This window comes from Vanacampus margaritifer, chromosome 16 (assembly GCF_051991255.1).
Source record: "Vanacampus margaritifer isolate UIUO_Vmar chromosome 16, RoL_Vmar_1.0, whole genome shotgun sequence".
NCBI classification, from domain to species: Eukaryota; Metazoa; Chordata; class Actinopteri; order Syngnathiformes; family Syngnathidae; genus Vanacampus; species Vanacampus margaritifer.
Window position 1 is genome coordinate 13172720 of NC_135447.1, and position 142622 is coordinate 13315341.

Below are 142622 nucleotides of genomic sequence, written 5' to 3' on the forward strand. Positions count from 1 at the left end.
GTCCACTAGAGGTCACTCAAATGCATTTAAATGTACTGGACCTTAAAACCAGGGAAGAACCTCAGCAGAGATTGTCATTTTAAGGGTTGAGTCTTATGGTCTGTGTTAAATCGTGTGGTTTTGGAGTTATGGTTTGTGTCAGGGTTGTCGGTTCAGGACAGGGTTATTATAGTGATTTCGTTTTAATTTTTTTAAATTTTTATTTAGTTAGTTTTAATTAGTTTTCAGGATGGTTATGTTAGTATTTTAATTAGTTTTAGTTATATAAAAATGCTTAGTTTTAGTTACGTTTGAGTTAGTTTCAGTTTTAGTTATAAAAATATATATTACTGAAATAAATATAATTACTTATAATAAATAATGTATTACTTATGCGCTATTGGTTGCTGATAGATGACGGCACTACTGCGTGACTACTTAAATCACATTTAAAATCATCCCCAATGGTTCATGCATTAAATGAATCACCAAAGACTAAAACAAAGGACAATTTCGCTATAATTATAGTTAGTTTTAGTTAGTTTTGTAAACATAAAATGTAGTTTCAGTTAGTTTTCTTTTTTTTTTAAAGCATTATCGGTGGGTTTTTATTTTGTTAATGAAATTGTTTTTTGAATTGTAGTTTTTGTTTTTTTGTTAGTTTTTGTTAACTAAAATAACCTTGGCTCAGGTTAATTTACTAGTTTATTTAGATATAGGGATTGAGTTTTTGGGGGTCTGTGTCACGGTTTCAAGTTGGCATTAAGGGTAGGATTATAATTTAGGTTGGGGGTTTTGGTTTTGGTAGGCACTTCCGTACAAACTGAGAAGGACCCGGATCGACGGATGTAAAGTAATTGCCAAAAGGTGGCCATCCGTCGATGACGGTTGACGTAACTACAGAAGTGCCTACCTATGTTTATGACTCGAGTTAGGGTTGTGTTAAGAGACAGGAATAGATTCGATGAGGCAGGTTTCAGGGTTAGTTTTCTGGTTAGGCTGACTCTTTATAGTCCATACCCCAAAGCACAAACGTGGTCTGAAAATAAATGACTATCCGTTATATAATTACAATACATGGTCTTAATATTTGGGTGTGTCCTAGTTCAAGTGTAAGAAAAAGTTTCGCACTCTCAGGGTTGAGTGTTTGAATACTACGTCCGTCCTTCCATCATGTTCTCATACAGTAACTGTCACAACGCTGCCGGTCAAAGGTTGCACTATAACCAGGCTTTTTGTCACTGTAATCTTAAGGTAAACACTTCCAGTGCAGGCCGCTACAAAGCCGCTGTCATTGCTGCTATTAATAAAAAGTAACCGCCTGTTGCATCTCGTTTCGAACTTGAAGCTTATTTATAGTTGAAGAACGGGCCTGGTTGAACACTTCACGTTATATAGGCCGGATGTGAAGAAAGAACTCGAAGGACAAATTATCTGTATATATCTAATGGTGTTAGTAAAAGTAAAAATAAATACTTAAGTAAAGTACAAATATCTGAAAAATGTTTTTTGTACTTGGATACTCCCTACCACTGTCATAATCGAGCATTATAATGAATATACTTAATTTTACGACCCTAGTTTTGTTTGCCATAGTAACCGTGTTTTGTTTTCCGTGAGCTTTTGTTAGCAGGTCCACACAAAAAAAAAACGTCATCGGTGCAGGTTGTGCAAAATGCTGCTTTGTGCTTCAGGCTTTTGCAAGCACATTGTTAAGTGTGACTCAGCCCACCTACGGGCTCATAACAAGCCGTCAAATGAAAGAACACTGCTCGCCTCTGACGTCTTGGACGTCAGCAGTTGCTTGGTGGCCCCGCAGAACTTGAAAATCCATGTCAAATGTTGACTTCTTTGCCAATTACCTGCATAATAGACAACTGAAAAGTTTTTGTTTTAAATGTGTTGAAAGTGACGTTTGTCTACAAATATTTAAGAATTTGTTTCACTGCGTCAAAAGAACGTTCTGGATCAGATGGTCTATTTGATTCATAGTCCTTGATACATTGTCACTGATCTAAGTTCTATAATAGCAGGTTTATGGTCTTTAGCAGTGGTGGGCAAACTCGGTCCTCGAGGGCCGGAGTCCTGCAGGTTTTGGATGTTTCCCTTCTCCAACACAGCTGATATATGATCACCTTATCAACAAGCTCTGCATAAGCCTGATAACGATCCTGTTGATTGGAATCAGCTTCTGTTGGAAGAGGGAAACCTCCAAAACCTGTGACTCAGCCCTCGAGGACCAGGTTTGCCCACCCCTGGTCTATAGTCTAAGGGACTTGATCTATGATTAATGGTCTATAGAACACGATCTTTATTTATACAACTAATGATCAGGATGTGATGATCATTGAAGATCATCGTTGGTGCAATAATTGATCCACAGTCTTGATTTTTCCCTGATCTGATCTTATAGTCTATGATCTATGGTCTGTCATTCATGGTCTTCGGACCATGGCAGTGGTGTCCAAACTTGATCCTCGAGGGCCGGAGTCCTGCAGTTTTTTTTTTAATGTTTCTCTTCTCCAACACACCTGAAGTTCATGAGATAGCTCTGCATAAGCCTGATAACGATCCTGTTCATTGGAACCGGTGCGTTGGAGCAGGGAAACATCCAAAACCTGTAGGACTGTAGGACCGAGTTTGAAGACCACTGGTCTATGGTCCATGGACCGTAACCATGGTTGATAATCCATGATCTTGTAACGAATGCCAGTTTGCATTATGCAAAATGTACGTCAGTTAATCCTTACTCCTCAGAAGCCTTGAAGGATCCTAGTTACTTTTGGTTTATGGACTATAGTCTATGATTCATCAACTGTGGTCCATGGTCAGTATATGGTCTATGGTCCACTTCCTTTGGTCCATGGTCTGTAATTCATGGCTTATGATCCACCGTCCATAGTCCATAGACTGTATCCATGGTCCACAACTTATGGTCCGTACCACCTTAAACTTCCCGCCACAACTTCAAAGCGCATGTGACAAAACCACAAATTGACGTTGAGAGTTGTATCTGTAATGCATCATCTAACCTGCGGCCATCATCCTCTGAGGCCCCATCATGTCTGCCACCGCCAAGCACCTCTACCATCAGACACCCCATCGTCAGATCCCGATTCGCCCACTGAGCCTGGAATGCTGCGAATTACGCAGTAGGAGGAAGTGATCCGCTTGGAGTGAAGTCAGTTTGCATCTGTTCAGACACGTCTGACAGATACATACAAATCATCATCCCATTGTGGGCTATCCTTCAGTAACACACCATTGTGAAGGAAGTTTCATTACTGTGTCGTAAAATGGAGGATAACAATAATAACTCTTTTGGATCACGGACTTGATCAAGGCAGTAAAAAACTGGACTTACCCAACTGTTACTGGGAAATGGAACAAAGCCTCAACAACAGATTATAAAGCTTTGTAGAACTTCTTTCATTTAAGAGAATAAGCAGAAACGTGCGCAAGTTGTGCCACAGACATTATTTCGACATGACATTTTGATCTCATTATTTTTTCTTTTAACAACGATTATGTATTATTCAGTGTTGCCCACCTGGCTAGTATACCTGAAAGATGACTTGACTTGACCTGCTTCTAAATGGGCCACAGGACCTAGAATTCGCCCAATATGGCTTCCTATCCAGTTTGTGTTATAGGCTCGAGACATTTTCACCCAATTATGTGCTGATCAGTCAAACTGCAGTCGGGGCTTTTTTTTTTATTCCCCGGAGGGCGTTACTGAGTAAGTTCTAATGGGAATTCGATAACTTGAAATTTGAATGACTCAAAAGGTGTGAAAATCCGCTAATTCCTGCATGTGTGTGCATCCTGGTGAGAATGGATCCAATTTGTAAAAAACACAATAAAGTAATAAAATGTGAATTATTTTGCCAGGCCTGATGATGTGTGTGCAAAGTTTCTTGAATTTTTGTATATGTTTAGACACTCAAAGTCAGCAAGTTGCCACGGCAACAGCGTTTTACGAAAAATCACAAACTTTGTGTTTTAACATCATGAAGGCCTAAACATTCTTTGGAGCAAATATGATCTGGCTAATTGGATATTTGACAAGATATGATCATCTGTGTCAAGTTACACCAGCCTTGGTTGTCACGGTGATGCCAAATTTGAAAGGAAATTCAAAATGGTGGACTTATGGTATGTTTATGTTTTGCATATGCCTCCAAGAGACTTTTATGTCTTGGGCTACTACATATATTGTGCCTACCACTTTTTGTAGATCTTGAACGTACATTCGGGGCAACACAAAATTGTCAAGCTTTTTTATTCCTACTCCATTTGAGGGGAGTGTAGCATTGCGTCAAAGTTAGCAACTCCATCAGAGCCAACTCGGATTTTGCTGTCTGATCGGCGTAAACAGCGTTTGCTCTTTTATAATTCATGGCCGCTAATTCATCACATGACAGCAAGGTGCGAGGTAATCAGCCGGTCGACACGCTGGCACGTATAATGTGTCGCTAGCCTCGGAGCGTGCGCGCCAAGACGACATTAAGGCGAACAAGTGTTGATAAGACGCGCACATATCATATCGAGTTCCAGTGGATGCTGCATCGGTTTACTGGCGCATTGTTGACAGTTGACACGGCAAGTGTTACGCGACACAGAACCTGATGCTGACAGATTACAAGCGTGTGCATTGGGAATCTCCCTGGGAATGTTGTGAACTCCTGTCTGCAGTCTTGCACCAAAACAAAATATATTTTTCAAGCCTTCGGTGGGATTTCAAGTCTATTTATTTTATTTTATTTTATTTTATTACTGATCTATTTGGTTGTTTATTCATTATTTAAATAATTATTTTAATGTATTCATTTTTTTAATATTTGTTTTAATTACTGAACTATTTTATTGTTTATTCATTCTTATTTAAATAATTCATTTAATTATTATTGTATTTTTCATTTTTTATTAGGCATTTATTTAAAAATGTAATTAAAATGTGTAAACCAACGCACATAGTTTAATTTACTTGAATTTAATTAAATCTATTGATTTATTTATGAGTTAATTTATTTTTATGATACTAGTTTTATTTTAGTAATTTATAATCATTGATGTTATTTTACTTAAAAGTGTAAAATGTTAGTGGCGGTTTTGCATTTGGGGCAGGTAGGTCAGTGCCCCATCACAGATACATCATACTGAAAAATACAACAAAATTGAAATTAACACTTACATCTTCTGAGCGTTACAGCATACCCCCCCCCCCCCCACACACACACACACACAGAGAATGGGCAAAATGATAATTATTTAGTTTTTCCTTGCCAGTGAGAGGATTGGTTGTGCCCCACAAATTCTACCTGGCAACAAGGGATCGTTAGCTTGCTTAAAAAAAAACGTTTTGTTTTGTCTTAACAATGTTACATTTTGCTATAAGAAAAATTGCATCCTTTTGTATTCACCTGGAAATTTGCCAGAGATTATGATATATTTATGTTTCCACTAATTTACCCTGCAACAATGAAGCGTGAATCATGGCCGTCCCCCAGGGAAACATGCTAGGACAGGAGATTTTAGTCTTTAGCGGTTAAAAGACGTGTGGTGGGCTGTTTGGTCGACCAGTTGCTGGGCTCCCGTGTTTCCCTTGTCTAAGTGGCGTCATCTCGGAAGGAATTCCAGGGACTTCCTTGTGCCCATATATGGTCACGACTGCCGCAGGACTTTCAGTGATGGTGAAATCCACCGACTTTGCTTCCTGTCATGTCACACATATCAGTTGTGCATTTTTCACCCTGACTTCCTTCACTATAATTGACATAACTAGAAGTAATGGTTTTTTTTCATTTTACAATAGTTTTTCCCGTCATACTCACCATGTTGTGCAATGTATGGGCAATATCGTCTATATAGCCCTGACATTGAGTCATAAAGTGTATTAGTTCCTCTACTGATAAGAAAATTATGCGTCTAATGTTAATGATTTCTTAAAACTTTTCAAGTTTGACATGTATTCGTACACTTGCAAATGTCGTGGAAGAGAGTAAACTGTAATTGCTATTTTTGTATTTTGTGCTATTGGCTGTTAATGTTGGATCATTTGATTATTTGTTTTAATTTGCGAGAAGAAAGTATTATGCTTTTAATGATTCATCCTTTTTTGTAACTTTGTACTTTTTGCGTTGACGCCATTTACAGACTGTAAAATGTCTGACAGTGACTATAAAACCATAATGAGAGTGATCCACTGCTGCGTCACATCCGAGCTGCAAAAATTTTGAGTCATTTTTTTGTGACAGGAAGTGCCTTGGCAAAGGAATGTACAACAGTAGAATGAGTTTGCAACAAATGTGATGATGTCCAGCTAGCTAGCTAGCTAGCTACTTACCTATCTAGCTAGCTACCTCGCTATTTAGTTAGCTATCTATCGCTACATAAACTTATATACAAATGATATATATATGTCTATTATATTTACATAAAATAAATACAATAAATAATAAATATTTATATACAGGTACACTACAAATGAAATGATTATATTTTATATACATATAATATACTGTATACATATAATATTGCATTTTACTTATACGTACTTGCCAAAGTAATTTTATTTCATAAACGTCAGATTTGAAAAAAAAAGTGACTGAATGGACTCTTCCTCCAATTTTTTATTTCTAAATAATTTCTAATCAATTTTTCAATTAACTGAGTAATTGAAGATTTGATTGTTAATTGAAGAATTGATTGTATGGAATCAGTTGTCTATTAATTATGTCTTAAATTAAAGTGATGAAATCAAAATTCCATTAGTTTGCTGTCTAAAGAAGACAACCTGATGTCGACAACATCAGTGAACCCCCCATCGGTTCTCTCTTTCTCCTTTTTTTTTTTGTCTTAAACTTGACAAAGATTCACCGAAGTGGATCAATGCCCTTGAAGGAAGGCAAACAGGCGGCGTCATACCTGAGAACAATCGCAGACTGTTCACTGGATCTGCCTTCGGTCAATAGGAGGCCGGGTGACCAATGGCGACGCTCGTTTTCGACACACCCACTCTACTACTACGGATACACAAATGCTAACATGTAATATCATTATCATTTAATACGGGGATTTACAACTAGACTTTACATTAGTAACATAGTGTTAGCATTTTGGTTAACAGGCTAAAATAGCATAGCATTATTTTTACAGATTATACAATCAGGCATATAACATTATGTTAGTAGCATAATGTTAACATTTTAGTTAACTTATTAAATGGCGATGAGGCTGACCGTAAAGCATTATCCAAGGCTGTAATTGGGCCTCTTGTTAGTAGCATAGCCTTTCGGTTAGCAAGCTAAAAACAGCATACCATTACTTTGATTTTTGAATATCCTAAAACTATGTGGATGGCCACATAGCTTTATCCACAGATACTAGCTTGACCTCATGTTAAAAGCATAGTTTAGCATTTTTGGTTAATGCACTAACAACAGAATACCGACATTTCAGCTTTATTGCCGCTTAGTGCATAGCTTTATCCAATGATAGTTAGTAGTTGCCTTTCCTCACATTAGCAGCATCATGTTAGCACTTTGGCTATTGAGCTAACAACAGCATATTGTCATTTTAGCTTCCTTGCCGCTTACTGCATAGCTTTATCCAATGATAGTTAGTAGTTACCGTTCCTCATATTAGCAGCATTATGTTAGCACTTTGGCTAATGAGCTAACAACAGCATATTGTCATTACAGTCAGAAAAATCCACCAAAAATGAACACCTACTGCACTTTTATATCCGTAAAATATTAACATTGCCTTAATGTTAGCTCCTTAGCCAAAATGCTAACACAATGCCACCACCGTGTAGCCGGTTTACTATCCGTGTCCTCAAAATCAATAAAGGGCGTTAGCCTGCTACAAAAGGTCGCCGTTAGGGAGGAATGCAACAATTCCAGTTGTCATCTTGAGGATAGTTTCATGTTGCCGCTTAGATCAGAACACAATAAATATGTGATCATCAGTCCCTTTTTTTTTTTGCTGGAAGTCTTGGCACGGGTTCAGACTTGCAGGAAAAAGTGGTAAGGGTAATGCTAGTTTTGAGCGACAAATGTTAACTGGAATCTATGAGCGACAAATGTTAACTGGAATCTATCGCGTTGTTTCTTGTTGACGTGAATCCAACATAAACCGTAGTGCAATTATGTTTCATTTGACAGCAATTAAATGGAAATTAAAAGGGCAATGGGATCCTCCCAGTGTTATTATTTTTTTATAACGTTATGCTAAGCAAAGCATGCGGGAAGACGAGAATAGAAAAGTTCCTGCCTGGTCTGAGGAAAAACATACTGTACATCTGTAATGGTTCTCAATATTATCACTGATGGGAATTTGGAGTGGCATTTTTTTCATTATTATTATTATTTTGCAGTTTATAACTTGTGATACTGTCAAAAAACATTCTTGTATTTCTTTACACTCACTTTTTTTGTAGTTAACACACAAAACGTTAATACCAGACTCTTTTTGGTCACTGTATGCACACCTTTTACATAGTGGTCCCTAGTGTTCAGACTGAGATAGCACATAACTGAAATACCTTGTGTTACATACATTTAAGTGATATGTATGGCAAGACTGTTCAAGGAACATGCAGTTTGATGATAAAATGTCGGTAATGAGAAGATGATACTGTAAAAAGTGGTGCATTTAAGTAAAAAGTGCCATATTCAATAAACGTTTGTTTTTGAGTAATACTTGATTAAAATAAAAATATTTCACATTTTTCATACTCATATTTCATCATTTGCAAAATGTAGTTAAGATTATAACATTATCAAGTATTGGGATTCAATTTTGGTGAGTACTCGAGTGTAAGCACTACTCATTAAAAAAAAAAAAGTGGCATCTGTGCAGCTCTATTTTTTCTTTCGTCATTAAATAGTGTGTAGATAGATACTTGGACAATAACACACAAAACATTTTTTTTTTTAAATGTATTAAATATATTTTTGGTTAAAAAATTCAGACAATTTATTTTATTGATTCATGATTTATTTTTGTTTCTTTGTCATATTTCTTTACACCATTTTTAAAGTGTCCAAATACTCAGCAACTATAAAAATCATAACAAATGATCAAGTACAAAAGTAGTTATTATTGTTTTTTTGTTGTTAGGTTTAAAATCATTCACAAGATAAAAAAAATATATAATTTCAATATTTAAAACTGTGTTTTAAATCCCCCTTTTTTAAATGTACAATGATAAAATTGAAAATAACTCTTATAAAACAATCTTTTTTTTTAATATATATACAACCAGAAAAGAAGACCTGAACTGACTCAAAAAATGGCAAACATTAATAAGTGAAAATATAATTTATTAGTGTGTTTAAGATGAGCAAATCTGTGCCATTTTGGAGACGTGCACTTCACATCTTGCTTACGCTCAGGTAAGTCCCGCCTACCACCTCGCAGCCGATTGGCCAGCTCCCCTGGTCCCCTCCTCTGATTGGTAGTATGTGTGTATACTTGAGTCCAGGTAAAAGACAGCAGGTGAGAACAGCGCGGAAGACTGCTGGACTTACTGTGTGGCTTCTTTCAGCTGCGGTAAATATAACTCCAAAACAACAACAACAACAACAACAGCCTATATGTGTTTTTAAAACAAGAATTTCACCTTAAGGGAACGTTTTGAAATGGCAGCGAGTGTAGGGCCGGTCATGAATCCGCCGCAGAGGATGAGCGACGAGCGGGTGGTTTTCACGCAGCTAAAGCCGGTGAGGATGTCCGGAGCTGGGGACGGTGCCGAGGACTCATCCGTGTTTGAGGACGTTAAACCCGGGGTGAGAGTCTCCGCCGACCCGTCAATGTGAACCGGAGCTCCGGTTCCTCGCTCTCAATCAACTTCGTGATGTATGCTCGCTCACCTGTGCGGCTGCGGGTTAAAGTCCTGCTGGACACCTGACAAGTTAGACAGCATTATAAACTACGATACGTGCTTACGTGTTATAATTAAACACAAAATGATCGCGTTCATAGTGTTGTTTTATTCCCCCCCACATGTAACCTATTTATGGTGGAACATCGTGTTACTCATGTGATCACATGATTGTAGTTGACTAAAGTTTAACGCAGCATTTGCTACTTAATTGCTAATAAATAGGAGATCCCGAGTGGCGAACCCGAGGCGTGTGGATTTATACCTTGTGAATTTTACGCCTTGTTTTGTCGTTGTTTAAGCTATGAGGCTGCAAATACTTACTTAACTGCAGTGGGGCGTGGGTAAACTTCTGCAAGGGACGCACATTTCGTTGCGGAGTGACGCTAGCTGGTGTTGAAGACGATGCTAACTGAGGTATAAATAGCACTAATTGCCGAAAAAAAAGACATTGATGCTAATTGTTGCTAAAAGACTTCAACATTAATCGTTTGGAGGGCCCACATGTAAAGACAAAAGAGATAGTTGTTAAGACACAAATTACTATAAAAGACCAAAATCGTCATTAAGAGACATAATTGTAGTTGTTGTAAAATATGCAAATGCTAACTGTTGCTAAAAGAACTTGGCATGAAAGAGACATAGATGCTAATTGTAAAAAGAAGTTGAAGGTAATTGGTAAGAGACTGTAATGCTAATTGCCCGAAGGGATGTCAATATTAAGTGTAAAATACGTCAGCGCTGATTGTCATTAAAGATGTTGATAATGCAAATTGTTGTCCTGAATAAGTGTCAAATGACAATGACACTTTTTTTTTGGTTAAAAAAGTAGATGCTAGTGTTGTAAAATACATTGACACTAATTGTTGAAAACAGAAGGCAATGATATTATTTGTCATAAAAGGACGTCAACTAACACTCTTGTACATTGACAATAACCGTAAACAGCATTGATGCTGATTGTCTAAAATGTTGATGAAAGCTGTAAATCAAATTGTCCTAAATTACATCATCTGCTAATTGATGTAAAAGATGTTAAAGGTAATTGTTACAATGCTGAATGCTATGAAAAGATGTCAAGCTCGTAGCAAGCGTTACAATAGGAATTGTAAAAGTTAACGCTCGTGATGTAATTAGTGATAGGAAAGAAAAATATAAAAATTACAGAATAGCACAAAAATAAAAGCACAAATAAAATTCACTTAAATAAACGATTTTACCATACTTTATTTTTTATTTAAGAGTGATTTTATTGTCAATGCAAATTTATAATTTGGATTGAGTGAAAGCAGTTGTCATAAAATTATATTATTAGAAATTATTTATTATACTCCTGAAAAAAAAAGAAAGAAAAAAAAATTATTTATTATTAAATATCATGTCAATTTGTGGATTAAATCTTCTGCTAACAACATTAGTTTTGTAGAGTTTGCACAGTGGACCGTGTTAAGCGCTCTTGTGAGGCCATGACATGACCCACGTGCCTCACGTTGCCCACCCCTCGAACTATTAATGCTAACAGTTAGCCTATTAGTTTATTTTTTTTGCCATATGCCAGTCATCGTTTTTCGACCTCTTTTTGGTCGTTTCTTTTCCTTTCTTTGTTGTTTGAAGTAAGTGTCTGTGCCGTGACAGCAGTATGCGGTCCGACCTGTCTGAGCAGGGCCCACATCTCCATAAGCCGCCTCGGGGCACCGCCGTCAAAGGCCCACCGCCATGAGAAAGTAAAGCAGCGGGGGAAGGGGTAGGGGGGTTAAGTCAGTGGTGGGGGTGGGGGGTGTTGTAGGGTTTACCCGTCACACATGCTTGTTTTTGTTTTGCCGCATTGTTCTTGTGCTTGCATCTTGGAGTGGACCTGAAAAAGTTGATAAAGTTAAGACCACTTTCACACTGGCTTTATGTTTAACACAATGGGATAGAACCCCATTGGAGTAGCCTAATGTCGCTTTGATGAAGACGTTCCATCGCAGCACGAATGACATTTATGTCCCCTCCACATGTAACTGCGGAATGAGTAACCCATATGAAGGCACTCACCGGATTCTTTAGCCGTGATATCAGCGTCCGTAAGACGACGGGGCCGGTTACACAGTAACCTGACGGTCACACCTAATGATCTCCCGCAGATCAATATTCAGATACGGCTCTGGAGTAGAGACGTTTGGGGAAGGGGTGGGGGGATTGTAATTGTGCCGGTCGTTCTTTTCCGCGACATTTTTTGACTAACCATTTGACTTCCACGACAACGTGCACGCAGCATTTGCATGCAAGCAAAGCAGCGACGCAGGATTGCACTACGCACCTGCATTCTTATAAAGGATAGTGGAGTACCACCGGTGGCCATGCCAAGCAGGTGGCGCTGTTGTGGAAAAAAGGGTGTTAAAGTGTGCTTTCTTTCCTACTAAGGATTCTATTTTTTTTTTAATTCACATATGAAATGGCTGTACTGTTTTTAAAATGAATAATAAATAAAAGTTTTACATATATTTCATTGTTTTATTTTGTGGCAAAAATAAAAATACAGATTAGCGTTATTATGCCAGAAGATGCTAGCATTATCTCAGCAACTTGATGGTGAGCCGTTAGCTCGAATACAAAATTGAGCAAAGTCATCTATATTTTTACTAAAGCTGATTTATGATACTATGCTAAACAATTTAATTTGTTATGCTACACCAAGATGCTAGATGGTTAACATTAGCTTGAGCACAAGGTCAACTTAATTTTTTTAAATAATGAACAATTTGAGAATTGCGACGACTTCCAATATTGCGTTAAACTTGAGTTTTGACTTGTTCTCTGGTTGCTTTGGTTCTTTGGTTAACTCATGTCGCGATTACCCATCATGTACTGTTGTGTGTGTTGATGACACACAGACTACTCACTCTTTAAGCAGCTTAACTTTTTGTTTTGTCTGTGAAAATGTTGTTGCCGTCCTTCGTCTTCAAATGCTATTTTGGTCTTTGGGTGATAAAAGATTGAGCTCTACAAGTGACCATACAAATCTGCGATATACAAGGAAAGAAAAATAATGCAAGCAAGTGAGTTGCAGTCTCTTATTCAAATTAGCACCTTAGGCTAACACACCATGGATAATGGCTTTTGCTCAGTGTGGTAAATTGGTGAGATAATGATAAATTTAAAAAAAATAAAAATAAATCTTGGCTAGATTTTGTTTTGAAGCTGATGGCTAACCCTCAAGGCTCTCATATTATTAGCATGTTTAGCTAACACATTTTGGAAAATGACTCAGGCTAAGTACAGTGTTGTAAATCGACAAGATAACGTTAAGATTCTTTTAACGATCGTAGTACAAATACTTCACCAGACTCTAAACCAGTGGCAGCAACTCAGATTAGCATGCTTATCTAACACCCAAAAAAATTACAATTTAGTCATACACTATTACCTTCTGTTAGCATGAATGACTGGTACCCTAAAACAGAAAAATTATTACAAGGAAGCGAACTTATTTACTTATGCTTAATAATCTAAAACAAGCCTTATGGCCTGTTCCATCAAAAGGTCATAAAATATTGCTATGTTGCAATTTTCTGTTCTAGCATATCAGTTTCAATTATGGTTAAAGTGTTTTTTTTATTTAGTTATCTTAGCTTAATAATCATCTAAAATAAGACTCACTCCCACTGAAGGTAATAAATTATCATCAGGTTAAACCCCCCCCCCCCCCCCCCCTGTTTCCTGAATGCTTTTGTCACTTTCATTTTGGATTTGAATGCTAATACAAGGAAGTGAACTTAACTTATTTTTTTAGAACAAGACTTGTTATCCCTCGCTCTATCAGGAGGTCATGAAAAATAACCAAGTCAAGGTTTTCTATGTTAGCAGACCAATTTCCCAGATAGTTGTGTTCATTGTGGAGTTAAATCGTAATGTGAGGAAGCAAACGAGAATAATAGCAATTCAAAACAAGCCTTGTTATCGCTCACTGCATCAGAAGGTCATAAAATATCAGCACAGTCTCAAAGGTTTTGATGCTGACATAAAATTCTGATCCGGCATTCAACAAGACCGGACAAGACGCCGTTTTAATGAAGGAAATAAAAGATGTTTTCCTCCGTTTAAATAGCTCTTAATCCCGATTATGAAGTAAAACCTCAATCCTTTAATTTAACAACGCGCATGCTACTCAAACAACAAACACAGAGTTCCCTCCACACGGGTGTGTCGCTGGAAGCCAACGCACTCAACCAAGCCAAAAACAAAGGCCGGAGGCATTCAAACGATGCAGTGAAACGTAAAACTCTGTCAAGTAAAAATAGACACCAAGAACAAAAAGAAGGCGGCCTGAGAAAGTAGCCCAAGTACAACAAAAGTTTTGTTAAAAAAAAAAAATCATGTTTGGAATGAAGGTGAGCGACTTACGATGAGAAAGTTAATCCGACCAAGACATCGGAAGAAAAATATTCCTACTGTTTCGATGAACAACACTTGAAAAATGTCTGCTTGTTAATATCTTATCTTTTGTTTATTTACATTCATAGTAGTCATCGCGTGTTAAGTAATAACATAATTTGAAATATAGCAATTGACTGCAAACAACCAAATACTAAATGTTTGGGTTGAGTGCTAACACAGATTATTAGCATTCTTAGCGAAACATTGTGTAACATGACACCAGTGTCGTGAGTCAGTGAGATAACGCCATGTTTTTTTCATGCTTGTAGTAAAATTTAATTATTGTGTTTGGGCTAGTGACTCACCCTCAAACGTTTTTAATACATCTGATTTTGCCAGGCTTTGAGTTCTGGCTAATGGCTAACCCTTGAGCACCTCGGATTAGCATGCTTAGAACACATAATGCAGCGTAAAAAAAATTCGCTGGAAAAGTGCAGCATACAGGGAGGCAACTAACTTGGATTTTTTTGTGAACATAATGACTAGCCCTCAAGTATTTCAGATTTTTAGCATGTTTAGCTAACACATTATTACACAGTAAGTTTAGCTCAATGTCTTACATCAATAATTTAGTACAAATACTTAGATAGACTTCACATTTAAACTACAGTAATTTCTGGACTATAAAATGTTACTTTTTTTCACTTCCATTCGACCCTGCGGCTAATAAAATGTTGCGGCTTATTCATCAGATCACAAGGCGGTGCACTATAAAGGAAGCGCAAGAGCGTCAGGCAGAGCAGAACAAACCAAGTGAGCCCAAATACAGTAGGAGAGACAGAACGAGAGTGAGACAATTTGCGCCCTCATTATGGGAAAGAAAATAGCGGAACCCCCGTGTGGTAACATTAAAACAACAAAAACATGAGTAACAAACTCGAGTATTCCCCAAATTTTAGCTAGCGCGGCTTATAGTCAGGTGCGCCTTAAAGTCCAGACATTACTGTAATGGCTCACCCTCCAGCATGTCATTATCAGCATGCTTAGCTAACACCATGTAGCCTAACAATTTAAATGTTTAATGTAGCCCATCGTTTTTAAAACACAACTTCAGAAAATGAAAGGTCTCGTGTGTGCTGTTTTTCTGATTTGGCTTGACATGGATTCCAAAAAGGAGCAGAAAAACACACATTTGAGTTTGTTTAAGTCGTTAAGTATGACTGTTAAGAATGTTTTGGATAAACAAAGTAGCCGGTCACCTAGTGTACAAGCGCAAGAAAACAAAACCCATCTCTGTGTGGTTTGAACAATGTCTCCAGGCATCCATATTCGGTTAATAATTGGAGAAGGCGCTCGACTGATCCCGCTATGAATCCTGGCGTCCAACGATAACAAAACAGTAAGAGTCGCTTATCAGCTCCCTTTTTGACTTTATTGGACGAGGGGGAGTTTCCATACTTTCGGTCCATCCAACAGTTGATCCTTAGGTGACTTCAAGTTTGTTCAGATCAAAGCGTTGTGATTTATAAGGCATGAACCTTGCCGCTATTGTTCTCCATTCAAAACACTGACAAAGTGGTCGTGGCTTTGTAGCATGTGTATTACTAGTTTAGCTTGTTTGTAGCTATTTTGGTCAAATTGTATGATTCCCAAAATTTTAAAATGTAGTTTTCGTGGTTTTATAAGTGGCCATAAGTGGCCAGGATATAAAAAAGCATACAATTTATTAAACTTGCAGCTAAAATGGTTGAAAATATGGAAGCGAAGTTGACACAAATGGCCGGCATAGAGTTCAGTAGTTCATAGCCGTTGCGACACAAAATGGCCGCATCTGCACATCAGTTGCCCTTTATGGCTCCAAGGAATGCGGGGAAAATGGTGGTCATTCGCCTGGCGCTGGTATTTTATGACCTTCCGATGGAGCAAGAGATAACGAGGCTTGTTTTGGATTATTAGTAAGGGTTTGCAGAAAAAGGACATGGAGAGCCAGCTAGGAGCCAGGTGGAATTTGTGAAGCACAACCTTATGTGCCCCATGAAATAAATCACTAAAAATAATAAATCAAATGACTCTTGGTGTCAGAAATGTAAAGAATGTGGGGACACCATCTTTAATGCCAATTTTCTATGTTGCTGTTCTGTTTAAATGGCACAGACACGGGAATAGATGTTTGAAGTCAACCCGAGAATTTAGCTCGCTAGAGGTAGCTTTTCCAGCGTAAAAATGCGACACGTGTAACAGAGGCGTGACAAATGCAGAAATGGGGACTAAGTTGACAGGACAGTTTTGCGTGTACTGAGGTATTTTTTTTCCCCATGTCACTGTTGAGGATTAAGTGCCAACATATTTGATGGCTTCGGAGGTACTGTCAGAGGTGGGATGAAGATGAACAGGCAGTTTCCAACCTTGGCGGTTTAATAAAAGAAATTGCCTGAAGCCCCCTTTAGACCCCATTTTCACCCTGGTTTTCTGCCTTTGGCTGTATTGTCAGAACCGTAACAAAGAGCACAGCACCTAGGTGCAAGGGTAATCTGGATTGCTGGGAAACTGGGGAATAAAGTAAATACTTCACGGTAACATTTCCTGAAAGAGCACAGTTATGACACTATCCCGCTTCCCTGGGTTCCTTGTGAATAAATGCTGACACTACTCACCTGATTCATGACTTTTAAGGGATATCTGTGCAAAAGAGGCTTCTTGTTCTTATTGTCTGCAACTCATCCTTCCAGGCCCAGTTGGAGATGGATAAATACCTCCCCCAGATCACCAGCTCGCTCTTGAGTCCCGCCATCGACCTGAGTGACAAGAAGTATCGGCGGGAGAGCGCCTCGGTGGTAGACGAGTACTTCTCCGAGGACAAGCCCGGCGCCCCTTACAGTCTCAACATCAACCTCATCCTCCCTGGCTCCGCCCACCTGCGCACGGGCCTCTATCGCCCCAACTCGAAGACCCTGGCCCCCACGCAGATTAAGATAGAGCCCGGACTAGAGGTGCCCTGTTCCTCCGCCAGCACCCAGGCCCTGCCGGACTTCACCTCGGTGTTCAACGTGCCACCTGTGGCCAACAGTGTTTTCATCAAACCAGACCTGAGCTCAGGCGTCACCCTTTCGAGTGGGTCCCAACAGCAGCAGAGTTTGGACACAGAGCTTCACATAGGACCCCAGCCTCCTCAACCGCAGGTCTACCACATGCCAGTCAACAGCACAGCAGACCTCACCATGACTCTGTCCCACTCTGGACCCTCAGCGTCTGGTTCTCGGACCATGCTGAACCTTGGCAATGCCAGCAGTGTTGGCGGCTACATGTTAGCTGAGCACCATCTGGGGGCGCACCACGGTTATTACCAGGCATCCGCCGCCCATCATGCGGGCCCCCACAGTCTGCCTCCCTCGCCACCGAACTCACAACCAGGCAGTCCTGAGGCTCAGGCCGAGCTGCTGAGTCTGGCGAGCCAGCCGCCACCACCGTACCAACAGCATCTTCTGGGCGGAATAAAAGTCACGGGGTTGTCTTCTCACGCTATGCTGATGATGCATGGCCAGGGCGTCCTGACAGGGCCTAAATACAATCGGCGGAACAACCCGGAGCTGGAGAAGAGGAGAATTCATTTCTGCGACTATCCAGGTCTTTAGCCTACCTCAGATAGCCTTTTAAAGCTAGTCAATATACAGTGGACCCCTACATATTGCGCGGTTCGACACCAATAGCTGATAGAAATTTAGCAGCTTTTTTTGTTTAAGTTTTGGGGGGGGGGGGGTATTTAAATTATTTGTCCCCAATGAATCTCAATGGGAAATAATTTGGAGGGATTAAAAAAAAAATATATATATATATATATATATATATATATTCCCCAATGTATTTATACTGGCCATCAATTGTAAGCAGATTTTCGCTATTCTGTCCGTATTTCCTGCTAACAGCAGGGCTCCACTGTACATACAGAGTTACCAAGTTAGCATCTGACTAACTTGAAAGCTAGTTAAAAACCTGATTAACATTTATTTGTCATTATATTGAGGCTAGTTAGTAGTAGTAGCAGTTAGTCAGATAGCTACAAGCTATATGGCTAGTTAGCTGCCTGTCAAGGTACGGGCCAGCTTTTCTTGCATCTATCTGGTGAAGTACCCATTAAACTACCTTAGCACTATTTAGCTCGCATTGGTGAGGCTATGAAACTTTCATAGTCAGTGGACTCATTGACAGATTTAATTTTACAGTTAATTTGCCAATTAAAGTGTTTAGCGTCTTTTTCCTCCTTGGCAGAGGTCTCGAGCGCAATGTGTACACCATGTACTCTCCCTCTTTTGAAACTGGGTTAAACACACTTTTATGCATATTTTTCATCAAAGGTGCCAATTACTTTTGTCGTCGTGTTATGAAGATGCTCAACTTGTTTGTTTTCTTTTTTGTGCCATCTTGTCTCACACTGTGTTTTTTTTTTCCCAGACTGCACAAAAGTTTACACAAAGAGCTCACATCTGAAGGCGCACCAGAGGACGCACACAGGTAATTAAAAAATAAAAAATAAATAAAAAAGAAGAAAAGAAAATCCCCCAAAAAGAGCGTAAGAGTGTGCGCTAATATCCTGGAGTAACAGCCAAAGAATTCACGTCTTTTTCTCCGGCTCTGCCGCATGTCCGTACCTGCCCGGCAAGAAAGAAAAAGCAAAAAGGGGGCGTGGACGTGAGGAAAGAGAAACGAAGAATAGCTAAGGCTAAAACCAGTTACTCCTGCTTTTTAGTCCTTTTCAGAAGAAGATTGAGGGGTAGGGGCGTTGTTGTCGTATGCAAGGGGAAGACCGGTTTCGATATCCACCATGAAAGGTGAAACCTTGGGATTCCCATCACTCTCATTTCTGTTTTGTGTGTGTGTGTGTGTGTGTTTTGTATGATGGCGATATACTCCAAAATGTGATGCTGAAAGAGTGTAAATGTCATAAATAGATAACACTGACGGATCCTGTGGGAAAGTTCCCATGGTAAACAACAGTTGTGAGAAAGTCAAACATACAAAAAAATGTAGCCGGAGGTAGCAATGCTAGCTATCTAAATTCAGCGATGTACCTACAAAGTAGCTAAAGTGTCTTGCGACCGAATTAGCATTTAGCTATTAATGTATTATATATGTATCTAATCTTTACCTTTTGAAGATAGCAAACCACTTCATTTATCTGGGAAGTTTGCGAGGCACATAGCTTTCATCTTGCTACATGGGAAGGTAGCTAGCCATGTTATTCGAATCTATCTATTTGTCTACCTATCACAAAAGCTAGCTCGCCACCTTATCAGGATTTAGCTCTAGCTCTCTATCCATATGTATCGCGAAAGCTACAGTATATAGCTCCCATAATAGTATTTACCTGTTTACATATTTATTGTGGTAGGTATGACTGGTACATAGTCTAGCTATCTGTCTGAACACGAGCGATATCTATGAGGATGAAAAATTTGGTCTAAAGGTTTCAGTGTGGTCAGAGAGTCTCATGAGCGGGTTTTACTGAATGGCACTTGTCCTGTCTTGTTTTTTTGGTTTGGTTGATGGCGATGACTCATGACTGGAGTATGTGGAACGACGAGGTCTTTACTGACGGCTAAATGGAGCAAAAGAAGAACCTCGTATGCTGTCGCTAGTGTTTGTGCAGAAATATTTTAGCAAACACTATGATGAATGGTTGTTTCTGTGACGAAACGGTTAGGGTATGTGGTCAACGCGGCTGCCTCACAGTTTAGTGGCTATGGGTTCAAATCGCTGCTTCAGGTATGCCATGAAGTCCAAAAAACGTACATGGCTAAATTACTCATATCTTTACCTGACTTCTATTGCCATAAAATCAGGTGTGAAATACCCTGCGCCTGATTGACAGGTTAAGCGGTAGACCAGGACTGAATGAAGAGCTTCGTAACGGATCGGTCCAGCAAGTAGTTGGCGAGTCTGCCACGCATTCAAGATGTTCTGGATTCAAATCTCGGCTCGCATCTTTCCATCAAAAATCAAACATAATTTGGCTGCGCCAAGCTGATGAATGTACTCGTTCGTATTGTTTGTAAAATAATGCGATACTGTCATTAGCTTCAATGAGTTGCTCTGTAGCGCTAGCGAGCTTAGCCAGCTGAGCTAATGAGGACCGTCCGGCATATTGCTTTTGAACCATGGCTATGGTGCTAAATTGCCTGCTCTCTGTCATCAGGCGACGCTAACATTTGCTACGTTAGCTTAGCTTGATGTCATTTTTCCGTGGATGTAAACAAGCTTAACGGACTTTGTGACAAGTGATCAAGTCATTCACAAGTGTTATCGTAACAGTTGGCCCCTCCCTTTATGTGTGTGTGGGTGTGGGGGATCAACCTTGACCGTGGACTTGTGCATTCTGACCCCCACCCACTCGCCAACCCCCCCAGCCCTCTTTCCAAACACTAGGTGAGCTGATAAATACTTTATGGGAGTCCTGGAGAAGCCTGTTAAGTGTTTGCTCTTTGCCTCAGTAAAAGCATGTGTAGGTAGTCATAAAATGTCACTATTGTGATACAAGATTTGTCTATAGAGGAATGAAGGAGCCGGAATGGAGGAATGGGTTCCCCGCCACGATGTCTAGAAAGATAGGTCGCACTGCACAGAAACAGAAGAAATCAATTTCATTGGTCAAACTCTGGCTGTCATAAAACATTTATTTTTTAACATTATTGCATTGTTGTGAGATCGCAAAATGTAAGTAAGGCTCAACTTTGTAGCTTTTGAGCAAAGTGGATGACATCAGTCGTTGCTCTTTTTCAATCCTATTGCAAAAGAAACGTCAGTGCTCTTCTAAAAAGCACACAAAAGCCTTTTGTGTGCGCGAGGGAATGATGGATGCACTTCTGCCGCGTTTTGTTTTGCGGTGTTTGCCAGGGCTCTTTCTGCGTTTTAGAAGCCGCGTCTACGCGCAGACATGTTAGATTAGCGTGTGTGTGCGCGAGTGTTTCAGGTTTCGAATTTGCCAGCTGCTCAAACAGTTGAGCTTCAAATGCTTTTTAATGACATTCTGAAGTCCTACTTAGACGTCTACACGGTCAACTTGTATGATAGAAAGAACACGTAAAAATTCAGGACAATGCGCATGGCATCTGTAACAATTTATTTTCTAACAGTTTCTTTTTTTTTTCTAACAGTTTCTGTATGTGTAGACGTATAATTTATAGACCATTTACCTCCCTTTTTATTAAGAAAAGTACGCCAGCCGAGAGTGTTTGTTCAGCGCGAGTCGGATTTCAGCCGCCAATTTGCGCACCCTGGAGGAGACTAATTTGTGTCAGGCGACCACGCTTTTGACCAAACACACCTGTGTGGGGCCCGCTGACTATACATCCTGCATTGTATTCTATTGTTTTCTATTGTTCCGAAAGCAATATTTTGAAACGCTTGTAAATTGCCGCTAACGTCAGTTTATTGTGGTCACCTGCTGCTCTTTGGACTCTCCCCGTCGCCGCTAATGACTGCCCAAGTCGTGATTGATTGATTGGTCAATAGCCACACGCTAATCTAATCGGCGTCGGTAATTAGCGCTTGATGACCCAAACAGCCAGAAAGACTCGCTGATAGAAGGATTGCCTTAAGAGGATTCTCATCCGAGGAAACCCACTACGACTTGATAAAACCACAGGAGATCATGCTTTTGAAAGTTAGCATGTCTGTTTGGATCAAATTTAGCAAGTTAGCTGGCTGTTATTTGGATGAAGTGATTCTATTTTCTGAAGTTAGCATGTTTGCTAGTTGTATATTGAATTAGTAACATTCAGTTTTCCAATAAACTGATCACAATTTAGGACGTTAACGATTTTGCTAGCTCATTTAATAGCGGTTAGTCAAATAAACTTGTGGAATTTGGGGGAGTTAGCTAGTTGATTAGCTGTCAATCGGACATACTGATGACATTTTCGGACGATTGCACATTTACTAAGTGAAAAACAAGACTAAACCAAATTGGCCAACTTCAAATTTTCTGGCAATGTAGGAAATTGAAATTTTGCAAGATGTTGATTGGATAAATGAATCACATTTTTGAAAATTCAGGTAGTCCAGGTGTTAATCTGATATTTAATCATACTTTGGAAATGTAGCACTTTTGCTGCCTGTTTTTTCTTAATCGGTTAAGTCATATTATAGAGATTTAAAATGTTTATCAGGTGTTACTTTGCTAAAGTGTTCCTATTTTAGGAATTTAGCAATTGTTTTAGCTCATATGCTACCTGTTTATTGAATTAACTAATGGCATTCTGTGAGGTTAACTTGTGCGCTAGCTTATTTTTCAACTGTTTGGGTAAATATCGAAAAGTCAACCTGTTTGCAAATTGCAAAAACAAAAAAAGAATTGCTTGTGACACTAACTGAATTAATATCTAATTTTCTTATCTTCTTTTCAGTTTGTATGTTTTCTCTCTTCCTGCTTTTTAATCTTTTGTGTTTCTTGTGGTATGTTTGCATAGGAGCCCATTCAACTTTTTCCTTTTTCAACCTTTTCTTTTGACTCAGTGTTGATGATTAGCTGGCACTTTGGCAGCCGCACATTTCAAATGTCAAACGTTTGGGTGTGGTTCATTGAACGTCTGGTCAGATTGAGCCAGACTTATTTTTCACCTTTTCAAATTATAATTTTTTTAATAAGAGAACAAGCATTCATTTCCTGTCCTGGTCTTCAACTTCTCACGTTGAGTCTGGAAATTAAAATCAAGTTTTTTTTTGGCTAATTCACCAATTGTACCTTTATTTATTTATTTATTTATTAATTTTTTTAATCAATTTTTTACTTTTAATGGTTCAGTTAGCATGTCACTTAGCTGGTTCGCATAAACTAAATCACATTTTTTGAATTTGGTGTGTTTGCTAGTTTTTGATTGAATAGATGGATCACCTTTGTGGGTAAATTAGCAGATTTGCTAGACGGTGATAAAATAAAAGATTACATTTTCTGTCGTTGGCATATTTTCATGATATTTGGAAACTACTCATATTTCATGAAGTTGGTGTTTTTTGCTAGATTAATTGGGAAAAATTTATCAATTTTTTTTTTTAAAGTAGTTGAATGAAGCATGTTATTTTACCATTTGGATTAACTGATCACATTTTGGACGTTGGCATGTTAGCTTGCTATTATATATATATATATATATATATATATATATATATATATATATATATATATATAAAACTAGTTATATTTTGTGAAGTTAGCATGTTTGCTAGCCATTAAATGTGTCTATCGCCTTTAGGGTAGTTTCATGTTTACTTGCCATTATTGGATAAACTGACTAAGTTTTGTGAAGTTAGCATGTTAGCTTGCTACAGAACTGATCGCATTTAAATTTAAAAAACTAGCTTGTTTTCTAGATATTATTCGGTTACACTAATCCCATTTTGTCACATTGCCGCTTATTGGAGACAAAAGTAGTGCTTTACGGCTTTTCTTGTGGCACGTTGCTGCCAAGTTGAAGAGCTTAACTCCGACAAAAGTAGTGCTTTGCCAATATCTTGCGTCAAAATATTGTTTGACTGTGCTGCCTTGTTGTGTTTGTCAGGCGAAAAGCCGTACCGCTGCACGTGGGACAACTGCGACTGGCGCTTCGCCCGCTCGGACGAGCTGACCCGGCACTACCGCAAACACACGGGCGCCAAACCCTTCAAGTGCGTGGCATGCAGCCGCTGCTTCTCGCGCTCGGATCACCTGGCCCTGCACATGAAACGGCACCAGAACTGAGAAAAGAGAGCCCTGTCGGATCCTACGCAGGAAGCGCGGACAAGTCGGAAAATTTCACTTTATTTTTCTTCTCTGGGTTTTCCTAACCACAAAACATCTTTCCGAAAAATGTGGTCAAAATTGGCTACATTTGCAACTTGACAAATGACCACCTTTCCACAAATTTTGTCCAAATCAGGTTTTTTAATTTATAGAAAAAAGGAAAGTCACAAATTGAGTGTGAAACTTTTGCCAAGGCCAAAATTTTGTCCTTGGCTCACACGTAGCCTTTGTTTAAAATTTTGACTAAATAATGGCGAGTTGTACGAAGACAAAAAAAAATCATTCTCAGATTCACACAAGAAATTTAACCAGTTTCTTTCTTGGAGCACGCACCACCATTCTTTGAGATTTTGTCCGAATTGTTCACATCTGGCAATGACAAACTAAAAAAAAAAAGTCCGCTGATGAATGGGGAATGTAAAACCTTAAAAAATATTCACATGTTTCAGCGTACCTCGAAATGTCCTCAAAATTGGTTATGTTACAAACAAAAAAAATCAACATCAAGATTGGTGCTTTTATGCAATTTCAACTAGTAGCACAAATAATTTATTGTGTTCTTCTTTGGCTAATGCACTACGTATACACAATATCCCGTCGGAATATGTTCCGTTTTTAACAAACGGCAAAGAAAAAAAAAAATCGCATAACCTTCCTCGGCAGAGCAATTAAAAAAATTCTTTGGCTTAGTAAACATTGTAACATCATTTTCATACTTCCTTTTTCCGTGAAAATTTTCCGAACTTCCTGTGGGACAGGTGGATGCCCCGCCCCCGCTCTCATGTACTGTAAATATTGTTTATATACCTAATGTGCATACGTGTATCTGCGAGAAGAAAAAAAACAATGAATGTATTTAGATTTATACCTGACGTTTTTTTTTTTCCTCAAGTTTTGTGAATACAAGTCAAAACTTCCCTTTAGTGTGCAAAATAATAATAAAACATAACTGGACTTAGTCACGAACTGGTTGTGCCTGTTTTGGCGCTCACAGGGCTCAGTCGTTAAGCTGATGTTTGTGTCGGTTGCTTCGATGGCAACCAACTTATGTAATCACCAATTTTATGATGTCTTTCTTTTTTATGTAGTTTTTTTAAAAAATATATATCGTTTTTGGGCCCCCATCATGGACGCATGAATGCACTGTGGTGAAACTGTCTTCTATTTCAATGCTAGAATGAGGTTGTTTTTTTTTTCATGGCTTTGCAAGGATTCCAGTTCTCCAAGCGCAATGTGTACAGAAACAACATCAAAAAGTGTCATTTAAACGATTTTCAATGCTTTTGTAAATATTCCTTTGGTTTTTACGCCATTGCATCAGGATTTTAATGTTGAATCGGAAAGCCTATGTGGAGTTTCCTGTTTTTTGAGTTCAAAATTTATGAGATAATAAAAAAAATGATGCGTAACTTTCTTCTCTTTTGGTAACTTTGGTCAACAATTAGACAAAAGCGAGTTGAAACGGTTAATTATATCTATTAATTTAATTTTTTAACATTTTTTCTGATGTCGCTATCCAACTAAGTAGCCCCACATTCTGTCCACTTTGTAATTTCATGTAAAAAAATATATATAGATTTTTTTTTTTTTAGAAAGATTTATTGTATTTTCTTTAAAACATAGAAGATTTAGAGATAAATGCACATAGCTCAAGTTTTTCATTTGTGATAAAGCATCTTTTTCTAAATTTTATGGTTCCTGTTTTATTTTTTTTTTAGGAGGGGAGCATTTTATTCCCCGTGTCAAAACTAAATCTTAGGTAACAAGGAGTTAATACTTCGCTGAAAGTCTTTTAGCATGACTAGTTTGGTGAAAAGCGAACACGCCAATCCTGCTAAACTGAAGAGACATAAGTGCAACAGGTGATGAAAAGAATCACCATAACAATAATAATAATAGTAAGCAAAAAGAAAAGCAGACAGGGTGGAGTCGCTCTTGTTACTGAAGTAATTGTGGTTTGTGCTAACGTGTTTTTAGCTGGATTTGCCGCGTCGTGGTCAGACGAGGACAACGCCTTCATTTTTTTATTCTCATCGTTTTTTAATCTCATCTCATCGAGAATGTTTGTGCAAGGGAGGCGCCCTTTTCTGTCATAGTCATGAGATATTGAGTGAGATCAAATTGGAGGATGAGGCAAAAGAAAAAATATTTTTAGGAAAATTATTTTGTTGAGGAAAAAACACTAATTTTGGAGATACATGGTTTTCATGAGATGGCATCAGAAAAGTATATACAGTCATGTTTAAAAATATATATATTACAGGGCAAGCAAGTTAATATTTTATATTTTAATAAATATTTGAACTTGTGTAGCTCTATTTTTTACAATTTTTTACACATTAAAAATATCCTTAATTTTTAAAAAAGTTGTCATAATTATTTAAAGCAGTATGTATGTACAGTATATCTGTGTATTTGTAGTACACGATATTCTATCATTTGGGTTCCTGAAATAAAATAAATAAAAAAATAAATTAAAAAATTGCTGAGCTCACACAGTCAAACGCTTGTTTGAACTTGTTGGCTTAATTCTGTAATTGTGCATGCAATGGTTTCTTTAAAGTCATACTGCTCCATTTTCAACGTTACAGTACATTATATCGAGCTGGAGCATTGCTGACTTGTAGTCTTTCCTTGTTACAATGAGGGGGAACACGTCCATATTTCATCAACCATGAACATGAAGTTGGACTTTTGCAAGCATAATGTAATGCGTATGGGGGTACAAATTGAGGATACCGGCGCAAGTGCATTCCAGGTGAGACGGCGGCAAACCAAAGCCAGCGACCTGTCACTCAGCAGCAGAGTTTGTCGGGACATGTCCCGCCCCGCCTGTCAGACATACTGCACAGTGAAACGCTGCATTAAAAGCAGCTTGCTCGGGATGGTGCCATGGATTGTTTGCAATAATTTAATACCATAACTCCAGTTTAAAATCCTACTTTGAAACCCTGATCCAAGTTCAAAACTCTCATTTGGAATCATAACCCTACTTTAAAACCATATTTTAAACCCTACTTTGAAACCCAAATCCTAGTTTAGAACTCTAATTTGGAACCTTAACCCTATTTGCAATCAGAGTTTGAAACCCTATTTTAAACTTGAGGTCACACATGTCGGTTGCATCCATCATCCGAAATGCTAAGCAGTGGTGGACTTACCATTAGGAAAAACTAGGCAGTTGAGTAGTGCCTCAAGTTACTAGGCACCCCCATAAAATTCCTCATACACGAACGGTCAATACAGTTTTTACTTATTTACGTACATTAATTATGTTTTAGATTAAAATCACTTCGCTAAAATGCCAGCAGAATGTTTTTCGTATCATATATGTACCCCCAAGTTTTCTACTACATTGGATCGAACCATTTTAATGCGCATGTGCAGAAAGTATGCAGGAAGTCGCTCCAAAACAAAGCGAACGGCGCGAAAAGGGACGACATCAAGAGAAGAAAGTAAAATAAAACCAAAATGAAAAGAAGCTATCCCAGCGGAGCCTAAAAGAGGAAGAAGGAGGAGAGAAAAAAGATAAAAAGTTTAATTCCAAGTTACCAAAATGGCTACATTCTTCACTGCGTTGCGTCAGCGGCTAGTAGCAGCATCTCACAGCCAGCAGCAAAAACAACGTCGACACCTGTTGGCCACGCAAAATTAGTGAGTATCATTGCACCAACACTGTCCACCTGGTGATATTTCCCCTGTATTGATAAGTATTTCTTTATCCCATTAAATTTGGGAAAGGCATACAGACATCCGCCACTTTAAACTTGATTGAACGACTTCAGGGGACGGCTCATTCGCTTTCCTGGCGCATAGCGACTCCCAGTGGCGTTCACATCTCACTACAACTGCTCCTATTACTTTTTCAGTATCATTAACAAAAAAACAAAAAACATCGACTACGAACAGGTATAAATTGCACCAAAAACAAGTTTATTCTATAAAAGAAGAAGGGAGGATGAGGAGGAGTAATCATCACAAGTATACAGAAGAGGAAAACGAAGGACTTTTAAACATCAGAGTCGAGTCACAGTATCAAAAAGCTCACGTTTCTTTTTTTCTTTCCTCTTCCATCTTTACACATTTTTTTGTTCTGTACACAAATACAAAAAATATTCTTATTTTTATTATAACCATGATAACTGCATTGCACGGAGTAAATAAAGAGTACTGGCCCGCAAAATGTTACTGCATTCAACAGGGAGGTAAAAAAAAAATCAAAATCAAAGCTAAAAGTGGTGATTTGTGGCAAGAGGAGGCACTCATATGCAGACCCGATAGTGAGCGTTAAACTTTTACTTTTTCAAATACATTTTTTTTTAAACATACAGAATAAGTTAGGCAAGCGAAACAAGTTTGCACAAAAAAAAAGAAGGGAGAAAAAAAGGAAATTATCCTTAGCATGAGCTAAAAGAAAACACTAACGTATTGATCCAATCTTTCCAATCAAGCTTTAGATGCTACGAGATATGATTACTCAAAATATAGTTTTACTGAACCTATGTTGGCACGTACGGCTGAAGACGATTAGCTTGTTTTGGGGCTTTTTGTGTGCAACATTTTGTTGATTGATAGCAACACATATGCCTCGTTGCTGAAGCGTTAACGTGCATTGCTATTTAGCCCATGAAAAATGAAAACATTTGTATGCTTTAAAAATTATTTTTTTTTTAAAATAAACTCATAATGGTTACCCAAAATCCTTAGCCTTTAAAAGCTAGAATTCAAAATGATAGAAATTATTAGTACATGATGCTAACATGTTAGCAGTGAGCACGGATGTAGTCAATCATTTAAAAGGTAGTTTTTTGTTTGTTTCATGAAAATTTTGAAATATGTTGATGCAATGTACGTACATTAAATTGTCAAAATGCTAGGCCATTAGCTTTACGCCTCGATAACTCAAAATGTGAGAAAACCCTTTCACTGACGCTAGGCAAGCTTTGAAAGCAAAGTCGATGTCAGTTGAACACAACACAATGAATTATTATTTTGTCACTTGTGGCTAGAGCGTGCCTAGATGCTAGCATGTTAGTACGAATGACTGAAGCTAGGCTAGCTCATGTGGCTAGCTTCATTGAAACACAAGTAGTGTCACTACAAAGCAACAATCACTCATTTTGCGGAAGAAAAAAAAAATGACTATAATGTAGAAACACTGCCATTTGTGTCTTAAGCATGGCTTAATGCTAACATGTTGGCATGTAACACCTTCACAAGTTCAAAGGTGGTTTTACTGAAATGTGGTAAAATTTACATTGCATGGGTAACCCAAATAGTAAAAATTCAGATTCTTATCTTTACGTCACTATTAGTTTGCTGCAAGTACATGTTAGCATGCGGCATTGGGGTTGATTTGGGGTTTCAAATGACTAGTGGGAAATCGCCCCAAAAAATCATTGGTTGTTTTGTGTAAATTTGTGTCGAAATTTGTTAGCTTTTCAAAACTACTGTATGTAAATCAAGATAAAGAAAAATGAATGACGGCTACATGCGAATATGTTAGCACATAGCACCCATGTAGTCAATTGTTAAAACGTGTATTTTTGTGTTGTTTTGTAGAAAATAACAAAAATCGACAAATCAGTACTCAAAATCGTCAAAGTGCTAACTACTAGCTTGTCGTCTCTAAAACAAACATTTGTATCAACACAGAACTTTTTTTCTTTCCTTAAAGGTTTTGTGCGGAATGGATCATATCAAACTCTTTTATTTTTTATAATTAATACATTTTTATCCCTCAAAAAGGTCCGATTCGCACACACACAGACACGCACACACACGCACGCACAACATGCTCACCAACGTCACTATTGGAAAACAAGAGGGCGACTCTCCATGCAACACAAGTATGCACAACACAAGTGGGACCAATATTATTATCATTATTATTATTATTATTATCATCATCATTTGTAAGAAACTACAAAAAAGAAAAGGTGTAAAAAGAAGAAAACAAAGTAAAAGAAGAGGGAGGCGGTTCACATTATCTAGTCAGTGTTAAAAATAGAACTTCACCCGTTACGTTTACTTTTTGATTATATACATTTATGTACATGGATTCTTTTTTTTAACTCTTATTTTTGTTGCTGTCATTATTCTTAATGTTTACAAAATAATGCATAAACTCTTCTAGAAAGATGTGCTTTTTTTCATGTTCTTGTAGTTCGACCAAGCAATAAAGACGGGAAATGCGTAAACAAAAATCCCTCCAAATGACAACCGGATCGGATGTTTTTTTGCGTGGAAAAGTCGAGAAGAACGGTACGTAGCTCTTCGCATAATTCTACCAAATATTCATGTAACATTTTCGCTCTCATGTCTTAGTTTTTGAATTGAAAAAAAAAATTGCAATGTTTATTCATGTTTTCTTAAGCGGAAAGTCAGGAGTTCGATCAAAGTGGGACATTTCACAATTTTCCTGGTGGCAGATTGGAAATTTCCCAGTTTTCTCAAATGCACCCCAAGAAAGACTCTTTCGCCTAGCGAAAAATGTCACTGCAATCGAGAGCATCTCCAAGGGGCGACCATTTATTCATTAAATGACAACGTAGGCTTGTGCTGCATTTGAGAAAACCGGGACAACAGACATTTTTTTAATGAGGAAAAGTGCAAAATCCCAATTTTCTCGAAGGCAGCATAAGAAACATTTGACCCCCTTGATCATACGTTACTCCAATTTTTGCAATAGAAGACGTTGTTCAATAAATGAAAATGTCGACTAATAAAACTGGACAATTGGAAAGTTCTACAACAACAAAAAAGTTCAATTGTTGTGTCAAAATGCTAACAAATGTTCTTCCCCGACAAAGAAACGATCAATTTTGCAGATGGTTCTGGTTTTCCCTTTTTTGCTCCGGTCAACTTCGGTTCTTAAGGCTCAACGGGCAAGAGGTCCAAGTGCCCGGAACACACGCTTGTTAAGTAAAAACAAGCAGAGAAAAATCTAAGTTCTGATGATGTGTTTGTCGCAAAACATGCACACGCACAAACGCACAAAAAACATGCGCGACCACTCAGCAAAGGCCGGAAAAAGCGCCCGTATTTCCCTGCGAGAGAATTGTAACTTCTCCGCCGACCACTCCTTCACAGCGTTTAAAAGACGACCAAAGATTGGAAATAGTTAAAAACGACGGAAAAAGAGACGATTCTGTCACAAGGGAGGAAAAAACATAGACAAAACAACAATAACACGAAAATACTGATTTTTTTTATGATAATAAAGTGTGTGCAGGAGGAGGATATGCGAAAAGAATAAGATGTGAAAATTCTTTAAAAATTTCACAGTTCTCACAGCGCGCCCGAATAAGTAGGGGGGTGTCCGGACGTATAAAAATTAAACGGCGCACCCCACATGTCATATATTACCTCAACTGTAGGGTTGGGCGTTGAGTTCCATGAGAAATGTAGTTGTTTGGATGTCTAATTTTTGATCGTAAAAATGAAACGCCACGCCCCATGAATGAAAAAGATGTTAAATCACTTGAAAAACGCTTTGACATGGCTGGGATGTCTAATTGCAAAATCTGCAAGAAAATTAAGAAATGTGATTCTGGACATCAAATTTTACAATCTAAAAGTAAAAGCCGTGCCCCAATAATAACGTAGATGTGTTCCGTAACCTGTTGTGCAGTGAAAACAAGTTTGCAAACAGGGTTGTGTGTTCTATCACATACGTTTCAGGACAATTGAGAAATGTGCTTACCTGGATGTCTACTTTTAGATTTAAAAATTAAAGACCACATCCCGAGGATGAAATATTTGTCTGTGCTACAACGAGACACCTTGAAAATGCATTAAAGGGGTCAGGCACTCCTATTATAAAAGAAAGTTGCAAAAAAAACTAAGACTCCTGGTTGTCTGGACGTCTAGTTTTACGATCAAAAATTAAATGCCACGCTCCATATAATAAATCTCCTTTGCTGCCAGTGAGACAGCTTGACAAATGCATGAAATAATTTGCGCTATCCTGCTAGGAAAGAAAATGGGGAAATGTCCGCGAGAAATTAGGCATCTACTTTTAGATCATAAAAATTAAACGCCTCATCCCAAGAAGGAAAAACCTCTTACATCACCATCTTGACAAATGTGCATTCCTATCACAAAAAAAAGGGGGGGATAAAATCCAAGAGAAATGTCCAGAAGTCTGTTAATTTAAACCCCAAGCGAGTAAGGAGCAGCTTAGGAGGAGAAATCCACGCTTGGGAAAATTTTTTATGGATGGACGGATGAGTGAAAAAAAATCCCCAACCTCCATTAATGCCTGGTACTCCTGCAGAAGATGAGCCATAGAATTGTCGAAGTAGTAAAGTTTGTTTCGTAGGCGGCGGGAAAAAAACAAACAAAAAACAATCAAATAAAATCCAAAGAAGCAAAAGAGTTCACATCATGACGTGGCGGCGGCGGTGCAGGGACAGGTGGTCAGAGCGCGAGAAGGAGCGGTCGCACTCGGTGCAGCGGAAGGGCTTGATGCCCGTGTGCTTGCGGAAGTGCCGGGTCAGCTCGTCGGAGCGGGCGAAACGCCAGGTGCAACCCTCCCAGGTGCAATGGTACGGCTTCTCACCTGCAGAGGGGGGCGGAGGGCACAATGTTAGCGGGCGCAAACCGCTACCAGGGGGTACACCACTTGGTCTTTGTTACCCCCAAAGTAGAGAGAATGTGTTTTACCAAATTCGTACAAACAAAACAATTTATGATTATCTATGCTGTGTTGTGCTCCACTACTTATATTCAAGATATTAAGTTTGGATGCGGAAACAGAAATAGGAAATAACATTTCTGTATCAGCGCAATGTCTTATGGGATACAATACAGTAAACCCTCCACCATCGCGGATTCACAGTCTCACTGTTTCAAGTATTAGGATGAAAGTAGTACAGATGAAGCTGCTACGCTAACGTTAGCTTCTGTGGCTAGTCGCCGCTACGTATCAGCCATCTTTTTATGACGAAAAGGACTTATATTTAGATTCGGGTTGCACGCTCACCTGTGTGTATCCGTCGGTGAGCTTTGAGGTGCGAGCTCTTGGTGTAAACTTTTTTGCAGCCTTCGTAGTCGCACATGTGGATCCGCCGCCTCTTGACGTCCGGGGAGTCGGGGTCCACCGGCTCCAAGTCTAACACTGACCTGAAAGCATATATAGGACAAGCGTAAATCGACTGAAATAATGAGAATTTGCAACAAATAGGAACAATGGTGAACAGTTAGTCTGGGTAGCCACCAGGTGGGGATAGATAGCTACTCAAATCACAGTCGAGATACACTATTATGTTTTGGTTGTTTTACTATTTTTTTTATTTTTATCATTTTACAGATCAAGTTGTCTGTATAGTGACTGACTTTTTTTCTTTTGGATTATTCAGTTTATTTTAATTTGGTATTTTCTCTATTTATTTTTTAAATGATTTGTCTTTTGTTATGTTTCAAATAAGTTTTCTATATTGTCAATTGTTTATTTTATTTTGTTTTCTATTCTTTTTTATATTCAATCTTTTCATTTGTTTTTTGATTTATGTTTTTATTTATTTATAAAAATCTTTATATATTTTGTTTTATTTTTATCCATTTTTTGTACTATTTTAGGTTTGTAGTTTATTTTGATCTTTTTGCATAAATTATATTGCTATTATTTATCTTGTTTTAATGGTTTATTTTTCTGTTGTGTCTGTACACTTATTTTTATTATTTATTTATGTTTTAAATATTTCTGTATTTATTTATTTTTTTAGCATTCTTTTTTTATGATTTATTATATGTTAAGCATTCGGTATTGTCAGTTCCTTCACTATTTTTAAATAAAATCTTAAATTTATCGTTAATTTAGTTTTTTGTTGTTGACATTATTTATTCTTGCACATAATTAGTTTTTTTATGATGACCTCTCACATGTTTTAGATGATTATTTCATTGATTATTTTGCTGGTATTATTTACTTGCGTTTTTACATTCTATTCTATTCACAGCCTTGTTATATGTTGTGTTCTTGTTTGGACCCGTAAAGGAAGGTCAACGACAGGCAACTTGGAAAACAAGGTGTGGCTCACACACACGCGCGCACACATCAGATTACTGCTAACCTACAAGGTCCACACCCTAACTTTCCGTTAACGTTGCAAAACCTCGCCCAAATAGGTGTGAAGAAGACACTCAGACTTATTCACACACGTACGCTCAAACTAAACCTTACAGGGCCAATACTATAAAAACATATTTATGCGTGAAGCTAACCATAACCAAAATAGCGTGTGCTCACCCTGCGTCGAGGCTCTGGGCGCTGAGCGATGCCGATCCAGACTCGGTTCCGCTCTCGGCGTCGCTGTCGCTGTGATATTCCACCGGAGACGTGGAGCCGGGCTTAATGCGGACTGAGGGAAAAAAAGACGGGACAACATTGCAAGATTAGAAATATTTTAACTAGCTACAGTACATTACTGTATTTTAAGTTTATTACATTTATGCTACATGTACGCTATGTTTAAGTTAGGCTCGGTTTACGCTAAATATATGTTACACTCTGTTTATATTACGCTATATTTACACAACTACAACTACTACACAACTGTTTACGTCACAATACATTGTGTCTATGTTACTCAGCGTAAACGTTATTATACTGACGTTACGCTACGTTTACATTACATTATGTTTGCATTACACTGCACTAAGTATGTATACATTCTCTAACCTTTACATTGCGCTATGGTAAACGTAGCTTATGCTATGCTATGTTGCTCTTTAAAACTGCACGATTGTTTCTTTGGTCCACATGACCTTTTTTTACGTTTTGTTACGTCCCGCTACTTAGTGTTATGTTATGCTGTTACATTAGTCTGAATTTTCCACTCTACTACGCTGTTACTTCATGTTGCGCTAGCTTACCTTAACTCCACTATCTTCATGCTACGTTACCTTATGCTACATGACTTTGTCTTACATGTGAAGAGTTGAAATATATTGTAGACTTAAAATGGAAGGGTTAATAAAGTGTAAGCGTTACACCCTGCAGGATAAACAGCGTCCACCCTGCACGGAGGCGAGGGAAGGATCAAGGGTGTGGCACGCTCAAGAGTGACGCACACACAGACACACACATAGCAAAAAGAAGTGTTTAACTCTCCAGAGACAATGATTCCGCCCACACCCACTCTGACGTTGCTCGTTTAAAAAAAAAAAGTAACATGCACTCCCTCCTTCACCCTCACTTCCTGTCTGCCTTGCCACTTCCCACGCCACAAGACCTTTGACTATAACATATAAATATAATACGTATTTGAATAATGATACACTCCCTTAATACAGACAGCAAGCTAGCTAGCTAGCTAGCAAGTGTTTGCTAACAATAGTAGCTATACTAAGCTAGTGGAAAGCTTTCTTTTTTTACAGTAGTCCGTTAGGCTATGATACATTACCTCATGCTAAATTACACTACTTCACAAAGCCTAATGCTAGGCTGCGCTACCATACGCTCTGTTAGCTTAGCACTATCTTATCCCACATCACATTAACAAAAAATGAAAACATCACTGAGATATAAGTGTTTACATTACAGTGCGCTATTTACACTACGTTACGATCACATTGCAGTTCATTTGTTTTCCGTTTTAGTTGCGCTATATTTTCGTTATTTCTGTCTATACCTTTACAGTTTACACAGCACTACTTTTTTGTTTACGCTACATTGCGTTACATTAAGCTACATAACATTGCATTACATTTCCATTACTCTAACTACATTACATTATGCTACATTAAGTTGCACTATATTGCATCGTGCTACCATTACGATACCGAATTAGGGCTACCTGAATGCTATATGACCTTGACCTTATTATTTTACGCCGTGTTATAAACAATGGCTACTACTACAACTGACTCAGCTAGTAAACAAGTGAACTCACAACTTAGCTAAGTGTTCAGCTAACTGTTTGTTGTTTGGCTATAATTGTATTTGTATATATTTGTTTATCACTCACTCAGACATATTAGCTACTATTTTGATAAGAAATCTCAGTATTTATTTATTTTTAGTTGTCTTCAAGCAGTTACTCCAAAGTTTGTCAAGGATCTGGGGACGAGCTAGTTATTAACATGACGACAAGCTCAGTCAGATAAAATGTAGACAAATGACAGATAGTAGCCAAACAAGACGGTCTTCGTCTTTGTCTGGCAGATGGACGGACGAAGAGGCTAACACTGTCCTAACAGTGAACTAAGACGTCAGGTTGCCTACAAAGTGAAAGAGCAACCAAAACAGTGTTGAAACAAAAATCGGCATTCCTTACCCGAGCCTTCCGACCGCCCGTCACTGCCGATGAGTGGCACTGTGATGGCCGCAGTGGCGGCGACGCCATCCGCGGGCACGGCGGTGTAGACCACGGGTAAGGACTGCACCACTACTGGGATGGTTTGCAGCTGGCCCACCTTGCTGGGCATGCTGACCGATGGGATGGTGTGGATGACGTGCAAGATCTGTTGGCCGCCCGCGCCCTGCGTGGCCAAAATGGAGCCCGGCGATAGAACCTGGGGGCCGAAGCACGTCACAAATCAGTTCTGGTAGACTAGCATTTTGACGTGTGTCTTAAAAGTTAGGCTAGGTGTTACTTACCATGGATCCTATGGACTGTATGTTGGAGGTGATCGGCGTGGCCGTGAGCCCAGGCTGCGCAAGGCCACTTACTGGCGCGGGGTTGACGGGCACGTTGATGGCGGTGGGGGGCAGCGAGGACGAGCGAGGCTTGTGGAGGGACAGATCCACCGGTTCCGTCTGGTCCTCGGCCGGGCACGGGCTTGGGGAGGACGGCTCAGCCTTGCAGCTCCACGTGTCCGTCTTCATTTCGGGGTTGGTTTGGTGGGATCCCTCGTCACCGACGTCGGCCTGAATAAGACAACGTACAATTAATTCTTGTTCCCCGTTGACAATATGACTTTATTTTTGAAAAATGATTACTGTTTGATTGTAAAATTGTGCATTTTATCCTGATAAATATCATTTTATTCTTGAACTGTTACCCTTTTTTTTGGTTAGCAAAGTATTTTATTTGTGTTAATATACCACTTTATCCTCGTAAGTTGTATTATGACAAAATAACATTTTCACATAATATCGTGTTTTGTTTTGTTCATAAATACAATATTGTTTTTCTTGAAAAAAAGCAACTTGATTCCTGGATCATCACAGGTAAAAAAAAAATTTTGGGGGGGGGGGGGGTTAATTTTTTTCCTAAAATTCCCCTTTACAAGATAATGATTTTTTTCTCTACAAATTTTTCCTCATAATATTGTCTTTGATTTCTAAATGTTACTTAATTCTCATAAAATTCAAACTTTATTCTAAAAAGATTCTGACTGTTTTATCATAATATTTGGCATATTTTCTTGATAAAGCAACTTTGTTTTTGTAAATTTAGCATTTTTTCCCAAAACAATCCCACAACATTTGTATATTCTCGTAACATCCCAATTCCTGACATTTTAAAAGAAATAAAAAATCTCATAAATGTGCAGTTTTTTGTTTCTAAATATGACATTATTTACTTTTTTGTTAATAAAATACGACTTCGTTCTCGTGATCATACATTTTCACGAAGCCACGCGTAGTCACATTTAACATAGGCGAGTGGAGATGAATGCTAACTTTTCCTGGCTGCTTTTGCTGCATGTGGTTCACCGGGAAACAATGACCCGCTGTGTGGGATGCAACAGAAAAACAGGCTGATGGGGGAAGTACATAAGAAAAATAAGCAGAAGAAGAAGAAGCTGGCCCCGCTCCAGTTTAGTTGAGCATGGCTCGGCCCTGGGCGAGGGCCAGGGCCAGGCCTCTACTTGGCCCTTTTACATCGGCTGACGCGGGACAACTGGAGGGCCGGGTACAAACACACAAAATATCTTCTCCTTTTCGTAAGTTGTCGTGACAAAGGAAAGATGACGCGGATAGAAGAAGGAAAGAGGTGAGGCAGTGAGAGGAGACGAAGGGGGAAGAGTGGGCGGGAAAAAAAGGCCTCGCGTCGCCATGGAAACTGGGGAGCTATCAGCCGCCTCCATGTTGTGGCACTCCTTTCCCTTCCTCGGCTACACCCTCGTCCGTCCTCGCTCACCTTTCTCACTCCTCCCTCCCTTCATCTCACGCTCGCCTGCGCCAACCACACCCTTCCCGCCCATGCCGCCATTTTGTGCCCCGTGTGCCAATGAAAGTGGGTCAACCGTGTCAACCTCGCGACGTCCAAGGAAGAAAATGCACAATTTAGCGGGTTTTGTGCGGAGACACAGTGAAGGCAGGATGCCCTTTCATACAGACACTATTTGGGCTCCTGTCTCTTTAAGATGACCTGCTTCCATCTGATTGGCCAATACGCACAGTAAAGATATAGACACAATTAATTAAATGACAAATATAAACTTAAACAGTGTACATTCTAATTGATGCCATTCCTTTTTTTGCCTGTTTTGTTTTGCATTTTTGTTTTTCACCCTAAAATATTTCTTCTCTTATCATAAAAAGGGGGGGGGGGAAATCAAATATCTTAATTACAATCCATAAATAATAATTAGGTAAGCTTTTTAACAGATTTTAATTATTTTATTTGCATTTTAATTGAAATCAAATATTTGCTGATTATTATTTATGATTATTATTATTACACATTGACAATTGAGTAAAATTTGCTTTTACTTTCATATATTTTCCAGTGTTAACATGTTTGAAAATGTCTTTTATTATTTAAATTAATATATTTAAAATAAAAATAAAAACATCACAAATGCTTGTTAGAAATCCAAATAAATAAAGTTAAAAATTTACATTTCTAATTTCAATCAAAAATGCTTTTTTATATTTAATTTGGAAGTTTTATTTTTATATTAATGGAAAATTTGATTTTTATTGTTTTGGTACTTATTTTTACTGATTAATTTAAAATAATTTCAGTTTATTTATTCAGGTGCATTTTTAAGTGTGACAAGTTTTCTTGACAAGTGACAAGTTTTCTTTTCAAATGTTTTATTATGTAAAATTATTTTTTGCAACTTATTTATGTATTTATATGATTCTTAGTTTAATTTATTGTATATTTATTTGTTAATCTATTCAGTTGACATTTACATTACATTTTTAAATTTTAAGTTCTACTATTTTAAATTATTTATATTTTTTAGTTGATGTTGCGTTCACGTTTTTCCATCAACAGCGATTGCGCAACATGCTGGACAGTCTCATTAGCTTTCACTTCCTGTCATCTTTGCCGCGGTTTTTCTTGCTCGGGGCGCCAATCAATAGGCCAAGAGTTGGGCCTGCGTGTGACTGTTCATTTTCAACAACGTCTTGTGCAGCCGAGCGGTGCAGCCGTTACGCTCACATATCACAAAAAAAGAAAAAGAAAGTGTGAACAAAAACAACAGCTGGCTTGGATAGAAACCACAAAAGATGGCAGCAGGCCGCCCCTCCCTGGCATACGCCCACCCGCTGCCTGCCTCGCCCACCTGTTAGCATAGCACGCATGTTGGCCGCACCCTGACGTTACCTAATCCGACGTTAGTGTTGTTGTCGTGACGGGCTGCTTAGCGACGGCGCAAAGTTAACGACTCCGCCTCGAGAAGGCTCAAATCATGCAGACATACTTTGTAGTGTTTTTGCAATTTGTGGTGCATTTTTATGTAAAATTGTACTAAATTTGTGAAATAATAATTTTATTATTGTTCAACCATGACCGAGGTCTGCACTCTGCCCAAGGGTGCAAATAAATAAAAGATGATAAAATAACAGAAATAAAAGGAATTTAGTAATTTTTTGGGCCCAAAAATTACATGCAAAATTCAATAAAATGATTTGCCAAACGATGGCGGAGATCTGCACTTTACTGAGTGACATCCCATAGTCATCACAACATGGCTAAAACATTATCCGACAAGTTTCGTCACATTTTTTTTATTAAGTGCAAATTTATTGTAAAATAATACTAAATTCTTGCAACACAAAAAATATTGCCACATCCATAGAATGTAAATCTGTGGCAAAATGACCTCCTCCAAGGTTCAAAGTGGGGTGAAAAAAATATTCAAGCAAAACATTTTGTAGCATTTTGCAAAAAAAAAAAAAACATTATTTACTTGATTTATTATTAACATTATTGGCAAAACTGACAAGAGTTCAATTAGTTGTAAAAATCGGCCGGCAGGTTAGTGGTGACAAATGTGTTTGTTCCCAATCTGTCACCAGATTTGTTCTGCCAAACGTGATGGACTCGTTAGCTAACTCATCACTACACAATTTTTATTTTATTTAGAAAAAGAAATCGTTTTTTTTTTTTTTGTCATTTATATTAAACGGTTCGAAAAGTGGCCGGATGGATGGATATTTAAATCACTGTAGCATTTTGCACAAAAATTGCAGTCATTCATTCAGTCATTTGCAGTTTTCTGGTAGTAAAATCAATAGTAATGACTATGGGATGTCTCTCTCCTGTGCCTTCTCATCGGGAGCTCTGAAAACTCCCGCTAGTCCCGAACGTACCATATGTATCATGTGATGACATCATCAGCCCGCACCAGTTTAGGCGTCGCCGCATTCTCAACCGCGCCTTTCCCACTCCCCCCCCTCCGCCGCCCGCCCACCCCCCAAAAAATTGTGCATGTTGTGTCCTTTTGCTACACACACACACAAGCAAGAAAGCCTCCTGGCGCAAATGCGAGGCCGCTAACCTCTCATGACACAAACACGCGCAAGTGTGTGTGTGTTTGTGTGCATTTGTGAGTGTTGCCGACGTTGTGCATGACTGCTCTTGTTTGCTGGAGGACAACCGACTTGTTTATGTTCACACACACACACAAACACACGTACACGCACACGCACACACACAAGGCCTTGTTTGTGCGAGTGTGTATACCAGAGAAAGAGATTACGGAGCTATTCAGTTTGCTATGCTGGTAGCTATTCAGTGTGTGTGTGTGTGTGTGTGTCGTAGGCTGAAGTGGAAAAAGGTGGCGGAGGGAGGTGGGGTGGGAACGGGGGAGGGTCTGGGAGTCTTTTTGGGCAACTCCCGCCGCCACGGTTGCCACGGCGACGGTGAGCGGAAGCGCAGTCCGGCCGCTCCTCTCGACACATCCTATTAAGGGCGAGGAGTTTTTCGAAGAAGAATAGAGGCGGCGGAGGAGGAAGGAGGAAGTAAGAACCTGGCCGCATTGACGGCAAGGTCAGAGTGGTGAACTTTGAACCCGACGTTTGCTTAAACGAGGTTAACGCCGACGCTTTGTGGGCATTTCGATGAAAGGGTCGTCAGCTTTCGAGATCATAGACAGTTTCTGCTGTAAAGAAGCAAACTGGTGTGAAAAATATGCATTAGTCGCATTAACAAGACCAATTTATCCAAGGGGAGACTAAGGGCTATGAGCAAATGGGCCCCTACAGCAATGTAGAGACAGGAAATGTCCTTCAGTCAGTCGAGATCAGACCTCTGCCAAAGTACATAGCAAGAATTTTGTCGGATTTTGCACAAATAAATGCACCATAATTGGTAAAAGTGTATGCCATGTAGCTCCAATTTTGCTATTGAAAATTGTATCCAAGAAGATTCTCAAGACAGCATCAGTACAGAAGAGACGGTGGAGTATAATACTTGAGCATCAACAGGATAAAGTATGCTGTGTCATTTCTAGTTCTGTAGCCTCCAATGACACATTTGATCCAAGAGGAGACTGAGGGCAGCAGCAGGAAAGTGGAGACTGTGGAGTATAATACTCCAGCGTAAATAGGATGTGCTAATGTTTGCATTTTTGCTGATTTTGGGAACTTGAAGCCTCAAATGCTCAAGTATGCTCAAATTTTACAATGACACATGAGGGCAGCAGCAATAAAGTGGGGCTTGGGCACATCAAGTGTACAGTATGCTTAATGTTGGCATCTTGGCTTATTCTTGCCTTTTCTCAGTGTGCATCCCCAAATGTTCATGGACACATCATAACCAAGAAGAGACTGAGGGCAGCAGCAAAGTGGAGACTATGCAGTACAATTGTTATGCTAATGTTTGCATTTTTGCTTATTTTGGTAACGTGAGGCCTCGTATGCTCAAATTTTATAATGACACATTTTATCCAAGAGGAGACTGAGGGCATCAGCAGCAAAGTAGAGACTGTGGCGCATAATGCTAAGCTAATGTCTAGCATGTGTGTTTTGCAATTTCTCACCGTGCATGCTCGAACAGTACACCAAAAACATCTGGTATCTGCAAGCTGCAGGGTTTTTGTTGTGAATCCAGATGCAAAGTGATGCGGGCAAGTTCAAGTCAGCGTGGGGATGACAGTATCTGCTAATCCTTTTATCTTAGGCCAGGAAACTCTACTTCCTTCTGCTGTACCCCTTATGCTACTCCACCCAACCCCTACCACCAAAGCCCCCAATACCCTGCCCCCCCCCCATACATGTTCAATTTTAACTCTCTTAAAAACAAGCGTCTCCACTGTTACTCATCAGATGACGCGTTTGCTGACCGATTGAGACTTAACATCGTCATGTGATTGAACTGGAAAAGTAAGCGGGCTGAGCGTCGAGCCCTGGGGAACTCCTCGGATTAAAATTTATTACGCTCTGAAGCTCCCTGCAACAAAGAGTTGTCTGTCTTTGGAGCTAAACGCACTACAAGTGTCATTATATTTTCCACAAGATGATTTTTTTACCCTTTTCACGCAGAGACACAGCAAAATTAGCAATCACACAGGGACGCGGAGTACGAGATCATTGTTCTACTTCAGCACATTTTCCCTGCATCAAGGAATACCGTTGACGCACAAGTTCATATTGTGTTATAGCTCTGGTTCTGTCTAAAGGCAGAAAATTGCCAGTTTGACTTCATCTGGCACATTCCAGTTCATAAATAGCAGCGAAAAAAAGCGGGAAAACAAAACTCGGCACTGGGATGAAGATGAAAAGCAAACATCATCCGACTTCCTTGTGTTCTTATCTCCCCATCACAACATGGCTGGGCGTCTTCATCCCGCATTCTCACATACCGTCACAACTTTTCATCTGCCGCACTACCATTTGAGAGTCCCTGGGAGAAATTTCTCAACAGACATGGCACACACGCCTCCAAAAATAAAAATGCTTTTATTGTTATTGTTTCGCCACATTCTTGATTGCCTGCGCTGGACGCTAACTACTAGAGACTAGCTGTAAAATGCTCGTCCAAGCCACTTGATGGAAACCGCGGGATATTAACTGTTAAATGACCCTAGATGTCAGGTGCTATATCCTATCCACGAGATGCTAACTGCTACACCTTATCTGCTTGTTGCTACTAGACTAGATGCTAACTGGTAGAGGCTAATCACTACGTCCTGTCTGCTTGATGCTAAACACTCACCGGTGGATGCTAGCCGACACTGGCAGGCTAACTGCTAGATGCTAACCTCTAGAAGCCAAAGGATGCTAACAAGTAGATGTTAATTAGAGGATCTTATCCACTAGATTCTATCCATTGGATGATAACCACTAGTTGCTAACTGCTTGAGGCTTCCACCATTGTGCCCGCGTTCCTGTTGACGGGTGCCAATCCAGGAGTGTGTAGGGTCTCTCAACCCCATTGCAAGATGCTCACTGTTGCCCTAGCCACTTTATTTTATCTGCTTGACGCTACCCACGGGTTATTAACTGTTAGATGCTAACCGCTAGATGCCAACCATTAGACGCCACCTGCTATATCCTATCCACGAGATGTTGTACGCTTGATGTTACCCATGAGATGCTAACTGCTACACCTTATTCGTTCAATGCTACCCACTAGATCAGGGATATCAAGCCCATTTTTGCTGTAGGGCACATTGTAGTTAGCGTTTCTCTCAGAGGACCATTTTGACTGTGAAACCACATAAATATATAATCATCTAGTCATGCTATTATACGCAACAATTTTATACACTACTAGTTTTGAAATCTGAAGTCAAGAAAAATAGTTGGATTAACTATTGTTCAAAATGCTGTATCTGTAATCATGGTGCATATTTTAGACAAAGACACACATGATTTGCATTACCAGGCCACATAAAATGACGCAGCGGTCAAGATCTGGCTCCCGGACCTTGAGTTTGATATCTGTGCTCTAGATACTAATCGCTAGATGCTAGCAGCTACATACTATCTGCCTGGTGCTAACCACTCACTGGTGGATGCTAGCCGACACAAGTTAACCGGTGTATATACTAACTGCTAGATGCTAAGCCACATGATGCTAACCAGTAGCTGCTAACTGGAGGAATCCCATCCACTACGTTCTATCCACTTGATGCTAGCCACTAGATGCTAACTACTGGATGCCAAATCATTTCAACGTAACTTTTTTCAAGTCAATCAACCACAGGCTATGTGTAAATAGAAGTCACACATCAAACAATTACAACAATAACAAAGTTTAAAAAAAATCTAAACAAGGGCAGACTCTCATGCGAATTGAAAGCCAAGGGACACAAATTAGTTTTAAAGGCAAATTCTAAAATCTGTCACTTGATGCAATCCGCTTGATGCTAACCACTTGATGCTAATTGCTCAACGCTAACTGCTCTATGCTAACGCGCATGGACTACCTGGTCACACCCACGGCCCCTTTACTCCTCCCTCCTCCTCACCGTGCACTCCATCTCCTCTGGCTCAGCTTTGATCTGGACTGAGGGCATGTCTGACTCCTCCTCTTCCTCCTCTTCCTCCTCTTCTTCCTCTTCTTCCTCCTTGGCCGGCGATGGCGGCGTAGCCTCCTGCGTCAGGGCGGCGACCGATGGCCTCTTCTTCTTCTTCTGGGCACCGCTCCTCCTCTGAAAAAACAAGAAGAAGGTGTCATGATACAGGGGGGAGGAAGGTAGAAAGGTTGAGGGGGGGGGGTGAATTAACATTTACCTCACTTTGAAAAAAGGAGAGAAAGTATATTTAAAAAGGGAGAGAGGGGAGAAAAAAGGAGGCCTAATGTCGAGGCTTCCACTGAGGGAATGAGAAGCCGGCGAGGAATAACAAGCCAGTGAACGAGCGAGGGTGGTGGTGGTGGTGGGGGTGGGGGGGGGGGTTAGCAGGGAGGAGTCGCCCCTCCCTCCCTTTCAGCCAGGCAGGCGGACACACCCTTTTCTGGAAGCGCGCGCACGCGCGCGTACACAATGAGGTGTGGCAAGGCCTTTTCTGTCCACACACACACATTTACATAAGTCTGAACTCCTGATAAACAAACCATTTCCTCATAGAACTTCCTCTAATGTCCACAACAAGACCCTTCAAAAGTAGCACAAAAACAAGTACAACCTAAAAAAAAAATTCCCCAACATTAAATTACGGTAACGCAGTAGGCTGAAGTGTTCACCAAAGGTAGTCTGGTCATGGCTTCTCCATGCCACACCTTCCCCATCTCAGCTGATCAACACAAATCTCCTTGCACTTCAAATAGGCAACTTGCTGACATAGTAATACCATGGTAATAACATAGTGTTGTCATTTGCCTTTAAGTAGGGCATAAATCACAAAAGTAGGAGCAAACACTGAGTTTTTTTATTTTTATTTATTTCATTGCCCTCCCCCAGCCACTTGCTCTTTTGGCTGTGTCTGGTTAACAACTCACAGCTGACAATGAGGCACTCTACAGCGGCCATGTCAGTGCAAAGCCTCTCTCTCCACAAATTATTTTTGAAAAAACTGAGTGGGGTTTGGGTAAAAAAAAACTTATTTTTTAAACTTTATTTTCTATTTGTGTATTAAGAGATGTGTTTTACTTCTTTTTACTACAAAATTTGGGTTATTAGTACAGTAATCTGTTTTGTAAGTACAAAAACTTTACCATTGGTATATTTGGGCAAATTTAGCAAAATTGTATGGATTAATCTTAATTTTAACTAACTACACAGACTTTTGGCATAGTCCGAAGACAACATATAAATAGGTACCTTAAGTCCTTTACAGTGTTGGTATTCTAATGTTATAGTTAAATATAAAAAAAATAATGTTATTAACTTGATTTTAAATATGGCAAATAAGTAAAAATAAATACTGTATAAATTACAGAAATAACATGTAATTATTTGTATGTTCTATTTAACCCAATTTAAACATTTAAAAAAATTAACAATTATTACTAGGGGTGTAAAAATTTGTGTGCTAATTTTTAGTTAATTTAAAGTTCCTTTAACGCCACAAATTTTTTTAATGCGCGATTAATGACCGCCCCTTTCTTGGAAAGCCTGTATTGGGAGAATTCTAGGTGCAACGCAGCAGACAAGTCCACATCAAAATTTAGCAGTAATAAATTTAATAATAATGCATATATTTGTGGAGACTGGGGTCAAGTTGTATTTTGCAATTATAAAATGTGCAGAATTTCACAAATTACTTCATATTAAAGATTAGATAGCTCTTAACAGGAAAAATGCACTGAGCTGTCACCGTCTTACAAATGCAATTATGCCATCTAGTGGCAGAGAAAATGACCAACACAAATCAATATCACACTCGTTTTTTACCGTACAGTGCATCTTCTTAATTTTAACTAAATTTTATAATTATTATGAAATTACTGTATCAATGACTAAAAGATGTAGCCTTATTTCTAATAAATAAAATAAATAATAAAACTTTTTTTTTGTTAATCCAAAAGTTTTGTTTGCTTTATTGATTTATTTTGCATTTGGGATTCTTGTTTAATTTAGTAATTTGGAGGTAGCACTAATTATGTAATTACCTGACTAATTTCTTCCATGGTTGTGTGAGGAAGTTAAAAAGGACTACATGTCATCATCATCATCTTCCCCTTTGATGCCAAACAAAAGCAGTGAGAAGAACACAACGCTGCTGTTACGCGTTTTATATACGGACGCAATGAAATAAAAGGCTCATATAAGTGCATCGGCCCAAAAATACGCGCATTAAATACTAACTAGAGTCACACAGCACTGAAAGTAAAACAAGTCTGTGTCTATTAAATTATTGACACGCTGAAATGTGAGCTGCATTGTAATGGAGAGGTGCGGCTCGGCTAACCGCTGGAGAAAAGGTTTGCGTCGTACAGTTATGAAAGTCAAACTTTGCTAACATGCTCCGCACCACACAAAATAGACAAAACGCACATCCTTTGCAATTTACTGGCAATTTAGCAGCAATTCAACAAAATCACCGACAAAATGACGCCACAATGGACGCTTCAAAACCAACTGGTAGACTTCCTGTGTCTTTTCAGACATGAGGTGTTTCTGTGGGTCTACTCATGCTCGAGATGTTTACCAAATTTTATGTTGATAAATTAAACCAGCTTCGAGGGCTGAATTTTCAAAAAGGATTCCAATGCGCTACTGATCCCAAAATGGCCAACCTGATCCCAAAATGCCAGCTTCTGCGTGTCTTTTCGGGCAAGGCTTCTTGAGAATTTTTTGGTGGGTCGCCGCATAACAGACATGCCTACAAAATTTCATGGTACATAGTTTTCATAAAATCTGTCTGGACTTCTGCGGATTCAGTTGAAGAGTGTTTGTCATGTGACTCTCGTGGATTCCACATTGAGGTGTGGCCTCGACCAATCAGATACGGGGTGTGACTGGCTGCGCCACCCCTCCCACACACTCACATGCGCAAACACACGATTAACACATGCACACAACCACACGCACGCACGCACACACACTGGTGGCCCTCCAGTTCCATTGTGAGGGGGACAGAGCCCCCTCTGTGCTTCTAAACAAAGGTAAAGGCCTCTCCATGCCACACCTTCCCCCCCTCAGCTGACCAACACAAAACTCCTTGCACTTCAAATAGTTCCATGACCCTTCAACAGAATCAGTAATAACACAAAAAGTAATAACTTAGTAATAACATAGTATTAAACATGGCACAGGAGTAGTGCATGAGTAGTGCATAAATAACAATAGGAGCAATACTGAGTTCAAAGTCACTAGTTAAAATAAAAAAAATATATGTCCATTCCACAGGATAAATTCCTAAAAATTATGTGTTATTATTTCAAAATACGATATCCAGCAGAGTTAATTTAAAAAAATATTTTTAAAGTGGTTAACAATTTGAAAAATGTTTTTTTTTTTTTTTTTATCAAATATGCATATATTTTCGATATGTTTAAAATGTATTTATTTTCTTCAAATAGGTTGTGAGTTAAAGTCATGGTAACATTGATTAATAAGCAAAATTTGTAAATTTCTCATTTCTAAAAAAATTTAAATAAATCATTTTACGATGATGGAAATCTATAGCAGTTAATTCTTAAAAATAAAATTATGTCAAAATATATATTTTTTATTTTAAATATATATATATTTTACAAATGTTTTAAAATTCATGATTACATCAAATATTTAACCTTAAATAATTGATTGAATGATTTTATTTTTAATTACAAGTTTAATTGTAATATTTTTTGTATGTTTTTAATTGCTAGTAAAATTTAATAAAAATTTTGAAGTTTGAATTTGTTTTAGATTTTTATTTCATTTGCAATTTAAATTTGAATGATTTTTTAAATATTTCACTTAAAATTTTTTACTTAAGTTTAGTGACAGATTTTTTTTTCATTTCAGTTTTAACTAGCAAGATTAATTTATATGTTTTATTTTTTAATATATTTAAAAAATATATTTAGTTCTCATTTATATTGCTAGAGATTGTAGTCAAGTTATCAGTCAAAAACAACAATTGGATTTATTTGTCTTTCAGACTTCAACACTTATTCATCCACGGTAGTTGCTACTGTTTTGGTTAGCATTTAACTCTTCACACTTAATTTTTGTGTCTTCATGGTGACAGCAGGCATCTATCTAACTTGGTAACTCTAAGAAACAGAAAATTTCCCTCACCTAGTTTGTAAATTCACCTTTTTCACCCCCTCCACCAAGATTCTGAACACAGCCGGGAGTCCAAGGGCCAAGTCGTGAAACCAAATAGGAAAACCCAACAGGAGGCCTGCTTGGGAAAGTGTTAGGACGCCCTACAGACCGGGAAAACAAGCGTTGTTGTTTCGGCACCAGCTAAAACAAAGATCATCCTCCAGTTCACTGGCCTAAAGACTGATGTTCGAAGATTGTAGCAACTTTCACAAAAACAACCCAGGCTAAAATTTGCTCCTCAACGACTTCATGTCTAGTATGAATGTATCGTAATGCCACCGCCGCACTTTCAATTGCTTTATTGAACAAACACGTAATAAGTTATTCACTAGACGCTGATGGCTGCAATTGGAGTCGCTCATCACGCAACCAACCTCATTCGCTGCCACCCACGTCACTCACCAGGCCATTTACATGAAAGCCATATACATTCAAAGTTACAGATACTACAGTAGAAAATGAGGATACTGGCCGAAAATGACAAAAATGAAACCTGTTTAACGATGTTTTTTATTGATCAAATAATCTGTAAAATATTTTTTTTAATGTCCGATAACTGCAGCTTTAGTTTAAACGTCGTTTCCGACTAGAATAAAACCAAAAACCTTTGTGTTGTTTGTTTTATGTACTTTCAATGTGGAAAACTAAAACTTAAGGAAAAGGAAAGAGTTTTGTTGTTGTTACAACCAAGACAAAGAGCGCTGGTGATGTGTTTAAGAATTGTCTTCGTTTGGGTGGAGATCGTGTCCCAAAAAACTAGCAAATACAAAAACGTCAGCAAGAGTGTCTTTTGGCCTTGTTGGGGAGTTAACGTGTGGCAGCCTGAGAGGCCCGAACCACAGGAAGGATTAGCCAATAATTCCTCAAGGTTTGTTTTGACCTAATCTGGAGCACCCCCGCCGGGCGGAGAATTCAGTGGAACGGGATAAAAATTATTTAAAAAAACGCAGTGAAATCGTGATGGGGCGGGGGTGGGGGCGTTACAAAAATCCATCACGCTAATATTAAGAAGTCATCTGGACTCCAACCGCGCCCACTCAGACAAGGCAAAAGTGGGAATCTTCTGCAAATCCCACTCTGACGAGCCAGTTAGGGTGGAGGCCATGGTGGGGTGGGATTAGGGGGGTGCTTGTGGGTCGGGTTGGGGGGGTTCAGTTAACATGTAAGACCTTATGAGGACCACTGGACTGCAAGAGGAGGGGTCTCGCTCTGTGAGTGCAGACTGCCAGGAACTAGAAAAAGAAAAAAAAAGGGCGGGGTGGGCGCGATCAGCTTGTGATCTCCACACAGGAAGTCAGGGTGGGGGGAATTAGTAAGGGTGGGGGTTGGTTAGCCAAGGAGACGACCGAGAACGAAAAGACGGGAAGGAAAAACAGAGTGAGGAGTTAGTGAACAAATAATACCATTGAAAAAAACAACACAAAAAAGGGTTTGCAGCGGTTTGCCAAAAACACTCACAAACTATTCACATTTTTTCGTACTTGTTTTAAAACACCCTAAGATGCCGCCAAGGTCCTCTCTGAATAGGAACATAGTACAAGTAGTACAGTGAACATTTTTGCCGTCTGTTAAGGGGAAAATTGCATTTTCTTACAACATTTTAAATCGTCTGCAAGTTGTTTATTTTTAAGAGTTATGTTGTACAGTAGGATGAGTTTGAATTGATAGTGAAGTATTTGGGAAGTGGCATTAAAACAGACCAAAATTCAGATATCAGGGGTTTATGATGTCATCAGCAGGTTGCAACTGTAAAAATGCAGAGACTGGAAGAGTCACAGAAAGACAGTGAAGTTGTTCGTTCTTGGAAATTTTGCCATTCAGCGCTTTTGTAAAGGTCAAAGTACATTTAGGTTCATCTTGAAATTTCACCCCAAATCTTAGATTTAAAAAAAAAAAAATTAACCTACCCTCTTTGTTATATTATCCGTGCTTGTACAAAATCAAAGTCAGATATAAAAGTAGTGCTGTGGTGCCATCTTGTGGCACAAATAGGCAATTTTAAACTTTTTTTTCACGGGATTTTCACTATTTATGGCAGGAATCAGTCCCAAGTTACTTTTCTTTACACCTCTAGCCTTACACCTTAAAAAAAAAAAACACGCACACTAACAACTTTAATTTCAGCTAATCCAAACTGCAAATATTTTCTTCATGCCTCATCGGTACAAGTGTAGCTTACAAAATAAATTAATTCTGTTGACTCCCCTTTTTAGTGCCACCATCGCATTTTAAGAGCGACTGAAGTATTTGTGGAGAGGGCTTCAAAGGCGTCTCCATCCCCGGCACGTTTTTAACAAGCTATTTTTATCCGCTAAAAGGCCAGCCGAGCGTGAGCCGCGTCCACGCGTTAGCGCACGACTGGCGACCAGCTCGGGACGAGACACAAGAGTCACGTTTGAGGTGTGTCGTCCGGCAAATTGGATTGCAGCAGTTGAGAATGTCGAACAGCTAAACAATGCAAAGTTGTAGAATGTTAAATACTTTCAAAAGGTAAACCCAAACAAACTTTCACACACTATTTTTTTGTTCATTGTTAGCATGGCGCTACATCGCATTTATTTTTAAAACAATCATTTTTTATGGGGGTTACAATCCCCATTTAGCATGTCTTGACTTAAGTTTTTTTTTTTAAAGATATGAGCCAATTGGTTGATTTTTTTTGTCTTGAGTAGGGATGGGCCAGTACTGATACCTCAATTCACATTGGTTTAGTTACAGTGGGAGGACAATGTCAGTTGGTGGCGCTAATGGACAATTAAGCACCAATAAAAACCACAGAAGAAGAACAAGGAAGGCCTACTTGTTAAGGGTGTCAAAATCGCATCAATTACATGCTAATTCACACTATTTCTCTACTGGTTATCAGTAGCGCAAAAAAATAAATATATATGTAAAAACAATCGCTTAAAAAGCTATGATGATGCCTTCAAGTAGTCCCCAAAACTGTAGGAACATCCAAACACTTTTGAAAAGCAACTAAAAAAAACACACACACACAGTAGATACCAGCAACATGACAAGTATCGAGTGGTCAGCTAATGCTAGCACCATCCACCACTATGATAAGCAGATTAGCATATTAGCATAGCTCTACTTAAGTGTTATTACATGCGTTCCTCTGTTTACAGCGTGAGAGAAAGAGGGCGGGACAGCAAAGTCTAACTGGGTCAGCGCTCTGCTCACTCGCTGTCACTGCAACCCCCCCACCCTGGTCCTCACCATGTGAGTGTGTGTGTGCACGTGTGTATGTTCATGTTTTGAGTAGGGGGTGGGGGATTGCCCCCTGCAGGATCCACACATATGCGCTCGTAACGCTGCTGCCCGCTCCCACGAGCTGCTCAGAGGCGGAAACCTCCCCCAAGGCACCCCAGCAAAAAAAAGAAAAGAAAAAGGTATATACATACGCGCACACACATCACATTGCAGAGGATTTTTTTTGCGTTGTTTTTTTCTGCACAATGAGCGTGAGTAAAGAGGGTAAAAATACAGTGACTGCACGCTCCGGGTTCACGTCAAGTTCACCCCAAAAAAAGTGCTTCTGACATACTAAATTGCATTGAGATATGAAAAAGGAACATTTTGGGATGGAAATGAGGCTTGAGTCGCCAAGGGGGAGCACAAAAAAATGAATGTCAACTGTGCACCAAATTGAGCGGACAAGACAATAATGTGTGTACAAAAAATACGCATTGACTTGACATGACAAGTTACACATATTTATATAGGATGAGGTTTATCCAAGTTGAGACTGAGGGAAAAGCTATGGAGGGGAAAAAATGTATGGTAATAGAACAGAGACAAATCTAATCCAAGAGGAAATTTAGGGCAGTAGTACAGACACAAATATTATCCAAGAGGAGACAAAGGGCTATGGTTTGGAGACCAATTTTATCAAAAGGGAGACTAAGGGCACATAAACCTATTTTACTTTACCAAAGTAGAGACTATGCGCAAGAGGACACACAATCATTTTACCCAAAAGGAGACTGTGGGCAATGTCAAGGATCATAAATTTTATCCAAGAGGAGACTGAGATCAGTGCTGCAGAGAAAAGGTGACTAAGGAATATTTCATCCAAATAGAGACAGAGGGCACTAGAACAGCCATAAATGTTATCCAAAAGAAGACAGGGGACAATGGTACAGAGACCAATCATATCCAATAGGAGACTGAGGCTAATAGAAGGGAGACCATTTTTACCAAAGAGGAAACTTAGGGCAATGTTAAATACATAAATATTAGCTTACACAAGACTGAGGGCAATAGTACAAAGACTAAATGTACTAAATTTAAATCTGCAGCAAACCTCTCCGCGCTCCTTTGCTTAACTTTGCCCTCAGTTTCTTCTTGGATATAATGTGTCCTGTTTGTTTTGCAGTTTCCACTTGACAAAAACAACTGCCATCACCTGTTGCAGTGCCTTAACACCCTCCACTTTGCGGCCCTCATTCTCCTCACAGATAAAATATGTCTCCTTCCCAAAAGACACATGCTGAGAGGTACTAGTTCTAGCATCTGGTCAGTCATGCTAACAATAGCTTAGCCCAGAGGTGCCCAAGTCCAGTCCTTGAGATCCCCTATCCAGCCTACTGTATTTTCCATGTCTCCCCCCCCCTTCAACGCAGCTGAATCCAATGATTAGCTCATCAACGAGCTTTGCAGAAGCTTGATAACGATCCTGGGTCTTGAATCAGGTGTGTTAGTGGAGAGAAACATGGAAAACAGGCTGGATATAGCTATTGAGGACCGGACTTGGGCACCCCTAGCTTAGCCTATGGCTGTGGTGTAGCTCCGGGTGCTGCAGTGTATCACACCACATTCTCTCCTTTGCTGTACTTAGCCCTCAATCTCCTCTTAAATAATGACAATAAGTAAATACAAAAGCACACAATTATTATTTCTAGTTCCTGCCAAATCATGTTAACATTAGCTTAGCCTGTCACTGTGCTCCACAGTCTCCACTTTGCTGCCCTCAGTCTCCACTTGGATAAAACGTGTCTCATTCTGACCGGGGCGCTCACTGCGGCATGTTTGTGCAGTTTCACGGCCAGAAATGGCCACACTGAACCGAGGCCAGTCGACAGACGCCCGTGCACATACACGCACACAGAGTGCACATAAGAGTGAAATGAAACACCGGGTGTGTCCTCCATCTGGTGAGCAGTGAGGCAAGTGAAAGAAGCTGCCTGCCTGTTATCACACCACACCCTGCTGACGCAAAGCCGGCCGCCACTTCCCTACACACCCTCTTATCCGCACGCACACACACGTACGCATATACACGCACAGACACCAAAACACACGCACAAACACACGCAGCAGACAAAGCATACACACAACGCAAACAAAACATGCTTGAGAATCTTCTGAGCTTTTGTTGTCAGAAGGTTCCTCCAACGATGCGTTCAAGGACGCAGACCGAGAGGATGGCACTATCAGCAAGTGGTGATGTAAGCAAAGAGAAACTGAAAGCAACAAACACACGAGAACATTGAAGAACTGCGGGAAACTACGAAAAACAAGCACCATTGAACGCATTATTTGCAATGAGACAAAATGAGTAACAACAACAATGCACAGGACAACTTTTTGGCATTCCCCCCAACATTACCAGACACGTTATCCAAGATGACACTGAGGGCAAACTGCATTAAGTAGAGCCTCTGCAGTGAAGAGCTAAGAGGAGACTCGGGGCAGAGTGCAGCCAAGTGGAGACTATGAGTATCATAGTGCAGTACCCAAAGCAACTAGCTAAGCTACTTTGGCATGTTTCAGTTGACATTTGTCATTTGTATTTTTACTGTATTTACTTGGTGAGTTGTATGCAGGCAAATTTGATCCGAGAAGAGACTGCGGGCAAAGCGCAGTAAAGTGGAGACTGTGGAGTATAATAGTGCCATTTTCAAAGCTAAGGAATAGCCACAGGCTAAGATAATATTAGCATGTTAAATTTGGTCAACTATATTTACTTCTTAGAATACGCCAATTGTTCTGGACTATACAAATTTAACTCCAGAGGAGAGAGAGCGGGCAAAGTACAGCAAAGTAGAAACAGTGGAGTATAATAGTGCAGTGTCCAGACTCCAGCAACGGAACAGCAACAGGCTAAAAATAATGTTAGCATGTTTACCTTGGTAATTTATATTACCTTCTCAGCATGTGGCAATTATTCTGGAGACAAATTTAATTCCAGAAGAGACTGCGGGCATAGTTTAGCCAAGTAGAGCGTGTGGCGTACCACACAGCAGCTAAGACACAGCTACATGGTAAGCTAATATTAGCAAGTGTGCTTACTTTTGTCATTTTGCATATTCTTGGCATGAGGCTGTTGGTACGAAATTAGAATTGATCCAAGAGGAGACTGAGGGCAAATACTAAAAGGTCCAGAGCGAACACATCGCAACAAGCTAAGCTAACATTAGCATATTTGTGTTTATTTTTGCCATCTGCACTTTGTACTTCTCAGCATTTATAGGTGTTGGTATATGGAATTATTTGGGGTATCCAAGAGGAGACTATGGGCATATCAAGTTGTCTGTGTGTGTCTATAAATAGAGCTAAAGCGATGCTAACCAAATGAAGAAAACAACTTCCTCCTTACTACTTGGGGAAATGAGGCAACTTCTCACTCAGTTTATTGCCTCAATAAACATCTTCCTCAATACGACAACGTGGAAGTTATCAAGTAAAAATTAAGTAAAAATAACACATGTGGAATGGCTGATTGTATAGATTTGTGTAAAATAGGGAATTGACCAAATTGTGACATCAAAAGTTTCGATAAGTTTGCTAGGTATAAAACCATGCCTAAGATATATTTAAATAGGGTATTTCTATATTGCAGGTGTGGTCTGCAATGTGTCCGTGATGGAGGAGGGAATAACTGTACATTGTTACTATATAGTAGATGGGGCATTATTATATCAATATCCCGTCCCCGACACTCCCACTCCTACTATCAGCAGTACAGTCCATTTGTAGCAGCACATTAATTTTCGCTCCCGCTTCTGCTGCACGCCGGGCCGACTACCTGCCGCTCGTTAATTCTCGCTGACAACGTCTCGACTCGGCGACCCAGGCGCGCCGCCACCCGCCAGCGGCGACCCTCGGGCTGGCCCTGAAGCGCTCGGCCCATTCCTCACACCATGTCGTCTTACCTTGCGCTCATTTATCTCGACGCGCGCGCACACCCGCGCACGCACGCACACAAAGAGGCAGCCAGCTGGCCAACTAACCAGTCATCCGCTCAAGCCACCTGATACCAAAATACTGAGCCACGGCGTGAAACAAGCTTCTCCCGTGTCAGCCTCACTCCGCGTGAAGCCCGAGAACCTTCCTGCCACTTCGACAGTGCACATGATGTCAAAAATCGGGGGACATAAATGTCTATCACAAAAAGTTCAGGATGTTGAGATGAAATTTTAGCATGATTCTAAAATGGACATTAAAGTTGAACTTAACACGAAGCAAAATGGAAAAATTAATTTACTTTTGTGCCTTGCTGTAATTCTTTGAGTCTCTCTATTGCGACCAGCAGATTAAACTATGGCAATGACATATGGATTTTGGCCTGTTTTACTGCCACTTCTCTTTTCTCCACCCCGCTCTCTATTTCAGTCTTTCTGTTGCAACTTGCTGATGACAATCCAAATTTACTTTATCCACATTATTACCATCTTTCACAAAGCGATTCCGCCAAATTGGAGGCGTAACAAAAGATCTGGCATTTACCCCCTTTTTCCTTTTCCACCCAGCAAGGGCGGGATATTAACGCCACTGTGTGACACGTCATCCCCTCGGCCCCCCTCAGACCCGCAATGTCAGGATGACAAATGTGTTCATGAGATGTGAGTATGATGGACACACACACCCACACACAAACAAACACTAAGGCGTGTGATCAAACTTTGTTCATCTCTGTTAACGATTGACAACTGTGTGCATCATCCCACCACTTTTCCGTCACACACATACACACACACAAACGTGTCACAAATTCCTGGAAAAAAAGGCAAAATCTGTGTGCTTTCCAGAATTTCAAACGCTGCATTTGAGAAACCTGGGAAATTCCAGACCTTCAATAGAATTCAATTGACATCAAACAATAACGGCAACCCACCCAAGTACAAGGCGTTTCAGTTGCCACATTATGAAGCGGACTTGGTAAAACCAAAAGTGGATATTTCGTATTTCCCAGCACTCTTGAATGCAGCATTAGACATCATCTTAGACTGGAAAACTTCAAAGGTTTTGCAGTCCAAGCCAGGAACGACCATATTTGGCAAGGCCCAAGCAGTTAAGAACAAATTCATCATAATCGAAAACACAAATTGATAAACTTTCTGATAACCAATAGACCAATTGCCTATCAATCACAGTGCCACGATTTGTTTACCGTCAAATAAACAACCCATATTCAATCTACTCCCTTGCAAAACAAGTAATATTTACCCAAAAAATAATTTACTTCATACCTTCTAACCTTCATAAACAAAGGATGTACAGCAATGGCGGCCGGAAGTGCACCTGGCTCTTCCTCCGTGCGCATGCGTAAGGCGAAAAACGGTGCTGCTAGCCCTTTAAAAGCTAAGATGGTGTCCTGTGAGGCTGCAGATCGCGTCTTCCGTTTCCCCCCTTTTCGCCAGCAACTCCGCTCGTCAACATTATCAAAGAGCCACACCGCACTGACAACGTCACAATGTGTCAAATAGAACGTGCACTTACTTTCTTGTGGCGGCTCTCCGTGTGCATCTCGTGGAGAGGGGGGCGGAGGAGGAGGGGGGTTGGGTGTGTATAGCTGTAATGTGGGGAAAGGGGAGAAAGGAGGGCTTAGGGGAGAGGACAAGGAGGAGGAAGGGGGCGGTGTGCTGTGGATATTCGGGATATAGGAGCACGGTGGTGCGTGCCTCTTCTGTTCAGTTCATATCCGCAGCGTCGTTGTCTTTGCAACACCCCATCCAAAAAATAATAAAAAACGGAATAAATCAGCCAAGCGTTGCGCCTCTGGTTCTTGCCGTTCGCTGCCGTGCATTGAAGGGCTGGGCTCTCTCTCTCTGCCTGTTCCTCCTCCGCCTCTCCCTGCTTGTGACCCCACCCTGCGTCCCCACCCCTCATCTCTGTCACTCACTTGCTGCGCAGAGAGCGCCCTTTGCGGAGGAGCCCGAGCCGAGCCACTGCAGCCGCAGGAGCAGCGATTGTTGTGCACCGGGGTACATGCCCGGCCGAATTTGAAAATGCATTCAAAGTGCATGCACACCCCCACACCAGCAACCCCCCTCAATTATTCGCCATGCCGCTATCATGCGTGGAGAGGAGCCCATGTCACCTTACTGACGTCATCCGGAAGGCAAATTGAGGACACTCCAGCAGGGTGGGGAGGGCTTTGGTCTCCGCGCAGCGCGCGTGGAGGCTTTGCAGCGTCTCATAAATATGACACCGTCCACAAGTTTGATAGGGAGCCAACACGATGATTTATTAAAACCGTGCAAGAGTCATTTTGTCACCTTAAAACACGTTTAAGAGCTTTGCTGCATGACAAAATCTATAAATATTCGTTTAAAACGTCGCTTACTAGGACCCACTGCCATACAATTATGATTTATTTATTTTATAATCCTATATCCATAATTATCGAAACAGTATAGGCTCTCCGCTGGCTGAACAGTGTGACTACATTTCCCATGATGCCCCGTACCGAACGCGAGAGCCAAAGCGGAAGTACGTGGTGTAAAATTCCATTTGCTGCTTGTGATTTGTGCCAACAAGCATCGTGCTTCATTTCTTTTAAAGCATACATACTGTATGTATTTAAATTTCACACGTAGGAACTTTGCCGTTACCGTTATAACGTAAAGGAGAAGAGGAAACTCGGCGAGCGTCGGCATCGACAGCGCAGTATGTTAACCTTACCCATGATGCAACTCGCCGGATGTTGGAGTCCAACGCGGAAGCATGCGAAGGTAAACAAAGCTCGTGTTAATTTTTCTGATCAGTTTTCGGCTTTTCGTTTATCTATACGTTGTCAACAAACACTACTATTCTATCTTTAACCATGAATACCATTTGTTGTTACTTGTTTTAAATAATTAGCTCGTCGTTGGGGTTATTATATGAAGGCGAACAGGTGGCTCCTCGGCTACCGTTAGCATCTCGGTCGCCACTGTGCATAACGTTGTTCATGGTTGACTTTCTCCTGATTTTAAACGTTAATAAATGAAGAATGCCGAGGAAAATCGTATACGTTTTTTTAAAGTTGTATTTTGATTTGTATTTTTTTCTATAATTTTTAAAAAAACGTTTTATATATATTTTTTATAGTTACTATTGTTTATTGTTATCGTATTATAGCCTTTATTTGTATTTACATTTTTAAATCCGTTATTATTATTTATATTTTCTTGTCTTTGTTAATTATTTTTTTTATAATTGTTGTAAAAATCTATAAAAAAAAAAATAATTAATTCGATTATGTTTTCACATCTTCCAAGAGTGGCCCTTGGCATTTGTGTAATCAACCTGGCGTTTACTCAACGGGCAGCCTTGACATGCACCGCACCAATGCATTTTAAGCCATCTATAGTAATAAACAAACAAATGAATAACAAAATAATAAAGAGAATATAGATTAATTTGTACACCCTGGCGTTTACTCAACGGGCAGCCTTGACATGCACCACACCAACGCATTTTAGGCCATCTATAGTAATAAACAAATAAATTAATAAACAAAATAATAAAGACAATATAGATTAATTTGTGTGTGTGTGTGTTAAGAGTGAGTCGGCGATCGTGCGATGATGGCCCACTGCTGGAGGAGCAGGAGACGGAGGGACAGCGGCAACTTCACGGCCTCCTGCTGCGGCAACTTCATACCCAGGTCGACCTTGAAAGGTGACAAAATGGCCGAATCACCTTCGTAGTACAGACGCTCCCCTACTTACGAACATTCGAGTTACGAACAACAGTACATACGAACATTTCTGCGCGTACAGTATGTCGAAAAGTGTTCGGAAAGAAATGCTGTAAGTTAGATTTTGTATTGCGCGTAGTGCTTCTTTCCGCCACTAATACCGACGATTGGCGCTGTGAGAGCTCATTGGAGGCTGAGCAACGTGGCGAGGAGGAGGAGGAAGAAACGCCGGTCCCCATGAAGCAGGAAATAACTTTTGAAGCCGATTCCAGCGACGACGAAGAATCTCTCATGATATAAAATCCTCCTCTTACTCCTCCTCCATCATCTCCTTAAGCATCGAGTACATCTTCCAAAAGTAAGTTAAACTTCATTTTATTTATCTTATTACGTACATGTACATACTGTGTGTGTGTCTTTCGCTCTCTCTCTCTAACATACGTAGTACAGTACAGTACAGTACTGTGCGTATTCTCTCCATTTTATTAAAAGTTTTTTTCAGTACAAACCAATGCAGGTTACTTGTACAAGCCTTAAACATACTTATATAAACCTTCAATATACTTATATAGGCTTTAAACATAAATTATAATACAAAATATAGCACTGAAGCAACTTACGAACAAATTCACCTTACGAACGATCGTCCGGAACGTAACTCGTTCGTAAGGTGGGGAGCGTCTGTACACCTTCGTCATTTGATGCTTTTAATATTAACTGTACTAGTTACTTAATTACGCTTGTACGGCAAACAGAAGTGTTCAGATTGTCACCTGTTCAATCACTAAACATGGTTCAGATGTGTGGCCAAGAAGAGGAGCTTTGCCCCGGCAGCGCTCTACCGGCCATTCGGTGACCAGGCATCCGGCGTGCGGAGCCTGTCTCAGTTCCAAGCACTGCAACAGGACGATCAGGAAGTGGCTGGCCTGCGAGAGCTTGGCCTCACTGACACTGAGATCCAGCTGTGGCAAAACAGGGACGCCCCGGAAGTACCTGAACAGGTATATGCCACTGTGCCACTGGAAGGTTTCTCATCAGGCTGGTGTGGAACATATCTAGAAAATTTCCATGGGAAGTCTGAATTTCGCAACTATGTTTTTGTTCTAGTGTAACGGCGTCTGCGCGGCTCCCGGTGTCAAGCGGCAGCGCCTACAGGGCATCCAGGACAAAATTGCGGCCCGGGCAGAGCTCTTGGCGCGACCCCAGCGCTTTGCCGCCAGCCGGCCGCTGTCCCGCCGCGAGATGGAGATCGAGCAGGCACTCTTCCAGGGCAGTGACCGGCAAGGTTTTCTCACTGCGCTCTACCATCGAGGTAGGTGTGAGGCGTTTGGAAGTGGAAAATGGTGACTATTAAGATGTAGAATCTTTGGAATAAAGGCTTCAATTTGTGCAAATACTGTAATGTATTACCTTTAATTAGCTTTCACACCAAAAGAGCTTAATTCATACTGTTTTACTGCCTATTTGGGATGAGGCGTTTATTTTTTCAAGAGGAATGCTGTGAGTAATTGAGACTTGGCGTCTATTAAGAATAGGGGGCTTATTTTAAGGTAATATGCTAGTTAGCTTTGAGACCACAATACCGTAATTTAGACTGTTTTATTGTATATTTGGCGTGAGGCATTTCATTTTTTTAAGTGAATGTTAGATGTAGGATCTATTAGAGTAGGGAAATAAATGAATGAGAATGGGAATATATTTCCTTCAATAAATTCTATTGGTTTTCAGACCAGTAAAGTTTTATGTGAAAATGTTTTGGTTTACAACAGCATTCGAACTGACTTGGGAGTAAACTCCTTATAATACATATGGAAATGATGGCATTTATAAATTGAGATGATTAGTAACTACTTAAGTTTTATTTCATTATGGAAAAAGGTAAGTGGTGAAGAAATTACCATTAATTGTAATCTTTCGCGTGTTCAAATAATTCCAAGATGAGATTCTGGTGAAGAGGGCCCTTGCAAGGTTGATTTATTACAGAGATCTCTGGTCACACAATTGCATATCACCTAAGCAGTGTCATCCAATGTGTGGGTCTTCTTTTGCCCACACAGCCTCTTTATTCAAAACATGAGAAAACGTCTCTGTCATCCCGTGAGGTACAGAATGAGTTTGCATTTTCCCAGTAAACTAGATCGTCCTTGAACTTTTAAAAACCGGATTTCTGACGAACAGCAACTAGACTTCTTAGATAAACATAGAAACATTTTAACTTTCTCATGTCTGGGAAAACAGTGGAAAAGATAGCAAGAATGTCAAAAGCATTACTCACACAGGTTATATCAGGTCAACATAATTACACCTTCATCAACACATCTATAATGAAATCAAAAACAGGTCAAATGTAAAATAAAACAAAAAATGTTAACAATGTCAACAGTGGTTACTGAGGATGAGGTGTTTATATTTTTGAAAGTGGCGCCTGACGAACAATTAATGTCGGTGTGAAAAGATGTAATTAACATACATGTTTTGACCTATGTAGATGCCGCTTATACTTTGATGTACAAATTATATAAAAGGACTTTCTCCTCCTTCCAGATGAAAATAACCAAGATGTCCCCCAAGGAGCGACATCTACAGATCCAATGGACTCCCTGTACAGAGATCTTCTCAGCAAATCGCCCCAGGGCGTAGAAGCGGCCGGAACATTAAGCCTTTCTACATCTGCGCCGTCACATGACTCGCCACCGGAAGGCGACAGCCAATCAGAGGAAGGCTCACCAGAACTGCTGGAGCCCCACTCTGCTCCCCCACTGGAGATCAGCCGGCCAATCGGCAGCCTGCGTGGGGCGGAGGGGTCCGGCTTGGGCCGGCCGCTGACCGTCACGGGGCGGGTGGTGACCTTGACGGACCAGGAAATTCTGGAGAACCGGGAAAGTCAGGAGGGCATCCGAAGCATCCCGCGATTCCGGAGCTACCAGCCTGGAAAACCCTCTAGAGTAAGGCCATTAAATGTACACATTTTCATAGTTTGCCTGCGATACGTAGTGAAATTGCCTAAATATATAGATATAAATAGATGTTAAAAGATGGCGGCAAAGCTCTACATGACTCATCTCCACTCACTTGTGCTTTTTACTCATACTCATTGAAATTTGTTTCCACTCCAGGTGGTGTGTGTGAAGAACCTGAGTCCGCAGGCGTCAATAGCCCAGCTGGTGGCGCTGTTCTCCAGATTCGAAGGGGCCGGCGGCGGACCCCCGCTGCTGTACCGCCTCCTGACGGGACGCATGAAGGGTCAGGCCTTTGTCACTCTGCCAGGTGAGTACACGCTGGCTGCTATAGAACGTAATGTTGACTACACGGTATATTTATGTGTGTTTTGTGTGTGTGTTTGTATGGAGACACGGAAACGGCCCAGAATGCTTTGCAACTGCTCCATGGTTACAGGTTGCTAGGGAAACCTTTGGTGCTGGAGTTTGGCCGCGAGCGAAAGGAAGCCGACAAACAGGAAGCGAAGACGTGAAAAGTAAATGCAAATTTCTCAGAAATAGCCAAGACTGACATTTTGCTTTGTTTTCTAATAAATTTTTGTATTATTATAGTTGTGCTTATAAATTTTCATACAGGTTTTGTAAACTTGAGTACAATTGTATATATGACTGGATTGTTTCTATAGTTGTATTTAAAAAAAATAAATGCGGTAAAATATTTTAAAATGGGTATATGAATATTTTCATGCAAGGAGAAAAATAGTGTTTACCATAAAGGACAAATATAAATTCCAGTTTTTTATTCATGCATAATTTTTTTAAATACTATGTTTATCCACTTGTTTTCTTTGGAATCTCTCAATAACATTATTGTATTTAAAAAAAGATATGTACGGACGTAGAGGAGTTTCTAATTTAAATTTTGATCGACAAATGTGACCCCCTCCCCAATTATTTAGATTAATGATTTTTGTTAGATTAAAACACATTTAATTAATATGTATGGAAGGACATTTTCTGCGATTAAGTAAAAAATTTAAAAAAGAAAACATTAGTGTATTATAAAATATTTTAATGTCACTAGACAATTACAGATAATTTAACAATTACACATGTTTTATATATTAAAATTAGAATCATAATATATAATAATTTTTCTTAAAATTAGAATTTTTTTAAATGCAGGTTTGATTTGTTTGGCCTTGGTGGAGGTCTTTCAGATACAGTTATGTGTTTTTTTTTTCTTTTGGACACTAGATGGTGATGTTAGGGTTCGGTTTAGTGTTCTTAGGTCCAAAATATTGGACCATGGGATTAGAGTGGTATTGCAATGGGATTAGAAAGTGTCACAATTAGTTCCTTATGAATGGGTCTGGTAAAGGGAGGGGAAGGCAGGCGTGGGGGGGCTTTTGCCCCCTACAGTCCTGGAATTTGTGGAATTAAGGCTTTGTTTCAGATCAAGATCTCAATACCCAGTGCAGTGTAGCCTCCAAATTGAGCCTGGTTGCCTTTCAAACGTAATGTGAATTAATCGTATACAGAAACTGCACAAGACTAAATGTATTGGTTCAATTCCAAATTGTTTGACTTCTTGATAGTTTACAGATGACTGTTTAGCTTTATTGAGAGCATAGAGCATTGAAACTACAGTTCCTCAAAACTCTCCAATGAACAAAACAAAACATTTGAATTCATCTCTGGACGTCTGGAACATTGATCAATTCTGATGAAATCACTCTTATTGTGTGACGACGTATCGTGAAATCACACATATCGTGTGACATCATATGCTGACCCTATGGGTTTCACATGGACTCCCATGAAGCTGCCGGTGACACTTTGAACCCCTGTCTGCCTCCTGATGTTTATGCCGGTGCCTCCCATTGGCAGGGTGCTGGAGTTTTGCGCCACCGCCATGGGAATACCGCCGCCGTCACACTTGTACGTGTAGCCGCCCCGACGTCCTCCACAGTCATGGCCATCGTAGAAGGACATGAACAGCATGCAGCCGCCTAGCATGGAGATCACGGCCGAGGCTATGCCCAAGTAGAGGCATTTACCTGGCACGAACTTGAGTGGGGCGTGTATGTTGGAAAAGTTCCAGATCAACTTGTTGGCTGTCCAGGAGACAGGCACCACCGTCATGATGCCGGCAGCGAAAAGGAAGCACCCACCCACGCCTGCCACTCGTCTCTTGCGCGACTCGAAGCTCTCTAGCCAGATGGTGCACTGCATGCCCACGACGGCGATGAAAAGGCCCAGGGTGGACAGCGCCAGGGAGACCACCATGAGAATCCGGGACATCTGGAGATAGTAGGACAGATTCAGGTGGGACTTGTGCATGGAGCACCTGGTGGCCTCTTTCAGTCCGTGGACGCATTCCATCCACAGGCCCATGGTGGTGTCCATGGCCATCTGATCATTGGAGTCGATGTCCACTGAAACCTCCCAGAAGGGGAGCACCGTGGTCACCAGGCTGCCCAGTAGGCCAATCAGACCCAGGAAGAAGCCCACCAGCTCCACACCCACAGAGGCCATTGCAATGGAAACAGTGCTGAGGAGCCGCACAAACAAATGGAAAGTGGGTACGCAAACAGTTAGCTAACCATATGCTAAAAATGCTAACTTGTAAATCAATGGGCAAATAATTAGCCACAAATACTATGGTGAAGTCATGCGCTCTCTTGTAACTAATTGGCAACTAGCCTGTATTAGGTATGCAAAGAATTAGCAAACTAACCTATGAATGTAGTTATCTAGTTAGCTTCTACTTAGCACAACTAAGTAACAAAGGAAACAAAACTAGCTAATAATAATAATAATAATAATTTGCAGCCAAATTGGTGTTTATTTTTGGGAACATTCCATGGTAGCTGTGGTTAACAAGAAATGCCGCAAGCCTTTGACAAACAGTACAAATCGCCTGTGTCAAAACACATGCCACAAAAGGCAAATGAGATGACTTAAAAAAAAGAAAGAAATTAAAGTAGGCATTTGTGTAAAACTTCAAATATTAATTGATTAACATTAAGCTAGCATTATAAGACAGAAAGTTATTAACCCCTGGGCGTTATTTGACCATTTTTTGGCTTTTTGTTGGTTCTGACCAAGCCATTTCAAAATTAAATAACGCCCAGGGGTCTTGCCAATTTTGGGCCAACGTCTTAATACAAATACAATATGGGTTAGGATTTCAGGTTTGACAATTTTTGTCGAATTACAACATTCTCATCCTTATCCTATTTTCAGAAGGCTGGTATGCTAAACATGGGAACACGTGGCATGTAAAAACAATCAACTTCAAGTAATTTTATAGAAAGCCAAGGGCCCACGTTTACAAAATAATGTTCACGAGCCGAACAGTTTGTTATGGTTTAGTTGGACACACAAAGATGCATATAAAAAAAAGTCAAGAATGAGCAAGCATTCTCTTAAATTGTTAAAAATACATAGGATGGAATAAATATGAGAAAGTTTGCCAATTGAAACACTTGCTCTAGATATTTCCAGGTTGTCATTAAAACTAGTGTTCTATGTCATCAGTAGCGTTGTATATAGGTAAAGTGAACAACGTGTGGTTTCAGAATTTCAATTTGTCCTTGCATCATTCCATTTTTATAAATGCGATCCTCTTGAGAACATTTTAGACACACCTAATATAAACATTTGTTGAGGAAACCATTTTTCTAGAAAACACCCAAAATGACAGCTGTTGACTACTGAACAAAAGTTTTTTGAAATTATACTCACACTTAAAGAGAGTCCATCCAAAAATAAGCCCAAAAGAAGTGTGTCCAAGCAAATTCGTCTCCTTTTCAGTTGGGTTGTGGTGTCAGTGAGGCACATGATGTCTGATGTCTTTACTGTTTCATCATTGTCATCATACCTCTGATATTTTGATTTTGTAATACTTATTTCACTTTTATGCATCGTGTCAAGATGAAGATGAATTTAAAGATGTAGCTTTCAATTTTCCGGTTGATCTGTATTAGTTGTGGGTAGTGACCGAGAGAACACAATCGGTTTCCTTTGTAGGGTTTCTAATCCGGTCAGAGTAGGATTGCTGCTCCTCCCTGTCGAAAGGAGACAGTTGAAGTGGCTCGGGTATCTCGTTTGGATGCCTGGACGCCTCCCTTGTGAGGTGTTCAGAGCATGTTTACCGGGACGAGGCCCCCCTACCATTATCCAGGATATGCCGGCTGGTCTAGGAACGTCTCTGTACTCCTTGGAAGAGCTGGACGAAGTGGCTGGGGAGAGGGAAGTCTGACACCGCTGCACCTGTGACCCGCAATCCGAACAATACATCAATCTCAGCCTCCAACTCCTTACCCACCAACAATGGGGTTGGTAAAGGAGCAGGAGCCATCTAAGGCTGAACGTGGGGCTATAACATTAAAGAATTCGGTTTCTCTCTGAAGAAGGTATGTTGGAACATTATTTGAATTTTGTTGACTTTCCTCGTCATGACATTCAGATTGCATCATGTGCTTAGCAACGAGGTCAACCACCTCGCAAAGATAATAGATGCTTCTCAAGATCAAGAACACAGAGCACGGTCTCATGAACTCATGAGCAAGTGAACGCACCTCCTAAGAATGTTACTCTGTACATGGAACGGTTATGTACTTGTGACCTTTGTAGGCTACTTCACCCATTCTGGCCCCTAATATTGGTACAAATTTACATTAGTACACCTCAGACCTGACAAAAAACTGCCAAATTATCTTTATGTGTGTACCAGTCCTAAATTATGAGCTCTCAATCTAAGAGAAGTCAGAGTCTTTGTAAATACGGGCCCTGACGTTAGTTCAGTTGAGTCATCACATATCCAGTATTGATCCCTTCGGTCCGTTTGTTTTTGTCTGCTTTTTTGTTTGTAGGTCAGTTGTTGCTCCTTAATGGACTTTAATGTGTACTTTACATTTGTAGGTTAGTTCAGGGAGACATATTAACTAAGCCTCACATTAGTCGCATAACATTTCTGTTTAGGGTGGAAGACCTCAAAGCTTTAACTAGCCTTCACGCAAATAGCATAATGTTAGCATGTTGGTACGATGTGCACTACCTGCTAGTTTTATCAAAAGCCACAGAAAATATGGTTAAATGAGTAGCATAACGTTAGCATTTTGGTTAGCATGATAACACTGGCAAGTAGGCCTCACATTAGTATTATGTTAGCATTTTGTGTCTATATGGGAGGCTGGGTAGCTTTTTCCACAGATGTTACCAGCTAGCCCCCATGTTAGCAGCATAGCATCAGTAGTTGAGTTACAGTTCTCTCAAAAGTATCTGAACACTCTTCAAACAAGGCAACATTTATTTCGTTCACACATCAGTCAGTCTGGAACATTAATACGTCACACGTATCCTGTGACGTCGTATCCTGCCGCTAATGGTTTCACATGAACTCCCCCAGAGCTCCCGCTACCGCTTCGAACCAACGTGTGACCCCGACTGTTCACACCGATGCCTCCCATTTGCATGGTGGCGGGATTTCGTACCACTGGCACACTGCCTCCGCCCACCGGGTACGGGTAGCCTCCACCCCTATACCGCCTCCCCCGATGTCCTTCACCCTCGTGTCCCTCACAGAAAGACAAGGCCAGCATGCCGCCCCCAAGCATAGAAAGCACAGCCGACACTATGCCCAAGTAGAGGCAGTCACCAAGCTCGAACTTGAGAGTGGCGGGTACACTGGGACTGTAGAAGTTCTGTATCACATTGTTGGTGGTCCAGGAGACGGGCACCAGCGTCATGAAGCCAGCCACGCAGAAGAAACAGCCGCCCACACCCGCCACCCGTTTCTTGAGCTCCCCTGAGCTCTCCAGGCAGACGGTGCACTGCATGCCCAGGACGGCGATGGCCAGGCCAAGGGTGGACAGCACCAGCGAGATCACCATGAGGGCCCGGGACGCCTGGAGGTCAGAGGACAGAGCCAAGATGGAATTGTACGTATCGCACTGGAAGGTTCCGGTGCTCTGATGGACGCACGCCATCCACAGGCCCTTCACGTTGCCCGAGGCCGTTACGATGTTGGAGCCGATGTGCGCCGTATTCTCCCAGAAGGGGAGCACTGTGGACACCAGGCTGCCCATTAGGCCCAGCAGGCCCAGGAAGAAGCCCACCAGCTCCAGAGCCGCAGAGGCCATGGCAACCAAACACGCCTGGGTAGTGACAAGAACAAATGAAAAGTGAGAACAGACACAGCCGGCTCACCATATGCTAAAATTACTAACCCGCATGTCAATAAATAGAAACTAACTAGCAAGCAAGATTTTTGAAACCTCAAATCTCAGTCGTTCATTAATCACAACTACTGTGCACTGTTGCTAATTGACTATCTAGCTACAGATTTGTCGCTTGTTAGCTTCTAGCTAGTACAACTAAGTTAGTAATTAACAGTATCTGACTAGCTAACAAGGTTTTTGTGACAAAGTATAGTCAATGCATCTATTTAGAGATCATACCTGTTGTAGCTACATGGCTATAAACTACTAAGCTACCTTCCTACTTTAATAGATTAGTTACTAGTTGGTTGCTAGCTATCTAGCTAGCTAGAAAGTGTGTTTGTAGGCTAGTAGAGAGTTAACTTTCAATTAGCAACTAACTAGCTCGCTAAAGTTATGAAAATAACAGTTACAACTAGAAAAATTCCCAGCTACCACCACCAGCTTTTTGTATCTCTCTAGCAATTAGCAAAAAAAATGAGTGTCAGTTTTAATAGAACGCACATAAATAACAGTACTCTGGATCCGTTCGCTTCCTTAGTTTAGCTAACTAGTATTTACAAGTTGTGTCCATTTTTGAGAATATGTACAAAAATCGCAGCTAAATGGAGGTATTTAGATCGTTACAAATTATACACGTTGACGCATCCATTTTGAGAGAACATACAAACGACAGCTAGTTTGAGCTATTTGCTAGTCTTTAGTTAGTGATTAGCAAATACCTATCCAACTTTGTGTTGCTAACTAGCAATTAGGTGCTAGCTAATTAAAAAATATTGTTTTGATTTATCTTGGTGACCATTTTGAAAAAATGTCTCAAAGTGACTGTAATTGATTACTGAACACAACTTATTTATTTATTTATTTGTTGGCGTTATGTGAAATCTTGATATCTTCAAGGTTATATTGTTTAATTTTTTGTCCATACGACTTGTGAAAGTTTTTTTTTAAAATTAAGATCAGAATTGGCCTTTGTGATATGTGAAATCATGTAACGTATGTATCTTTCAACGTTATATTGTTTAATTTTATTTTCATATATGACTTGTGAAATGTTAGAAAAATATAAAAGAAAAAGTTAAGACACTCCTGCTTAATGTTAACTTTTCACTACTCTGATTTTGTAATGTCCACCTTCATCTTTTTTAAATAAAATCACCAATATAAACTTTACATCAAAATGTAGGCTACCTTTCATTTCTATTTATAGTCAAAAACTTGATGCTGTATGAGAGGCAAAAAAAAAAGGATGACTTACTTTGCACACTGCGTGAATCAGTCGCTCCTGTTGCTGTTGCTTTTTCCAGTAGAAAAATCAAAAAAAATCCACTTCAACATACTGCGCCTTTGCATCCCGACACTAAAAGTCACTTTTTAAGACTTTTAACGCATTTTCGGAAGCAAGTGGGTTTGCAAGGCAGGACAATGGATGTGTGTGTGTGCGCGCGCGCGCATTTGTGTTCGTGCGTAGCATCCTCATCCTTATCAGATGATGGGTGTCACCACCAGAGCCGTCGCCTCCTGTCAAACACACGCGACAGTTAATGATTCTCTCATTGGCCAAACAAAACAACCTTTGCCATCCTTCCCCCCAGTTCACCGTACAGTATTCCTGCCCTCACGCGGTGCCGTAATGGGATTAGAAAAAAAAGCGGAATAATCCCGCAGTGCTGGCGAGCGCTCCATCCACTGGGTTCAAACACTGAGGCCTTTATTGGGAAACGGAACAGGGACCTTATTATCCGGAAATGTTGCGATGAAAAAAAAGAGTGACAATAATCATTTATTATTTCTAAAATAACAAGATAAAAAATAAATACAGATGAAATAATACAATTATGTCGAATTCGTGAATAAAAGATTTTTGTTTGTATGCATAAAGTTGGCTTGTTACCATTTTATTGCAACAAATTGCTAAAAGCTTTTTGTTTCAGTTTATGACTTTTCCTTTGGGATTCATAAAATGCATGGAAAAAAATAAAGAACTATAGCCTACTTGAACTTTTTCTTTAAAAAAAACCCACTTTCATTTCAAAAACATCAACACAACTTTTTTTATTTTTCAAAACACGTTTTTTTTTTACCCTGAAAATATGCCCTCCCAAAAAAAAAGACAACAAAAAAAGCCTACTTTTTCTCTCTAATACAGTGGGCCGAGAATACTGTATGAATGAATTGAACAGTTGCATGATTTATGCTTCCATTCAATTCATTGTGATGCTCCTCCTGGCTTCTAAGGCCACCGGGGGTCAGCAAAATACAGTCACACAGACCAAACATGTGAGAGTAACCCTCAAGGATTCATTCAACTGGTTTCTTCGGAAAGTCAAATCTCCTCACCGTTATACCGATTTTATCCCACACCGCTTTTCCTAACCGACTCATCACATGACAGTTTGCTAATGTAATTAAACACGAAGATGTGGTAAATTTAACCAGTGGTCTGGTGATATTAAATATTGGTGCCACAATCCATCAAGTAGAACATATCTACTTATATGTAAAAGGTTGGTCAGGTGTACAATTAAAAAAAAAATATATATATATTTCAACGCGTTGCTTGAAAATGGTTAGAGACAAGGGCATACTGTAAATGTTGATTCCTGCAGTTTTGCTTCTTTGGCTGTTAAAGGATTAAAGTTGGGTTTAAGGCTGCACCAAGGTCACTTTCCCTGGCATTTATTTAATTCAAACAATCTTTTCTCTATTGTGGTGCATCATGCTCTGATAGGAATATAAAGGTCCTAAGCAAAAATGAGAATCCAAAGAGGCCCTAATTTCTTTTGCATGTAACTGTGTATGTAGTGAGTAATTGGCTAGCTACCAGATAACTAGGGAACACAACTACCTACAATACATAGTAGTGGTTTTCTTGATAACTACATTTCAATGCATGTTGTTTGTTTGGTTGGTTGGTTTTGTAAGTTGTGTATTTCATTGAATTATAATCAACGTGTTTTATGTAATTATGCCGAATTTTGATTAGTGCCCCTCACCCTTCTTTTATTAGAGTAAATAGCAACCGGTCAGTTATTCAACCAACTTGTTTGCAGGTTTTTGCTGACCTCTAGTAGACATGTGAAGGTACTGCACCTAAAAAGACGAGTACTGTACTGCGCAGTGTAGACATCGAAAATGTTTTTTTCCTTTTAATTTGTATTAATCTTTTTTTTTATTTAGCAGGTCAATACAATGAAATAAAGCCTAATATATATATATATATATATATATATATATATATATATATATATATATATATATATATATATATAATTGTAAATAAAAAATTACGGGTGTTAGTTAGTGACAAGTCACGTGATCGTTCAAACCGACAACTGGCCAATCGGGTCGTTCTAAATCTCGCCGGCCCGGAAGTGCATAACGCAATCTTGGGTGAATGTAGCCAAAAGTTAAATATGAGCATGAACCTCACCACGCGTGGATGTTTTGAGTGTTGACAGGCGGATGTGAGGTGACGAAACACTGAACAAAATCGCCGTATCACGCCCACGTAACAATAATTACGTCTTCGCGTTAATGTACCGATTCGCCCACACCAAACTCCGATCCGAATGTCTTCATTTTAAGAGTCAATTCAATTTGACACGAATTATTTTATGATACACGATTTTATGAAAGCCTATTCAAACTCTTAATTTTTTGTTTTATTTCGGCGTGGGTTTAATATCAGAATGGCGTCTTTGGACAACAAAATGACTGCTTTTGTTAGTGCTTATACTGGATGATAATGGTTGAGCGGGGCACACGTGAAGACTGCGAATGAGAGAATAACGTATGGATTTAATATCACGGTGTTCCATTTTTCGAAATTATAATATTGCCGAATTTTGCGACGGACGAAAATGAAGCCAAACGTTGTAAACGTAAAGTTGAGACTTGAGTATATTAGCCAGAAGGTGGTGGCGAGTTTAAATTCCCACGTTTTTGATCGGAGCGCGCCATTGGAAGTGTGGGAGGAGGGGGGCAGGCTGTAGTCATCTCATCCGTCCCCCAGGAGGCTCTGCTTCCCCGGCCTCCTTTGTTCCGTCTCGCCGGTGTGGGTTGAGTCAGTCACGGGGACGCAGCTCTAAGACCCCCCCAACAACAACAAAAAAGAGGAGGAAAAAAACACCGCTGAGAAAACACCGCAGGAGAGAGGGCGAAGGGAAGAAGAGCCCTGGAGGAAATCAGGCGAGACGGGCAGCGCCTTTTGGGAAGAAAGAAAAGTTGCTTCTGATGCGTTTGTGGTCACGAGGAAAAAGTCCGACAGACGGAAAGTAAGGTGCGAAAAAGACTCCTCGGGGACTCTTGCTTTTCGATGCTCGCTTCCGGGAAGCTAAGTGCTAACCGGTTGGACGTATCCACGCGGCGGACTCTCCCTTTCTGCTACCCTAAGCATCCATATTTGCATCCCCCCAGCCCAGGGAGTGGCATCCTCCCTTTTGCCTGTGAGGAATATTCCAAGTGGCTCCCTTTATATCTGGACCCTTGTGTGACTCAATGTAAGTATTTATTCAGTTTTTTTTCTTTGTTAAATGGAGGTGAGGTGTTTTTTTCTTCCTTGCCGCAGTCTGTAGCTCACAACAATGGATCAAACTGGATGCATTTTTGTGGAGGTGCGCATTATCTACCCCCCTCTCCATCCACCCTCCTGGGCACTATCAGGTGCAGGCCTCAAGATGGTGGAGGCTTTCATTTGTAACAATTAGCATCATCCTTGACCCATTTAATAGGCCTGCATGTGTCAGCCATCACCACATGCCACAATATTAGGGACCCGGGGGGTGGGGGCGATGATGATCATTTTTAGTTGTGTACCAACCTCTTGTGTGTTTGTTATTAGGCTGGAAATTGGAGAAGCACTGCAGTGGATCACACTGAGAGGTGCTTGTAATATTTTGGGGGACTGAACCAGAGGAAATGTGAGAAAATGGCAGATTGTGGAGCAGTTAGGATGACACACATGGAAATACACAATATAGGAAAAAAAGTGTGCTCTCATGATGAATACATTATGAGTTTTAAGTCAACACTTGATAAAAGAAATCGTTTTACAGAATGTCATTGTAATACAAATAAATTTATAAGTTATGTGGAAATAGTTACAATTTAAATTTTGCGAGCTAAACGACATCATAAAGTCATCATATTCTAAGAAAACGATTGCACTTGTAAAAGGGGGGAAAATCGTTTTATGAGAAAGTTGTAATAACGTTAAAGAGTTGTATTAAATTGACAACTAGCTATTAATGATTGTTAGCCTGCCTTGATCTATTGGCTAGCTTTCTATAGCTAGCTAGCATTTAACAACTAACTAGCTGTGACATTAAAAACTAAAACTGTAATCTTCCTCCAAGCGTTTAAACATGTATATTTCAGTGATGGCCACTAACGTTGAATTCTTGCTGTCTGCTTAACTTTGTTGGTTTTAACTCCACTCTCTCTTCCTGTCTCATAACTTTTCCTGCATTTCCAGCTGTAAAACATGGAGGGAGACGGTCACCACCCCCTGGCTTAGTGCCTTCACCGCCAGCCTTCGCCGCCTTTTTTTTTTATAAACCATGAATATGCTCAAGTCCAGTGGACTGAAGATCCCCGGGCGCGGGGCAAAGCATTCCAGCCCGATGGGAAGGAGCGGAACCTCTAGCTCCCCCGTGCCCCCCAAAGACAGTAAGTCACTTCCTCCTCCTCCTCATTCTCCGCTGGGAAATAAAAGAAAAACGTCTGGTCGTCATTTCTGTGGTTTATACTGTTTACTGACTCATAGCTGTGCTATGTGAGGCAATTTCGCGGAATACACATGATGCGCGCTACAATGGTCGTCTGGTTACATCAGCGTAATGGTCACTGTCGTAAAACCTTTAACTGTACAGGCTGTTTTTTTTTAGTAACATTTTACTACCCTTTAACTTTGTTCATTGGTTCTTTTACAGCATAAAGTTTTTAACATCATTTTTTTTCACCCTTACAATTTTTGTTTCAACAATACACTGGTTGACAGAAAAAAAAAAAGAATAAACTTTTGGGCATGGGCCTGTCTGGTCTCCGCAGCTCCAGTGGTGCATGTGCTCCCTCTAGTGGCATGCTAAACAATCACTGCCAAGTATTAGTCGTTTTTCACAGAGGATAAAGAATATATGCCTATGAATATTACAAACATCTGTTAAAAGGTTCTAACACCGTGAAGTTGATGCTAGCATTGTTAGCACGTCTTGTATTTTGTATTGCGTGTTACCATTAAGACAGCAGACTTTGGTAAGACAAAAGTTGTTGTCGGCCCTATTACAGGATAGTATAAACCTTTCTTCTACGAATAACAATAACACAAATAACACTGTATTTTGATTTACATTTTATCCAAGCTTATACAATTTAGTCAAATTCCATACGACACATTCTTGGGGGCATTCGGAAAAAAATTCAAAGTCTAATGTTCACTAAGATTTAACCGATTTTGATTGACATTTTACCCAAACTTACACAATTTAGTCAAATTCCATACGACACATTCTTGGGGACATTCGGAAAAAAAATTCAAAGCCTAATTAATGTTCACTAAGATTTAACCAATTTGTTCTTAATCTGTCCACCAGCCCTTCATAAGTTTCTGAAAACTCAGTTTGCTAGCTTTAAACTAGCAAATAAACAGTAGAAAACATCGCCGGACTTAACGAGACATTCTTGAGAATTTTGACTCCCAAGTAGTGCCTTATAAATCACAGCTTGCTAAATGTAAACACAGCTGCTTCCCACACGTTAGCCACTGAATTACAGCTTTGATGTCATGTTAACATCGCAGCTACATTACATTCAGCCATGTTGACATTGTAATTATGGCTGCTATTTTTAAAGCTGGGTCCCATTGTGTCGTTTAAATGATGATGAAGTGCTAAAGTGATTGGCGACTAATCCCACAGGGTGAGTGTACATTTTGTAAAAAGGTTGGATTGTATATTAACAACGCTAGCTGACGTTAGCTTCCTGCTTGATTCCACAATCCAAAAACCTGGTACATGAGACTCGGGGGTCATTTTTTTTCCGTTTGTGTCTTGCCGCTTAAATTGTGTCACGTCATCACGTCACTATCCTCAGTTAGGGATCAGAAAGATAATCCATGAAATGTTGCATGCGGCCTCACATCTGTTCGCGACCTGGGATCTGTGGTCGAGGATGTAAACAGGACTATCGAAATGTGCTACATTAGCTAATATGAAAAAAAATACACCCGCACGCACCCTGTATGTTCCTCAAGTAATCTCAATTTAGTGTATCAAAGGAGTCCAAATTATTTTGGATAACTGAAAGGGTTGTAATGTTTTTTTTTTAACTAGTGTTTTATTTCCCAAATGAAGAATGGCTCAATCGCGACACCTGCGCAAAAAAAGCAGCCAGCTGTGTCGTAAATAACTCTCCAACGCGATCTTTAGTTCGGCCCCCATTGTAAATAACTGAGGCGGGTGGTTCGGTGGCAAGAGGTGTGTCTACTGCCAACGTTGGGAGGCGAAGGGAGTTCTGTGGAGGTTTCATTGTGTGCATTGGGGGGGTGCGGGGGGCGAATGGCGGGTTTTCTCATTGCCCGAGCACAATGGTCAAAGTGGAGGCTTGTGTTGCCACTCTTGGCTCTGGGTTGGCTCCCTTTTTACACAAACGTTTCGCCTTGGCAACACAAATCAGGGCTGAGCCAAAGGCCTGGATGGTCACGTATAACTGTTTACCATTTCCTGTTTCCTTTTCTATTTATAAAGTGGTCCTTTAACCTCCTCCTGGCCCCAACCAGCCATACCCTGACGGTATAAACTAGGCGTTCTCAAGCATTTTTGGTCCATACGCCCTTTACAGGGAATAAGAATGCATACTAATTTACGTACACAGAAAATAAGTCAGTCACAGTACAACTTCTGAAATTCACGCCGAAATGGCTGCTTTAATCCAAAATGGCTGACTTACCCGTTCAATTTCGTCTGCTTAATTTCATATCAATCAGTGAATGTGGTGACAGGAGCAACTCTTTTTTTCTATTTTTCTAAGCCTCTTGTTTATGAAATTTGCCCCAAAATGGTTGCTTCAAACCAAAATGGCTGACTTGTTCTTTGATTTGGTTTTTGACACGTGACATGTCGGCCTCATTTTGGGTTGATTAGTGGAACTGGTGTCTTGTGCAAAAAAAAAATTCAAACTCTTAGGGGGGCGCTAGTGAGTTTCTTTGGATGGGTTTGAACAGGAAAAACACTTTGAAAAATCGGTGACTGACTTGTCAGCCCTTTCCACAATAACAGCAACATATGGCAGCAATTGGGGCATAAAGCCCCAGCAATGGGGCCACAATGCCTCAGGCAGGTCTTCAACTTGGGGTGGTTTGGAGACGGCAGCGAAACACACGCTACACATAGCCCCACTCGTCTGTGTTTGAAAATGCTAAAGAATAGCCGGTTTAATCGCAGATGCGTCTTGCTGACCCACTTTTTCGGCACCAATTAGAGTCACCCTTGTGCTGCGTGCTTACACACACAGATTGCATTTATTGCTGGCACGACACGGTCAAAGGGGATTGATGAGGAGAGGCGCACAATGTCTGCACTGTTATGGACACTGCTCGGTGTAACGCATTTCCTCAAATATATGCAATGCAAATTTTTTGTTCAACTTTGTCTCCAGATTGTCCCCATATCGTCGCTGCAGAGAGTAGAGTGCTTTCTCTAAAAAATAAATGCCTTACTTTAAATAAATGTAAATTTGCTCACAACTGTTCAAAAGTTTACACAGTGGCTCCACTGTAAAAAAAATATAAAATAATTCACCGTAGATTGTAGATTGTAGTAGATAGATAGTAACACTTCACCATCTGTCTCAGGATATCATCAAGTCTGACTTAACCTTACAAGTAAAGGACTCCTCAAATAAATGCCTGACTTATAATAAATTTCCCCAAATAGAAACCTCAAAATTGACAAGCCTGACTACCAATTTATAGATATTAGCAGGCTTCTTTTCAAATGAATGTCTTGCTTTAAATAAATAATCTACTTAATGGAAAATGAGGATGGGCTGACAACACTGCTTATAAACTTGAATATCCTCTGTGCATCAATTAGTTGCAGAGTTTGAAAAATAAACACCTCTCCCCTTATCAACGCCTCAGGAGTAACAATTCTGTTGACCAAGCTACATTACGTACTACAGATGTCACTCACTCCTAATGTCTAGCTCTATCCATGTACAATCATTTGCACCAACCAAGGCCTCCTCTCAAATTGATGCCTTACTAATTAATAATTCCTCAGCATGTGTGCTCCACCCGAACAATCGTTTGTACTTTTTTTTTTGTACTTTTCTGGTCAAAGAAATTAATGCTTTTTCACAAATACACGGCTTAGACAAAGATTTGTAAATAAATTATTTCATCTCAAATTAAAGCCTTACTTTCAATAAATGTTATTATATTTCAATAAGTATAGGCTCATTTATAACTTATATTGTGGCTCCATTCTGATACGTGTCACGCTTCAGTTAGTCACAACATGTATCCTCCATCTGAACTCCTCTGAAATTGACGCCTCCTTCAAATAATTCACCTGTTATAGTGGACTAATTGTTATAAACTTTGTCTCCAGATGCTCCAGTCAAGCCCAGTACGCCGCCCAAAGTGTCGGAGGAGGGCGACGAGGTGGCGGGCGACTACACGGTGGGCGAGCAGGTGTGGGTGAACGGCGTCAAACCCGGGGTCATCGCCTACCTCGGGGAGACCCAGTTTGCCCCGGGCCAGTGGGCCGGAGTCATCCTCAACGACCTCCTGGGCAAGAATGACGGCTCGGTGGGCGGCGTCCGCTACTTCGAATGCCAGCCCCTGCAGGGCATCTTCACGCGGCCCTCCAAGCTCACGCGGCAGCCGGCCGCCGAGGGCAGCGACAGCCTCTCCGTCGAGTCCCTCTGCGCCCATAATCAGACCCTGCAAGGTGGCGGCGGCGGCGCCCTCGTCGGGCAGCGGGCAACGGCGCCGCTCCGAGAGGGCCTGCTCAACAGCGCCATCAAGACGGGAAACGAGTCGGGGTCTAACATGTCTGACAGCGGATCTGTCAAGAAAGGCGGTGACAAGGACCTGAGGGCTGGAGATCGCGTTTTGGTGAGGATCAACGGATGGATTGGCCTAAACTAAATGACTAAGAATAAATATCACAAAATTAAGCAAAAAATATTTCAATGATAATTATCAAATTATAAAGGGAGTTTTTTTTTGAATAAATGTATATGTATATATAAAAAAAAGAAAATACATTTTACAATAATAAAAGACATTTGATAAAAAAAAATCTTATTTTATGAAAAAATAGTGGCAAATGTATTTGAAAGTCTAAAATATTTGATCAACATACAAAAGTAGTAGAAAAATAATCTTAAGTATGTATTTTAATAAATATTACATCAGAAATTCTAAATATTCATTGAAATAAACAATATTAATGGTAAATACTAATAGGAAAAAATATCTAAAAATGTTGGAAGTACACAATTAGAAATATCAGGCCATATAAATAATTATTACAAAAAATACAGACATTTTAGAAAAGTAGTTCAAAAGTGTATATATATATTTTTTTAATCAAACTGGTAGAATAAAAATGCGAATATATTATGAAAAAATGACAAAAACACAGCCATCCTGCAGTTACTTTACAATAACTTTAATGAAAAATAGCCAAATATTAGACAGAATATGAGGGAGGAAAATGAAAATATTACAACATGTGTATATTAGACAAAAAATAAAAATTGCACAAATGCTTTTTGCATTTTATGTTCTTACTGCATTTTATTGCAGTATTTGGTAAAACGTTTTAAATATTGTATTTTTTTCCTAATTAATTTCTTTCAAATATGTTTGTACTTTTTTTTCTCCTTTAATTAATTTCATCATTTTATTTTTATAAAAGATTATTTGACCCAAATACAAAAAAACAGTACAAACGTTAATTACAAAAAACATCTCTCTTTGTCAGGTGGGAGGCTCCAAGATGGGTGTGATTCGCTACATAGGGGAGACGGACTTCGCCAAGGGGGAGTGGTGCGGCGTGGAGCTGGACGAGCCTCTGGGCAAGAACGACGGCGCCGTGGCTGGTACAAGGTATGCACAAAACAAACCCCACAAACTACTGTTAAAACTGCTGCTGACCCTTGCTCCCACTTGCTCTGTTTGCACTAAAATGGCCGTTTCAAACCAAGACATGATCGTAAACTAATCGCCAAAGAGGGGTGGTGGTGGTGACTTAAATTCTGATTGGGGCGTATATGCTCCACTACTGTAAAAAACAACAACAATATAATTGTTTTCAATCTTTTTCCGCCGCCGTGCTGCAGATATTTCCAGTGTCTCCCAAAGTTCGGCCTGTTCGCTCCCATTCACAAAGTGATCCGCATCGGCTTCCCGTCCACCAGCCCGGCCAAGGCCAAGAAGAGCAAGCGGGTGGCCATGGGCGTGTCGTCGCTGGCACACAGCCCCAGCAGCTCGTCCATCAGCTCCGTCAGCTCGGTGGCCTCGTCGGTGGGCGGGCGACCCAGCCGCGCCGGCCTGGTGAGATAACACCCTGATAATTAGGAATGACTCCACGGGATGGGACTCGCTCGTCCCTTACTTTTCGCTGATAAAGCATCCGTGTCTTAAAAACAATCAAATGGGACGACATTGCATTGATTTTGCTCGGCGGTTCACGCCCCTTTTTTACTTTGCTTAATTGCTGGCAGCCTTTGTGATCAACTTTATTCTCCGTCAGTCGTAAAGATGGCAGCGTAAGCAAGAATGCTCGGCTTGAGTGATGGGGAAGTGTCCCCCATGATTAAACGACATTGATTCTCTTGAAATACACTTGGCAGAAAATTCTCCTTGAAAGCACAACAAATTATAAAAGTGCCGAAGAATGTGATATAAATCTAATCAATGTATTTGTATTGTTTTCCCCCCCCCTTTATGTTAAAAACAAACAAATATTTGAACAGGTTAATGGAGATAAAATCAGTCTTGTAAAATATATATATATATATTTTTTTTAAATAAACATTAGTTTTTAATGTATTCAGATATTATTTTTTATTATTATTTGTTTTGCATTATATATAAAAATAAATGCAAAAAGTAAAGATGCGATGATTACAATAAATATTTTGAGTGTACATCTTTTTAAATACCAAAATTATCTAATTATTATAAAGGTACATGTTTTATTTGTTGTTTAAAAAAAAAAATCTTAAATTCAAATTTTTCATTGCATCATTTATTTATTTTTTAGTCTGTGTCATTACCAGCTATTTCATATATTATATGAAAATATTTATATGAAACTATAATTTTAAAAATGTATTCATATTTTTTGTCCTAATGTGGCATACAAAATCTATTACAGCAATCATTATTGCCGTAACATTACACATTTAAATGATCCATTATTTATTTATTTATTTAGATAAACAAGAATAATGTCACAAATCAGCAGAAGTCAGCTTTATTGCACCGCAACATGTCCTGCGTTGTTAGTTTCTGATTCTTAAATATTATACAGTACATTTAATCTCTTGAGAGTATTCTATTCTGTATAGATTAATAATTTACCCCTAAAATATTTTTAAAATTTCCCAGGCCAAGCAGAAATGTCAAACACTACCCTAGTGGCTACAAAAATACAGCATCTCCTCGTCCTCGTCTAATAGTTTTTTTCTTGTCCTTGGCTGATATTGCGACAACGGATTTTGTTCCTGCAAGCTGACGGAAACATCGTCGCGTTACGCCCGCAAGATCTCGGGCACCACCGCCCTGCAGGAGGCGCTGAAGGAGAAGCAGCAGCACATCGAGCAGCTGCTGGCCGAGCGCGACATGGAGCGCGCCGACATGGCCAAAGCCACCAGCCGCATTTGCGAGGTGGAGAAGGAGCTCAGCGCCCTCAAGTCGCAGCACGTGCAGGTGGGAAACGTTCACTGGATAATGTAGCTTGTAAGGGGACTGTCCAACCTGACCTCATATCCTCTCTAGTACGTGTCGGAGAACGAGGGCGCCCTGCAACAAGTCACAGCAGCGTTGGCTGGCATGCAGAAAGCGAAGGTGGAGTTAGCCAATCAGCTGGAGGAAGAGAAACGGTAAAATTGGAAGCAGTCGCCTGTTGCTGACCAAAACAGCAGCACTTAGTGTAGCGTGTTGCTCTTATAGTGTGCATTAGCATGTTAGCATAATTCCATTGTTGTTTGCAGGAAGGTGGAGGACCTCCAGTTCAGAGTGGAAGAGGAGTCCATCACCAAAGGAGACCTAGAGGTAATCAAAATTTGACTCATCACTTGTTGCTAGGCAGAATTCCATGGCCACGTCCAATGAAAATAACACTTTATGGTCCCTCTGCCTCACATATTAGGTAAAGGACAAGACTGCTGAAAATATGCTTTAAGCCAGCTAGCATCACTTGTTGCTATGCCAAATTCAAAGGAGTACAGAATTGATTGGTTTATTTTTGATAGTATATCACTTGTTGCTAGGCAGAACTCCAGAGGCAAATGCAATTATAAGACCTGAAAGTCATGCTCCTTTTTTTGTTACTGCCTGATTAGTATGTTTCTCCAGCCCCACCTAGTGGATGTTGTGGGCACTTCCCCCTTGTCCCTGGTGCAAAAAAATGGACTCCCAGCTGTGATAAAAAAAAACTTAGTTATTTAGTTATAAATGATTTAGGTGCAGTAAAGTGTGTTTTTGCCAACAGGGAAGATGCAAGCATGACTCAGCATCCTTGGGGTTGGGTAAGAGGACCAAGGTGACAAAAATTTTCAAAAAAACGAGACGTGATCTTGCTTTGGATGCCACATTAACTTTACACACATTTACTGCGTTTCCTCTTGTATGCTGTGACATCTTCCAAACAAATCAAGTAGTGTCTTCAAAGTAGAACTGGACTTCTTCTTGGTCTCATTTGTTTCGTGCAGATGCTTGAACTGTAGATGGTCCGCCCAGTGGCTGCGCTCTTCTCACAATTTTCCACTTTCTCGCTGACACGTTGCTGTAATCCAATTTGAAATGTTTGGAAAGGGACGCAGAGATTCCTCTCTTTTGGCTGATTGCTTTGCTTGGAAATGACACTTAATGAAATGACATTGCTGCCGCTGACTTTTCTCAGAAAAATAATTAATGTACTTTGGATTTGTTGACTCTTCTGTGAAATTGAATGTCAGTCCTGTTGTTAACTTCCTTGGTGCTAAATAATGAATTCAAATTAAGTAGAATTTTTTTGTTTGTTTTTTATATACTGCAATGCAACAATATTTTAGTAATTAAATTTCTTCCAATAGTTATTTTTAATATAAATAAACTGCAGTACTAATAAAATAAAAATAACTTGGCTCTAGGCTAAGTTTTAGGTGACATGAATACATTAATTTATGCTTTATCAATAGTATAAAAAACATATTTTATAATAAATTTTATTTTTTTTAACAATTATACTCATGGAATGAGAGTGAGCATAAGTATAGCAAATCACTTTTTTATAAATAATATAAAGAAATATATGTAGAATAGATATAATAGAACTTGGGACTGTTTTAATTTTAATATGTCATTTTTTAAATTAATACAGTACACAACCATGGGACATTTCATTAGGCACACCTTCCCAATTCAACAATTGTACAAACAACAAAAGTGAGTGAGGAATTCCTAATAGACTTTGGGATTGGATCTGGTGTACCTAATGTTGTGGCCATCCAAGCAGGGAGCCGAATGAGTCCACAAAATTTTATTTGTAATCAATGTATATTGTGTTCCTAAATTTGCTAGTTCATATTCCTCTGTTCTTCCTGATCACAGCAAACCACGGTGGAGGAGCAGAGTCGCATCGTACAGCTAGAGAAGGAGCTCAACCGAACCAGGTCCGAGATGGAGACCCTGCGGGTTCAGTTACCGGCTCCTACCTCCGCCGAGGGTCCGGTACCCGCCGCCGCCCAAGCGCCAAATTCGGAGACGACGGCGGCGGCATTGGCGGCGAGCCGACAGGAGGCTGAGGCGCAGAAATTGCTGGTGGAGAAACAGAACCAGGAGATCTGCGACCTGAAGCTGAAGGTCCAGCAGGCCACCAAGGAGAACATGGACATGATGGACGCCTGGAAGGTAAGTAGCCAATCACAAGATGGAAGAAAGTCACTTCTGGAAAGGGTTGTTCATCATGTTAGTTGGCTTGTGTTAGCTTTTCGCCAAGTGTTGGCATCTGTGTGCCAGTGGTAGCCCTCAATTTGCCATGTATTGCCTTGGTTAGTTCATCAAGTTATATATGAATTGCATTGTCATCTTTTAGCATAGTATCTGTAAGCCACATTTTTAGTATCTCTGAGCTACGATTTAGCATATGATCATCCATTCGATGGCCCCTCTTGGTATTTTTATCCGTATGTCAGCCTCTGTTAGCGTAGCATCTGTTAGTCCTCTTTGCTAGTCATATTTTGGCCTTCACTATCCTATTATATACTGTATTGTCCTCTATTAGCTTAGTATTTGTTAGCCACGTGTTTCAGTATCTTTGAGCTTTGTTTTTGTTAGTCTTTGTTAGCCGTACATGGGTCTCTGTTAGCATAGTATCTGCTAGCCTTATTTTGGCCTCTATTAGCTTAGCATCTTTGAGTGTGATGTTAGTCTATGTTCATCATATGTTTTCCTTTGTAAGCTACACATGAGCTTCTGTTAGCCATCTATGTTTTTAGCATCTGTGAGCTACATGTTCGCAGTTCATTGTATGTTGGTCATCAGCCATACATCTGCCTTTGTTAGCTTAGCATTTGTTAACCACATTTTTAGCATCTGTGAGCTTCGTGCTGGCATATGTTCATCATATGTTGGTCTTTGTTAGCCGCACACAGGCCTTTGTTAGCTTAGCATCTGTTAAATGTGTTAGCATCTGCTAGCCATAAATTGGTTTGTGGTTTAAATTCTAAAGGATTTTTACTCATCCCCGCCCAGGCTAAATTCGACTCTCTCGTGAGCGGCCACCAGCAGTCCCTGGAGGAGCTGAAGGCCTCGTTCTCTGGCGACCAGTCCACACCTGAGGGCCAAGAGCCAGGCGTCCAGGAGCTGCGGGCTGCCCTGGAGGGCCTGAAGATGGAGCACCAGCTTGAGGTGGAAAACCTCAAGGCCAAGTACAAAATCGAAGCCGCCATCCTCACCAAGGAACGCGAGGACCTTTGCGCTCGCCTCCAGGAGGCCAAGGACCACACCGGTAGGGAGGCCTTGGCGGAGGCCGCCGACAAACTGCAAAGGGCCGAGAAGAGGATGCTGGAGATGGAGGCGCTTCAACGGGAGCGCGACCGAAGCGCCCAGGAGCTGAAGGAACGGCTCGAGATATCCGAGAACAAGGTGTCCGACTACCGGGCATTGCAGGAGGTCAGCCAGGAGGAGGTCCAGAAGCTGCAGGAGAAGCTGAGGGTGACGGCTAATCAGTTGCAGGCCATCCAGACCGGCCGTGAGGCTAACGTGAGTGAACTAGCAACACTAGCATCCGCGGCCTGCTTGACAGTTTTGTGTAACGCTTTATTGTCATAGGTGATCGGCGACAACCACCTTTCCGACGAGAAGCTAAAGCAGAACATAGAAGGTATGACTTAAATTTCGTCCGACAGCCGGTTTAGGGAGCAAACTAGTCTGGCCTAAATTACTGTAATTGCTCGCCTTACTGTTTTGTTTAACAGGATTGTTATTTTACTTTTCTAGTTCAAAGCCAAATCAAACGTTTCTCTAATGTACCCTACGTATCTCGTTTCGACTTTTATGGCAGCGCGTTCAGTCAGCACAGCAGTTACACCAAAGATGTAAACAATTGTCTCCCTTGCAGAAACCATGGAGAAGCTGCTGAAAAGGGAAAAAGAGGTTTCCACTCTCACCTCTCAAGTTGAAGCCCTCAAATCTCAAATTGGAGGTAAGCCTACCAAACTATGTTACAGTACAGTATTTACTCGACAAACTCGAAATTTTTCCTGCTATTTCCACTTTTTAAATGGCAGTTCTGGAGGGGAAAGTTCGTACGGGGGAAAGGAAGGCCGAAGCCCTTGCGCGGGAGAAGGTGCGCATAGAGGCGGAGCTTGAGTCCATGACCAGAAAGTCCCATGACGCCTCTGGGCAACTGCTCAGCATCAGCCATGAGCTGTTGAAGAAAGAGGGGTATGTTGCACATTTTAGCTTAGCATCTTTTTGTCATGTTTGTCATATGTTGGCCTATTGTTTTTGTTAGCATCTCATAGCCAAGTACTAGCATCTGTTAACCACCTCTTAGTCTTAGTCGGCGTTTGTGAGCTAAATATTTATATGTGCGAGCCATATTTCTGAATCAAAATAAGTTTTTTTTGTGACTCTGTACTTCGTTCATACCAGGAGCCTAAACGAGTTGAGAGTTTTGCTCCTGGAGTCGCGTCGCCACTCTCGTGAGATGGACAAAGACCTCAACCGTGAAATGCGCAAGGCCGAGTGGAAGGTGAAGGAGCAAAAACTGCAGGACGATATCAAGACGCTACGGGAAAAACTCCTTATGCTGGTGAGAAACCAGGGACAGCCCAGTTCACAATATGGCAATAGCGGTAGTGCAATAGAAACCACCTGTCTCCGTTCCGTCATATTTTTTTACGTGCCTTTATTTCAGGGCCGTGAGAGATTCTCCCCAGACCACCGCCGTCATTCGATGCTGGACCCCTCGGCTCTGGACTCTGAGGTGACCCGCCTGCGCCAGCAGTTGCTCAGCACTGAGGACGCTCTGAGGACGGCCCTGGAGCACAACCAGCACGTGGACCAGCTGGTGCAGGCCATGGGCAAGCATCCGGAGAAAAGCCCGGTAAGGCACTATGTAGTATATTTACTCAAATAGTGGCCCTCCCTTTGAATGGATGCCGTACTTAAGTTAGTTGCCAGGTGAACTATATAACAATGAGAATAATTCTCCGTCCATCAATCAATGGACAGCGCAGCATCTGTCTCCACCCTGGTACAAATAAAAGCCTCCTCTCAAATGGATGCCTTACTCCAATAAAACCCCTGGTACTGCATGCAGCTGATTAAATAAATGTCTGCCACATTTGAGAGAACCCATTAAAGTGAAGTTTGTAAACTTTGTCTCCCGCCCTAATAAAATAATTCATACAAATGAAGATGTCCTCTGAAATTGATGCCTCCTTTCAAATAAATCCTGGTTCTTAATTTTCAGATGCACGGAGCCCACAAGTCGGCCAATGGAATTCCCCATCGGGAGCCCAACAGCACTCAAGACGTGCGTATAATTTTTCAAGGGACTTTCTTCCATGGTGTACACCCACCGGTGCTAAAGTATCTGTTTTTGTTGGGGCTGCGGTGTTTTCAGGAGCAGCACTGATACAAGCTGAGAAATCATTAACCGGGACTCTGAGGAACGTCCAATCCTGCGACGGACGTATGAAGTTGATACTGTAACCACGCATGGTCGGCGAAAAAGCACCTATTAGCCACTTGCAGGGACCAAGTCTGTAAATTAAACGCCTCATGGGATTCTTGAGAGAAATTACCTACCCTCGAAGGCTAATTTCTTTGTTCAGTAGCAGGAACGCCTCGAATTCAAGAACTTTCCACTGGGTCACTTTTATTGTTTGTTCTTTTATTTATTACACTATGAAATCTACCAATGGACTTGCAGATGACAAAAAGATTCCTGTGTTGTTTATGGGATTAGTCGACATGCGAAACGGTCGGCGTCACAAACTGTAAAATCATTAACGAGCATTTATTGACCGACACTAAAGTGATATTTCAAACTAAACGTCCAAAAATTTGGGATAAAAATCTAGAGCGAGTTTTTTATGCCAAAATGAAGCCATAAATTAGCCCAATGATACGCGCCTTACCTCAACTATCCCACCGAAAATAGCAGTTGTCGCTTTATAAACCGCTGTGAGCTAATTGGAGTGACAAATCATGTCCAAGGTACCCCTAAAACTAAATTTCCCATGATGACTCACTAAGCTAAAACCGTTACAAGTAACAGTACTCTTCCATTTTTCCATTAGTGGCCAATTCTAGCGGGGTCTAAAAATTGAGCCAGGGTGTCTTTGGCCCTAGCTTGTATGGGTCAGGACTGTCGATAGAACAAGGTGTATTGTAGGAGTCCGTTTCTGTACCTGGCCTAGAGTAAAGTCTTCACCGCAAAACTCCTGAGGTAACTGGTTGTACCTGTTCCAGATCCGGAAAGACGCCAAGGTATGGTGTCTATGATTGGACTCCCAATGGAGGCCCAAAAAAAGTAGTAGGTATGTACAGATCTAATCTTGAAACATAATCCTGAATGAAACCCACTGTATGATTGGACTCCAATTGTCATAATTCATAAGGACCCGCAAGGAAGGAGTCCAGGTGTGTCCCTCAAGTCTTTAGACTCCCATGTAGCTAAGGCCCTAAAAAATACAAGTTACAGTAAGTCCCCCCACAGTATCAAGCTATTATATCTCGTACCTGTTCCAGGACCAAGAGGATCCTGACCCACAGTGTCAAGGGTGCAAAAGAGGGGACCAACCTAGTGACAAACCATAGCACCTTTAAAGGTACACCAATGGACATCATAGGGCTACTGTCTACCTGTTCCAGACCCCCCCCAAAAAAAAAACCTCACAGGTACCAGGTGTGTTCCACAATCTGTAAATGTCGTGCTAAGGTTACAAGACATTGTGCCTTTTCAAGTACAATGATGTAAACTGCAGGGCTACTCTGTACCTGTTCCAGAACCAAATAAGTATGCTCTCCCTGTTTTGGCTTGTACTGGCACCTACCGTCCAAGGTACCACCCCAGTGACAGATAATTGTATCCCTTAAAGTGCATGAATGTACACTATTAAGGTTCCGAGATGCTGTCTGTACCTGTTCCAGCGACAAAATTATACTGGCTAAATTGCTCATCTGCAAAAGTCACGGTACCAAAACCAACACATTTGAGGTCCCCATCCCAGAAACAAGGCACTGTACCTCTTCAGGCATACTAATGTATGTACACCGTAGGGCTGTTATGGGTACATTGTACACATTAAAACTATATAAGTACATTTCTCTGATTGTGTAGGAACAATAACACAATGACTGGTGGTTTCTTGGGCTAAAACCTGCCAGCATCCAAGGTCTTCCCACTATTCTCAATGAGGTTCTGATTTTTAGTTGGCCATTAATGGCAAAAGAAGAGATCCACACTCGTACTGTAACAGGAACGCTCATTATCGGGATTTCTGCCGCAATGCTTTCTGAGACTGACTCATTAAATATTTACAACCCAAAACGGTTTTCTTCTCACTGGCTGTTGCTTCTTGACATTTGCAGAAGTACTTGAATGCATCTTCAATGCGCCAGAGCAGGAATGGTGGAGTTCTAGGAGTGAAACGTTGGGAATTGGGACTAATTTGTTGTTTTTTTGTTGGTGTTTTTCACTTGGATTAGAATTTATTCATCATAAACATAGCAGTTAAAAAAATATATATTTTTAATTATAAACCTGATAGTTTGTTATAGTCATGGTTCATTATTATTATTATTATGGTTAATTTTAAAAACACTTTTTTAAAATTCCTTTTTCACATGGGTTTAGCTGGTTTTACATCATATACTGTATACACATTTATTTTGTTTTTCCACTTCAAAGGTGGGGTCTTACGTTTTCACTCAGAAACATTTCATAAACACTGAATCAACACCTCTGGCCTTCTGTTAATGTGTGGTGGTGATTTTGTCATTAACACCCCCCAGCCTGTATTTTGCCATTTTGTTGTGTTTTGCCATTTTGTTGTGTTTTGCCATACTTGTCGCTAAAGTCAATGTTTACCCTTCCAGCCAATCACAGTGTCGCTGAAGGCAGGCGCAATGTTGATGGGAAGAGTCCGTTTTGAATTGTTTTACAAACACAAACAGTCAAAATTTAAGACCCTCTATTAGACAGTTGTTGTTTTTTTACATTGGGAATAAATTAGTTAGGCTTTAGTTTTAATTTGATTTTTTTTTTTAAAGTTTAGTTTTAAAAGTTTTTAATTTCACATGAATTATATAGTTTATATAATTATGTATTTCTTTTAAATGAAATCCTAATTTAAATGTATTCATTATTCTTTTTTCCCCACATGTAATGCACAAGTTACATGTCAGAATAAAAAAAAATTAAAAAAAACACCAGAATAACATGTTAAAGACCCCCCACCCCTCAACATTTTACACCTAACAAATATGTATTTTTTATTTTTATTTTTTATAGAGTATCAACCAATAATACATACATTTATATAATCTTGAATAGTTTGTCAGATTTATCTCACAATTATCTTGACTGCATACAGCGTTTTCTGTGCCCCCCGTGCCTTATGTTTGGCACCCGTGCTGTGTCTTCATTTCCCGCAGGCTTTTATGTTAACTTGTTTGGACGGATGCAATAAAACGATTAAACACGCTAGGAATTTCCCCTTCTCTTCTCTTTTTGCCCATCGTCTTCCTTCGCGAAGTTTCTCCAGTTAATCCTGCTCGGCCCCGCCGGCCGCAGCCAATGGAAGTCGCCGTTGAGTTGGGGTTGGGATTAGCAGGAGGGCGAATGACTTTCAATTTTACTGGATTACAGAACAAAGAACGAGAAGGGGGTGCGAAAAGGACACTACTACTACAACTACTACTGTAGAGGAACAAATAACGAGAGAGGGATATAAAGATTGAGATTGGGATTACGTCCGGTTTTTCTTTTTTCCTTTTGCTGAAGTACGTTCACCGTCATTTGTGCGTTTTTTAAAACGATGGATTAAAAAAAAATCTATTCCGGGATTGACAGCAATCGACCAGGCGGATTTAATCGCGAATTAAGGTGAGATTTCGCTTCTTTTTTCCCATCGTTCGACCTTTACACACAATAGACACATCGTACATTGTACATAAATTGAGAATTTTGTGGATTGTATGTAGAGAATGTATAGATTATTTCGCGACGACATCATGGAGAGGGAGGGGGGAGTGCTAACGTTAGCTCGCGTGCTAACTAGCCAGCTACTGAGCTAGCCCGTTAGCTAATTAGCTCGCGCTTAGTTGCTTGTTGAACTCCTCAACTGATAAAAAAGAATGTCAGCGACTAAATTCAGACGGTGACAAAATTAAGACTCTACTCTTACGTGGTTTAAAGGCTACGAGTGCGTGGCTTCAGTTGTCTTATTTATGATCGTCCTTCGCTAAAGTGTCGGTTTAAAGGTTATTTGGCTCGCACAACAAAGCCAGCTGCTGTACAGTCAAACGGAGCGTTTAAAAGTCGTTATTTAGTTCTTTGTACGAACGGTTAAGTGGAATTAGATTAACTTTTTTCTTTTCTTTTTTTTTTTTTTAAATTTATTTTAAACAAAGTGTGTTGGACCAGTTGTTAATTTGTAGTCAGTTGTGTTGTCATTTTCTAATAAAAATCTGCTAGTCGTAGTTGATGTTCAGATGGTACCAACTAAAATAATATTGTCAGAGTAAAACTACACATTACACAAAACCAACTGAATGAACAAAATTCTAGTACACTGGACTCAACAGGGGAACATAGTGCAGTATTGGTTTGCATGTCTGCATCACAGTTGTAAAGTTTAGGGTTCGAGTCCCAAAGATTTTTGACATTCAAGTGTAGAGTTTGAGAACATTAGATGGATTGTTTCAACATTTTGGTGTTTAAATATACATTAGTAATTCTCTCTTGTACGTTCTGTTTGGATGTGTTGCTGCTCCATGAGTGTTAAAAGAAGTTGTTCGAAGGTTAATAATTATCATAACAACCATGCCAATTGCCCCTTAACTTGTCTATGTCATTCTATTTTCGCGTTAAACCACAGAAGCAGGGAAATGTGCCGTTCTGAGTCGTTGGGATGCCATGTCGTTGAAGAAAGTGAAAGGATGATGCATTCGGGGTCTTCCACGATAGCTCATTTTTAGAGGTGCATCACATTTACCCTACTCCGAGTTGCACACTAGTTTTTGAGGGGTGCGCAAACTTCCCACGCCGTGTACCGTCAGTAAATAGAATGTATTTTGGGGGAAATGTATCACATTTTTTCCCATGGTGTGCAATATTTTCCTCACTATTAACAGAAACTGTACATGTAGTTTTTTGGGAGGGCCCTTTACATTTTTGCTGACATTTATGGGAGGTGTGGCCCATTTTCCACGCTGTTCAGTTTTTCGCAGGGGTCTCACCAAATTTTCTACACAACTCACATTTTTTTGGGGGGGGCTTTTTGGCCCCTATTCTAAATTATTTTGAGGTTGCGCCACATTTTTCACACTGTTCATAAAATAATATATTGTTTGGGAGTGTGCCTAAAGGTTCCATCCAATTCATAAAAACAATGTTTTGTTTGTTTCTTGTGTGTGTGGTTTGTTGTCAAGTGTTCTAAGACAAATAATTTGTTATGTTGTTTAGGGACATGTGCAACATTTTCCACACTATACCCCAAGTGTCAAATTTTGGGTGGTGTACAATTTCCCCACACTATTCACACAAACCGTCACTCCAACAGGTTTGTATATCATCACCATTGACTCTGTATGATTTATCATCCTGCTCAATCTTAGCTCCTCCTCTGTCACTTCCTGTTCTGGTCTATGTGTTCAGGCTCAGTCTATTTTGAGGCCCTGATTGTTGAAGATGAGAGGGAAAGTGTGTGTGTGTGTGTGTGTGTGGGGGGGGGTTTCTTTGAATGTTTGCTATGGCCACAGGGGAAACGCATTTAGACGGCCACGCCCGCCTCTTCCTCTTCGTCCATCTTCCTCCTCTGTCAATTGAGCCAGAGGCCGGCATAATGGTTGGCAGTGTCTGCAGAGATTAAAGGGCCAGCGCCACATTGTTCACATGCCCCGAGATTAGTTTCCAAGGAAACGGGTTGTTGTTGCCGAGGCAACGCAGCAGCGCTAGACTGGCCTGCCCTTGTTGGTTCAGCTAATGGCACGTGACTGAGCAGGCTAGCTAAGCTAACAGATCAAGACGTGGTCAAACAGAAGCACTAAAGGGGCACGTTTATTAAGACGCTAATTTAGGATTTACCAGATGCTGTCAAATGCTAAAATAATCTACGAAGCTAACAGAGGCTAACTGGTGATTTAGATACCATCGTATGGCAAACAAATGCTGAGCTAATAGAGTCAACATGACTTAACAGGTTAGTCGCTCATAGATGCAAACACATGGCTAACTGATGTTGAGGTAACCAGAGCTCATATATGCCATAATTGATCATTTACACACTTGTACATGGCTACCAGTGCTAAAATAATAGTCAACATATGATTTAACAGATTAACGAGTCTCTCAAAGATGCTAACCTAAATTCGTATATGGTCAACAGATGCTAATACAGAGCTAACAGATGCCAATCTCTCAGCATATGATTAACAGGTTAGCCAGCAGCTAACACCTAAACCAATGTCAGACTAATAAAGAGAAGCTTTTGGTCAGAAGAAATACTAGCATGTGGCTAAAGCAGGGTCAACACATAGATCACATGTGGCAAATGCTAACACAGGGCTCACAGATTCTAAACTAGCCCAAGTTTGTTAAGTGGTGCCAAGTTGCCAACAGAGGCTTGTACATGACAAGCAGATGCTATGCTAACCCGAAGCAACATTAGACTTTTGGAGGATAATTTGTGGCTAACAAATGCTAACCAGTGCTGAGCTAATAGATGACAAACAGATGCAAATACGTGGCTAGAAGATGCTAACTGATGCTAGCAGGTCTAAAGTGTGTTGTTGTTGTCTCTGCAGAAGCCATGTCTCAAATGAGGAAGCTGGCATGTGACGGCGTGCGGCCCACCTCCCGCTGCGATCCTCCAGTTCCAGCGCTGTCCGCCAGGCAGGAGATCCTCACCAGCTTGGTGTCGGCCCTGGACTCGGTGGTAAGTCCACCATCACACATCTCACTTACCTACTTACCAAAAGTGGTGTTGTGACCAAGTGTTTTGTCCAGTGCATGGCCATGTCCAAGCTCAACGCCGAGGTGGCCTGCGTCACCGTCCACGAAGACAGCGTCATCGCAGTCGGCACGGAAAAGGGACGTATTTTTCTCAACTCCAGAAGAGAAATTCAGACTGAATTCTACAAGTTTTGCCGTAAGTTTCTCTTACGTGTTCCCTAGAATTTACAGGCAGTGTAAAAGGGGCGTCTTCCACTGCTGTTTTTTCACTGAAAGTTTTGGCACCACATCCTCCTTGCGGGTAATTCTTTACATTCAAATTGGAAAAGGTGGCGGGACAAACAAGTCATTAATTGTATCAGCCGCTATTTTTCAAGCGTGACACGTTGATTACTTTCCCTCCGGAGAACAAATCTGTCACTTGTCTGATGTGGGGACATTTGTCGAAAACAAGCCGGCATTTTAATGCCACTCCTGTCCTTTGCCTGTAGGGGCGCCATCGTGCCTGCCCAGCGTGACCGCCACCAAAGATCAGGATGTGGATCTGGGCAAGGCGGGAAAGGAAGGAGAGCATGGGAAAAGCAGCAGAGCACCCCAGCTACCACCGCCACTACCACCACCGCCGCCGGACGCACACTCCAACATTTTTGTCCTGAGGAAGATGGTGGACGAGGTCTTCACCGTTCTCTACAGTAAGCGTTCTCTTCAAAGTTGTGCCGAGACAGGTGGTAACTGTAAAGCTGTTTGAGGGTGCACCACATACCGTAAAATCGATTTGTTTTTTGGGGGGTTGTAGCACATATTGCACACTATTAAATTATCTGATTCCCGATTTTTGTGTTTAGGTGAAGCAGCTGGAAAAAGCACCCTGGTCCCTGTGCCTTACGAGTGGCTCCAGAAGGAGCCCACTTGCCTTGTAGCCCACGGTCTACCGGAGGGCGTGTCCTTGAGAAAGCCGTCCGAGTACGACTCCAAGACGCTCATAAAGATTCTGGAGCAAAGCCACAGGATACATTTCACTGTCACAAGGTCAGCACCTAACCCAGTACATGTATATTGTTGGAGGGGTGTGCCAAATTGTTTGGGGATACGCCACATTTTTCCACACAATTCAGAAACCGTAAATGTTACTAGTCCTGGAACTTTTTCTGGCTCTGTAACTGGTTCTGGCTCCGTGACGTGGGTAGTTCTGGCTCTGCGACCATTATGGCTCTGCCGACTACTTGCAGCGCCACTGCTAATTTTGGCTCTGCGACTAGTTCCCTGACTAATTCTGGCTCTGTGACTACTTCCGCAACTAGTTCAGGCTCTGCGACTAGTTGTTGCTCTGCAATATAGTAGCGGCCCCGTGTGGCTTTGTTTGACGCGTCTCCTCTGGTCTGTGCGCAGGCCAACGGAAGACTTGTCTCGCGAAGCCAAGTCGGCGTGCACGGAGCTGGGCCATCAAAGCTCTTCCGGCAGCCCCGTAGCTCAGGGTGGCGCTGGCCCAGTCAAGACTACTGCCCAGGTAGTCACACCGTCAAGTCCCGCCACATCCGCCAACTCTGTTCTCTCAAACTTCCTGTACGGCATGCCCATGTCCTCCAAACCCCACCCAGATGGCACCCTAGACTTCAAACCCACGTCGCTCCTCAGCCTGGGCAAGGACCGACTGGCCAACTGGACAGACAAGGGCGCGTGCGGGAAGGAAGCTGCTAGCAATGGTAACGCCCCGGGATTTACGCCCCGGAATGTGAACCGGATGCAGTGAATTGAACTGATTTTTGTTTGCTGTTGTTTGTTAGATGAGACAACAAGACTACCTGGTGAGCAGGGTCAGACACCTGCGAGTGTCCACATATCCAAGAGGCTACTCTTCTCCATCGTGCATGAAAAATCAGGTATGCTTCAACCATTTTGTCTTTTACGCTGAATCCAGCACGATAGTTCTGTAGCTATGCGTTTTTTTTAGTTAGTAACTAGCTAGCTACTTTTTTCTTGGGGTGTTATACAGACAAACCAGTTTTCAATCAAATGGAGAACCACTCCAAAATTGCCAAAAACATAAAATCCAGCACTACCTTTTTACATTGAATTTGGTTACTAACACGTTACATGTTTAGCAAGCGCTGGTACAGAAATAAAAGTGATTTCCGCACAGAGATCCACTGCAAAATTACAGTAAAAAACAATATCCAGTACGATTTACCACAATCAAGTTGAAAAACTGTTGTAAACATAAGATCCGGCACCGTGTCTTTTACATAAAATGTTTTGCCATGACTGATTTTTTTAGTGTTAAGTTATTCAGATTCCTGCTTTCAATTTTTTGGGGATGGGTGTATATTGCCAGGTTGTATAGGATAGAAGGGAAAACCAAAATCTTGTTTTGATGAAGCAGCATGTGGCTACAATTTCCTCAATGGTGTTTAAGTGGCTAAAGTGCGCTAAGAACTTAGCCATCAAGGGGCTCAGCCATCGAGCATAATCTCATAAGACGATTGCGGCTGCCCTCCAATAAATCAGCTCCGGGTATTAACTGCTTCTGGAAAAAAAAAGTTCATTGGATGTTTGTTTTTTGTCTGCAGAAAAATGGGACACGTTCATTCATGAAACGGAGGACATTAACACGTTGAGGGAATGCGTCCAGATCCTGTTCAACAGCAGATATGGTGAGGAGGAGTCAAGTGGAGTCTACAACTTGCACGTGTGTGTCGCTAAGGTCCTCAATGACCAATTTTGTAAACGTCTACAAACGTCATTAGAGGAAGCTCAACTACACTAAACTACCAAATTTATTAGGACCCTAAACTATAAAGTATGTGAAGGATCCAAAACAACAAACTTTGTCCTGAAATACAAACTTTGTAATAAAAAACAAACAAAAATAAAAACATTAGAAAGAATCCAAATGTAAGTAGTCAGTACCCTAAACTAAAAACTAGGGCGCGATTGATTAATGGGCCGGCCAATTTAATTGGCTGATTTTTCTTGTTCTAATGTTAAACCAATACTAAAAGACAAAAAGTATTGTAAAACAGTTAAATGTATTGCCTGTAATTCATATATTTATTGTTTTAAGCATTAAAGGACCAAAAAAGAAGTTATTCATTATGTATTTTTTTTTAATTAACTGGTTATCAGAATTTTATTCTACTTAATATTGTAATTGGCATTGTACTCAATCAAAACTATTATTGGTTAAGGCCTATTAAAATCGACATAACAATGCCGTATTTTTCTTCTTCTTGTGCTGTAGCCGAGGCCCTTGGTCTGGACCACATGGTGCCGGTGCCGTACCGCAAGATTGCGTGCGACCCGGGCGCGGTGGAGATCCTGGGCATCCCGGACCAGATCCCCTTCAAGCGTCCGTGTACCTACGGGGTCCCCAAACTCAAACGCATCCTGGACGAGCGGCACGCCATCCGATTCGTGCTCAGGCGGTACGTCCGACGTTTCTCTCCTTGCGAAGGATGTTGAAGAATTGCTCCAATGGCGTTTTTTATGGAGGCCAAGTTTAGACTTGAATCCAGACTAGATTGGAGATAATCAGAGCATCACCATCTGTCTGCTAACGCTACATCCCGCTGCTAAATGGAAACTGAGTCATTTACATTCATGAGTTACCCCCAGCGGCGGGTTAGACTCTTTCATTTATTGAAGGTCATTTAAAAGAAAAGAGCGCTCGTCCGTCTTGGGCTTATTATTTGGTTTCCAAGTGGACCGAAAGTGAGGGATGCGAGCATTGACTCATTTTTTGCTTTGTTTTACAGGATGTTTGATGAAAAGATTTTCACAGGTAAGCGTGCTCAGCTCATGCTTAATATACATGAACACATATGTGTTATATAGATTAGGGTTCGCCAATTCCGGCCCTCGAGGTCCAGAGTCCTGCAGGTTTTAGATGTTTCCGCCCACTAGCACACCTGATTCATATAATCAGCTCATCAGCATGTCTGATAACGATTCTGATCTTTAGTAGTAATCTTTAGTCTTTAGGTGTGTTGGTAGGCGGAAACATCTCAAACCTGCTGGACTCTGGACCTCGAGGACTGGAATTGGTGAACCCTGATCATAGATTGATAATATACATATAAATTATATACCCAATCTGTGACACGGGTCAAGTTCTGATTTCAACATTTTTACAAAATCACAGTGTAAAGGACCCTAAACTACAAACCCTGTAAATCACTAGAAACTTTGTCGAGGGCCCTAAAACTACAAACAATTAAGGGCCATAAACTTTCAACACTATGAGCCTAAAATCACAATCTTGGTAATCTTGTCCAAAACTACAAACTTTGCAAGAGGCCCCAAACTACAAACCCTGTAAATCACTAGAAACTTTGTCGAGGGCCCTAAAACTACAAACAGTTAAGGGCCATAAACTTTCAACACAATGACCCTAAAATCACAATCTTGGTAACGTGTCCAAAGCTACAAACTTTGCAAGAGGCCCCAAACTACAAACGTTTAGGTCATGGGTGGGCAAACTCTGTCCTCGAGGGCCGGAGTCCTGCAGGTTTTGGATGTTTGCCTTCTCCAACACAGCTGATATATGATCATCAGCAAGCACTGCATAAGCCTGATAACAATCCTGTTGATTGTTGAGCCCTCGAGGACCGAGTTTGCCCATCACTGGTTTAGGTCCACAAATTGCTAATGTTGTAAAGAACCAAAAACAAAGCAATTTGTGAAGGACCCTGAATTATATACTTTTTATAAGGCTCTAAACTAGAACCTTTGTAAAGGGCCTCTGAACTAAAAAAAAAAACAAACAAACCAAAAAAACTAACAAAAAACAAAACATTGACCCTAACAACAAAAGCAACTTAGTGGAGTCCTGGGTCCCTAAACTACAAATGATGTAGCTGACCCTAAGCACTTACATACTGTACAAACTGTGTTTGCAAAAGGCCATAAAATCCAAACTTTGTATATGAGCCTAAACTACAAGGGCTCTAAACCTCAAACCCTACAAGTTTTGTTAAAGGCCCAAAACTACTGGTACACATTTTATATTGGACCCTAAACTACAAATGATTTAAATGGCCCTAAACAAACACAAGAATCCTCAATTGACCATGTTTTACTGTCCCCGGTCTCGTGAAGCTGCTGGCAAGATGTCGAGGGATGAAAGCAAGCAGGACGCCCCCGAAGAGTCTTTCCCCGAGAACCTGAGCCTCACAACGGCCGCGGAGCCGCCGGTGAATCTCCACAGCGGCCGGTCAGAGCGCATCCCATATTTCGCTCCCCGATCAGGCACCGCCTCATCCTTCCTAATAAGCTGTACCGTGTTTTTCATTGAACAGGTCGACAAGCGTGTGCGTGAGTCCCCCAGCCGAGTGTGACGCAGGTAAAAAAAATAATGAACGCATGTGGCGGCCATTCACAGATGATGATTATGATGATAATGATTATGCCACCCACAGGCCCATCGGCAGATTGCCTCCCCGTGAAGAGGATTAAAGCGGAACCTCCGGATGGGGACATCATTCAAGTTACGGTGCCAGGTAAATGACACAAATGCATCGTCTCCGCAGGTCGTGACCTTTCCCGGAGGGAAAATGCTCCATTATGTCAGAAAGCGGTCAGCGAGACTTTGAAATGCATAAAGGTCTCCGAACAAACTTTTTGGGTGTATAAGGGCACTACAATATCATATCTGTAAAGGGCCCTAAACTAAAATATTTATAAAGGCCCTAAATTACGCAAAACTTTGTATTAGGCCCTACAGTACAAACTGTAAAGGGTCCTAAACTTTTGTCAAGGATGCTAAAGTACAAACATTGTGAAGGACTATGAACTACAAACATTGTAAATTTTCTACACTACAAACACTATAAAGGGCCCTACACTTATTTGATTACTTTTCTATCAACTGTGAAGGGCCATAAACTACAAATTATATACGATACAATCAACTACAAACTTTGTAAAGGACCCTTACGTGCAAGTTTGTAATGGACACAAAACTACAAAATCTGTGAAGCATCTTCAATTATAAACTTTGTAAAAGACCTTAATCTACTACTGTGTAAGAACCCTGAACTAGAAACCATGTAAAAGACCATAAACTACAAACTGTATGCAGTATCTTACACTACAAAATCTGTAAAGGACCATAAAACTACAAACAATGCTAAGGACCCTTAACTACAGACTTTGAAAGCTACAAGCCACAATATGTGTAAAGGGCCATAAACTATAAACATTTAAGAAACCGGAAGTACAAACTTTGTAAAGGACCATAAACTACTAACTGGATGAAGACCTTAAATGACTAACATTGTAAAAGGAGCCAAAACCCTAAACCTTGTTAAGGACCCTAAACTAACTAAATAATAAAGTGACTTTGAGGTCGAAACCTAAAGGCCATCCTTGTGTTCAGAAGCCACCTCCGGCACGGAGGACCCCAGCGAGCCTGTGTCCGAGCCCACCTCCGCCCCCTCTTGTCGGGCCACGTCCTCTCCCTCGGGTCCCTCGGCTGCGTCGGCCCTCCACCACCCGGCAGAGAACCACGCAGGTACCCTCCACACCAGCCGTCCTCCTCCTCCTGGACCACCGGCTGGGGCGCCTGCCGCACTCGCAGCCTGCTTGTTTAGGGCCTCACGTATGAACTTCAAACTTCAAACCTCACCTTAGTGATGCCGTCACATCCGAAGCCCCCTTGCCGCTTCCTGAACCCCCCCCCCTCTCCCCCTGTAGTTCTTCTCCCACTAGCAACTTCCACTAGAATGATTTATGACCCTCCTTCCAATCTAACACACAGCTGCCTTAAGAGTACACACCCAAGGAAACATTTGTGCAGTCACTCTCTTTAAATAGCAAAAAATACATAATTCAAAGAAATGACGAAATCCAAAACTCCAGCAAGTTGTTTTGTTACCACACAATGAGAGTCCACACAAATGTGTACTATGGGTTTAGCGCACACGCTTTTTATTGTCCTCTTCTTTTTTTCTTTTTTTTCTTGTTTTTGACTGTGCTTTGCTTAAGTTTCTTTTCTTTCGCAAATGACCACTGCAGGAGACAAACCGGAGGTAAGCGCACGCGACAAATCCAAGCGCTCCATATGAACATCAAAATGCAAAATACATGACCCCGCCCATGAATTAATCCATAATTCACACAAATATGATCAAACACACAATAGAAGTAGTCCATGAATCGAATTTTAACTGTACAAATGTTTGAAAAACCGCTCTTATGCTCTTGTTTTTGCATCTTGCAGCTGTTGAACCATTGTCGCCCAACGTGGCCCCCCAAAACATCCGAAGACCCCCTGAAGGTAACACTTTTTTTGGTATGTGGAACAAAACATACCAAGTCATATCTCATATCAAAGCTCTCGATGAGGGCATTTCAGATATGGTGTTTTGCCAATGTAGCATAATATGATGATATAATCATAAATTGTATTAAGATAACATTAGCTTCTAACCCGAATGAATGTGGAAAAGCCACACGGGGTCACACCTCATATAGCTTTCGATGAGGACTTTCTACATGTTATGAGTTTTCCATTATACCATCATAAGACGATTCAGTGTCTAAATATTAACAATATACGTTCTTTAAAAACATCGAGATCAAGTTAGCTAGTAACAACATAAAAAAATAATGTGGCACAAACCACATTGAGTCACATTGGCATGATTTTCTTAATCGGTCCTCATGCGGTGATACAGTGAACAAAAAAAAAATCTTGACCACATCAGAAATCGGTTCTCATCTTTCGTTGATTCATTCAGCTGGTAGCCTGGTGGAGGACATTGGTGAAATGATTCTTCAGCTGCGCCGACAAGTGGAAAACTTATTCAGCATCAAGTATGGTAAGTCCATAGCGGTGTTCAAATTTTTGTTGGGGGGTGAGGGGAGGGTAGCTGAGCTTCACCGCTTCCTGCCGTTCTGTTGCTCAGCCGAAGCTTTGGGTCTCCCCGAGCCGGCAAAGGTGCCCTACTCCAAGTTCCAGATGTACCCCGAGGATCTGTTCGTCACCGGGCTGCCCGAGGGCATTGCCCTGCGGCGGCCCAACTGCTTTGGGGCAGCCAAGTTGCGCAAGATCCTGGCCGCCGGCAGCAACATCCAGTTCGTCATCAAAACGTGAGCGGAAATACTCTATGGAGGACCAAAACTGCAAAATTCAAATTAAATAAATGAATAAAAGTGAAAATAAAAACGGATCTAAAAAATATAATTCAAAAATTACAAAAAAATTATATAAATGGAAATAAAAACAACAATATATAGATATATATAATGACATGCTTAGGACAGCCCCTCATTTGAATAACATTTCGATCTGACAGCAGCATGAAATAAATAAATGTGAGAGCAGAGTGTTTTTATTTATTGATTGATATTTAATTTTATTTATATATTTTTCTTTTGTATTTATTCCGACATTTATTGTTATATTTTTAACCTCGTTTAAATTTTTAATTTTTTTTACTTTATTTATTTAGGGTGTATATATATCCGTCCGTCCGTCCGTCTTCTTCCGCTTATCCGGGGTCGGGTCGCGGGGGCAGCAGCTTTAGCAGGGAAGCCCAGACTTCCCTCTCCCCAGCCACTTCAGCCAGCTCATCCGACGGGACCCCAAGGCGTTCCCAGGACAGCCAAGAGACATAGTCTCTCCAGCGTGTCCTGGGTCGTCCCCGGGGCCTCCTGCCGGTAGGACATGCCCGGAACACCTCCCCAGGGAGGCGTCCAGGAGGCATCCGAACCAGATGCCCGAGCCACCTCAACTGGTTCCTCTCAACGTGGAGGAGCAGCGACTCGACGCTGAGTCCCTCTCGGATGACCGAGCTTCTCACCCTATCTCTAAGGGAGAGCCCGGCTACCCTGCGGAGGAAACTCATTTCGGCCGCTTGTATCCGGGATCTTGTTCTTTCGGTCACGACCCACAGCTCGTGACCATAGGTGAGGGTAGGAACGTAGATCGACCGGTAAATCGAGAGCTTTGCCTTTCGGCTCAGCTCCTTCTTCACCACAACGGACCGATACAGCGTCCGCATCACTGCAGACGCTGCACCGATCCGCCTGTCGATCTCCCGCTCTAACCTACCCTCACTCGTGAACAAGACCCCAAGATACTTGAACTCCTCCACTTGGGGCAGGACCTCCTCCCCGACCCGGAGAGGGCACTCCACCCTTTTCCGACTGAGGACCATGGTCTCGGATTTGGAGGTGCTGATCCTCATCCCAACCGCTTCACACTCGGCTGCGAACCGCTCCAGTGAGAGCTGGAGGTCACGGCTTGATGAAGCCAACAGCACCACATCATCTGCAAAAAGCAGAGATGCAATGCTGAGGCCACCAAACCGGACCCCCTCAACGCCTCGGCTACGCCTAGAAATTCTGTCCATAAAAGTTATGAACAGAATCGGTGACAAAGGGCAACCTTGGCGGAGTCCAACCCTCACCGGAAACAAATTCGACTTACTGCCGGCAATGCGGACCAGGCTCTGACATCGGTCGTACAGGGACCGAATAGCCCGTATCAGGGGGCTCGGTAACCCATGCTCCCGAAGCACCCCCCACAGAACTCCCCGAGGGACACGGTCAAACGCCTTCTCCAAGTCCACAAAGCACATGTGGACTGGTTGGGCGAATTCCCACGCACCCTCGAGGACCCTGCTGAGGGTGTAGAGCTGGTCCACTGTTCCACGGCCGGGACGAAAACCACACTGCTCCTCCTGGATCCGAGATTCGACCTCCCGACAGACCCTCCTCTCCAGCACCCCTGAATAGACCTTACCTGGGAGGCTGAGGAGTGTGATCCCTCTAAAGTTGGAACACACCCTCCGGTCCCCCTTCTTAAAAAGGGGAACCACCACCCCGGTCTGCCAATCCAGAGGCACCGTCCCCGATGTCCACGCGATGCTGCAGAGACGTGTCAACCACGACAGCCCCACAACATCCAGAGCCTTTAGGAACTCTGGGCGGATCTCATCCACCCCCGAGGCCCTGCCACCGAGAAGCTTTCCAACCACCTCGGCGACTTCGACCCCAGAGATAGGGGGGCCCACCTCAGAGTCCCTAGACCCTGCTTCCTCAAAGGAAGGCGTGTTGGTGGAATTGAGGAGGTCTTCGAAGTACTCTCCCCACCGGTTCACGACGTCCCGAGTCGAGGTCAACAGCACTCCGTCTCCACTATACACAGTGTTAACGGTGCACTGCTTTCCTCTCCTGAGACGCCGGATGGTGGACCAGAATTTCCTCGCAGCCGTCCGGAAGTCGTTTTCCATGGCCTCACCGAACTCCTCCCATGTCCGAGTTTTTGCCTCAGCGACCGCCAAAGCCGCATTCCGCTTGGCCAGCCGGTACCCGTCAGCAGCCTCCGGAGTCCCACAGGCCAAAAAGGCCCGATAGGACTCCTTCTTCAGCTTGACGGCATCCCTTACCACTGGTGTCCACCAGCGGGTTGGAGGATTGCCGCCACGACAGGCACCAACCACCTTACGGCCACAGCTCCGATCGGCCGCCTCAACAATTGAAGCGCGGAACATGGTCCACTCGGACTCAATGTCCCCCGCCTCCCCCGGGACAATGGAGAAGCTCTGCCGGAGATGGGCGTTGAAACTCTTTCTGACAGGGGATTCTGCCAGACGTTCCCAGCAGACCCTCACAGTACGTTTGGGCCTGCCTGGTCGGACCGGCATCTTACCCCGCCATCGGAGCCAACACACCACCAGGTGGAGATCAGTTGACAGCTCCGCCCCTCTCTTAACCCGAGTGTCCAACACATACGGCCGCAAGTCCGATGACACGACTACAAAGTCGATCATCGAACTATGGCCTAGGGTGTCCTGGTGCCAGGTGCACATATGGACACTCTTGTGCTTGAACATGGTGTTCGTTATGGACAGTCCGTGGCGAGCACAGAAGTCCAATAACAAAACACCACTCGGGTTTCGATCGGGGGGGGCCATTCCTCCCAATCACGCCCTCACGTCTCACTGTCATTACCCACGTGAGCGTTGAAGTCCCCCAGTAGAACGAGGGAGTCCCCAGGGGGTGCGCTCTCCAGCACACCCTCCAAGGACTCCAGAAAGGGTGGGTACTCTGAGCTGCTGTTCGGTGCATAAGCACAAACAACAGTCATGACCCGTCCCCCCACCCGAAGGCGGAGGGAGGCTACCCTCTCATTCACCGGGGTAAACCCCAACGTACAGGCGGCTAGCTGGGGGGCAATGAGTATGCCCACACCTGCTCTGCGCCTCTCACCGTGGGCAACTCCAGAGTGGAAGAGGGTCCAGCCCCTCTCGAGAGGATTGGTACCAGAACCCAAGCCGTGTGTGGAGGTGAGTCCGACTATATCTAGTCGGAACTTCTCAGCCTCGCACACCAGCTCGAGCTCCTTCCCTGTCAGAGAGGTGACATTCCATGTCCCCAGAGCTAGCTTCAGTAGCCGGGGGTCAGACCGCCAAGGCCCCCACCTTTGGCTGCCACCCAACTCACTGCGCACCCGACCCCTTTGGCCCCTTCCACCGGTGGTGAGCCCATGGGAAGGGGGACCCATGTTGCCTTTTCGGGCTGTGCCCGGCCGGTCCCCATGGGTATAGGCCCGGCCACCAGACGCTGTGGTATATATATATATATATATATATATATATATATTCTTTGTCGTTTTTAATTTCCAATTATATTAATTTTTTTTGTATTTAATTTTTGAATTATAATTATATTATTTATATCCATTATTATTTTCACTTTTATTCATTTATTTAATCATTTATTTATTTTTTAATTTTGGCAGTTTTGGTCCTGCATAATACTCGCGCGCTTGCCTCGTACGAAACGTTAAGCGCATATTTTGTCTTGTTCGTAGGCCCAAGCTGCTGAGCGAGCAGGTCAAACAAGAGATGCCTTCCGTCTGCGACACGGGTAAGTCAAAGTGAAAAGTCTGGGTACAATTTTGACTTGGCAGGGATTTTCCTGTGACGGTTTTGGTTTCTTGGTAGTTCTTATTTAAAAGTTTGACCTTTTGAATGGTTCCTCCATAAAGAGCTGGACGCCAAGGAAGTGACGCCGCTGACGGAGGATGCTGCGGTGTTGTCCAAAAGACCCGCTTTCTCAGGTACAACGGTGTCATTCTTTTGAACTCATTTTGCTCCCAAAAACGTATAAAAACGTTCTATTTTAAATATTACCATGGTCCCAAAAAGTTTAGTTTTTTTATGCTAAAGCATACAGAAGGCTTTGATGCAGCGAGGTCGCTTAAAGCAATAGTAGTTATTACAAAAAACGCCCAGCAGGTGGCAGTGGAGTATAAGAGATCAGCCAGGGCCATGTTGCAAAAAGCTTTTTCCCCAGAGTCTTTAACAAGTTTGTGAATAATGATGAAACTTAAGCTATATTCTAATGCTAATTGCTACAAAACGGAAACAGATAGAAATATACTTTCTCTTCCTGATAAAAGAAGGCACTCTTAATCTTTCTTTTTATAGGTTGCATGTTTCTATAGCAATAGAACACAATATTCTGTGGGCCTTTTAAAATCCGTCAAAATCCAGTAAAACAGCCTAAAGCGAAGAAGGTTGCTTTAGTGAAAATGAAAATTGTTGACACGACTTGACGATCGAACACAAACGTTGAAAGTGCTGTTTGTCTTCAGAGTGCCTGGAGTCCAAACTGTCCAGGATCGACCTGGCCAACACGCTGCGGGAGCAGGTCCAGGATCTGTTCAACAGGAAGTACGGCGAGGCGCTGGGCATCAAGTACCCGGTGCAAGTGCCTTACAAGCGCATCAAGAACAACCCGGACTCGGTTATCATCGAGGGACTCCCGCCCGGGATCCCCTTCCGGAAACCCTGCACCTTCGGCTCTCAGAACCTGGAGCGCATACTGGCGGTCGCCGACAAAATCAACTTCACTATCACCAGGTTAGCGCCACATGTTGTGTACTTGTGCTTTTAATGCTGTCGCTGTCAAATGATAAACATTTCCATTGCCTGTCGATTTGGTGGATTTTCAGACCGTTCCAAGGCCTCATTCCAAAGCCTGGTAAGCGTAGACCAACAAGGACTAAAATTGGTCCCTTGATTAAGAACTGTCATTAAAACCTCCAATGTTCTTCAGCACCTCGCCGGGTCACTTTACTCAAGAAGGCGTATGCCACCATAAATGGTGAGTTGTTGCTAACTGTTGGTAGTTTAGCTTGTCAATAAATACAATTTATCTTCTGGTAGACGACGACGACAACGACGTTAACCGAGTCGGGGATAAGGTGGTCCTCCGTGAGCAGGTCAAGGAGCTGTTTAACAAGAAATATGGTAATTTTTTTTCTTTTTTAAATAACATTATCATATGTGGTGTTGTTAACATCATTAGCTTCACGTTTCTAGGCGAGGCTCTGGGGCTGGACCGTGCAGTGGCCGTGCCGTACAAGCTGATCCGTGGCAGCCCAGAGAGTGTGGAGGTAGACGGCCTCCCCGAAGACGTGCCCTTCCGGAACCCGGGTGCCTACGACGCCGCCTGCCTGGAGAGGATCCTCCACGCCAAAGACAAAATTAGCTTCAGCGTCAAGACCCAGCTACAGTGAGCAAGACGTGTTAGCGGTAGCCTAATGAAAGCTACCAGCTACCCTGGACAACGATTTAATACTAGATTTTCCATTTTACCTGCTTTTAGTCTGGAAAGTTCACCTATATAGTAGCCCTTTTATAAACATTGGTGAAATCTCCGTCCAAAATCTTTGAAATTCTAACAATGCTAACAGCTAGAATGCTAACACCCTACCAATATGGCCTTGTACATCAACAACACCTCCCCAAAAAATAAAGGCTAGCACGCTAACAAACTGCCTAGACCCACAATTTTCATTTTTAGAGCATTTCCTTGTCAGATACTAATCTGCTGAGATGGGTTAAATACTAATATCCCATTAGCTAGCGTGTAAAAGCTAAAATTGATGCAATGCTAACAGCTACTGTATGTTAATGTTAGCTCTTCTGTCTCTCACAGGCCTTTTTCAGAACTGTGTAGTCAGCCTTGCAACACAGGTACACACATTTGGATAATCACCATCACGTCTACTGCTGCCTCATGTTAGCCACCATTTTGTTAAACAATTTGTTTTTGTTGCCATAGCGTTAGCGCCCGAAGCCTCGACTAGTCGACGGAAGCGCAAACGAGTCCAGGAGACCCACCGAAGCCCCGCCCCCTCCTCCACAGAGCAGGCCCCGTCGGCTAATCAGATTCCTGTCATGGTACATGTCTCATATTAACATTTGATACAAAACAAAATGGGGGATGTGGAAAATGCAGTGGAACTTCCAAAGTGGAAGACGCTAACGTAGCAATTTAGCGATAACGTGATAAACCAAGCTGACAGTATAAATACAGCTAAATATTTGGCAGCTATTTAGCACAAGAAGCTAATACAGCTGCACTTTAGAGCTTACCAGTCAGGTTGGTAGCATGTGTCGCTAACAAAGAAGTCTACATCTTCACTCTAGCCTAGCTGCCTGTGGCTAGACAGCGAGAGACGCTAACCCAGCAGTCTTCAGATAAGAAATTAGTAGCTAGTTAGCATGAGGAACTAACGTCTATCGTCGCTCTGGAAATCAACTCGGCGGGTGATGATCAAAATAAGCCCAAGAAAAAGCCACTTGACTGACATACTGCTGCCATTTTGTGTCCTCAGCAGTGGCCCATGTACATGGTGGACTACAGTGGAGTCAACATGCAAGTACCTGGAAAAGTCAACTACTGAAGGGAGTCAGAGCCCAGAAATGGCGTGGTCAACAATCTGCCATGACGATGATGATGATGATGATTATCAGCTTTTGTTTTGTTTGCTTAACGTTAGCACAAAAAAAAAAAGTCACATTGTGTGTGCGTGTGTGATTAGCATCCACACTGTTATTACTGACATTATAAGTCACAGTGACATCATATGCTAATGTTTGTACCTTTTTTATTTATTCTATTTATTAAACTCTAACATCGCCATGTGCAGGGATGCTAACAAAAACACTAACGCTTAGCGGGGGGCCCATACTCTGGATTTGTAGTTTAAAAAGGAAAACCAATACAGCAGTCTGTCTTCATTCCAGTTAATTATTATATAATATATATATATTATAATTATTATTTGTAGATAGCTAACACAAGAAGCCAATGCATTAGTCTACGTACGTTCACTCGAGCTGGACGTAGTGGTCGACTTCAGTTGGTAGATTGCTAGCAAGAAAAGCTAACATAGGTCGATTTAATTGGTCAACAGCTAGCCAGTGTAGCTAGACGGCCAGCTAGCATAAGAATTAACATTTTACATCATTCCAGCTAACAGATTGCCTGCTAGAGTAGAGAATAAGATGTTAACCCATCTGAAATCTTTGTTACAGCTGATGGCTACCTAGCGCAAGACGCTAATTCCGTTTTTGTTTTTTCTTTCATGCCATTTGAATAAATTTTTGTATCCAGTGTATGGACACCCCCTGAAGGAGCTTTGAGATTATCACAGCCTTTTGTACGTTAGCACATTTATTAAAAGCCGTTCAAGCGTTTATTCAATATTCTCTTTATCAAGTTTCAGGATGTTTTTTCTGCTACTGTATGACATTTCTGCACAGTAGTAGGACAACTTCGACTTTTACAATATTACCAGTTAACATCTAGCACTTCTTTATTAGTACTAGTAGCATACAGAACAGATGTCAACTTGTGGAAAAGTGTCCTTGTCCATGGACCTTTGGCTGGATATCAAGGATACGGACTAAATGCTCCAACGGCTTTATATGTACCATAATATTACGTGGCTAAAACAAACCAGTCGATCTGAATGTAACAAGCAGGGCCCGTCCCTGACTTAACAGTAAAGAATGCTATGATGACTAACCCCCATGTAAACATGCTGTACCTTAACGCCAATTAGGCCTTTCCAAATAAAATGTGTTGCCTTGCTTGCGTTTTTTTTTTTTTTTTTTTGGGTGTGTGTTTCCCGATTGATACCACAGAGTCTCTTTGTCGACGTCATTGTTTTTTTTTATTATTGCAGTGACATGTGCCCCAAGAGGCGAAACATTTACTGTGAGTACAGGAAGTGAGGCCTTGATTGTCACTGTTGGAGCGCCTTCTTGACTTTTGTTTTCAGATTGGCAGTCAAGCCGTGCATGATTCGGCTACAACGCTAACCAAGAGAACGTACGCCAAATAGCCGCTCAATTCGGTAGCTGACAAGCTGAGAGTTGGTGAAAACGGTGCAGGAACCTGCACCGTTTTAATTAATTAATTAAAATACTAACTTAACTCTTTGACTGCCAAAAACGTTAAATAACGTTTAGTAAAATCCTATGGAGGAGTGCCAAAGACGTTAAAATACGTTTTTTCAAAACAGAGGTGAAACTAACCATTTTCTATTGTTAATTACTGAAAAACAGAATAAGGTAGAAACAAACTTTTTTTTCTGATGAAAGATGAGAGTCCAATCTTTCATTTGGTAGTATGTGTGTTTCCATAGTCCAAACACATAATTTTCTGTGGACCTTGAAAGATCACTCAAAAATGCTTAAATCGGCTGGCACCCATGGCATCCCTTTTCTGAAAACGTCTGGCAGTCAAAGAGTTAATTACAAGTGTTAGAAAGTAAGTTTGTGGGCACCACTTGTTTATTAATTTAAAAAAATGTTCTTTTCTCTCCCTAAGTAGGCTAATGTGGCGTTGCTTTGCTACGCTTTCAATTGCATAACCCCCCACCCCCCAATTTTTTTCCTTTTTTTTTTTTTTTTTTAAATCGCAGTTTTCTGCGCCGCCACAACTAAAGTGCTTTATGAGAGTTGAAGTGCCGGTGTCGTCATGGCAACCGAGCAGGACAAGAGGGTTGTGGAGACAATGTGAATGAAGTTCAAAACGAAGAATATACAAAAAAGGGAATTTTCGGAACCGTACCAGAAGGCAGGACATCACCGCGACTGTGTTCACTTTGCAATTCCAGCCTCTGTTACGGCTCTGATCTCATTTCCGAAGGCGGAAAAATTGTCGGGTTCTTCTCCCCGATTCCAGTGCCTGTATGGTGGCGTTTATACCGCGGCCCGGTGTAAAATAGGTTCCATTCCAGTAGGAGGATCTGAACTTTTTTTTTTTTTGTCAGCCAGTGACTTAGCAGCTGCATCCGGGGCCCTTGAGGCAGTCCTCGGTCACGCCCTGAGAGGCCAGCTCCGACAGGACGTTGTCCAGGTAGTTGGGGTCCGGGAAGCCGTGACCCGACAGGTTGGACATCATCTCCGTCTTGTGGTGGATGCCGTTCCACACCACCGTGTCGGGCTCTCCGGTGGTGCTGGATGTGCCCACCGTGAAGATGAGGCGGCGCATCCACGCCACCTTCAGCAGCTCCAGAACCTTCGGACGCACGAACAAAATGGAGGAGATGGGAATTGACGGGGGTTGGGGTCAATTCGGCGTGATGTCAGAAGTTTTTCTGGCGGGCAAAAGCTGAAGTGTTTTGTGATGGCGACAAAAGTAAACAAACCCTTAGGAGACGTTTGACCAGGTTGCACAAATCTGGAAACTTTCATATTAATTTATCAAACAAACGAGGACTTTACAAAAATATAGAACAACTTTTAATAGGGAATTGAAATATTTAGTGGTAGTATTGGAGCCAATATTTTTGCTTGAATATAATTTTAAAATGAGCAACTGTGCCACCTGGTGGCCAATATTTTATGTTCAAGCCAGCACATGTTCGTTAATATGCCTCAATTTTCTGTAAGGGACCGGTTCATGACGTAATACCCAATCTGCTAAAATATATATATCTAAGGCCTCGTCAACACGAAAGCCCGTTTCAATTTATCCGCACAAGTTGCTTACCATTTGGGCAGTTCGTCCACAATGCGCCGCCGTTTCGGAGCTTGAAATCGATCACTTTTAGAACCGGGCTTCAGAGTGGAAAGATTTCAAAACGCGCACCGTATGTTCCAATGTGGATCCCATACGCGGGGTACCCCTCCAGTCTGATGACGTATGCTCCAATTCTCTCCAATAACCGCCAGTCTCTCGACAACAATGGCGGATCGTTATGTCGTCGTCGTTTTGAGCAATCTCTTTAGCTTGCTTCTGCTTTTACAGAAAAATATTTTGCGTGATGATGTTGCACTTGAATCACCCGCTATTGTCAATGATCCTGTGTTCGTCTCACTGATCTGTGTATACTAGTGGATAGCCGATAGCCCATACACGCCCGTGCAAGCCGTTGAAGCGACAGGGCAGCCATCTTACTCCTCCCATCTTGCGAGCAGACTAGTGTATAAACGATACATATCCGTACAGATTAGACATATACAGCTCGTAGGATCTCAGTATAGGGTTAAGTAAAACAAAAAGGAAAAAAAGAAAATTAACAAGTATGGTAACGGTATATGCTGCTTTGAAGACCCCCTTTTTCTTTTATCACTCAGTTCCTTAGTCAATATTAGATATTGGAGTCATTTTGTGTTGAATTACAGTTATAATTCTTGAATAAAAATATACGTTTCCTCCTGTAAACATTATTAAGCATATAATTTATACCTGTATTTAAGGCAAGTAAAATGTCTGAAGTCCTCTTGTTTATGTTTAATAAATGTAAAACATCATAAAGCATTCTGTTTCTAATAAACACCGTCTCAAATGTCCAATTTCGATACTGTAAATGTATAGAATTGTATGCAGAGAAACGTTTCTTTGGGAGGAGAAATATGGCGGCCTTGCGGCTTCAAAAATCTTAGCCTATCGGCTATCCAGTCATATATATTGAGATCAGTGGTTCGTCCTCTTTACTGATTCTTCTTCTACGCTTTCCGTAAACTCCCTGTGGCTGCGCTACAGCGCCACTCCAGACTGGGCATATACATTACAGCCGTTAAACATCCTCAGCGTCTTCTTCTGGACACTGGCATGTCTTGAAACGTTTCTGTGTGTACAAGATTCTTTTGAGAAACGAAGCCGGCTTTGCTTCTGTGTGAACAGGGCCTAAGTCAACTAACCTTTTATGCCCGCGAGAGGGCACATTGTTGTGGCTCGTGTAGGTTCGGTAGAATGAGAAAACTGGTTACATTCACTTAGTAGCGTTTTGAGTTGGTTATGTTGTTGGGGATTTTTGTATAATCCTTTTCCAACCACATTTCATGAATTTTGATTGACTTGGCTCCAGTTTTAATTGCCTTTGAAATTTGAAATACTTTGCTGCACCATGTGTGTTACTTTAGCATTAAGCTAGCAGAAGTTTTTTACTATATTACCTTCCTGCCTTTGTCGCTGTCGGGCAAGAAGCAGAAGCGCGGGAATCCCCGGCAGGTGAAGGTCTGTCCCGGATTGGGATGCTCGGGACCCTGCGGCGCCAGGGCAAAAGTAGCCATGATCAGCAGTTGCGCTTCTTATGAGGACGTGTCTGGCGACGGGGCGTGGCCCACCTGTATTCCGGGCGGGATGCTGTAAATGATCTGGATGGTGCCGCAGTCCGGGTGACCCGGCAGCGCTTGTGGGATGCTGTAAATCTCCATCTTGCCTTTTGGCTGCGTGCCCGTCTTTTCGCCGTAGATGGTCTTACAAGAAGGGCACTGAAGGCTGCCATCCTGGGGAGATAAAAGCCGCGTCCGTTCGCTTTCAAACTGATCAATGCAAACCGGATCAAATGAGAGCGACTATTCAATCGAATGCTCTTTCGGCGTAAACCACTTAAGAGTTACGGAAATACATGGAGACTCCATTTAACAGCTTTTTTGTTTTTAAAGCCATAATTCAATTGGGTTTTTTTTATGTGTTATACCTAATTCATCCAAATCAATTTTACAGGATTAACTACTTATTTCTTCGCATAATAACTTACTCTGATAAATTTGATTTTTTTCATCATCTTTCTAAAACTATACTCTTTTTTTCTATTCTGATAAATAATTAGTCAAAATAATTGTCTATTTACTCAAAACATTTTACACGACTCCATGTATATTCTTTCATCTAAAATCTTTGAAACTAATGTAATTGTTTACATATCCGTATATTCTGATAAAAAAAAAAAAATGTTTTTTTTGTTTGTTAAAACAATTACGTTAGCCAAATGACATCATTGCCGATGTCGTATTTTAATGTTTTTGGAAAACAATCAAAATATATATATATATTTTTTAAAACAAGTCCCCAAAAAATAAATAAAAGGTAAACAATACATTCATTTAACTTTATTTTATTGATTTGGTAACAGGAAGATCAAAATTTTATGCTCTTATGCTAATGATTTATGAAGTTAAAATCTGAAAATAATTTCAAAAAGTACATTTGATTAAAAAAAATATTCATATTTTTATGCTAAGACTCAAAAGGTTTCCATAAAAGTATAGTCTAGTCTTTCATCAAAAAAAAAAAAATTCAAATGAATCAACTGTTCGTTTTAAAAAAAATATATATATTTAATAATTAAAAAACAACCCTATAGTTATAATTTTACATTATCTAAATTTAATAAAAATGAATAAAATATTGCCCATTTATGCTCCTAACAATCAAATGTACCACCACTTTAGCATGACAGACATTTTACCCAATTCGTACCTTGGTGCCATTGTTGTACATGGCCAGCATGCAGAGCATATGCAGTGTGTGGCCGCACTTGACGAACTTCCCCACAGCGTCCGGCAAAATGCCCTGGCCGCCCTCCTCCGCCGTAGCCGGTGGCGGCGGCGGCTGCGTCTCGTAGCCGGACGGATTGGACAGTTGATCCATGCAGATGATGCAATCCTGGGAGTTGGGACGGAAGGTTGTCAGACCCCAAAAATGGGACTGTTGATAAAAATGTGGGAAATATGCGAGCAGGCGGGCACCACCTCATCCGGGACGCCGGGCACCACCTCCATGTAACGCCGGATCACTTCCTCGGCTCTCTGAGTGGAAGCTGAAACAAAACATGGCCTTTGGAATCGTATCCTGGAACGTTACAATTATCACCCCCGCCCCCCCCCCCACCCACCTGACATGATTTCGTCCAGCAAGCAAAAGCGAGTTAGCGGGTAGCATGGACAAGACAATCAATGATGGGAAATGAGGAGAAAGCGATGAAAAGAACAGATGACTTGATGACGACGACGTGCTTTCAAAACAACAGGGCTATGTGTGTGAGTGTACAAGGCGGGGCCTGGCCTGGTGAGTGACGTGAGTGTCAAATGATTTCCAAACTATGGCCATTCTCCCTTTGAGTGGCGTGCTTTGAGGCAAACACTTAGACTTTCTCCCACCTGGCATCGGATACACAGAAAGATCGGAATGTTTGGACTTAAAAGTTACAAGTCAGACCCCTCACCTTTTTGAGGTACCACTACGGAAAATGGATGGATGGATGACAGGTGATCAGAAGCACAAGACAAAATGTGGGGACGGGAGAAGGAAAGATGACGAGATGCTCCTCCAAGGGCGGGCGGGCGAGCGAGCGAGCGACGTGTTTAGCTACCTCTCCTGTGCTGCCGCTTGGCTCTCTTAACTGAACCGCCGCTGCTGCTGCTGCCGGGGGGCTTGCCGAGCCGGCTGGCGGGGGGGAACTGGACGGCAGGCGGCAGCGGCGGCGGGAGCGAGAATTGTTGGGGCGGCAGATGCTGATGCGGCGGTGGAGGAGGCTGCGAGAGGGGGGCGGTGGTGGTGAAGTGCACGCCCAGTCCGACTGCTGACATCAAAATGGAGGCCATGCCTGGAGCGGGGCAGGGGGCGGGGTCAAGGTGAGGTGGGGCAAAGCAGGTGAGGTGCAGGAGCAGAAAGGAACACATTCAAAAATAAAAACGTATGTGAGAGCTGCGACGGATGCTCCAATTGCGACTCGTGTATTGCCGCAATGAAAAATGCCTTTCTCCAAATCCAAAATAGATTTTTGGTGATTAAATGTCAAAATATGCATACACATTTTTAAATAACTTTTTTTTTTTTTTTACATGGATAACTACCAGATACATTTTCTTGTTTTTCATTTTTCTACTATTTAACATAAATTTTAAAATGTGTACATATATTTTTAAGTGTTACTAAATATTTAATTCATGTTCATTTTAGTTTATAGAAATATACAGAAATATACTTTAATACTTTAAGTAAATAATACATGCATATACAAAGTATTTTTTTTATTCTTTCTTTGCTTACTTAATGAATAAAGTGGCTCCTGATTCTATTTGTTAAGATGGGTGTTAGGAGGGTCTTGACAAGACCAAAGCAGAGAGAGAACAGACGTACATAAACCATCAAAACCAGATTATAAATCACCTTAGAAAAAAAAAAAGCTGTGCGAAAAGTGGGCGGAGCTACTCTGTGTAGACAGGAAGGAAGCGTTTTGAGTGTTTTACCTGCCAGGGCCGAGCTGACGCTGGTGGATCCGTTGAGCTGAACGGGGATAGAGGGAACGCTGGCAGAGGGGAGGGGGGTGAAAAAAAACACACTTGGTCATTAATCTTAAAACAAGTGTGTGCTTCCTGCTCTTTTCCTACTCGATCACCACCACCGTGTGAAATAACAAATAATTGATCACTTGGCAGAATAGCAGGAAACGTGTCAGCCGTGATAATAAAGAGGAATTTAGCTTTCTTGTGAGGAGGGCGACCGCGTAAGTGACAAGCATGTTAATGACTCCTCATTAAAGCACAGCAGCTTTTGACCGCTGAGGGGCAGGAAGTGCACACGAGTACAGATCAGACAATTCAACATATTGATTGGATATCAAATTATTGGATATTGAAAGAGTGCTCTGATTTACGAATGGAAATCGAAAGGCTAAAGCAATTAAATTTTTAGCATTTATTTGATGTCCTTGCTTACATCAAAATTAACCTATCTAGACAGTCCAGTGTTTCCCCCAGTGCTTAATAGGCCTGGCGGGCAGTTGGGCTTTTACTATATATATTTTTTTCTTCTTCCAAAATCGCAGCCTTTACGATTTAAAAATTACTTTCTACTAGTGCTGTCACTATTGAATAGCTTTAGAGTCAATTAATCTATTGATTATTCAATCAATTAATCGTTTTAATTTTAATTTTGTATTTAAATTTTGTATTAAAGAATCTTTGTGCAGTTTGTCACTTTTTTTTTTTTTTACTTGAGACTGCCACAACCTCTGGCCCAAAACGTAACTGCAGCATCTGTGTCAGGCTCGTTCATGGTGCGCGTGTGAGTACGTGCACGATCTTAAAGCAACAGCCACAGTTGACAAAGGAAGACATGACTTCAAATGAGGTAAGAAAAACTCCGCCACTTCCCTCCCCAAAGAAACTGTGGAGTGTGGGGTCCGCACACTCTACTATAAAGGGAAGATAAAAGCTGTTAGGTGCAATCAGAGTAAAACTGTCAGGGCTCTTCGTACTCATCTGGGCATTGGTGGAGCATGCATGATGTAGAAAAAGTTTTAACATTACCCTTTTAAACGGCACAATGCACCTTTAAAAGGTATTACAAAAATATTTTTTTCCTGATTAGTGTTCATTTACCCGTGATTGGTGGTTATTTTGTACTTCGTATTTGTATAGGGATTAAAAACAGACGTTTGCAAATGTCTTATTTTGATTAAAGAGAAGATAATCAGTCTTCTTTCATTAAGGACTCAGAAATCAGTGAAGTGAATCAGTGATATGCTGAAATTAGAGTATTTGGAAAATTTTAGATTAAAAAATGGCTCCAAACGATTACTCGATTATTAAAACAGTTGTCAATTAATTTGATAATCGATTACTCGTCGATTAATATTGACAGCCCTACTTTCTACCACATTATAGTGTTGATGAATTGTTCAGGTCTACCAAATCAAGGATGACTGTATTTAAGACAATAGAGCCTAATATGCCCCAAATAGTTGCCAGAAGCTTCATCCACACAGGACAAATAAACACATCTGTCACGTAATTTTCCCAATCAGCAAAACAAAGTAGATACTAACCTTAGGCCGTTAGCACTCGAAGAGCTGCTCAGAAGGGGTGCGGCTAACTGGCTAGCAGAAGGCGGTGGAGGCCAGGGGGTGCCCCAGGACATCCCCCCGACGGAGAGGGGCCTGCGCGGGTATGGGGAGTAGACGGAGGTCGGGTGGGCTGCCGCCGCCACCCTGCCCGTCCCCGGCAGGGTGGGCCGGTTCAGGCTGCCTGACGAGAAAGAGTGTCGAGATCGACTGGGCATGGGACCCGTGGCCCCGTGGCTAAGACACTGCTGGCAGGAGCAGGCCGGGCCCCCGGAGGAGGTGGAAGAGGTGGAGGAGGAAGAGGAGGAGGAAGGCAGGGTGGCGATGGGGAGCGCAGAGGGCCCCGAAGGGATGGCCGGAGGTCCGAAGGAGGCCAGCGGGTAGGGCAGGTTGCACTGCCGTCGCACCTGCCGCCTGAAGCCCGACGACTTGTTTACTTGGACCAGGGAGGTGAGGTCCACAATGTAGTTGTAACAGTGCGGGCCCAGGTCGGCCGTGCCCTGTCGGGCCTGGTAGCTGTGCTCCAGGAGGATGGACGTGCGCGTCTCGTACGGCGTCCAGCCGCCCTCGTCGTTGGCCCACTCCCAGTACACGCCGCTGCCCAGGCCCGACGACTGGGCAAACAGGGAGCGCCGCACCGACCGGGTCTTCCCTGGAAAACAAACAATATTAAAAGTCACCCCTGCTAACCAACTAGCCTTGCTTTAACTTCATATGAGTGCGTTATATTATAACGATAAAACCCCAAATAATAGCTTTTCAGGTGGTCATTATAATGGGGAGTGGTGATTTGATAAAGTAAAATAGGTTACGAGCATACTAAACAATTCAACTTCTATGTGTACTTGAAAATAATTTCTGTTAAATAACAATGCAATGTTAAATTTGCTTGTCGCGTTTTTTCCTCGTGTAGTTCGGCCACCGTAGTTTCCCCCTTCCATTAAGTTTGTACGTTAAATGATTTTAATTTTATTTTTTTACGAAAACTGTCCAAACGTAGACAGTTACGTGTCAACAATCTTAATATCTTATCACAAAAATACACAAACATCACTTTCTGCCTGGTCTGTCCGGTTAATCTGGCGCAGCAGCTGTGTCAACATTCCGATGACAACAAGCGCGTCTGTCATGCTAACATGCTAAACTACTTAGCAGGGCCTTTCAAATGCAGCCAAAAGTAACGAGTGTGTGACACTTCAACATGTTTCAACCACTCACCCGTGTCCTGTCTGAACTGCTTGAGGGTGGCCACGTCGATGAGATAGGGCGACAGGCCGGGGTCCGACTGTCCCAGGCAGATGGTGGAGGCGCCGGGTGCGCCCCCGCGGTGGCCCCGCGGGGACAGGCAGCGCTCGATGTAGGCGCTCACCTGGCCGCTGTACGGCCGCCAGTGGCCATGGTCGTCCTGCCATTCCCACACGGCTATCATCGGCTGCGACTGGCCGTACGACTGAGACGGGACGGGAGCCGCCGCTGCCGCCGCCGAGGGCCCGCTCCGGGAGCCGTTGACCCGGGTGCAAGAGCCGGACACAATCGCCATAATCGATCGGTGACGCTTTAGCTTTAGCTCGATGCTAACGTCACTCTACGAAGAAAGGCGAGGCTAGGCTAACGCTAGGCTAGCTAGGCTCGTTGAAAAACACCATTTCGAACGCGTTAAAATCTCATTTATGGCACCTAATGCAACATTAGGTAACTTAGTATGATATTCAAATACATATTTGACAAAAAAATGCGAGTCGCGCAAAGAGTGTAAACTGTAAAAACGCGAAACGTTGTTAGTTTTTTTTTGGGTGACAGCGTTGCCAGGGTGCCTTCCTTTCCTTTCACTGCGGCCTTCAAAAACTCTCGAAAAATACAGTTTCCTTTTAAACTACACAAATGGAAAGCTGTTTAATGTTTTGAATATTTACATCGACACGTTTTAAAAACTGAAACAGCAATATACAATATTAACACGATTCATTTGGGATTTAAAGATGATAACAGTTTTTTAAATTACACGTTTTATTCACAAACAAGGTGAAGTCGTAAAATCTCCAACTGTAAACGAAGGCAGCATTCTCTTCTTCTCTGGTGACAATCGCTCCCATTGTCCAAGCCCAGTTTGGCTCGATGTCAGCCTCGCTGCTGCCATCGGCTGGCAGTTTGTAGGTATGTCACAATTGATGGCCTGAGAGGTAAACTGTTTGCTACAAATGCGAGCAAATCCATCCATCGATATTCTGTAAAAGCTATTAAAAATCATGAATAGTAACATACATAACGATACCACGAGATAGTAATAGTAAAGAAAATGTTGAAAATGTTATTTAACGATTCCGCTTTCCCAATTTTATCTATTTGCGATGTATTTATTTATTTGAATATGTGTGTTTTTCAGCAAATAGCAAATAATTGGGTCCCAATTTTTATTTATTTAAGCTGAAACGCTAATACGCTGGTGTTCTCTGTAATAATGTGAGGAATGGTGAAATTTGAGGCCAAAGGGGGTAAAGAATGTGAAGAGTGTCTGCAGGTGGGATGCCCAACAAACACACCTGGGGAATTCTTTGTGGCGTGTTACACAGCAGCCCATTGAGCGGGCGCACAGGTGGTGCAAAATGAATAGCTGCGGAAAGACACCGGATCAAAGGAGAAGGTAAAATAGGCGCCTGTTAACATGGCGGCAGAACACCTTTCATTAGTGCTTATCAGCACTGTTTCACACAAAATCACCTGTCGCCACATTTGTGGAGCTTTTTTTTCTATTACTCTCCCTCGTCAACATACTGAAAAGATTTTGAGTGCAGTGGTGCTTTGAGATACGAGTGACTCGAGTTGCGAGTTTTCCCCAATTTCATCAGTTTGGCAGTTAGTAAAATTATTATTCAAATAGAGTCCAAGCTGTTTTTTTACACCTCCCAACTGTTATACTAAACATTGAAAATAGAATGCCCATCGACAACAACCACATAGCTTTGGGTTAATAAAGTCCGTTTAGCTTAATGCTAACGAATAATGCAAAATGCCACAGATAAACTAACATATATAATCTGTGGTGCAGTGTTGAGAAAAGTGTATTTGAGGTGTGGTGCTTATTTTTGTCCAAATGAAGCAGATTTATTGAGGCATGGTGCCTATTGGAGCAGAGGAAATGCACTGTTTACTCAAATGCAGGGCAACTATTGGGGGTCAGGCATTTATTTATTAGTCATATTTACAGCCAACTAGTGACGCCTCTTGTTTTGCTTCTTTTTCTTGAGGAGAAGCAAGGAGGTATTTTTTTAAGGTCTGGTGCTTTTTTATGTGTTTTTTATGAGGAGTGGTGCGTACTCCCCCTCCCCCATTGAAGCTGGCTAATGGCAATAATAAATCAGAGGTCATTACTTGAAGAAATAGTTGTTATTCAACTGCAGGAGAGAATTAGAGGAATGGTCACAAATTTGAAGTAATTGTTTGGTCAACTACTACAAATACCAGGCAACTATTAGAGGTCAAACATTTTTTATTAGAAATCAGAACTCAATCAGGGCGTGCATTTGAGGTGTGCCACTTATTTTTTTAAATAAATGGATGCACAGTAGTTTTTTTCCTTTTTTTTTTTTTTTACATTATAGAGTGGTTATTAAAGCATTCAAAAATATTAATAATTGTGATAACCGCCATAATTTTTTTCCCCCTGAAGTCTCGATTCAAGGTAAAAGTGTCGATGATTAGTTCTGGACTCTTAACAGTGGATACTAGTACCAAGTGACTTTTAGAGTTAAGGCATTCATTTTTAGTTTTATTTTATTTTTTTTAATCAAGGAGGGGGTGCATTTGAAATGTGTGAAGGTGACTAATTTAGAAGATTGGTAGTTTTGTTTTTTAACTGAAGAGAGTCCCAGATTCCCTGGTATTTATTGAGGGCAAGGCATTTATTATTAGTAGTAATTATGACTTCTTCTTTTTTTTTTAAACTGATGTGTCTATTCAAGGTGCAGCTCTTATTAAGTGGAAGTGTAGGAAATTAGTTCTGGAATCTAACCGCGGAGATTAGCAAGTGACTGTTACAGGTAAGGCATTTAGTAGCAATTGTAATTACCCACAACCCCTTTGCTGCTATGTTAAATTGCTTGTTAATTCCTTCATGCTCAAATTAAAAACAAACAATGTACGACAGCTGTCTGCATTATGTTCCTTTTCTTTTTAATCCATTTTTGATGAGGCATGCTGAGAATGCGGCGAACAATTAAAAATCGTAGCGACTTAACGCAGCGTTAATTGCATGACTTGTGGGCAGCGCAACATCCCGGTGAGTCGGAAATCAAACGGAGAAGGAAAAAAACAACAACAGATACAAAAAGCAAATGCGTTTTAACACGTCGCACTGACGCGGCAGCTGTTAATTAATTTCATTTCATTCAACTTAATTTTATTGAGTTCAATTTGCCTTAATGCCGTCAAGATGAGGCTTTAGGAGACACTATTTGCTCGCCAGTTTCAATCTAAAATTAATTATAATATTTTTTTTAACTGGCATGGCATATTTTCCCTAAAAATCTTTGACTCCTCTTTTATTTTGACTTAAAAATGTGTATGTCATATGTGTGGTGCTGTCTTTGTGTTAACGTTTTTTTGTTGCGGAGTTACTTATTATGGAAATGAATTTCGTCAGCTCACATCTCTGAGGCTACACCCATTTGAATTCAATTGACTCTAATTATATGTCATTTCATTTTATTTTTGTGAAACAACTTTGTCCAGATGTTCACTAAAATAAACGTAAGTTTATAAATAAAAATGAAAAATAAAATTAAAAACATTTAGTAATTATAGTTGAATTAAATGAAAATTAAGCTGCTTTAAATGAGCCTCAAAGCAGTGAAATATTTAAGGCTGTATGTTAAATAAATAATTATTTAAATAATGAAATGAAATGAAATATAGAATGTCACTTTTGTGTCAAAACATTGTGCAACTGCATTATACACTGGCAAAATATCCAGAGGCATTGCTGTGAGGTTATCCCCAGCTCAGTCTTTTTTCTTGTGTCAGTAATATTCATAATCATAATAATAACAATGGGTTGTGTTTGTCTGCAGCAGGGTGATGATGCAGTCCTTGTCACAATGCTGAGTGAGTTACGGGGACATTACTCCTGACGCATTGTCTTTGTCATGCACAACAAGGGAATTCTCAGATGTGATGTTTTGTTTTCAGTATTTCAGTATTTTTTTTAATGAGATAAAATGGAGAAAACCGTTTTTACTTAAAAAATGCAAATCATAAAAAAAAATGAGTATTTTTTTGTTGTTAAAAAAATATTTTCATCTGTTTTTTTGAATATTTTTTTCAGTTTTTCTGAGTAATTTCTCCGTTTTATAAAATAATTATTTTTCTGTTTTTCTGAATATTTCTTTCCTGTTTTTCTGAATATTTTTTAAAAGGGTTTTCCCTCAGAGATTTGAGAACAAACCACAATACAGTATACACATTCGCTCCTTTATTGAGATCCAGTAAGTAAACATGACAATCTTATTCCATATGTATGCGGGAAAGCAAGTCTGCAACAAGTCACTTGGAGTTCAGAGGTAAAAAAAAAAATCACTCCGAAAAACAGAACGCCAGCTCTGTTTTTCGGAATAATGTTTTTTTTCTGTTTTGTTATTATTTTTTTTCTGTTTAAAAAAAATAGTAATTTTCCCTCCTGTTTTTCGGAATATTTTTTGACAGAAAAAAAATATTCAGTAAAACAGAACATTTAAAAAAAATACTCAAAAAAACAAAGCTCCCCCCCAAAATTAGTGCGAAAGACAGGAGTTGTTTTTTTTTTCAAGCTATTGCAATACGCTTCCGTACTTCTGTAATAACTATCTGTTTTTTTCTTTTTTCTAAATAAAATTGAACAATGTGGGCATTTTTCGGGATGTAAAATACAAGATTTAAAAAGAGAAAGAAAAAATTACTCAAATTGATTTTACCTTTGTTTATTAGGTATAATTCCTACTTTATTGTTTGTTTGTTTTGTTTTGTTTTGGGGGGGGGGTTAAAAGTTATAAAACACACATACAAATTTTGAGAGTTTTCCCGTCTTCATCAGAGAACAATTAAAGATTTTGGACGTTGTCTTTATTATAAAGCATTAAAAAAAAAAATTACGGGATCGTAAAATTCAAACAACAAAAATGTAAGATTCTTATGTGCAAGTAGCACCGTGACTGCAATGAAAATGCGCGAAGGTGGGAAAATTCTGAACACTTTTGGATGAAATACCGACTCTCAAATGTCAAAGGCAGCCCAGCAATCGTTAAAGTTAAGCCTTCGTCTTTTAGTGGAATTTTATGATGCAATTAACTTATTTTTACACTTGTAAATCACAACTGGGTAGCCATTAGCCTCACCGTTAACCTCTTTAATCGCAGTCGTTTGACTCCAAGTCAAAAAGTAAAATGAAAAAAGTAACTAATAACATTAGTAATACAGGAGTGCAATGCATCCAGTAAGAAACGCATTAGTGGCACGGCTCCATGAAATCATCAATGCTCCTTTCATCAATAATGTCTCACCATCTTCATTCAACAAAGAACAATCAGACTAGCTGTCTCTTCCGCACCACTCTCGAGATTATTTTTTTTTGGGGGGGGGCGTCCTCAAGTTCACTCTGCCTAATATGGGCAATTCCGGAAACTGCACTTCCGGTTTATAAAATAAGAGCAGCCCTCTCAACTAAGTATTTAAAATACAACTCTCTCAACTCAACAGTAGCACTTTCACTGTTGCTGCAGCTGGAACAGAACATGATATGAAACCTTCACAATAAAGCGATTCAAAGTCTCCTTTCACCAGTGGCACTCACGTAGGTAAAGTTCCAAGACTTAGCCAAATGTTTTGAAATTATATAGTGTAATTCTATTAAATTGTTAGCTGATCAATAGCTCAATTAATGACTAGCATTGGTCATTAAAGGTACAGTGGTAGTTTAAAAAATGCTGGTAGTTTTAAACATGCTAACATTAGAAAATAAACCCTTTAATGCCATTATAAGGGAAGTGGGCTCATGAGGATAAACTTTATTTTATTTATTTAAATAATGATAAAGTCCATTATTAGAAATAGGGTCCAGCACACCAATTAAACAAATAAAATAAACCAATCATTACATTTTACCTCAACTTTGGGCCAATTAAAAGCTCTGATATGATTGGGACATAATCACAAGAATCTGACATCCCTGCATCAATAACGTTTTTTTTTTCAAGAACAAAAGGTGCATTATTACAGAAATATAGTCCCTTTTCTAAGGATAAAGGTAGCTTAATAGCGATAATTTTACGAGGCTTAAGTAGTAGTATTAAAATGTACCTGTTTAAACATGACTTTCTTCTCTTGTAAACATTGACTTCATCATCATATTATGACTTCATCTAATTTCATACTAGAACTTTGTTTCTGAGAAAATACGTTTTTTGTCTCGTAAGAAAAGCAACTAATTCCCATAGCAACTATTTTTGTAAAATATATGAAGTGATAATTGTTAGCTTTCTGACTTATTTTTTCTTCCACCTTTAAGGATAAACATAGTAGTTGTTTATTTGGTATCAGGATTTTGAAGGGGTCTTTGGAAATGACTCTCCTCTGTGATTGTCCTTTCATAACATCACCTTAATATCTTTAAATCATTGCATGAATTATATAAAAAAAAGTAATTGAGAATTCACATTTAAAGCAAGAAAAGCATAATTTCGACATAATTTTGTAGCATTTCAGTGCCAAGGAATTATGTTCAGTTGTTGACTTAATTTGGGGAGCATCATTGAACAAAATTACTGCCACCTGGCGGTCGATGAGGAACGGAATCGAAACGTATTTTCCAATATTGGACTGTGCTTTTATTTTGAGAGCTTCAACCGGAAGCCCGCCGTATAACAAAATGGCCACCTTGACTACTCCCAGCCAGCGCTCTTGTCAGTAAGGTGAGCACGTTCACTTTGAAAGCACTTTCAGAGGCGGAACCGGCGAACCCCCGCTCCTCTCCATTAAAACAACAGTCCGGCCAGACGACCACCAGTCCGGGTGTCCATGAGTCAGAAGACGGCGTTCATTCCATGAAACAACCGCGGAGAGTTGGTGGGACTCCGGTGACCGCGACGATGCTCCGCGCCGCTCGCCTCCAAAACCCCAAAGTAAAACGGGAATAAGCGGAGAAAAAACTCGCCGGACTTTACTCGGTTCTTCCCCCCCCCCCCCCCCCCACCGGAGAACGAGCCACACCGGGCGAGCCAAGCGAATCTCAAAGTCGGTTGTGCACCTGCCAGGTTTCTTCCCCCCCAAAAAAAATGCACTCGCGACTGCGTCCTTCCTCGGAAGAAACCCGGGAAGTGTGAGTGACAGGTCGGCCACGGTGGTGCGAATTCACCCTGTGTTCCTTCACCCTCAAGGAACTATTTTTTTTTTTTTTTTAACAATTTCACCCCTATAATTTCACCAAGCCTGTTTTCAGCGTGGAAGACGACATTTTCTGTGTGATTTATGAATTTTGGGGGGTCGCTTCGGAACTTCAAGAGGGGGGGCGCGAACGCTCTCTTTTAGCCGGGCGAGGACGCGCATCGGCGGGGCTGCGGCTGGTGAAGCCCCCCGGTCCGGGAACCATCCATCCATCTAGTCATCTGTGAGAGAGCCACTCGTTCTGGGATTAAAACATCCACCTGCTGGGAATTCTGCCATGTCAGGTGCACGGGATTGCACACGGACGTTCCTCATCTACATGGTGGTGGAGGCGCTTTCATGTGGTGAGTAGCCCCCCCACTGATGCCCCCTCCCTGCACTTCCTTCCAGTGGGGATCACAATTGTGTTGCATAGAGGAGTGATAGTGCCAAATTTGTGCAACTGCAGAGGTAGCTGCTGCTGCTCTGATTGGTCACTCTGGGATATGGAAATATTGCATGTGCTGTAACACTTTTTTTTTTTAGATGATGTGTGGGGAAACTATTAGGTGACACAACACGGTAAACAAACAAATAAAAACACTGGCGGTGTTATGTCACAACTGTACCATTGTAACAAGATCCCTGTTTTGATTTATTTACCGTGTCTTGGTCCCTCTTATACAAGAGATAATCCTTGTAGTCTGTCCCACATACACCGGTGGATGCACATTGCACAAAGATGATCTTTCGGCGTCAATTAGGTGGGGGGGGGGGGGGGATCCTACCTCGTGCTGGGGCAGAAAAGCCGAAAGGAAGCACAATAGGTCTTGGATGAAGGTATGTATGGATGTGTATCAAGATTTGCCTAGGTAAACGTATCGAGGTTTTAAAAAGAGGTGTAGGTATACGGTAGGTAAGGTATCAAGATAGGTAAGTTTGGTCTTGGTATTAGGTATGGAAATAGTAGAGGTAGCTTAATGCTAACATACAATGTGAAATCCCAGCAATGGGCTAAGTAGCTGCATTGACACATTGTCCATTTAATTAAGATGTCTGTCTCTAAACAACAGTGCACTGTAAAGTAATGCTAGTAATGGAAGAAATCAAATGGCCAAAATATGAGAGTGATATGAGAGATATCATAAAATGCAAAAGCATGTCACAAGTTTGAACAAATCATAGGTCCGGCCTTTTCGCTTTTTGTATGCAGCCTATAGAAGATGTTCTCCTGCATTTTTCAGAACAGATGTTCTGTATGAATAGCGACATTTCGCACAATGTCAGAGTTGGGAAGATGCCTTTGTGGAAGGGGAAGGGGGTGAAGTTTGTCACTCGACACTCGCTTCTCCTGTCCCACTCTACAACTGCAAAAAAAGCAACTCAGACGCGTGTACATCTGGAGACTACAAGATACAAGGATGGGACGTCGACTGATGTACAAAGACGGGATTCTTGGACTCCCAGCAGAAAGACGCGATTCCGTTGGTAAAAACTCAAGACTTCGACCCAGATGCAGGGATGTAGGCTAAATTTGGGTGTCTTTGACTCTGGTACAGTGAAGTGACTGGGGCACAATTACTGTTTATCTGGACTCTGGCAGAGTGATGGGAGAGACGTGATACTTGGTAAACCCTCAGCCACAGAGATGTGACTTTGACATGGTACTAAGACTGGACACCTAGACTCTGGCACAGGGACTGGACTTTAGCTCCAGCAGCGAGACATGATCCCCAGGTAAATCCTGTTGACTTCAGGTGCAGGGATGTGACTTTGACTCGGTTACTAAGACTGTACAACTAGAACTCTGGCACATGAATTGCAGTTGAATGCGTCTATGCTAATTTTCATTAGCCTGCGTATAAGCTAGAAGACTTGATATTTTGAGGTTTAGTTCAATATTTTGGTGTTTCCATTGACAATGTTTCATGCCAATTTTACCATCAATTTCAACTAGTCTGACAAATAGCTTGAGGCAACCACGTCCGACCTGCTCGGTTACAAAAGAAACAATATTAATTGAAAGAAATCGTGCACGTTTGTCGTGTTTCTTTACGTCCCGTCGCCGACTACCAGGCCGGCATGTGCATTACAGCTTTTTTTTTTTTAGTTGTTTTCTTGAAGGCTAGGAGGGAACCCTATCGACGGCTCGACTGCAGTTCTAGCACCTGAGCCTCCGCGGCTCCCCTGCCTCGTCGCCTCTCTCCGTATAATTGGCTGCATAATGCAGTTTGCGCTTTGTGTATCGGCTGCGCAGTGTGCTCCCATTCAGGCATGGCTTCACAATCGCCCCTCTGTCTTACTCATTTTCTTGCCTCAATTTCATTACCGCACAAAAGAAACGCCTACGTGCGCACTAAAAAATCCAAAAAAAACCCCACTATGCTCAACAACCTGTCTTGCTGCTGCCCCCCCAACACACACACACACATGCTAATCAGGCCATCGTGGTCAGCGTTGTTAGCGCCACCTTTTTGGACAACTGCGCCGCCGGTGTCAGGAACAATCGCAGTCAAGGTTTTGGCTTGTGTCCAACTGCCTCCAAGTTTCTTCCGGGGATCCACGCCTCAAAGCTTGTTGCACATAAGTGCTAATTTACACGGTTTAAGTATTATCCATAAAGTTGGAAATTTTCTATGGGAAACTGGGAATGTTTGGGAATTGATTCAATAATAAAAAATATGTAAAATGAGTCGTTGATTGAGATCCTGCATGAAAAGGTTGCAAGAAATATTTTTGTAACCTACCTAACGGCTAGATGTTTACTGCCGCCTACATTCCCTGCAATTCTGATTGACCACCATTTTGGGAAGTCTCTGCCCTGGCCGCCATTATGCACACTGCAAAAAGGACAGTAGAATATTTAAGAAGAAAAAAATAAAATAAGAAAATGATTACTTCAAATAAACAAAATGATCTGCCAACAGAACAGGAAAAAAATCCTTAAATTTACCTGTAAGATTTAGAAAAATAAGAAAATAATACTTGTCCCATATCAACCACAGCGGTCTTAAAAAAAGTATTATTTAGACTTAAAAACAAGTAATGTTGACTTTTTTCAAGATGTAATAAATATAACTATTTTCTTAAAATACATAAGTATTTTTTTACGCTTGGATAACTTAGTGTGAGTGTCAAGAAGGGAGGTAACAAGTCCCATTTTTATTGTCTTTGGTATGACAAAGCCAGGGATTGAACCCACAACCTCCAAGTCTGAGGGTAGGCACTATGCCACTAGACCACTGAGCTGGTACTGGAACAAGGAAAAATGAGCATAGTAAATTTAACAAAATGAGCCACTTAATAAGCTGTGTTGCACTTTTGTCTGATTGTTTTCACACTTGTATTTTTTCCAATTTGTATTGTGTTCCAATCTTGCTTTATTGGAAAACATTGAACAATATCGGTGAAATAATACAAATGGATTGTTTTAACTGCACATGAAGTAGTTCTCTCAAATAAAAATGAAAATCCTATTAGTCATCTCAGCAGAACAGGACAGTGGCTGACTTTTTCAGACCTCTGAGGAGGGAGATGAGATCGGTGGAAAAGATCAGTTTATTTTTAAGGGATCGGCCGATCACCGATCTTCCAAAATTAAGGAACTCGGCAGGCCGATCGATCAGTGCACCCCGACTAGATTATGCAAAATCTTAAAATACGAAAATTCTACTTATGAAACCCCAGTTCAGGGCCTTTGATGTTAGTTAGTTGTCATCTCAAAATGTGGGAAATTCTTGTTTTAAGTCTCACCGTACTTAAAACTGTCTGTTAACACTCCATGCCAAGAATGCTTGATAAGATAAGATAATTAGGTAGTAAGTGTCTTAAAATAAGCACAATGATTTTAATTTCATTTTAAGTAAAAATAACTTGTCAAAGCATAAAGAGCAAATTTAGGTTAAACCTAAGAAATTATATCTTACTTAAGATTTCAGTTTTTGCAGTGTGGGATTGGGTTGGTCCCTCGTGGCTGCTGCACGACTGAGCCAGACATAAAATCATGCTTGATTGAATGGGCTAATTTGCGCCGTGTATCGTACATCAGTGAAGTGGTCTTGCAGGCTGATTTGTTCTTGAAACCCTTCAAAGCGACAACTGCTACTTACTCTCTTATTTTTGTTTTGAATTTTAAAGAGAGGTGTCTTTCATCAGCATTGAAAAGACGCTTTTGTAAAGAACTTAGATTAAGTGTGCTCGGCGAGACATCCAAGCCAAGGCTTCGGGGGGGAGGCACTGAAAGGACAACACCATTTTCCTGGCCACAAGTCAATTGAGCCCATTTTGAAGCATCGTGCGGGAATATGTCTTGTTTTGGCCCCAAGGTGATGCGTTAATATAGTCAATTTAGCGGCTCGAATATAGCTTGCGCGCTAAATTCAACCTTTCTAGAGTTGTGATTAGGCACAGTAAATAAAGCATGCAGTCGGTTCCTTTACAGCTCACGTTTGACGTATTTGTTGTACTCATACGTTTTGAGCAAGTACAAAGCTTTATACAATATATACACCAAGGCCGTTCATCTCAATTTGCAGTCACCTCTGAGAGCGATTGTGTGTACTCCAAAGTCCCTTTAAAGTGAAAATAAGAATGTTTCACCAGCTTGTCGTGTGGCTTTCCTCGCGCGAGCTAATTAGCGCTCTTCTTGGTCAGTGGCGTCACCTTCTCCTTTTTGATAACATGACAAAAAGCTCTGCACACAAAATACTTTTCTCTTTTATTGCTTACATAGTGCTCGTACGGAGAAACCCCCCCCCCCACTTAAACATCATTGCGTCAAGTTGTTTTAGAGCTGCATAATGTTGGCTCGAATGCTATGCTATCAATCGTGTTCTTGTAGCGTTAACATTGAACAACAACTGAGTAACAAAATGGACAAAATTAGCTAGTAACAACTGAAAGATTCTCTAAATTTGACTTGTATGTGGTTTTTCAGATTAGACGGGAAGTTTTTAAACTTTTCAAGTTTTGTTGCGTCATCATCGGCAAATCATGACTGTTGTTGTTTTCAGATCTCAAGATGTCAACTGTGGGAAATGTAACCTCTATTTATTTACATCTGCTTTACTTAATTTCATCATCAGCAGAGGTTGAAAATCTTAACATGCCTTTTTTTTTAATGACTTAATTAGTAAAATAAAGTCTGTTTCCTGATGTAGAGAATCAAGGTTAAAAAAATTGTTCAAAAAAGAAAAACATGGCATAAAGTTTATCCAAACCATGTCTCATGAGAGGGATTTTTTTTGGGGGTGGGGGGGGATAAAAATGTAGTAGCAGTGTTGCTGTCAGTAGCACATGACCATTTATTCCTAGCAATCCGTTGGTTCATGACTCAAGAAGACGTTGACGCTTTGTTCTGATATACACAATCGTGCAATCAGTCGCCTTTCCTTTAAGATGAGTGGTGCCTTCAAGGACAATTCTGTCATCTTCCTCCCTTTTTTTCCCCTGGGTTGTTACGCCGATTTAATGGCCGTGTGTCTAATTGCGCCGTTCACCGTGTCACGACAAGTCCCATACATCAGCGCGTTCAATAAGTTATCACTCCTGGCACACATGTATGGAAAAGGTTAAACTGAAGGTGGCCCCCTTTTTAATTCCTCCAAGTGTACCGGGCGGAATACAAATTTGAACAGAGCCGACGTCGCTTGACATTTTGTCCATGAAGACGTCGGGAACGCACACGAGCAGCCTTGCAATTTAGTTGTCTGGAATTCCTGCGGCCTATCGAGGCTCTTTTGGAATTAAGAATTTAAATTCCCTAGTAGGAGTTTCAGTATTGGGTTAGAGTTAGCTCAAGATGGCCGCTTCAAACCAAAATGGCTGACTTTCTATTCGTTTTTGGACATTGGTCCTTGACACTTTTTCTTGAATCTTGTTGGAAATGATAGACATTTCCTCCCAGTTTCACATTGATCGGCTAAACTGGTGTTGGGGGCTGATTTTACCCCCCCCCCCCCCACCCCTAATTAAGATAAGATGGCAGATTTCCTGTTCAATTTAGGGCGGGGTTCCCTTTTTTGTACGTCCTGTTATGGTAGACAATGACCACCCAATTTCGCCCAGAACGCTGGGCTATTTTTTTCTTCCATATATATATATGTATATATATATATATATATTTTTTTTTTATTAACTTTCCAATCATGGAATATGCCACAGAATGGCTGCTTTACACCAAAATGGCTATCTTCCTGTTCAATTTGGATCATGGTTCCGTGTGCGACTGTCAGATAAGTAAACAAACCAAAAAAAAAGTCACTATGCATTTTTAGCCATTTTTTTCAATAGGACAATAGTGGAACATAAAAATGAAATCGCTCACTAAGAGCATGTAGCAGATGCTACATCTCCTGTTGTCAATCAATAGGCAATACTGTACCTCTTAAAGGCACTTAGAGGGCTTTTTTTTCTGCATTAAAAAAAACAAAAAACTACCAAATCACAGTTCATTCCTGTTTTTGGTATCTGTATTATATTACCAACATTTCAATTCCTTTCAGTAGGGAAAACTGATTATACTAATCTTGAAAATTGGTCAGTTTGACCCGCAACTGAACAGGAGCGCAACAGTAACAACCTGTTTTCCAGTAGCTGGTAGCTTTTCCATTCGGAGTAAGACGACACAAATTACTTGCAGTCGTGAGCCTTGACACTGAAAATTAAGAAAAAAGATTGCGGAAAAATGTCACGCTGAACCCCGGTACGAGATGTAAAATTATCTAATGCCGCCAGCAAATGTCACAGGGGGGGGAAAAAAATCTCTCCCCTGAAGCTATAGCTTGCTAGCTAAATATATATTTAAAAAAACAACAACACATGCTTTGCCAGCGGGAACACAATGAAGTGACAGGTAACAACAACAAATGTCAGAAATGTCTGTGCGGGATCACAGGAACAAGAGGCTTATTTTGGTGAGGTTGTCGCATATGATAATGAGGGGCTGTTTTCTGTGACAGGGGAACAAAAAAATCTTCATCGATTGGCCAAAATGTACGACTGACAAATCTCAGCATAACAATTTAAGTTCATTTAGCTTTGGTGACGTGTCCACCGCATGCGCCACATGCATGCCATGCAATTTTTGGTGCTGAAGTGTAAATAATAACATTTATATTCTCATGTTTGAATTGTAAATTTATAAATTATTAATCATTTTTTCAAAAAGAGTTATTCACATTGATTATTATAAAATATTAATTATGAATTATACATGAATCACATGATTAATTAACCAGTTATTTATTTTTTTAAACAATTTATATGTAAAATTCTTTAGTTTACTTCTATTTTATTTTATTTAGAATAAATGAAAACCATTTGCCAACATTCAGAATTTTAAAGATTTTATCTTAATTGCATTATTTTCAATAAATTACCTGACTATTTAAGATAATCTTATTAAAATAGATATCAAAATGTTTTATTAATATTTTAATTTTCCATATGATAAATAACCCAATTACTGCATTTAATAACATTTAAAAAATGTAAATATAAAATTATTTACACAATTTTTATTTACAATAGGTAATTACTGTTATTAACGACAAGTAATCCATGTAAGTAAAATTGTTCAATTAAAACATTTTTCCCATTTACTCCGAATTATTGAACCAATTATTTAATGTGGTAAAAACATATCCAAGAAACAAAAATGAGTACATATATTTTAATTAATCAAGTTCAGGAAAAAAAAGTTTGTATTAATGCAAACAATATTCTTGATAATGTACTGTAAATGCTCGGTGAGCTGGTTTAAAGCCATCCATACCCTAGTTGCCAGAAAGAAAAGGCATGTGACTAGACCACCCCCTCAAAACTGACTAATTTCAGCATGCGCTATTCTAATGAAACGGTTTGAAAAAAGCAACAACAAAAACAAACAACGCCCGTTTCCTTAAATGGGCGACTGATGACTCCTGTATCTAAACGATGTTTAATAGCAAATAAAAGACTTAGCATACTTTGAAATGTATTTTTTTTATTTACTGGCTTGCAGGCTACTACCCACCACCATAGATTCAAAAAACACATCAGTAAAATAGATGCCTAAAGACAGCCTTAAGCGGGTGGGCGGATGTAAAGTCTTTTTCGCATAATGAGGCAGGCCGCGCTAGAACACTGCCGGCTTGCAAACCTCAAAGCATCTCAATCGGCAAGCATCTCAAGCTATAATTAAATATCCATTTACAAAATTGGCGCAACGCTCAGAGGTGTTCATTTGAAAAGTGTTGTAACCTCTTTTTGTGTCGTCGCGGGCCAAACAACGCAAACGTCGGCGTGAAAGTAATTAGCGACGGATAGCGTTGCACCGCCATTGCGCCGCTCAAGCGAGGGCGCTTTCATCCATATCGGCTGCGTAAAAGCTACGCCGCACTTGACCTTCGCTCCTTTGTGAGGCGGCAAACGGTCAAGGGAGGGGGAAAAAAGCCAGGATTTTTCTTTTAAGTCGAATGCTCAAAGGCAGTGGTTCAGAAAATCCTTAGCTCTCCGACCGAGTATGGCGATAAAAGACATTAGCATAGTAGCGTTCATCAAAAACGGGGCAAAGGGTTTATTTCTCAAAAGTAGTTACTAATCTTTAACACTGCACTTAGATTTAAGAAAGTAAAAAGTTCATTTTTGTCTGACAAAATAAACACCGACTAACTAACCACGAACAGGAGACAGTTACTCCAAAAATTTGATTAGAATTTTTGCTACCTTATCAGCTTACTTTTTTTTAGTATGTATCACACTTGACTGATTAACGACGTGCAACAGATTTGAAAAGAAAAACAGTTGACTGTTTTGCTGTAATACAAGACCATCAAAATGGTGGCCAAAATGCCATTCATGGTTTCCCAAAATGGATGCCAAGTCAACTTATTAAATTAACTATATTGAGCATTATTTTCAGGACAAAAGACGACCTAGCCTTACATCAGGCTTCAAAATGGATACAAATTACTCTTGTCTAGGAAAAGGTGGTCTTCCTTTCAACCTTCCCGACGGCTCGGCTGATGTCTCGCACAGCACACTTAATCTAAGTGCCCGAAAGAAGCTTCTTTTCACCGCTAATGAAAGACATCCCCCATGAGAATTCAATACAGAAACTAGGGAACAAATGGTGACCATCTCATTGAAGTTTCTCAAGAAAAAAACAAGCCTCCAAGGCCGGTTTACTGATGACTACGAATTAGCTCATTGAATCAGGGCTGTTTTCTTGTTCTAAGGAATTTGTTCAATTGAGGCGCAGATAAAAGTTAGAAAAAAATAGCCCCCTCGCACCAGTTTCACTCATCAATACCGAATTGGGTGGACATGTCTGCCATAATGGCACACATGAAAAAAAGTCTACAGGACCCTAACAGGAAGTTGGACATTTTGGTTTAAAATCATCCATTTTGAAGAACCAGGGAATTGATCCTGATGACCCCCAATCACGCACCATTAGCGAAATTCTACCATTCTGTCTAAAAAGGACAAAAAGTGGCGTTTTCTATTGAGGGTTTGACAAACGTATCCACCTGTTAACCTGCTGACAGCAGGCTTTTGTTGAATGTGCCTGAAATATGACAACATTTTGCTCTTTGCTGACTTTTTGAGTGACAGGCCACTCCGTTTTTATGCCCATTTCCTGTACGGACACACATGCACATTTTGTCTGTTGTCTTGCACCGGAAGTTGTTATTATGACGTGAGACTTTAACTTTTTTTTTTTTCCACTTGCCGAATTTTTACGTTTTTATCCAGATACTTTGTCTCAGTTCAGTTCAGTTTAAAAATCCAGACTTAGATGCAAAATATAGACACTCATTATAGCGTTCTGGGAATGATGTTAGCATTTCCCTGCCAGGATGGAATTAAAAAGCCGCATGGCGTGTGGGGGAGGAAGGATTTCCTCAGTCTGTCCGTGGAGAAGGCCAGTGACAGCTGATGGTCTGCCCCGAGTAAATGCTGTGAATGGTCCTTGATAGACAGAAACTTGTTCACGTGTCAAGAAAAGAGGCTTAAGTTAGCGATAGTATCACCATAAAGAGATAATAACAGCGGAAATGTGATCCTTATTTCCTCGCCATTCAAAACAAGAACTCTATTGACTAGAATGAGTGTGCCCTTGATAGACTTACTGTCATATTTATTGTACAAATGTGTTATGAAAAATCTCTTCTTGAATCACAAGACATCACAGACAGGCTGGATTGGGGACGGGGTACTCGAGGACCGGGGTTGAGAACAAGTAATCTATTACATCATCGCTACGACTTCTAAATTAAAATAATCTCTTTGTGTGAACTTTGACCTTTTTGTTCTGCATTGTTTTGATAAACTTATCTCATTCAAAAGAGACTCAATGCTGCAATCTGCTGGCTATAGTTGTTGTTTTTTTTGTTTTGTTTTTAAACTTGCACAGTTTACTGATCAAACCAGAGCTGACCAAGACATTTCTCCGGCAATTCCCATTAAAAAAAAGTTGATGACAGTTTCTGTCAATTCACGGCACTCAACGAGTAAATATATGAATTTTACGATATTTTATGCTGGTGTATTTATACTATACTGTTATACAAAAATATGTGATATACTGTAGTATTGATTTTTTTTGGTCCCCAATTGAATATTGACGATAACTCACATCTTCTTCTGTAAATTAGTTGACTCAACAGCGCCTCTGCTGGTTGCTTTCTCATCTTACATTACATTTAGTCAAAGTTGCCGCATAAAGGGAAACCAATAAGTATGCAGCTGAGATTCTGCCTATTTAAATTACATTTCATGTCTTGCTCGTATTGATTTCAACACGCGGAAACAAAAGTCTCACAAATTAGGCCACCCAAAAAATCGACTGCACCCGACTCGCCCAACTTCCAGTGAGCGTGTTTTGTACAAAATGACAAAACCAGACCCCCCTCTCCTCCTTTTTTTTCCTTCTGGTCTCGTCATGTTTAATTCAAAGCGTCTTTCTTGTTTCGCCGACAATAGGGAACTTTTTCAAAGCCTCAAAGAAAACTGTGATGGGAAATGACACTGCATGTCGTTAACGTTCTCTATGATTGACTACAATTCAACTCAACTTAGCTTTCTGTTCAGACTCGAGCTTTATTCTACTTGAAATAAATTAAGGCAACATTAGCTGGTACTTTAACCAACATTTATTGGACTGAATAAATACATCCAACAAATAAACGTGTATCTGAACTTTAAACCTAACATCCCAAACCTACATGTAAACCTTACCAACCCTATACTATAGTGGCAAGCAGTTAAAAAAAAAGTGCACACTCTCCTATCTCCTCACTTACCTTACCCTGCACAATGCTTTACATGATAATACGCCCCCTGCGGTGTTGTTGTTGTTCTGTACTTTATTTATTTATTTATTAATAGAATTATGCATGGAATGGCACAGTCTCCGAGGCCGTGTCTTCACTTGTCCACGGTTGTTTTAAAAAAACAAACAAATATTCTGCGTGATCAAAACAATCCCGCGGCCGCACTTGAGGGCACACATCAAAATGTTGACTGCCAAAGCGCAACCTCTAACACTGCGGTCATTTTAGCCAATAAGACTTGAAAAAAAGTCACTACCAGAAAATATGCAAAATGACAAAATTGATCCCAAAGCATTTTTTTTCCTGGTGCATCCTGCTGCTGCCAACAGTCCATTGATTGCAGGATATTATCCAAAGTGTGTCAAACGGAAACTCATCTTGAAATCATTAATGCTAATTAATGAAATCCCCCAATCATAATCTGCTAACCCATTTTTTAAAGCATTTTGTTAGCAATCCCTGAGAATGCAGGTGCTTCATAAAATGGCTACAGGCAGGTTTGTAAATATTATTGGGTCCGCTTGTTCTGCCGTATTACGAGTACAATTTTCTGGGCCGACTTGGCCGGCAGCTACGTTTTTACCAGTCGTTGCGCGCTCTATGAAAATGTCCTTTCTCTTACCCTGGAGCCCGTTTGAATCGATTCTTTTTATTAGGCTGCATTGGCTTGGAGAGAAAAGGAATCCCGCTTTGTTGTAATGGCCTATTCAGCTGACAGTTGTCATCTTTTTTAACACAAGCCTCTGGAACGCAAATTCTACTTGCTGCTAGCTATTAAAAATGTCTTCTTTATTCCCCACATTTTTGGGTAATAGACATGAACATATGTTAATACATATTTACTGGTTTTAACAGTATTGATACATGCAATACACACTCAAAAAACGACAGAAATAAAAAGGAACAGACACAACTTTCTAGGGTATTCATTTGACACAAAAAGTTGGGTCCAACGAATAACCTACAAAACACTAAGCACATCATTTGACTAAAATTGGTTGTTTTATACGACACAACAAAAATGGGTTGTTTGGGTTATTCAGTTGACCCAACTTGATATTTGGATTGGCCCCTTTTCACCCAATTTGGGTTGTTCTTGCCCCAACGGTTTTTAGAGTGCATTTAAGAACCCAAAGACAACAAGCCTTGACCCTTAAACTCTTAAAATTCCAAATGATAAATTATAAACTCTGAAGTCCAACCCTACCCGAACCCGAAGGTAGGTAGGTAGGTACGTAGATAAGTTGACTCTTTTGGATATTGTACCCTAAAATTTAACCCAAGCCCCCAAACACCAACGCCAACCCATAAGCCCAAGCCTAAACCTTAAAACCTATGTAGGTACAGTAAGTATTTTATTGATCAGATAAGAAAACTGAACTCTAAACCTAACCCCAAACCTAACCTAAATCCTAAACTTTATTCCGAACCCTGTACTTTTATACCCTAATGCTAAACCTTACCACGACCTTTCTTACCTAATTCTATCTGCGCCTGGTCTTCATTCTTCTCCTGTTTTTAAGTCCTTGAACCCAAACCTGACCCCCAAAATTCTTAGGTATTATTTTTAACCTGTTAAATTTAAATCCTAATCCTAACCAAAACTCTAAACCACACTCTGGCCTAAACCGTAATGCTAAGACTGAGCATAACCTTAGCTGTTTTTAAATTGCAAAAAAAAAAAAAAACTAAAAAAACTTAATCCATTTGGTTATACCCCTTTTGATGCCATGTTAACATCTGTGTAAAGGACAAGTACACTTGAAGCATGATACAGGTACATTTGTTATTGTTGTTGAGTTTATTTGCATGGACTCGATGGCAGTTAACTCGACTTACAGATAGGAAACAATTAATCAAAAGAGGCTTCAAACTGTTTATTGCCACTCACAGTTGAAGTTTACTGTCAAACATAAAACAAAGACAATTACACGTTGTGTATTGAAAACACATACATTTGTTTTGCAGGCAGTTAGCTTAATGCTAACACATATTAGGAAATATCATAGACTAGCTAACTATTCCGGATAGGATCTATGTGGCGATGTTGCGACCGTCCTCTTCTCCAACGTTGGATTTGTTATCAGTCGACTTTTTGAATAGAAGTGGCACTCTGTAATTATAAACCACAACCCAAATTGCACGTCTCGAGGTTCATTACTCGCGCATGCTTTGGCCTCCAGATATTCTAGCGATAAATTGACAAGTTTATATATTTGCACATCGGCACGACCTCCAAACGGGCGACGAACGCCTTGAAACAGCGCCAGACCAGTGTTTGTTCGAGAAGGCCGCCGCGCAGATGGGAACATTTGTTTTGGAGAGCGCAAATCTCAGCTTCCGGCCAAGTAATCACAGAGTCATTGCTATTGATTAAAACCCTATCAAGCTCCCGCAGATAGATTAGAGTTGCTTTTCTGCCTTGGGAGAGGGAAGTCTCATTTCTCCTTTCGAGTAGCGCCGCATTCTGTTAGAGCGTGATTAATTGCCGGGAAAAAAGTCCAGTGTTGAAATTTGCATAAAGTTGATCCGGTTTCGAGAAAGATTGATTTTGGGCAAAGATTCTTAAAGTGTGGTACGCGGCCTCCCTCTAGTGGTACGTGAAGAATCACTAAATTGAATGTTCAAACTGTGCTTAATATTTTGCAGTCTCTTAAACTATTTTTTTTTTATATAGTACAGTTCAGTTGTATTTAACTTAAATACAAAACATTTGCATTACAGCTTTTAGAATTTAGTTTTCAAACATTTATTTTTTAGTTTATAACTTTTATTTTTACGTTGTATTATTAAATATTACTGTAATATGTGAAGCAATAATTTAGCCATTTTGTTTTTCCTAAAATGGGTTAATTAAAATCTCACCCAATATTGGTCTCGTGGAATATTTGGTTAATTGCTTTGTTAGAACTTATTCACTGCCATTGACAACTATAGACATCAAAGATCCATTTTAACTGGACAGGCATTGACTGAGATAAATAATAAGTAAAATAAACAAATTGACAATTTTTTTGGTATTTATTTTATTATATAATTGCTTAATTGATGCATTGAAAATTATATAAAATTGCACATTTTGACAATTTACACATTTAATTTAATAATTGGTTAACAAAATATAATAATGTTGATATAAATAATGTATAGTGTTTTAGTAAAATAAACAATTTTATTGATTTATATAATTGAATACATTTATTATAATAAAATTAAAATATTGAACAATTTGACATGCGTAATAATTTTGTCTTTATTTTACAATGCAATTAAGAAGATTATAGTATTTAATTATTAAAATGAACACCTTTACATATTTTACATCCTAATTTAGCTGTGGAGGCGACCTTAGCCAGTCTCGCCTCGCTTTTAATACACAAAAGAGGTTATTAACATCGTGCATGCAACTGTAAAATCCTGTTTTACGGGGGAGCCGTGTGCCGTTATGCTGTGATAACAATGTTATATTACTCTTGTTCGGATGTGAAACATGACAAATGAAAACAACTGCGTTGTCAAATTGGCTGGATTACTAGGTGCAGTAAAGATTAGTTAAAGTGGAAATTTCACAAAAAAGCGAAAAATGAATCTGAATGTTCTGAACTGTTATTTGAGATTGAATCAACATCGTTGGAATTGTTAGATTAAATAATCGGCTAATTATCTTGCAAATTGTCTAATTGTGAATTTCCTCAATAAACACTAATCCTAACTCTAGTAGGTAGATACTTTGTTTTGTAGTTTAAGTATAATCCAGCGGTCTAGACCCTGATTGGCTATTTCATCAGAATTAGCCATCTTATTATTCCTATCCCCACAAAAAAATGACTGTAATTCCTGCGCGAATGGAAAAACAGATTGCTTAAATCCCGACTCATTTGGACTCGGAATGAAATTGTTCCACATTCCTTTGTACCCGGTAATCATGCTGAGTGTAAAAAGGATTATAATGATGAATTAGTTATCACCGTCTCTGGGGATACGCTTTGGCCTAAATGCGCAACGTTTCCTGTGTTTCATCGTCAGCTTCATCAGTCTAATTCCGAAAATTGCTTTGAATTGGACTGAATTTCCAAGTAAAATGGTTAACTGTTTTCCAAAAGGCTCAAGATGAAACATGAGGGCGGGTTTATTTGCATATTAATTATCGCTAAGTTCCTTTACAGTTTGTTGCCACGTGCCACAAACACTGACAAAGTTTTTGCCACCCGTTACCCGGCCAAGAGAACTGGCTAAATATATCAACATTTGGCAGGATCTAAAACGGTTTGCCTTCTTTTTCGTGTTAAAAAAAGCCGCGAGACGCAAAATGTTTTCAAACTCAACAGATCATTATACTGTTACGATTCGCAGCATCCCTTGTCAAAACATTTTTAATGAAATTGTCATATCGCCAAGCTCTTTCACACGGGTGAGGTAGCGAGACGCCCTCAGGCGCTCCGTAGGGCAGTCGATACAAACAGCGTCTCCAAAGTATTCCCTAATTTAATCACTTTGCTGTTCCAAACGATGTTATCAAATATGCGGGAAGCATGGCGCTCGTCAAAACACTTCATCATCTGTTCCCCCCACTCCCCCACTCCGCAACGGCTGCCAAAATGCGGGGTAATATCGCTGACCGATGATGGGGGGTAGGTGGGGGCATCATTGCTATAATTGGTCATTAACACCAGATGTCCGCTCCAAAACTCTGATACGATGCGGGTGGCGTTTTTGCTGGGTGAGAAAAAATGTTGATGATGATGAATACAGCATCAATATATCAAAAATGTGGAAAATATTTGGTTAGGGTTAGATGCATGCATATTTAAGATGGGGAAATTTGGAACTCTGCAATACAGAATTTAAGCTAAAAATAAAACATTATTTATTTCATTAACTCTTTGACTGACAGACGTTTTCAGAAACGGGATGTCGCCAGTGCCAGCCGATTTAAGCATTTTGACTGATCTTTCAAGGTCCACAGAAAATGTTGTGTTTGGACTATGGAAACACACATACTACCAAATGAAAGATTGAACTCTCATCTTTCATCAGAAAAAAGTTTGTTTCTACCTTATTCCGTTCTTTAGTAATCAACAATAGAAAATGGTTAGTTTCACCGAAATGCTCTGTTTTGAAACAAAAAGCGGAGAAAAAGAGCTTTTTGTGAAACGATGTTATTTCATGCACTCTAGTGAATTCTACACTTCTTTTTGTCC

At 40.8% G+C, this 142622-nt stretch overlaps 9 protein-coding genes across 19 annotated transcripts in view; 5 read left to right on the forward strand and 4 right to left on the reverse strand.

Annotated features, from left to right (window-relative positions):
- The first annotated feature begins 9439 nt into the window (after window positions 1–9439).
- On the forward strand, window positions 9440–25408 carry klf5l (Kruppel like factor 5 like). 2 transcript variants are annotated; one of them, XM_077546130.1, is made up of 5 exons: window positions 9440–9537; window positions 9614–9773; window positions 16957–17851; window positions 18677–18736; window positions 23779–25408. In XM_077546130.1, exons 2-5 carry the CDS (start codon window positions 9627–9629, stop codon window positions 23955–23957), a joined length of 1281 nt encoding a protein of 426 aa, XP_077402256.1. In that variant the 5' UTR covers window positions 9440–9537; window positions 9614–9626; the 3' UTR covers window positions 23958–25408. The 2 variants fall into 2 exon arrangements, with proteins under 2 accessions (XP_077402256.1, XP_077402257.1); XM_077546131.1 differs by lacking the exons at window positions 9440–9537; window positions 9614–9773 and adding an exon at window positions 9784–10285.
- A 2503-nt stretch (window positions 25409–27911) lies between these two features.
- Window positions 27912–57931, reverse strand: klf8 (Kruppel like factor 8). 3 transcript variants are annotated; one of them, XM_077546135.1, is made up of 7 exons: window positions 57564–57931; window positions 44607–44789; window positions 36604–36873; window positions 36281–36518; window positions 34252–34363; window positions 32986–33125; window positions 27912–32562 (listed from the first exon to the last, which is right to left on the reverse strand). In XM_077546135.1, exons 1-7 carry the CDS (start codon window positions 57588–57590, stop codon window positions 32381–32383), a joined length of 1152 nt encoding a protein of 383 aa, XP_077402261.1. In that variant the 5' UTR covers window positions 57591–57931; the 3' UTR covers window positions 27912–32380. The 3 variants fall into 3 exon arrangements, with proteins under 3 accessions (XP_077402261.1, XP_077402263.1, XP_077402262.1); XM_077546137.1 differs by lacking the exon at window positions 57564–57931 and adding an exon at window positions 57314–57516; XM_077546136.1 differs by lacking the exon at window positions 57564–57931 and adding an exon at window positions 44872–46077.
- Window positions 52089–64718, forward strand: rbm41 (RNA binding motif protein 41). 3 transcript variants are annotated; one of them, XM_077546132.1, is made up of 10 exons: window positions 52091–52231; window positions 56594–56686; window positions 58664–58798; window positions 59613–59729; window positions 60548–60749; window positions 60856–61060; window positions 62293–62693; window positions 62865–63015; window positions 63099–63223; window positions 64578–64718. In XM_077546132.1, exons 3-9 carry the CDS (start codon window positions 58791–58793, stop codon window positions 63218–63220), a joined length of 1206 nt encoding a protein of 401 aa, XP_077402258.1. In that variant the 5' UTR covers window positions 52091–52231; window positions 56594–56686; window positions 58664–58790; the 3' UTR covers window positions 63221–63223; window positions 64578–64718. The 3 variants fall into 3 exon arrangements, with proteins under 3 accessions (XP_077402260.1, XP_077402258.1, XP_077402259.1); XM_077546134.1 differs by lacking the exon at window positions 64578–64718 and having other exon boundaries at window positions 52089–52231; window positions 63145–63224; XM_077546133.1 differs by lacking the exon at window positions 64578–64718 and having other exon boundaries at window positions 63099–63417.
- LOC144035974 (claudin-2-like) lies at window positions 63991–66497 on the reverse strand. The gene is made up of 2 exons (XM_077546140.1): window positions 66438–66497; window positions 63991–65241 (listed from the first exon to the last, which is right to left on the reverse strand). Exon 2 carries the CDS (start codon window positions 65223–65225, stop codon window positions 64452–64454), a length of 774 nt encoding a protein of 257 aa, XP_077402266.1. The 5' UTR covers window positions 65226–65241; window positions 66438–66497; the 3' UTR covers window positions 63991–64451.
- A 1489-nt stretch (window positions 66498–67986) lies between these two features.
- LOC144035972 (claudin-14-like) lies at window positions 67987–68906 on the reverse strand. 2 transcript variants are annotated; one of them, XM_077546139.1, is made up of 2 exons: window positions 68679–68906; window positions 67987–68602 (listed from the first exon to the last, which is right to left on the reverse strand). In XM_077546139.1, exons 1-2 carry the CDS (start codon window positions 68904–68906, stop codon window positions 68045–68047), a joined length of 786 nt encoding a protein of 261 aa, XP_077402265.1. In that variant the 3' UTR covers window positions 67987–68044. The 2 variants fall into 2 exon arrangements, with proteins under 2 accessions (XP_077402265.1, XP_077402264.1); XM_077546138.1 differs by having other exon boundaries at window positions 67987–68836.
- A 4155-nt stretch (window positions 68907–73061) lies between these two features.
- Window positions 73062–89199, forward strand: clip2 (CAP-GLY domain containing linker protein 2). Of its 2 annotated transcripts, XM_077546125.1 has the most exons (19): window positions 73062–73196; window positions 73334–73416; window positions 74391–74584; window positions 78526–79034; window positions 79909–80033; window positions 80267–80480; window positions 81663–81860; window positions 81930–82033; window positions 82145–82205; window positions 82645–82695; window positions 83745–84044; window positions 84888–85397; window positions 85467–85518; window positions 85756–85839; window positions 85925–86081; window positions 86292–86451; window positions 86557–86745; window positions 87115–87177; window positions 87268–89199. In XM_077546125.1, the coding sequence occupies exons 3-19, from the start codon at window positions 74476–74478 to the stop codon at window positions 87277–87279; spliced, it is 2898 nt and encodes a 965-aa protein (XP_077402251.1). In that variant the 5' UTR covers window positions 73062–73196; window positions 73334–73416; window positions 74391–74475; the 3' UTR covers window positions 87280–89199. The 2 variants fall into 2 exon arrangements, with proteins under 2 accessions (XP_077402251.1, XP_077402252.1); XM_077546126.1 differs by lacking the exon at window positions 82645–82695 and having other exon boundaries at window positions 73174–73416.
- Window positions 89200–90311: 1112 nt separating this feature from the next.
- Window positions 90312–109721, forward strand: gtf2ird1 (GTF2I repeat domain containing 1). Of its 2 annotated transcripts, none has more exons than XM_077546124.1 (27): window positions 90312–90756; window positions 93678–93808; window positions 93880–94021; window positions 94317–94517; window positions 94671–94854; window positions 95215–95528; window positions 95610–95705; window positions 96393–96476; window positions 97064–97247; window positions 97578–97603; window positions 98920–99034; window positions 99120–99163; window positions 99240–99320; window positions 100199–100333; window positions 101042–101098; window positions 101562–101642; window positions 101730–101913; window positions 105644–105699; window positions 105821–105892; window positions 106430–106697; window positions 106790–106818; window positions 106894–106941; window positions 107004–107087; window positions 107160–107352; window positions 107779–107816; window positions 107905–108023; window positions 108464–109721. In XM_077546124.1, exons 2-27 carry the CDS (start codon window positions 93683–93685, stop codon window positions 108527–108529), a joined length of 3027 nt encoding a protein of 1008 aa, XP_077402250.1. In that variant the 5' UTR covers window positions 90312–90756; window positions 93678–93682; the 3' UTR covers window positions 108530–109721. The 2 variants fall into 2 exon arrangements, with proteins under 2 accessions (XP_077402250.1, XP_077402249.1); XM_077546123.1 differs by having other exon boundaries at window positions 90314–90756; window positions 108461–109721.
- Window positions 108587–119570, reverse strand: dtx2 (deltex 2, E3 ubiquitin ligase). Of its 3 annotated transcripts, XM_077546127.1 has the most exons (10): window positions 118934–119570; window positions 117701–118367; window positions 116121–116179; window positions 115241–115474; window positions 115094–115108; window positions 114621–114688; window positions 114349–114534; window positions 113211–113372; window positions 113040–113129; window positions 108587–111156 (listed from the first exon to the last, which is right to left on the reverse strand). In XM_077546127.1, the coding sequence occupies exons 1-10, from the start codon at window positions 119253–119255 to the stop codon at window positions 110917–110919; spliced, it is 2043 nt and encodes a 680-aa protein (XP_077402253.1). In that variant the 5' UTR covers window positions 119256–119570; the 3' UTR covers window positions 108587–110916. The 3 variants fall into 3 exon arrangements, with proteins under 3 accessions (XP_077402253.1, XP_077402254.1, XP_077402255.1); XM_077546128.1 differs by lacking the exon at window positions 115094–115108 and having other exon boundaries at window positions 118934–119569; XM_077546129.1 differs by lacking the exons at window positions 115094–115108; window positions 115241–115474 and having other exon boundaries at window positions 118934–119569.
- A 6085-nt stretch (window positions 119571–125655) lies between these two features.
- tmem132e (transmembrane protein 132E) overlaps window positions 125656–142622 on the forward strand; it is a 249533-nt gene continuing 232566 nt past the window's right edge. Inside the window, exon 1 of the mRNA XM_077546333.1 lies at window positions 125656–126468. Coding sequence (XP_077402459.1) covers window positions 126402–126468 — 67 coding nt within the window. The 5' untranslated portion in view covers window positions 125656–126401. The remainder of the gene's footprint in view (window positions 126469–142622) is intronic.

Bases quoted from the DNA above. Each gene is read 5' to 3' on its own strand.
- rbm41 (XM_077546132.1), top strand. The intron at 60,750-60,855 runs GTATATGCCACT...TTTTTGTTCTAG, and splicing joins CCCCGGAAGTACCTGAACAG to TGTAACGGCGTCTGCGCGGC. The intron at 61,061-62,292 runs GTAGGTGTGAGG...TCCTCCTTCCAG, and splicing joins CACTGCGCTCTACCATCGAG to ATGAAAATAACCAAGATGTC.
- klf5l (XM_077546130.1), top strand. From the start codon at position 9,627: ATGGCAGCGAGTGTAGGGCCGGTCATGAATCCGCCGCAGAGGATGAGC. The intron at 17,852-18,676 runs GTCTTTAGCCTA...TTTTTTTCCCAG, and splicing joins TCATTTCTGCGACTATCCAG to ACTGCACAAAAGTTTACACA. The intron at 18,737-23,778 runs GTAATTAAAAAA...TGTGTTTGTCAG, and splicing joins GCACCAGAGGACGCACACAG to GCGAAAAGCCGTACCGCTGC.
- dtx2 (XM_077546127.1), bottom strand. From the start codon at position 119,255: ATGGCGATTGTGTCCGGCTCTTGCACCCGGGTCAACGGCTCCCGGAGC. The intron at 113,373-114,348 runs GTACGAATTGGG...TTATCTCCCCAG, and splicing joins TGTACAACAATGGCACCAAG to GATGGCAGCCTTCAGTGCCC. The intron at 111,157-113,039 runs GTAATATAGTAA...GTGCGTCCGAAG, and splicing joins ACAGCGACAAAGGCAGGAAG to GTTCTGGAGCTGCTGAAGGT.
- LOC144035972 (XM_077546138.1), bottom strand. From the start codon at position 68,836: ATGGCCTCTGCGGCTCTGGAGCTGGTGGGCTTCTTCCTGGGCCTGCTG.
- gtf2ird1 (XM_077546123.1), top strand. From the start codon at position 93,683: ATGTCTCAAATGAGGAAGCTGGCATGTGACGGCGTGCGGCCCACCTCC. The intron at 101,643-101,729 runs GTAAGTCCATAG...TCTGTTGCTCAG, and splicing joins CTTATTCAGCATCAAGTATG to CCGAAGCTTTGGGTCTCCCC. The intron at 105,893-106,429 runs GTACAACGGTGT...GTTTGTCTTCAG, and splicing joins CAAAAGACCCGCTTTCTCAG to AGTGCCTGGAGTCCAAACTG.
- LOC144035974 (XM_077546140.1), bottom strand. From the start codon at position 65,225: ATGGCCTCTGTGGGTGTGGAGCTGGTGGGCTTCTTCCTGGGTCTGATT.
- klf8 (XM_077546135.1), bottom strand. From the start codon at position 57,590: ATGCACACGGAGAGCCGCCACAAGAAA. The intron at 44,790-57,563 runs GTAAGTGCACGT...TTGTTTTTTCAG, and splicing joins CGGAGAGCCGCCACAAGAAA to AGGAGGAGCGGTGCCCAGAA. The intron at 34,364-36,280 runs GTAAGGAATGCC...TTTTTCCCTCAG, and splicing joins CGGGCGGTCGGAAGGCTCGG to TCCGCATTAAGCCCGGCTCC.
- clip2 (XM_077546125.1), top strand. From the start codon at position 74,476: ATGAATATGCTCAAGTCCAGTGGACTGAAGATCCCCGGGCGCGGGGCA. The intron at 86,452-86,556 runs GTGAGAAACCAG...CCTTTATTTCAG, and splicing joins GGGAAAAACTCCTTATGCTG to GGCCGTGAGAGATTCTCCCC. The intron at 86,746-87,114 runs GTAAGGCACTAT...CTTAATTTTCAG, and splicing joins AGCATCCGGAGAAAAGCCCG to ATGCACGGAGCCCACAAGTC.